The 127,922-nt window shown below is 41.1% G+C and overlaps 4 protein-coding genes across 4 annotated transcripts; 2 read left to right on the plus strand and 2 right to left on the minus strand.

Annotated features, from left to right (window-relative positions):
* Window positions 1-10,748: 10,748 nt before the first annotated feature.
* GNG4 (G protein subunit gamma 4) lies at window positions 10,749-16,622 on the plus strand (the record flags this gene model as incomplete). Its single annotated transcript, XM_079550046.1, has 2 exons — window positions 10,749-10,844; window positions 16,432-16,622. 2 exons carry the CDS (start codon window positions 10,749-10,751, stop codon window positions 16,558-16,560), a joined length of 225 nt encoding a protein of 74 aa, XP_079406172.1. The 3' UTR covers window positions 16,561-16,622.
* An 11,789-nt stretch (window positions 16,623-28,411) lies between these two features.
* B3GALNT2 (beta-1,3-N-acetylgalactosaminyltransferase 2) lies at window positions 28,412-51,275 on the plus strand (the record flags this gene model as incomplete). Its single annotated transcript, XM_079550025.1, has 12 exons — window positions 28,412-28,514; window positions 36,783-36,930; window positions 38,003-38,103; window positions 39,146-39,339; window positions 40,885-40,980; window positions 44,770-44,880; window positions 45,387-45,465; window positions 46,611-46,794; window positions 48,364-48,489; window positions 50,193-50,352; window positions 50,748-50,804; window positions 51,141-51,275. The coding sequence occupies 12 exons, from the start codon at window positions 28,412-28,414 to the stop codon at window positions 51,273-51,275; spliced, it is 1,494 nt and encodes a 497-aa protein (XP_079406151.1).
* Window positions 51,276-52,529: 1,254 nt separating this feature from the next.
* TBCE (tubulin folding cofactor E) lies at window positions 52,530-76,651 on the minus strand (the record flags this gene model as incomplete). Its single annotated transcript, XM_079532474.1, has 16 exons — window positions 52,530-52,622; window positions 52,852-52,943; window positions 54,300-54,359; window positions 54,997-55,065; window positions 55,164-55,317; window positions 55,998-56,150; window positions 56,629-56,693; window positions 56,780-56,844; window positions 57,672-57,767; window positions 58,044-58,120; window positions 61,153-61,255; window positions 62,639-62,738; window positions 63,403-63,491; window positions 64,695-64,883; window positions 74,310-74,394; window positions 76,552-76,651. The coding sequence occupies 16 exons, from the start codon at window positions 76,649-76,651 to the stop codon at window positions 52,530-52,532; spliced, it is 1,590 nt and encodes a 529-aa protein (XP_079388600.1).
* Window positions 76,652-84,831: 8,180 nt separating this feature from the next.
* On the minus strand, window positions 84,832-95,506 carry GGPS1 (geranylgeranyl diphosphate synthase 1; the record flags this gene model as incomplete). The annotated part of the gene is made up of 3 exons (XM_079532475.1): window positions 84,832-85,593; window positions 87,119-87,189; window positions 95,440-95,506. 3 exons carry the CDS (start codon window positions 95,504-95,506, stop codon window positions 84,832-84,834), a joined length of 900 nt encoding a protein of 299 aa, XP_079388601.1.
* Between the last annotated feature and the right edge of the window lie 32,416 nt (window positions 95,507-127,922).

Consider the following 127,922-nt stretch of genomic DNA (forward strand, 5'->3'; position numbering starts at 1 on the left):
GTATAAATGCTCTCACCTACAAGTCAAAATGCTGCAATACAAAACGTCATAGTATTTTTTTAAATCACTTCTTGGAAGCAACTATTTCAAAGATTGAATCAGTAGTGTTTGTCCCTCCTGCGTTGTAAAATGTCAGCAGTATGAAGCTCTGTAAATATTTATAAAAATGTCAGCATATGTATATCTGATTAGTCAAGGATGGTGGTGTTAGCTCTGGGGTAAGTGACCCAAAATTTAAAAAAATCCAAGATGATTCAAAATTGCTTTCTTTGAGAAGCAAAGAACTTAGTAGGTGCTTTTTGCACCGTCTAATGGTATTGTAATACTAAAAAATTAGATCCATCTTCATTTGCAACTTCTGCTGTCTTCTCTGTTCGGATGGTGTGAAAGTCTTTGGACAAAAACAAGGATGGGCAGACACCTCATAGCTTCACAAAGCAATAGCTAAATCGTGTTTTGGTTTTGTGTTCCACGTAGTGTTAACTCAGTTTGTAATACCTAGCTGTTGTGGTCCTGTGGCAGACTACACACACATCATACACACAGCCTGCCATCCCGAGCTCTAAAAACGGTACTAAAGAATGCACTGATGTGCTCGTATTCTCAGTGTCATTGAACTTCAGTGCACTGTAAAATGTTTGAATCCAAATGTTTAAATCGATGTTTATAGACACTGAGTGATTCAGAACAGTTTATGTAGGTACACTGTGCAAATATGCTATTTATTCCTAGGTGCTACTTTTGAGAGGGGAAAAAAAAAATAAGGTGCCGTTAATAGCTTACATCTGAATTCTTAGGCCAGATAGAAAAACTAACGCTGAAGCTGATGGATTTCAAGACCCGACTGACACTGAGTGCCTGCCTGCTAGGCATGCAAATGGTACAAGAATGCGACACAACTCTGATGCAGTTACATTTTTCTTCTTCATACCTTCGCTTTTTCATCATTGACATATTCCACTGCTGCCATACAGACAAACTGCTCTATCTTAGTTTTAAGGCTCATTTGCCTTCCGAGTACTGTGTTATGAAATCGTAATAAGATGTGCATACAGGAAAACAGTACACTTCAGACAATTCCAAATGGTCTTTACAGAAATTTTTGCGGCTTTCTGATTTTGGGGGTTTTCAAACTGGAAAAACTGCAGTCTTCTCAGTCCATGACACAGGTCGATTTACCTTTTTTAGTTCAATTAAGCAAGCAGCTGTATGAACTGAATTTTAAACTGCATATATTGTAGCAACGTTGTATGGGGTGGCTGTAGTCATGTTTTTCACTGTCTAAATGTTAATTTGAGGTCCAAATACAGACTGAAAAGCTTCTTGGCTCATGTTGAAGTGATGCGCTTTACTTAAGCGACAAAATACAAACGTGATGGTTTGGGGATGCTTTTGTCCTCCTAGAATTGGGATGTTGCTCACAAAGGCTTATTTTTATAAGGTAGAATTCCACTTGTTACAAATCAATATGCAAAATTGCTGGCCTTGTAAAAAGTGCAATATTATATATTTTTATGTATAAGTCAAAGATTTTTTTGAACTGAGGAATATTTATTCAGCTTAACGTTCTGGAACTATTGAAATACCATTGCAATAGTATATGTGCATGATGTACTGAAACCTCCTGTAAATTTCACATTCCACCCTGTCTTTGTATACACTGTCACACTGTTGGGTAATAAACAGACCTTTGTATCAAATGGAGATGGGCTAGAACCGTGTTTTTGGCTTAATTTTACCTCTTTTTGAGAGATTATCTGCTCGCTTCTCTCTAGTTCCTGTTCTGCTTGTTCTCAGGTCTTTAATGTTTTAAGGTTCTTGAAGGAGGAAAGTTCTGTTTGTGGGCTACATCATGTTGCTGTGAAACTGCACGAGGTGGGGTATAAGTTTGGAAGTGAGAAACTCAGTTGTACATATGTGCATGTGCCCCCCTTCTCATAGGATGTGGGGCTAGAAGTGGAAGTGATGTATCTCTAAGCAAAGATGCTTCCCCGTCCCACCAGCCGCCTCCTCTCAGAAAGCCTAGCTGAGCTGGGGAAAAATGGCAAAGCAGCTTCTTTAGAGGTTCAGGAGGAAAGGAAGGAAGGGAATGGTGTTGGTGGCAGTTGGAGACAGATCTCTTGGCTTCTCTGTGGCAAGGCCTATCTGATAGCCTCACAGAGTTTTTGTGGTGAACCTCTGTCACTGATTGCACTGATGCGTGTAATGAGAAAGGGAAGGCCATGCACTAGTTAGTTATATTTTCATTTGTAGCGGTGAAAGGGAACCTAGATATTGTCCCAAACATTTGTCCCAAACCCACTATAACAAATAGAAGGAATGAAAGAAGTCCTGTAGAAAACAACAGGGGCCGCTCCAAAAGTAGTGCATCCTATTTTATTATTTTGGTCTGAGGCTGATGTTGTGGGTATGGCACAGTGGAGGTTGAACCTTCCCACCAATATTCTGTCACTTGTTTCTCTGTGACAGACAGCAGCAGAGGGGCAATCTGACAAAATGATGTCTCACATACAGGAGAGTATGAAGCAAAGGTGTGGTATTAATGGCACCCACTGCACTTGTTGAATGTCTATGGAGACCAAAGTGTGGATGTTAGTACAGGGAGGCAGTGGGTGGTGTGTTTCATCAGTGGGGGCAGTGACATGTGTGGTAAACCACATTCTGGCCACACCACAAAATGAAGCACTCTTGTTTGTTGCTGGTGAAAATGCATAGCTATCAGTGGTAACTATTTTGAAAAAGTGTTTTGCACGTGAGAATTTGCTCTGTTAAATAGTGTTACTTTGCTCTTTGTCTTTTCCATGGAAATAAATAGGAAGCTTTATTTTTGGAGCAACCTACAAGCACATATGAAGTAAATCAAACAGTATAAAATATCCTGCAGGGGAAAAAGAGGGATTCTGTAAGTAAATAAAATGGTAATTTAAAGAAAATGGAAGAACTTTTAACTTGAAGCCTGAAATACAAGTTAAGGATAATACAAGTTAATATAAATTAATAATTAATATTATTAACATTAAATTATTTATTTATTTATTTAATATATTAATATTATTAATATAAAAATTAATAACATTAATAAAAATTAATACAAGTTAAGGATCTTCTTTGCACTGAAACCCTATCTATTTCTGAAGAAAGACCCAATAAAGTGTCTGTCCCTGAATACTGAGCAAGAGTCTGTGGAAGTCTGCAGAGAGCAGAGCAGGGGGGTAAGAAACCACATGGTTTCAACTGGCAAATTTAGTTCACCTTCATGTGGCAATTGTAGGGTTAATCCGTAAAATTACAGACAACCCGACCTCTGCTGCCAAGAAGTGCCTAGATAATGTAAGCTAATTCTCCCTAAAAGCTCATAACGGAGTCCCAAAAGTACTAGTTTTCTTTATGCTTTTTGTGTTGGCGTTTTCTTTTTCTCACATATGAAAACAAGTTGCAACATCCCGTTACTCTACCACAATAACACAAGACTATTTTAAAGCTGTTGCTTGCCTTAAAAAATCTTGTAAAATCCACTATGTGTTTTTGAGCTTCTAGATGTACTGAGAGCATCTTCTTTGACACTGTAGTGAGATAAAACTGCTGACAAACGCCCTCTGTGCTAATGAGATGTGGCAGTCACTTACCGGGTGCTAGCTCTGGGTGGGATCAGAAAGCCACTGGCTTTACACCTGCGTTCCACAACGGGCTGTGCTGTGTATTTCACAACTCTGGTGGGTAGCTACTGAAAGAGGATCAAGAACTGTGGCTGCTTGGTCTGACTGCACTCTTGCACTTTGCTGGGCTACCTAGCAGAGAGCCAGGCGAAACTAAGCTTGCTCACTTTTCCTCATGAAATTCTAAAATCCTGTTTTTAACACACCTGAATAACGCCTGCAGTGAACATATTGCATACGTTAGTGACGACTCTGATTATCTGAACCGCCTAGTAATTGCTTTGTTTCAGAGCATGTAAATCATTGATATGGTAAACAGAACCTTCTGTAGACTGATGGTGATGCTATTGCGTCTGAAAGGAGCAACTCTTCCATAAGCTACCCAATTGTCTGGGACCCCAGTGAAGGTAGGGCCATGTTTGTACATACATACGTCCAGTAAGGCATTTTGCCCTGCTTGCCTTTCTCCTGCCGCGTTTCCTTTTCCTGAATAACCATCCTAAAAGCCACGGACTCAGTCTTTGCGAGGGGGCATCTCTGCTTCGAAGCACCTATAAAAGCAGAACTTTGCCCTGCACTATATGGAAAACAGAAGCGCCTTGGAAACATTCGTGTCTGATGAGGGGGAGAAGGAGAGGCAGTGGTGGCAGAGGGGTGGACACACGTGCCTGTCCCTCAACGGGAGTTCGCTATAGCGGATCTCCCATCAGCACGCGTGTTTTTAGGGCCGATTTTTAGTTAACGGCGTTAACTGCCACTGAGCCTTACGGCTGATTCTCCCATTTGATTTGTGTACACTTTTCCCACTACGGCGCTGACTCATTTTGCCGTGCCCCATTAGCCGTGACAGCACAACTCGCGGAGGTCCCAGCACGGGTTTTTTCCACAGCGGAATCTTCTTACTCTTCACCCTCCCGTCGCAGGGCCGGCGCGAGCTCCTGTGCCAGAGCTGCTCTGCCAGCTCCGCGCTCCAGAAACGCGCAGACGCTCGCTCCGCGCCATTCGCTGGAAGCGTCCCAGCGGCTGACCGACTGCGTGGTGCCGCGGGCGGGTGCCGCCGCCTGCGGGGGAGGAGGCGAGGGCAGGGCGGCTGCAGAGCGGTGCCCGGGGAGCGCCCGCGCGGCCCCTGCCACTGGCGGCCGCGGACGGCTCCCGCCTCGCCGCGCTCAGGGTGGGTACCGGCGGCGCGCGCCGCTCCTCAGGGCCTAACGGCTCCGCGGCGGCTGACGGGCGCGCGGGCAGAGCGGCCACCGGTGAGCGCCGCGCTCCTCGGGCGCGGGAGCCTCGCCTCGCCGTGTGCCTGGAGCCGCGCGCCGCGGGAGGTACGGGCGGTCTGCGGCGGCCGAGTGCCGGAACCGGGCCGAGCCTGCCGTCCCGGGGCGGGGCCGGGCGCAGGGAAGCGGCTTCTGCACCTTCCCACTGGCGGGGCTGAGCGCGGGACGGGTGCGCGGCGCTGCTGCCCGGCCGCCGCGTGCGGTGCTGCCGCACAGGGATGCGGGTAACGGGCGGGGACGCCGCCGTCCGGCCGGGGCGGGTGCTGCGCCGTCTCTGTGCCTTACTTCTAGTTGGAACGGTCGCTTTTACCTGTGTATTTCTTTAGAAGTTCGCGAGTACCTTAAACTTCGTCAAGGAAGCGAAATAGCGGAGGGGGGAGTGGGGGTGGACTCTGTGCTGCAGACCTTCTGCTGCCCCGCTGGTGGTGCACAGACAGCATCAGAGGGTTGTCCATGCGAGGTTGGCTGCTGCCTTGGCTGCTGGAGCGCTGAGAAGCGAGTTGGTACTCGCGTACAGAACGCAGCGTGCCGATGTCGGAGCTCGGCAGCTGAGTGTCGTGCAGCGCCGTGTTAGATGGAAACAGAGCCGCTGAAGTTGAGCAGGTCTGCAGTTACTGGTGAAGTCACCGCATGCACAGAACAAGAGTTATGTTGTCTCCTTCTTGCTAAGAGCAGCCTTCCCGGTAACCATTTCTGTTGGTGCTAGCAGGTGTCTTTGGAGGGGGTGGACTTCCCCTCAACCTCTTCAGTATCTGTCAGCTTGGCACGGAACAGCTGTGAGGCTGTGAATGTTCTTTTTGTATACCTGGTGCGTTTGCACGTGGGTAAACACATATGGGCTCTTTCTCCCATTTTGAGTTTGGTTTGCCATCATGTCTGACTCAGAGGCTGTTCCCAGGTATGTCTGTGCCTGGATTACCTTTGCATGGGGAAGGCGTTCTGCTGAGGTGGAAGTCCTAGAAGATCTGGAGAGGGCCATAACATTCAGTAATTTTGAGTCCACCATTTTTGATTGCTGAAAGAAAAGAGAATGCAACAGTTTGAGTTGGGGTTTGTTAGATTTAGTTCTGCAGTATACACCTTTAGCTTTACTTTAGCTGTACTTGGAGGTGTAAGAAGATAAGCTTGCTGTGCAGCCTTTCATCCCACTGTAGAAAACTGTACCGTAGAGCTTGAAACTGGGTGTTGCTTCTGTGTTATCAGTATTTCAGATTCTTTCTGCATTCTTTTTCTGCATTCTCTTTAATAAGTGTTTAGAGGCTTTGGTAAATGTGCATTGCACCTCTTACCTACACGAGGTCAACCTTTACCTGCAAATATTGATGTAACTTCCTGGGTTATCAGGAGACAACTTGGCCTTTGAAGTGCTATCGGGTACAGTCTAATCTAATCTATAAACAATGCAGAAAAGTTGTTCTTCACAAACATTTTATGAGCCCTGGAGAGGAAAATCTTTGGCAATCAGTGAACTGCATCCAGGAAAAAAAAAAAAAAGAGAGAGAATGAAGATTACGTGGGATCAAAAAATCTAACAAGAAAAAAGCCCTCAGCTGAGCAGGATGGGAAAATGCCACTGTGCAGCCTGAGGATATGGCTGACCAGCATGGTGTCAGCCCACAGTAACTGCTCGGCTGGAAAAGGCCATGTAGCTGCTGACCCTGTTCTTTTTAACGTGGTCAGCATTCCCCTTAAAGAGCCATTGAGAATGGATGGATGAACTCAGCACATTACGTAACCATATTCCGGATAGATGAGATCCTGTATGATGTAGGACTACTGGCACACGCCAGTAACATGCAGACTGCACGTAGTCCGTTCACTAACATAGTTACTGTAACTACGGTGACTATCAGAGCCTGTGTACCTTTGTATCGATCTAACTTAATAGGAGACTGCTGGAAAAACAAGCAGAAATGAACACAGTGAGCACAGCTGAGCACTTTCTGGTTTGAGGATTGTAAGTAACTGAAAAGGTGGGGAGAAGTTATTCCTTGTGGGCATCCTGCCACCACGTGGGATACAAATGTTAGTGTGCCATCCCGGGAGCATGTAGGCCTGGAGAACACCTGAGTGTCTGCAGGGAGTGCTGCAGAGAGTGCTCAGGGCTGTCTGTCAGGCCGTGGGCGGGAGCTGAACACTGAGACAGAGATCCCATGGGAGCACAGCTGGAGGAGTTCTCATCTGACCCCAGGGAATGAGAGTTCACAGAAGGGATATGTAACAGATAGTCTATTACAATTTCTTTGCTCTCCAGAGCTTTATTTCTGAGCAACAAAGTTGTTTCATTAAAGAACATTGAGTGTAAAGTTATTAGAAGATATCATAGGATCTGAGGATTCGCAGGCAAAGCTTTATCTGCTAAGACATCATAGTTTGATTTGAGAATGGGAATTACTCTCATAGTCAACGTCACTTAATGTGTGATAGTGTCGTAGCTGATATGCTAGTGCTCTATTTGTGCATGAGGGAAGCCAGAGGTATATTTAGCTTGTGAAGTGTGAAATAGGAGTAACCTGCCTTACAAATTCTAAAACGCAAACTGGCTATATGGAAAAACAGACTAGATACTTAAATGGATGCTAAGCGCTTCCAGAAATACAGTGGTTAAATATTTAAGTGTGTGTAAAGGTCAGGAGAGGAGCAGGGTTTGGAACACAGTACAGGTATGTGCCTCAGGGCATAAACAAAACTCTTACTAGGGATAAACACAAATTTTCTACAGTGGCTGAAATACCTTTGGCCAGATTTTTTTCCTTTTTGAAGTTTATTTATGAAGCCTTCCACTCTGATTGTTTCCTGAAATAGTTTACCAGAGTAATGCAGATTTTCTTCTTATTTTTGCCTCATTTGTTGTATCAGAATGCACTATGGTTGTGGCATCATTTGAGAAAACAGGGTTTGGATTTTTAAAAGCATTTCAATGGCATTTTGACCATCCCTGAATCCCCTTTTCACTTAAAAGTGCTTAAAAACCAGGTGGATTTACTGGAAACACTGTTCTCTTCAGCTTCAGTGCAACCAGTAACATTTCACATATTCTCATTCTAGTGCATAAATTTCAGAGGTTGATTAAATTTACCAGAAAAGCTAAGCAGATCTGGAATTCTCTGTACTGTTCATGGAGTTTCAGTCTCTTAATTCAGTTTAGCTGAAATGCATTATTGAAAATCAGATTTCTTGTTTGCCTCTCAACTCGTGCTGCAGCAAATGGAGACTTGCCTCTGTACTGAGCTTAGATTTTTCATCTCTGTGGTCATTATTAGTCCAGCCATGAAGACGATAACATTTGGTGATTCATATTTGTGGGAGTATCATTTTGTAAACAAAGATAAATGCGTTTGTTCTCGTCTTTATAAATGGGTCAAACCTTAAAAGCTAGGAGGGTAGGTCAAAGAGGAAGCCCAGAGATGAGCTTTAATTCAGAACTTTCACTCTTCTGGCTGCCTGAAAGCCTTTTGTCCTTGCCCACTGCAAGTCAGAACATATCTGAACGCTGTTTGAAGACTGGCTGGTGGATTGGCTCTGGGGTTTCTTTTGTACTGTATGTTGCATTTTATCCAAAGCCATTTCTTCCACATGCATTTAATCCTGTGCTCTGTGAGGAGCATGAGTTAGCTGATTGTAGACAAAGACTGAGAGAAGAAGTAACATGTGTTCTAGCACAGTTTTAGTTAGTCAGGGTGCATTTCAGGGAGAAATTCGTGTTCCATCTAAATAGCATATACATGCACAGAAAGTGTTCTTTGTTTTGGCATACATTATTTTGGCACGCAATATAATTTAAAAAGTAGCATTTCTTCTTCCTAAGTTTATACAAGTACTGTACAGACTACCTAGGGCACATGGGTTGGAAGTCTAAGGTTCCAGGGTGGTTATTCATCTTATTTGATCTAGCAACAACATTGAGAACTGCATGGTAATGAGTTGACTTACTCTCATGCCCTTAGGAAGGAGCAATTCAAGAAAGCCACTCAAATACTGACCTACCTTAATTATGTGTCTCTTTGACCAGATCATGCTGTTTGAGCTTGGGTGTAGATCAGGCAGTAATTACATTCTTTTGTCTGAGTATCTGTGGACCAAGATGACTTCTGAAATGCTGCTACTTGAGTACTCCTAAGGGCAGAAAAAAACCAACTTACTTAAAGATAGCTATGAGCTGCAGGGTCTTTGGCACAGAGACGTCTTCCTCTTCCACTGCCTTTGTCACTCATTTCCCAGCCACAGCCTCACTATTCCCAAAGCTTTCTCAGTAGTACTTCACTTCCTTCAGATTAATCTACTAACAGCTCTTAAGAATGGTAAGCACAGCTATCAGATGCTTAATTGAAATCCCTATGGATATCACTCCTTACTGTACCGGTTCCTTGAACCAGGCATGGACCATCTGCCTTGCCCTCATGGGCAGCAGTTACATCCACATACAGGAATGCTTTCTTGAGCACACTTTGCAGCTGCTCCCTAAGAGAAGCAGTAAGAGCATATTAGAAATACTTGGAGTAAATGGCAACTTGATGTGAAACAGAGAAGTGGGAGGCTGAGGATGGGAAGAGGTGCAGAACTAGGGTTCCTGTCCCTTCATCAGAGCAGATGTGTATGCTTGCCCATATTAATCCCTTGTGTGTCCTACTTGTTTCTGTTCAGACAAATGGTAGTGATTTCCCAGATCTGTAAATGATCAGGCTGACAATGAAAAAATACCAGCTAACAATTATACAAACACTCTCTTTGCTTTTGGTCAATTCTTTTTACAACTCCGAGTGCATTTAAGGTCAAGCTTTTTTCTGTACCAGCCCATTAGACTACTCTTCTGAATGAGTTCATTTAGTGAAATTACAGTGGCTCTGAGAAGTAGTACTCATAAATTGAAATAAAGAGCTGCATCAAAAGCGTATATCAGTAACCATGAGGTGGTGAGCAGAATGTGCTTGTGTGATACAGTTTTATAGTAATTTAGTGCTGGTGGTGGAATGAGAGCTGTAAGGTGATGGGGGAAAAAAAGACTTGCCAGCCCTGTACATGATAATTAGCCTTGATGCTTCTGTATTTCTTAATGAGTAACTCTGAACTATGAACTTCCTGTGTGAGCCCAACGTGGGATGTTGTCTCGATCTGTTCATCTCCAAAGGAAACACTAAAAAGCAAGGGATAAGAACCAGAGTCAAATTTTTTGCTTACCCTGGACTTTACCAGGTCATATGCAGTACAGTATGCTATATAATATTTTATTCTTCTTTTTACTTCATTGGAGATCTCCAAGAAAAATTTGGAAACCACTGTGTTGTTTCTTCTCAATCTCGATTATTTCATTTCTAAATTATTTAGTTCCATAGACAAAATATTGACCCTTTCTCTACCTTAAAATACCCCTGTTTCCAAAGTTCAGTGAGGTCAGTGTGGCATTCATTATTACTGTGCATTTTTCTGATCTTTTTCTCATGTTAGTAGGTGTAATTAGGGTGTGGAGCCAAACTGCATAATGACTGAAAAGTCAGTTTGTCAACAGCTGTTCTGTGCTGGCACTCTGAACCAGGGTAACAATTTCTGCACTGGAACACTGGCAGTGTAATCTCATATTGTTTGCAGAATTCAGACAGTGCTTGCAGTTGAAGGTGCAAATATGTGATGCAATCAGGTACTATTGAGTAAGGGAACAGGTATAAATGATATGTGATTTGTATTTGTAACCCACAGCCTGGCATGGTCAGTATGGTGGGGTGGGGTTGGTTAGATTTTGATAACTGTCTTCTTCCTAATTGGTGTATTTGCTAGCTATACTTCTAAACTGTCTCAACTTTGCCTCCTCCAGGGAAACAAAATGAAGGAACTAACGTCAAACAGTACAACCAATATATCTCAAGCTAGGAAAGCTGTGGAGCAATTAAAAATGGAAGCATACATGGATAGGATGAAGGTAAACATAGGCTTATTTTTCATATCTTGAGTTCGTTTCATTTGAATTCATTTGTGGTATAACCTCCTTCCAAAAAGACCTGATCACCTGAAATCAAAATTCTTATTGAGGAATAACACAGTATCAGGTCATAAACTCACTAATTAGAAAGACAGTATTTATGACTCAGAAATATTAGTACAACTGACACAAATAATCAGTCACAATAAATTTCAGTTGTTTCGGCTACTAGTGCTGTCTTGTCAGAGACAGCTGAATTTGCATAGCTATAGTTTCTATTTTGTATAGTATCTTGACAAACTCATTTCAGATAGATGTACACTCATAGAGATGGGTATTTCTGCTTCCTTCAGTATGGCTCTGCCTTTTCAGCACAACCGTGCAGGTTAATTTTCATTTGAATCAGTCCCTGATTCAGGTCATGTTGCAGCTGTGTGAACAACAGAACTGACAAGGAGGAAAGTTAATGAGTGGAAGAGGGAAGGGCTGGAAAAATGTGGGCTAGTTTCTTGTAATTTGAATTGTTGATCCTTAGTAGATTATTTAGAACTTGCTTTTATATAATCAAACTATAACTTTCAAGTATGAAATCATTAGCTCAGTTATGCAGATAGCTTCATTTGTTAGATGTATAATGACATTCTTAATTACATATGTAAGAATTACATAGGTTACTTTTTGCAGTTAGTTTAATTAAAAAGAACACAGGCACTAGCAGGACCTAACAATCATCTGGCTTGCAAGTGTAATTATTTTACCTTTCAGCTTGGGACCAAAAAAGACACCAGAGACGTTGACATGTTTCAGTATTCCGAAATATATGATAACATAATGTAGAGCTAAAATATAACTAATGCTTATATTATACTAATACAAACTAAATGTGATCCACAAAAGGCTGATTTCTTGATTTCTAGAACGCCTTTGAATAAGTACATGAGGGATTATGAAAAGAGGTTGGTTTCCTTATTTCAATATCTGTTTTCCTTTTCATCTTTGAAATGATTAAGTGTGTACTTGGCAAATTTTGCCAAGAGGCTTCAAATGGTTCCAGTAGGAGATTTGAGTTTTCAGATCATAGCTGCAAAATTAGAGAAATGTTATTTTTCCTGGCTTCTTGCAACTACTTAAACTAGCTAGGCATTTAACAAAAGATCAGCCCCTTCAAAATAACTTAATCAGACTCTCTTTTGCAAGTTATTAGCCAAGTAGTTATTCCCATAGTAGACAAGACCACATTGTTAACATTAAAAAGATACTTTTCAAAGTACCTATGTTGTTGACCAGGGAAATCAAATGTTCCAGCTCATTTTTCTACAACAGAGGCACTTTGTTTTCTGTGGACAGCAGTTGCAACAATTAGGTCTGCTCAATAAAAGTTTTGTAGTTAAAATACATTTATAGTTACCCATTCCCTACTGTATTCCAGGTGTGGGGTTTTTTTTGTTTGTTTGTTTTTTGGTTTTTTTTGTTATGAGTTTATAATCAAGTCCTGCAACCATTCAGAGCAGCAAGCAATGCAGCGTTTTGGGGTTCAACAAAAACAACTCAGTGTGGAAGTGTGAAAGGAACAGGGCAGCTATAAAAGAGAAGATGAAGTTATTGGCATGTGGATTGGTTGCAGTAAGGTGTATTACTGTGGTGGGTTTCTGTAGACCTTAAAAATCCCTGAAGGATTGTAAATCAAACCTGTCTTACTTCTCTGCAGAAGGAATGGCTGGGATTATAACAAAGTAAACAGAAAGCAGGAGGTGCAGATTCAGAGATAGAAAACATGAAATGAAATCAGATGAACAGTGGCCTCGTGACTTGTAGAGTAATGCATCTGCCAACGCTGTAAAGTTGAGAAAGCAAAGATAATATTGGTGCTTTATCACTGCTGTCTCAAGTATAAAGCACTATTTAATCTTCCCTTCAAAAGCAGAAAAGCAAGGAGGAGTGGTCTGACATTAAGCATCATAGTGTATCAGCAATTACTACATTTTCTTTTTTCTTTAAGAAGATAGAAAATATTCCTAACAGATCCTGAATAGTGTTGGGAGATAAATGTGGTGGGATTGGCAATATATGTGTGTGAATCTCTTTGTTTTAGATGTAGAGGATAAGCAGAGTGGGTGTCTAAGCAAAGGTGGTAATTAGTCACAACCTATGACAAGACAGATGACATAGTAATTGCAGCATTTTGCCCTGTCACTGAAGCTTGTAATTATTAGTGCAGCTAACAGGATTATGTTCTAGCTTTGGCTGTTTTTATCACCTCTGTTATTCTAAAATGTAATGTAAAATTCCACAATCCTCCTAAGACTGATTCTTCAAAACATCAGAAGCATCAGAGTTGAGTGTTTTCGTCTTGTTTTGTTTGACTTTTTCGTTTGGTAATTTGACAACCAGACGTATTTATCATTAAAAAAAAATAAATATACTTTTATAAAATGTGAGATTGATGTGATACTGATGTATTCCATCCCCTCCACATATACAGCTTTAGATGTTTTTAAAAAATGAAATGCTGACTTTTTGCTAGAATTCATCAATCAAGCTGGAGTCTAATATTTTTTTTAGCCACTTCTGCAGTATGTAAAAATTACTTTTCATCTGCAGAGCAAACTATTGCACAGGTGAACTGAAATGATAAATGTGTGCCAGTTTTGTTTGAATATTCAAATTAGATGCTTTTACTTTAAGTCTTGCTAAAAGCTGACCAGAAACTGCCTGGCAGTATTCCCCTGAAGGTGAGTAGAAGCCATGGTAGACTGGCCTTGCCTTCATTTAACTTCCTCTATGACAGAAATAGGGCGAGTAGCACATTATTTTGTGCGGTAACAAACCAGAGTGTTGGCCAGTAGGCTACCTCTGCATGCTGACACATGCTAAAAAAAGCTATCTATCTATGCTGTAGCTTTAGTATAATGCGTAATGCAGAGGTCTTCTGCCACCGTTGGTCTGAATAATCACGCTGAGCAGGAAGTGTACTGGAGGCAAAACTATTTCGCTTTATTTTTTTGGCCACCGCTCTGAATTTGGTTCCTGTGGCTGTGAGCACTGTTGGCAATGTGTTCACTGCTGCTGCAGTGTGATCATCTAATTTAACTCTCCATACTAAGTGGTCATTTTTCCACTGCACAAGCATGAGCTATTTCAGTTGTTCAGTGAAGAAATTGCTATAATTCAGTTTCATAACCAATGTAATCCTCATGGGAGGATTTCTCCTCCTCACACCTTTTCTTGCTTAAAGGATGAAAATATACAGCCTAGTGCAGGCTAGGAGGCTGAGTTTGTGATAACGTACAGAAATCTGATAATGTTCCTCAGTACCATCCTTTTCATTGCTGTATGATGACTAAGCACAGTAATATGTAGAGAAACAATTAGAAAATTATATCCCTGGATTTATACCTTCAAAAAAACAAAGCAACATACTTGGGCTGCTGCAGCTTATCCATATGTGGAACAATCATGACAATTATGGGAAAGTTGGTCATCTTATATCAATCTGCTTAAGAAGTTGTTGGCTTTGTGAGTAAAATATTTCCTAATAAACTTTCTCAGTACCCTGTTGAAGACGAGTATGCTGAGCATCTTTAATAAATCCATTATCCAGGACCTAGAGAACTAGAGTAGGTCTCCATTAGATTATATGGTAATAAAATTTATTATGATACAGAACTGTAAATGCTATTGAACCTTTTTGTAGGCACCTATGGCTCAGAATTTAACTTGCTCTGTTTGTGTGAAACTGTTTTGGTTCAGGACCAAATAAATCAACAAAAGCATAAAACTGCCTTAATTTGATAAATGCAGCTGAGCTCGAAAGAAATAGAAAAGTGGAAATAAATATACCTGTGATTGTCATTACCTGAAGATACTTCTCCAAGATGCTGTGGTGTACATTCCTCCTGCAGTTACTAGAAACTTGTTAAGTTCTTTGGTGAATGAATTTTCTGCTCATTTATGTTTTCTTTAGGTCAGCGTAAGTCATTAGCACGGAAAAACATCTTTGCTGTTTTTTGAAGCTCAATACAAATTTAATAATCAGTCTACATTGTGCTTCTCTTTGGAAAACCTGCTGTTTAAAAATTCACACGTAAATTTAAAATTGTGAATACAACATTCCCACACTTTTAGCCATTATAGCTCTACCTCTGCCCAGCTTTTTGTCTTGCAGACTAATTCATAGCAAACTAATTTTAAGTAACCTGAACGCACCTGCTTCTTCAGCTGGGAAGCCAACCATAGAAAATCTGTGGGTTTCAGCATTCTGCAAAGGCATATTTAGTGGATATTTTAAAGATAGAAAGTCACTTCTTATCTTCTGGCAGTTAATTTAATTGTTGTGTGAATCATGATTTGATATCCATTGACTTTGTAGAGCTAATCTAAAGCCTACCACAAGATGGACTTTTGCCAAAGCAAGCAGAGCGTGGGGAAGCTAAAGCCAACAGTGATGACACGCCTGTCATAAACATATCTGAAATCAGATTTATTTTTCGTCTTTGCTATATTTGTGCAAAGATGCTAACTTCAGTGTTTGACAAAGGAAAATCTGTCCTGGTGATCAGGGGAAAGACTTTGTAAACTGTCTCATTCTCTTTATCATAATACTGAAAATGCGGTAATTCAGCAAAGCGAAGAAATGCAGATAATTGTAAATATCTTGTGAACTGAACAGAAGTAATTCATGTCTGTATGAATGTCCTAAGTTCTTGAGGGGAAAAAAACTCCCAAACAATTGAACGACAGTATTCTCAAGTCACAGAGTTGGAAAAGTTTGAAGATTTTAGCTAAACCTCAAATAGTTTCATCTTTCTTTCTTGCAAAACTTCTTGAATATCAAAACACTGTTACATTCCTATAGGGAATGTATAGCTTATTTATAGTAAGGATAAGCCAGATTTTAGAATTTGGAGATGTTACAGTTTTTTATTTTAGAAGAATATTTAAGTGACGATCAAATTTAATGTGATGAGTGAAACATTACTTAGAATAGTTTACTAAACAGAAGATAATAGTCTGAATTATCTCATTTAACTTAAATGAGAACTATTATTCAAATTATTATTTTTACTCCCCATTTAATATTTCATTTCTTAGTTCCATTTCCATGCTCACATGCCTCAATATCTTTTTTTCCACATCCAGATGTGGAAAGGATAGAGAGAGTCCATAGAAAACTTTGCAATTTTGCTGCTTTGATGCCTGGGAATAAGAACTGAGGCAGAAGGCCTCAGAAGGCACGTATCTACAAAGACATTTGTCATGAAGGATCCCTTTTGCTTACAACCAATCAGCAGATGGATATTTCAGTGCGTATATTCTCCTGACCTCCCTACTGATGGAGATGAAAAGCTGGATATAAATCATATAAGTCAATACCATGCCCTGTCACTGGGTTAGGTAAAGTGTATATGAGGCTTACTAGGTATAATAAGAGCAAATTCAGAGCTGTGGAGTCCAATAACATGAAGAGTAAAGCAGTTTACTGTTTGAAGACAGTTTCCAATTCTGCACGTTACATGAAGAATATTAACTCACTGCCAATTGGTTTGGATTTAAGTGTTACAGTGGTTCTTCTTTTTTCTTCTGGTAGGTATCCAAGGCTGCAGCAGACTTACTGGCATACTGTGATGCTCATATTGGAGAAGATCCCCTTATAATCCCAGTGCCTGCATCTGAAAATCCCTTCAGGGAGAAGAAACTCTTTTGCACAATCCTTTGAGTCGGTTTTCAAGTAAAAATATTGTATGTTAAAATTTGGTATCAGTGATGCATGTTTTTGGATTTAGCATATCTTCCTCAGATATCAATATTTAACCTAGGATGACAGTGTTTTTAGAAGGTAGTGCATTTCCTGTTAATAAATAAATAAAATAAAAATAAAAATCTTAAAAAAAAATCAAAGTAATCCTTATTTTTCAGACCAGTGCATAAATTTCATTTCAGTTTTCATAAACGTTCCATGGTTCTTAATGAAAGTATCTAGAACAGTATCGAGTTGTAGATATCTTTGGCAGTCATAGATTTTTCTGAGACCTAAATGAGTCATACCAACTATGAAGCTATTTTTAACATTCTTATTTTCTTCAGAAGGTGAATTTAATTCATCTGCCTTTACAAATTTTTATCTAAAAAGAGTAGTGTGACCTTTCCACGAGAGACACTATTAAGGAAAAAATGCCAGTGATCTACAATGTTTGGAACGGTCAGTCTTATACAATAAGTGATGTTTGTAAGTACGTTTTGTGAAAGCTGTAATAAACTGGACTACAAAAACAATCTGAGTAAGGAAGTACTGTAACTACAGGTAACATGAAGATGCATGGTTATATACTACGACTGCATCAATAAAACTTTGGGGAAACATGGCTGGTTGCATCCTATTTTGAATGATGATGATTTAAATTATTTTAGAACGTGAAATGATGTGTAATGTATCATGTCTTCCTATGGGGCTCAGGGGAGGGTGTAAATTCTGCCCTGATCAGTACTGGAAGGTGGATTACATTTTCTAAGCAGCTCTCTACATGCTTTCACCATTTATGGGTATGGAGGGCAATAGTAAAATAAGGTTATGCCAGAACACTCATCAAGACCACCATGCCATCAACAGGCACTATGCTTGTATGTTTTGAAGCCACAGACTTCAGGCATTGTGAGAAAAGTTATCAGCAAGTTATTTGCTGAGGTTCTGAGAGGTTTTTTCTTACGGCTTTGTCTAAAGTGCAACTCAAGAAAAAGAATGAGGTATAGAGGAATATGAATTAAGCTCAACTGAGGTACCTACTTCTACATGTATAGTGGAAATTTCACTCCACACACATATGAGTGCATATGAAGTCAGCCCCACAAGTGAGGCAGAAAACAATTTTGTTAGAAAATTCTGTTACTCAATAAGTCAGTGCTTCAAACAGCCATCCATAATGGAACAGAAACTTGGATTCCTTCTGTGCCCTAAGTACCTGCAAGATGAGGTGCTGAGTCTTGTGAGGTACTTACATATTCAGTTTAGATGCTAAAAATTTGGTGGTTTAATGATGAAGTTTGCATTTAGCCCAAAGTGCACGTTCTTGCCTCTCAGTGTATTTTTAGCATTTTCTGTCAATGTCTGTTGTACTATTTTGTGCAGGAGAAATACAAATTGTCTTCATTGGTCAGGTTTAGCTTTCTTTGCCAATAACTTGAGTAATATGATGCAGCCACCTCCATTATGTACCAGAGTGCGCACAGATGGGTTTGGAGGGGGTTCTGCTGCAGGCTAGCTCCTTCACCAGATCAAACACCACACCTACATATTTATTCATGAAATATTCTTGAAAAATAACATTTTAGCATATTATAGTAGCATTATCATAAAAAATCATATTCCTTGTAACCAACAGAGTTTCATGATGCCTTTCATTTAAAGGTTTGTTTATTCATTTGCCAACTGAGGACATGGACAGTCTAGTTAGCACAGAGCTATTTCACAGTGATTATTCTGAAAAACATTCAAACATCACGAGTAGGTCTTTTTATTTAGGCTCTGTCTTGGCTCCCATTCCCAATTTTTAACAATATTTATTGATGCTTGTCATGCTCTGCTTTATTTTGGAGGGTAGAGAAACAGGCTTTGGCTTACTTCAGCAGTGAAATAAAAATAGCTTTCTGAAAACATTTGTTAAAAAGGAGCAACAAAATGCTTAATAAGGTTCTTTAGGGAATCCTTCCTACACAGTAAATGGCTCGGTATCTGCTCTGATCACCATGACAACATTTTCATTTGTTCTTCCACATGTATGGTTTTCACTGGAACAGCAAGGAAGAGGAATATAGGACATACTGCTCAATTCTCAGAGGCTTTGTAAAAACTTGCATTTGTGTCTCATCATTAACACTCCCGTCTAACATAACAAAATTGCTGCAGCTTATTAGGGTAGTGCAAATAGCTTGCTTTCCTCTTCCAATTAACATCTGGAGTCTTGAGATTGAAACATTTTGTGATAGCTTAGAACATCACTCATTTTAAGAGCTGTATCTGCAAAAACTCAATGTTACCCAGAAAAGGTGATGGATTGGTTTGTACGCAAGATTTTTCTGCAAAAAGAAAAGAAAGAAAGCTTTTCTTGAGTGATTGTGAACATACTGAATCTCTTACAAGCTTAATAGCTGGCTTCCTATGTTTGTGGTTTCTTTCATCGGTTCTTGAGATAAAAATTCTCTCTTAAGGTGGCTTCATGCTTCTCCTGTTAAGGAAGGAAACACACTGAATACTGTAAATTGCATATTTATTATAGCTGATATCTATAATGTACCTGAAGAAGTTCAACTGTGTAAGCGTAACACTTCATTGGAGAACAGGACAGCCTTCTCCAGTATCACTGCACCTTATCTGCTAGTTCCTTGAATAAATATATACTACTGGTGAACTGCTGGGAGGAGAACTGGTAAAAAAGAAACCTGGAGGATGAGAAGTTCAAAATAATTGCAACATCTTTGGATCATTTAGGATCAAAATACTGTCCCACTAATGAAAAGGACATCATCTGTTGGGGTTTTTTTTTATGCCAACTTGGTCCAAAAGTCAATCTTTAGAAGAATGTATTTTCTTCCTACTCTTGCAAACCATAAAATGTCCTTGTCGTTATTGTATTTTTTGCTGCTTTGGCGTTTGATTTAGCTAATCTGCTATTGATATTTGAGTTTCAAATATGCTCAAACACTTTATCTCAAACTCTACAAAAATATACCTAGAATTTCTTGAAGATTTTTCTAAAAATAGGTGCACATCACTTCATGAAGTACAACATATTTTCAAAAAACAATAAAAAACAGCCCTCCAGAATATGGCTTTGTCCAACAGAAAGGTTTTTTAAAGGCAGAAGCAATGAGTTTTTATTCTCATCAAACTATCTGATTTGGTTCCCACTACCTTCGGTGAGAATAAGACCAGGCCATTTACCCTTCTAGTGTTGCACTCATCTCTCAGAGCTTTATTTCATATGCCAGTAGACATATTACTGTGTATTTCAGGCCCAGAGAACAACGCATGTTCACTGTTAACAGTGTGAGTTGCAGCTGTCATCTCATGTAATAAGAAACTTGGAACAGAAGTTGGATTGAAGAAATTTCAATGTTAGTAAGATTTCTTCATATTCTTTCTTCCTTGTGTTTGTGCTACGATGAAGTAAGACTTCCCAGTCGTAGATTAGTAGTAAACTAGAGTGTATCAATATCATCTGTAGGGCTGGATGGTTTGCATTCCTTAGATCAATCTCTCTGTTTTATGTTGAACTTAAAATGTAATCATTTTGATATTGAAATTATTTCCTACTGTATGGTAACTGTTGAGTTACAGCCTGAACCACAAATTGAGCACCTGGGGAAAGGACCGGTCAGCCCTGGGAGCACAAGTGAAGGCAATTCAGCTGTGTGACTGGAAAGGGTGGAGCTCAGCTGCACATCTCTTAGACCTCATTTAAGGGCTGACTGATGTTTGATTGGAGTTCTCAGTCTTGTGAAGTTTTTTTCTGTGGGCCTAGATTCCCTGGAGATGGGTGAGCAGTCCTTCTTTTCCTTCCTTTTTAGCACCTTTCTATTGTTAGTCCCTCAGTCGTTACATGTCTTGTATCACCTTTCCGTTATATCAATCTCTCTGATTGTTACAGCTACTCTACTATATATCAATTTCCTCTTCTTTGTTTTCTTCATCGTGCATTAAATTAGCAGGAGGCTGCTGGGCTACCGATAACAGGTAGGATTTTTAAGCTTGTCTCCATGAAGCTATGGAGAAGGTAGATGAACAAATGGAGGTAAATTTAAGTTATTCTATGTTGCGCTACCGATTAAAATAAATATGAACTTTGCTGTCAGTGATGCAAAGGTAAATGCAGGAGCTGTTACCAGGAGGTTCTGAGAGGCATGGTAACAAAGAACCTTTGTTCAGGATATATACCAGGGTACGACAAGATAATAACATTTTATTGCAGAGACTTACAGCAATGCCATTAACCGTAGCAGAAGGAAAGAACAGTCAGGAAGATTAATGCAGTAATTGTTTATTGAGTTGAATTTCTTTTATGAAAGGAATAACAAAAAATGGACTCTGGAAAGACCTGAAATATTAGCTTTCCTATATAAAAATCTGTATCCATCTATCCTAGAAAATGCCATGGTTATGGCTAATCTTTGGGGTTGCTGGATTTCTTTCTTCAGAGAAACTAAAGGAGATGTGGGGGAAGGGCGAGTTCCTTAGAAATAGAGGTTTCTTGTATTGAAAAGTAATAATAATGAGTTTAAGTCATTACACTGTCTTACATAGTACTACGAAGTATGAAAAACAGCAGGCAAAATTACAAGAGTGCTATATGAAATGTTAAAGGCATCTGCGTATTCAATCTTTGGGGAAAGTGATATTTGAAATATACATTACATATTTGCATCTAATTTGTTTCAGGGTTATGACACGATTAAATTAAGTACATCAAAAAATACCAGAACTGTTATGGGAAGAACTTCTCTGTCTGTTATAGGAAGATGTACGTATGAGGCATGAAGTAGATTTTCACCACCTACATTTGTGAATGCACAAAAAGAGCAACTTTACCTTAAAATAGGCTTTTTTTTCCCTTCCTAAATTTCTTTTATTAAGCAGAAATTGTGCAGGATCGTCTATGACTGCCACCTATTGGTACACTGACAAACAGCCAGCTGAGACAGGAAAAAAACTAGAATGGCCTACAAAGTGTACTTTAAATTATTAGGTGCTGGACAGCAAGCACTTCAGTTTTCATGGTCTGCACTTGGTAAAGCATCACCTGCAACTTCTGAGGCTTCAGCAGTTCAGTTCCAGACTTCTCAGTTTAGCAGAAAATGAATATACAGATTGGCTAAATAGGTCATAAGAAAAAAGAAACAATAAACCTTTGGGACAGTCTTTGAGGGTATGAGTCAGAGTTGCTGTGTATTCCCGTCTGGAATTGCATTTTCCAGTTTGAAACATTACTCTTCTTCGTTACCAAATGCAACCAGTTGTGCCACTGTTTCCTCTTTTCTCCTTTCATCAGTGATGTCATTACAAACTGCCCTGAGTTGTGGTACAGTGAGCCTCTGGTAATGAATTTTGCTTTCCTTCCTCTTTGCAGAACTGTGCAAGAGCTTTCATGTGGCTGAGAGCTGCATTATTCCTTTGTTCCTGGCTTCCATTTGTTGTTGTAGTTGTTGCTTTTGATGTTTGTTTGTTGCTTAATTTTATTTCTGAGTACTATTTTCCAGTTATTACAGTCTAGGAAATACTTTTCCCTATACCACAGGGTAAGAACTCAGACAGAATAGAACGCAGACCTCTGCCTATGTTCAGAAAAGTATCTTACTGAAAATACATGAGGTATGGCATAACAGTCTGTCTGTTATGTGTCTTCTCACTGTGCTATGCTCTGTTATGCCTTTGAACTTCAGGCTGCTTACGACAGCCCTTTGTTCTTTGTATAGCGTACTCTACAGAGATGCACTGTTGTGGTGGGTTTTGGTTTTTTTTTTTTTTTTTTCAGTGAAGGGAAGGGATGACCCAGACTTTCTGTTAACTTTGCATTTATAGGAAAGAACCACTGTGACTTTTAAAAGTCTTTCAATTTGCCATGGCTTTAAAAATCTTTATGGTGTAACTGCTGCTCTCTGGCAAGTGTAGCTCACTTGAATTTTTCTGTAAAACTGTTCTTACCTTTCTTGTTGCAAAGACTTTCACTACCATAGCTCCTGATCATGATTCTTGTCTGAGAGATCTCCCTGAAGACAGCACACAAATCTTTATTGTATTCACCAGAACACAACAGATATGAATTTCCAATATATATTTGCAGTGTTGATACATGAACATAGTTGTATTCGTATGATGACAGTCATATCCTCAGAAGATTAAGAAGAAACTTCAGATATTAAGATTCTTATGAAAACAAAATCCAAATGGAAATGCTGAGAATATAAGGAATATCTTGGTAATATCCTCTTCAAGGTCTTTTCTACTCAGATTGTACATATTTGCTTCAGATTGTGGAAAACGTCTATAGAGAGTAGCTATAAAATATCTGTTTGACAAAAATCAGGAGACTGTAAACAACTCTGTCTATACCAGCTTAAAAAAAAAAAGTTTGCAACAAGACCAAACACATTCATGGGTATTAAAACAGTATCTGAACACAAATATATTAAAAGATCACTAAAGTGGCTAAGTTAAACACTCTTTTAAGAAATGTCAGAGCTAAATTTGCTTATGCAACTTCCACTTGCCTCTCTAATTTGTATGCACTGCTATTACACACTTACACTGCAGGAATTCCCACAAGGCATGGTATAGGCAGTGCTCAGTTAATGAGAAGTTCTTCAATAGTGTTTTGGCATCTTTATTCATTGTGTAGCCCCAGGCCTCATTTACTTACAAATTCTGCTTTCAAGGCAGAAGCAGTCCCTGATGGACTTTGCTGCGGTGCTCATGACTGACTGCTTCACAAAGTATCTCCACAGAACCCTGCAGGAACAAGAGGGTGAAAGTACTCCCAGTACAGTGCAAAGCCGAGGCAGAGGCTGAGCAGGACAGGTGGAATTGGCAGTCTTCGCCTTCCCAGAGCACTTAGCTTTTTCAATACCTGAAGCAATTTTTCTCACTTGCTCACACTTCACCTGCAACTCCTCACCGCTACAAACTGGAGTGACTTTTGCAAGCCAAGTGCCCAGAAACTGAAGGAATAAAACAATGTAGAATACTTAGTTTCATGATTTTTCTCCTATCCCACGAGGCGATGACAAATCCAATCCTGAGCAGCAATGAGCCTACCTTACACTTGTAACGGTTTCTTTCATGGTCCCACCTCATTCATACTGCGTCTTCTGCAACAAACGAATCAGCCATCTGGCACATTCTCACATCCATTCTAAGCAGGGTAAGCACCGTGTGGGCTAAAGAGCCTCCAGTCATGTAAAAATAAGCCTGCGTACCGTCTATCCAATGACAGTTAATAATAAAATGGTGATAAATAGCACAGAGTCAATCTGTCTTGTAATACCCTCAACAGCTTAACGCTCTGCCAGCTGAGTGCTTAAAAAGCATACTTGCTGCCCTAGGTCTCTGCAGGACTTCTTGGAACCCCTAACCTCTTATATCCACATCTTCAAGCCTTTCTACCGCTGGTTAAAAATAGCTGTTTGTTAGCTAGACACAAAGTACCTAACCCCACGCCTGGCTGTTGCCTGGTTATTGGCTATTTCAGACTAATTCAGCTCTCTGCAAGACATTCCTGTTTGTTCTCTGCCTGTCAATGTGTTGTTGCTACCATATGGGCGGTTTTGAGTCTATTTCTATGTTTTTGATTGTTGTGATAATGACAAGGAGTTACATAAGAATTGAAACATTATTGCTGTATTGATAGATCTGGATTTCTGTGGTGCTCTGCAAAACTGGTTTTGTGTGGCAGTTAATGTGAATTCTTGCGCAGGTTGGGCTGATTCCAATTAACAAAAATAAAACTGAACAACCTCTTCTTGCCAAAGCATTATAAGGATTATTCTAATTTACCTCCTTCTAAAATAGAGCATGGTGACCTCTAGTCACCACAATGCTCATGTGACCTCTTGGTGAGAGGAAATGAAGTGTGGAGCTCCATCTTACCATGAAGGAGAAAGAGATGAGGAATTTGGATTACCTTTGTCTGAATATGCAAGAGCTGTTTCATTGTCTGGTTCTTGCAATGCTAGTGAAAGGAAGACTCTACGGGAAATCCCTGGATCTCAGAGAAGCCATTCTAAACTGTGGCTTCTGCTACAAATCAGAGCTATGTGCCAAAATGGTTAAAGCTTCTGTACAGGAAACATCAGGGAAGAAGAGCAGGTTTGGATGACATAAATCAGCAAAGCTTAAAGGCTTACCAAACTTCTCAAATTTGAGTGTGAAACAGATTGTTGTCACTGCAACACTCAGCCCAAACAGCGACAGTGTGAAATAGATTCAAGAAGCTCATTCTCCAATTGAGAAGCACAGGACAGCCTTCATTAAAAAACAAATAAATAAATCCCCTGGAATAAAACCAGTGCAACTTACGACACCCTGCAGTGCTCTAGTTTTGGAGGGTCTTACAGATCCTAGCTACAGGTTGTTTTAATACCAACTATATGAAGGGATTGCGAGATTTAGTTCTGTAGCAACCAAGCCCTGAAGCACTGTGGTATTGCTATGGAGAGTCCAGTCAATGTGGTTTCTGTGAAGGCAATGATGCCTTTTTGACCTTCTTAGTTCTTTGAATCTCTGACTAAGGGGGAACAGAGAGTAGAATCAGTAGTCGTAACATATCTGGACTTTTTTTTGTGTCTAGTAAGTCTCCCTTGGGAGACTATTAAGGAAAGTAGCCCTGGGCAAAACATTGTTAGATGCTTGCTTCTATCCAGTGTACAAATGAGCACAGGCCTGATGCCACACTAGCTGCACACCATGTGCTGTGCAAAGCTTTCTACTAGGATCTCTATTCCTCTCTGCATCAGCCCTTAGACTTGCCTGGTCACATACTGTTGACTTGTCTTTCCTGCTGCTAGCTATATGAGCTGGCAGCCCTTCAGAGAGAAGCCTGCCTGCCTTCCAGCCTGCCTTCCAGAGATCTTTTTTCACAGGAATTCCTTTCTGTCCCAATTATACTGACTCCATTAACAACCAAGAAGAGGAGTCTGGGGACTCACCTGCTTCTGTACTTCACCCTGATCTGAAAGCAGAAAGGGGAACCAGGGAAACATTGCTTCCATTTGGGAAAACAAACAAGATCGATTTCTTCTGATGATCCTAAAGAAAGGATTGGTAACCCTCAATACACACAGTCAATCTGTCTAGGTTATGAGTTTAGCTTATGAGAATTATGTACATGGGCTAACAGACATTAAAAATCTGAATGCTGCAGACAGGCTGATCATGGTGTGTAACTGCAGCTCTGGTGTGTCAGAAAGGACAATGCCTACCCAGAGACATTATGCAAATTTAACAGAAGCATCTTGTGTTTGCAAGCAGCCTGGGGACTTACATTTCGGTCTCCTCTCTCTCCAGTTCCTGTGCCCAACATGTCGTGCTGTGCTTCATGTGCTAGAGGGACAATCTGAGTCTGTAACGTCAGAAGAATACATGTGCACAGCAAGAACAGAATGAAAATTGTATGTTTTGACTGAACAATACATTGTGAGTATATTATTGTATAGAAAGCAAGGTATTGAGGAATGTGATCCTCTGTTTTGTCTGCAAGTAATTATAATTCCTGGACATATTTATAATTAAGTTCCCATCAGCTCACCTGCCCATGGAGGAAACTTAACATACAAGTATGAGGAGTACAAGCAAATGTACAGCAGTGATAGCTGTTGGACCTGTTGTTATTTCTGCAGCTGAATCTGCAGAAGGGCAAGGCAAGTGTAAATAGTCATTAATACCAATAGCATATTTGTGCAAATATTTTACCTACTGCTATTGTTTGCTGACAAATACACACTCAATTGCATATTAAATATGTTCATGTATGCAAACACAATAAAGCAGATGTATTTCCAACGTGTTTTTTTTCTGTTTATACCCAAAATACGTATGATGAAGTCATTGGTTTTTCCTTTCAATATCTCACTTCTGTTGAAAAATGAGTCTTAGTTAAGCTATGAAAGGACTTTAAATGTTTTCCAATCATTTTCACAACTTGATTTTTTCAAGAACAGATTTAGGCTTCTTTTCTACAAACTCGATCCTTTCTTTTAATTATACTTCATAGAGGTTCAATAACTAAATTATGTGTTTCTGATAGAATAGCTTCAGGAAGCATTCATTTAAGCCTGAGGGCTATTACACAATAACTTAGTTTATACATTAGCTTCTGAGAAGCTTATTTATCCACACTGCTTTTTCAGGTAGATTCACCATGCAGAAGGTCAAGGAGACCTTTCTCTTTGCTGTCTGTGTTCAGAAGGACCAGATAGATGAGTAACTTCTCAAGGTATCAATAATCTTATGCTCTCCTTCATCCAACATTATTGAAACTTGTTTAATCAGGGTGAAGTTACCCTTGTGGCTACCCAGCTTCAGCAAGTGGTGGTTGTGGGTTAGATGCAAGACAGCTTGGACTATTAACATCTCCTAAATGCCTTCCCCAAATCAAGAATATTACTATCACATATTGGCCACTGTCCTGCCATGGTAATGACATATCAATTGTTTGAAATCCTCCATGGGATTGTAGCCAAATAATAGATTCCTTGCTGGAATGAAGTATTTCACTCAATTGGTTTTGAGTGCTGTCGTGTTGATGCAGTTCTCTGCCAAAGTGAAGCACCCTCTTGCCTTTATTGGATTAGTAAGGGATTGTTCTGGAAAGCTATGCTGTTATTATACCATGACTTTTTGAAGGAGAACCTCTGCAGGTAAATCTAGTGTTGCACAAACAAAGATGAACCAGGAGGGTTGTTTTCTTGCTTTTCTGAGGCTGAGTGCAAGAACGCAAATCACAGAGAAGAGCCTCATGCATTCCAAGCACAACCGAGCGCAGCCATTCCTGGCAATGGGGCAGGCCTGCACGACCTCACGGCTTCGTGGCTTTGCCATCAGCCACGTAGGAGAGCTGAGCTGCCAGCAAGGGAGGGGCACGTAAAATGGGGACTGCGGCCGCCTGGGAGCTTGCTCCAGGTGCGGCGTCCCTCCTTCGTCTCGCTCTGTGGCACCGCCACGTCTGCCAGCTCTAAGCGCCGTGCCGAGGCATCTTCACCGCGAAGCGCTGATTTAACTCAAAGCCCTTTCTCCTTTACGCGGAGCCGCGCGGAGGACGGGCTGTCAAAGCCCAGCGCTGAGGTGAGATGCCCACACGCAGCCGTGCCACGGGCGCGCTGGGGCGGCGGGGCCGCGGCACTGAGGCGGGCGGCCGACGCCGCGCCTCAGCTCAGCGGCAGCGCGCCCAGCGCCGGGCTCAGCTCTGCGCGGCGCCCCGCCGGATGGTCGCACGAAGATTTTTCCAGACGGCAGAAACGTGGAACGCAGAGCGCGCGGTGCCAGCAGAGCGGTGTGCCAGCAGACAGCCCTCCCTCGGCACGGTTATATAAGGATCTCGCGTCAGCGCTGATGTTTTGGTACCGTGCGTAAATAAAAGTTGCCGTGAGGAGAGAGGGGCCCTGGGGGATTCCCGCGCCGCCCGGTCCCCACGCGCCGTCCGAGGCACGGCTCGCTCCCGACGGCGGGAGGAGACCCGGGGCGGCCAGGTGCGCGGCTGCTGCCCGCCGCGCTCGCGCACGAGGCGAGGCGAAGCCCTGCTCCCCCGGCGCCTCCCCGAGGCAGAGGACGCCGCTCTCCCGCCGCGCCCCCGCCCCGCCGGTCCCAACCTCCCGCGGCATTCTGGGGACTGTAGGCGGCCGCCGCCGCCGCCCGCGCCACCGCCGCCCGCCGGGGCTGGGGCGGGACTGCAGCTCCCAGCGGCCGCGGGGCAGCGGAGCTCGGCCCGGCCCGGCCGAGCGCCGGCGCGGAGAGGAGGAGCCGCGTTCCGCCGAGCGGGCCCGTAGTCCCGGAGCGGAGGGGAAGGGGCCGGCTGCGGCGGCGGCCAATGCGAAACTGGCTGGTGCTGCTGTGCCCCTGTGCGCTTGGGGTCGCGCTGCACCTCTGGCTGCTGCTCAGCTGCCCCGGCGGCCCCGGGAGGCGGCCGGCAGGTAGGGCAGGGGCTGCTCGGAGGCGCTCCCGCGGCGGGACTGGGGCCGAGCGGGGCGGGGAGCCGGGAGCCGCGGCCGGCCGTTAAACGGCTGCCGGCGGCGGCGAGGGGCTGCGGCTGTTTCCAGAGCTGGCTGCCGACCGACCGGCAGCGCGTCCCGCTGCGCGCCGCTCCGGGACGGGCAGCCCGCACCAGCCGGTCCTGCGGGGCGGCGGAGAGCTTCTTATAGGGTTGGGGTGCGAGCCGGCGCGAGTGAAAGCAGAGCCCTAAGGGCCGCGTTGCGTTCTTCGTCGTGCGACCTGTGGTTTTCAGGCCGTGGATCTGCACGGCGGGTGGAAATAAGCGTCTGCTTGGGGAGAAACTTCTGTCAGACGCCCGTAGGTGCTGTCTGGGAGCGTTAAGAAATGTTCTTTTTATAGGATGTCTGGGAAACGATCCGGAGATAACAGCGTATTTTGTCCTCGAGCTCTGTTGAGAGCCCCAGCAGCCCATTGGGTGACAGAGCCATGCTTTGGGGCAGGTTCTGTACGCAGCGGTGCCGAGTCTGCAGGCCTCCAGTACTGCTGGGTACCGCAGGTGTGGGGTGAGCAGGGTGGGAGCTGGGGTGCTCTGGAGACATGGTGTGTGGCTGTGCCTGTGTGCCCCTTATGGAGGTGATTCTAAGTTGTCACAGGAGTTGTTGTTCTCAGGCTGAGGTTCCTCTGGATGCTGGGGGTCACTGTGTCATTCGTCTTCCATGGTGCAGTCCTTGTAAGCTCAGCATGTGGGAGCTGCAGGTGGCTGTGTGAAATCTCATAGAATCACAATCATAGAATCATAGAAAGGCCTGGGTTGAAAAGGACCACAATGATCATCTGTTTTCACCCCCCTTGCTATGTACAGGATCGCCAGCCACTAGACCAGGTTGCCTGGAGCCACATCCAGCCTGGCCTTGAATGCCTCCAGGGACGGGGCGTCCACAACCTCCATGGGCAACCTGTTCCAGTGCATCATAGTGATGTTTTCTGTTGAGATTTCTAAAGCAAATGCAGAGGTTTCTCAGCTTTGGATGGGGAAGAAGCTTTGCTGCTCTGGGATTTCTTGTTAGCATTTGTGTTGGAGTTTGTGCATGTTACCATGAAACTATATTGCATTCAATAGTGCTTTTTTGCTTTTTTTTTTTTTTTTTTTTTTGGTAGAAGGACAATAAGCATGCATTTAGTTTGTGCAAGGGTTGTAGTTAATTGAGTGATGTATCAGTGCGGAGGGAAGGAAAACTGACACTTCTCATAAAAGGTAAATTTCCATCGTTGGTAGAAAAATGCTCAATATGAGATATGTGCTCTCCACAGGCCTGGTTTTCATGTTGTGTTTTAAGGAGGACTCTGCCCTCACAATAAGAATAGATTTGACTGTGGGACAATGTTTTATAGTAGCTGTGACATAGAAACACGTTATCTATGTATTCCCTGGTGTTTCATTTTCCTGTGTAGTGTCTCAACAGTTGCAAAAACTGCCCCAGCACAGATCGAAAGCAATAGAAGAGCAATTCTACTTTTTAAGAAGTTTTTTCCTCTCAGGGACCATTGTGCATGCATACACACAGATGCAGAATGGAAACTTCTATTAAAATCTGATGGCCTGTTATAACAATTATTTACCTTGACGCAACTGACTCACGAACACAAGACTGAAAGAGCCGTCTCTGACTACCCATTGTACTCAACCTTTCTAATAAGCAGCTCTTAATCTTCGTGTTTAAATGGCAGCTCTATAGTCTATATTTATCTAAAAAAGGGTTGGGGCTGCTATATTTGTTCGCTTGGATTTTAATTGCCTTAGAAAGGGCTGTTCCAGGAGCTTATGGTCTTGCTTGTCCTGCTTCTTCTGCTTCTCCTTCATTGGAAGAGCCTCCTTTAATAAAACCTTCTTCCTGAGTGCCCATGTGAAAGGCTGTAGCCTGCCTGCACACTTAGGCCTGCTGTGGCATGTGGTTGTCCTCTGTGTTCATGATGGCTTTCACCCCATTGCTGCAGAAGCCAGTATACTGCCAGTATACTTCTTGTACACTGTACTTATTAACTGGAAAAAGTAAATAGGATCAGCCCTGAGATGAAAGGCACTGTCTGCTGACGTAGTGTCCTGACTCCTGGCTCTCTGCTCCTTTTCTTCACCAGTGAATGGGGCTGTAATTCATGCTTCTGAGCAAGACATGCAAGAAGATGCATTTAGGTTTAACTGAAGTCTGACTGGTTACAAACAGGTTCTATCCAAAGGAAATTTTGTGGGTAGGAAGTTTTGGTTAATTTTTGTAAAAGTCTTGGATAGCAGCTAATTATAAAATGACCTCAGAAACTTGAGAAAGAACAGAGAGACCTGCTTTTCACACTCCATGTGGGTTCATTGCTAATTGTGGGTTTTAATTGATGGCACGATTCTAATTGAGTAGGAAATAAGAGCCTTCAGTTACTGTACCTAATCAAATGCCCCACAGGTTCAGTGTAACAAGCTGCTTTGCTGATGGTAATGCCTTTTCAGACATAATTCCAGTTGTGTTTCTGTGGGTATGTGGCAGCTAAAATGTGGCCCTTGTGGTTCTGTTAAAGTCAGTCTTTTACTAGTGAATATTACGGAGCAGATTAAGAAACACCATTTTTTTTGAAGCTGCTTGTGTGCCATCTGTTGTCCTGTGGTTCAGCACATACTTTTCCAGCACTGTCCTAATGGATCCACATACAGAGTTGGTTAGGCTGGCAATTAGTGACTTGCCTCACAGAATCAGGACCATGTCCTGCATGGACTGGCCTGTGCACTTGTCAGATGAGAGAGCAGGGAGAGCTGAACCCACTGTTGGCTTTTTGACATGGAAATAACAAAAAGTAGAAAAATCATGTGGTTATGAATAAAACTTTGCTTCGTAAGGAGAAATTCTGCCAAAAAGAGAGAACGTTAAGAAGAAATGTTCTTGGCATCTGTTAACCCTGTCTGTCAGAGAGCAGTATATTGCTTGATCATAGAGTTGTTTCATCTTTTGTAGGCATGTTAAGGCTGATTAGTCTGATGGCCTTGGAGATTGAAACTGTCTGGCAGCAGGCAGGCTTGGTGTTGGCTCTCTAGCTGTGTGGTTCTGCCTGAGATGTCCGTTGTTCCCTGCCTCAGTCCATAAGATCTGATCAGAACACTGTTTTCAGAGTTGGGCCAGGCCAAACAAAACCAACTCTCTCACCTTTGATGAGCATAATTGTCAATCCAATATTTGTCAACTGAATTGGGATTTTTTTTATTTATTTTTTTTTTTTTTGAGTCTTGCAACTGTTCTGTCTGATACATTGCAAACTCCTGATAAGCAACATTAGAAATGCATTTTAATGCATTTTGGCATTAGAGCAAGAGCCAAAGGATGCCCACCAGTTGTGTCATAGCTGAGCAGCCAGGCTTGTGGCTGAAGGAAGCTCTTCTAAATTGCCTACTGACTAGGACAGCCACAAGGAAGCAAGCATCCTTCTCTGGGAGCTGGCTTTTGTACTCAGAGGTTGGTAATTACTCTTCAACAGGTAAAGGTGCTGCTCATCACTTCAGGTGTCGCAAAAAGGATTTGCTTTGTTCCTTTTGCTTCTACACTTTTGAGGCTTGGCCTGGAATAGTGTGAGTGCTGTATGGTGTTCAGAGCACTGTCAGCCTGCCAGTATTGCAACTGCTGCTTTGCAATGCTATAGGACCCCACTGTTCTATTTCCTTAAAGGAATTACATTAATGTAAAATAAATAAATAAATCTTCTGCCTGCAGAGGTTTTCCTCATTGAATCCATAAGTGCTTAAAAGCTTGCTTAAAGGCTTGTCTGTGTTAAGGAGTACCACGCTCCTGCAGAGAAGAGTGTGTGCACTTCTTGTTGGTTTTTAGCTCTGGTTTAACGTAGGTCCTGCAATGAGGTCATGCAGCTCTGCTCGCACAAAAAACTGTAATGCAGACGAGCTACAGCAGATTACTTTAAGTGAAGAAGTTTAGAGGTGGAGAGAGAGCTGCTTTTGCTCTTTGGTTTGTTCTTTTTCTGTGTGTGTCAGCACTCTGTGAATACAAACCTTCTTTATATTCAGTTAATTCCTTCCTCCGTGTTTGTTTGGATCTTTCAGAAAGCAGCACAGATGAGAAAGGCATTTAAAAGCAGGGATACATCTCCAAAGTCACAAGAATAGGCAAAGATAACACCTGGATTTGTGGGGGGTGTTCCTTTGGAGTCTTACAAAGTGGATTAGTTGAGAATATTCTTAACTTCTGAGCAGCCTACCTAGTTCTGTCTGTTGACAGACCTGCACAAGTGGGTGGCTGCAGGATGGCAGAAGGCGCAGAGCCCAGCATTCTGCACAGCTGGCTTCGTCCTGCAGTTGCCAGCAGAGGATTACTGCCTGATAGTGCAATGAGGCATGCGGTGCCGGGCCTCTGTAGGCGAGAGCTCCAGGTGGGTCTCTTCTTTGTCCGGTTCCATGAAATGTGTTGGTACTGGGTCACTTTGGGGCCTGTGCTCCTGGTAAAACTTGTCTGAAAACATCGTGCAGATTTAGTAGTTGCTCGGGGACTCATCAGTAGAGATGCATGCAGCAAGATCACGTTTACTTTGTTTATTGACAAAATCAAGCTAAATGATCTCTCAATCTTTTCATGTCCTTGTAATGGCTGTAAATATAATTAACAGCTTAGCTTGACATTTTGTTGAGAGTCAGTCTCGCAGGAAGGAGAGATGCTTGTTAATATTTGTAGTGTGGGAAATAATACTTCTGGAGCTGTTGGCTGCAGATGAGGTGGTTCACATCCGAGTAGGGCCAGCAGGCCGACTGGTGGCAGCGACCTCTTCCCACAGTCACCTCATCAGGAGGCGCTGCTTTGTTTTCAGCCTCATCTTCTAAGGGCACATCTTTGTGCTGTATGGACCTATTCCCCTCCTCCTGCATTTCTTCCCGACTTTGAACCGTTGATAGCTCTCAGTCATGTTTGACAGACAGGTGGAGGTCACAAAGACTGGTGTTTTCCCCAGGTTTCACATCCTGTGCCAGCTTATGGCAGGTCGTACTGAGGTGAACACTGCGCCAGCAGAGATACGTGTTTGGTCAGACGTCAGAGAATTATGTGGGAGCCTGTCCTTACAAATACCCCAGCCTAAGAAAAGCTGCTGAAAGAACTAATTAGGCGTGTGGCACAAGATTCTGGCAGGCTGGGCTTCTGTCGTTCTTAGTGCTGACAGAAGTACTCGTTATGGTTTCTGTGTAGAACAAAACAGATCTCAGTGGCTGGGAAACAGGCTGCCTCCATTCACATCTTCATAGTCTTTGCTGTGGGATAACGGGCTTAAGCAAAGTGTCAGTGAAAGCAACTTGTGCCTGATGCTGGGAGAGTGTGGGGTAGGCACTGCACGTTTGGCTGCTTACGCTTTACTGAGAAGTCCTTGGCTGCTTGATGCACCTGCCACGCAGACCTAAGAATTCCAAAGCAAGGCAACTAATGGGAGCGTGGCCTTTTAACTGAAAAAAAGCTTTCCCTCCTGCATCCATTCAGTTGGTGGCACTTTTAGGATTTAACATGGAATGTGATATATAGTCTTCCTGTTGTTGTTCTTCTGGTTTTCTTTTCATGTCTGGTTTTTCCACAGTTAGCAGGCCTGTAACCACATGCCTGTAAAGTACTTTCTCTGTGAAGCAAATGGGAGTGTAAGTAGTGCAAGGTGGCAGAGACTTGCACTGGATCATGCAGAGAGCCAGTAGCATAGCTAACATTAGGCTTCTGCTCACCTTCCTTCTCCATCTTCCACCAAAAAAACCAACATGTTTGCAGTTTTCCCGTTGTTTTGTAACTGGAAATTGTAATGGCTTAGTTGTCTTGTACAATCAATGCAAGTTGAGAGTGATACAGTAGATATGTATTTTTTAAGCTTGTTCTTAGTGCTTCACATTTTGGCCTAAGAATGCACAAAAATAGAAGATATGATAATTCACTTTGGTCCCCAGTGTCAAGTATTGATTTCTTATATAAATACTTAGTTACTATTGACTTGGAGGTCAGCATTGTTTTCTTGTGACTTATGCTGCATCAGATCATGTAAGTGACATGTCTAAATTGTATGTGTAAGTGAATAATAGCCTCATGGTTTTTTCCCCCCACCTTTCTGACTTTTTCTTGCTCTTTTTTGATAGTACTAATTCAGAGAGAAACATCTGAATCTGTTTTCCAGAAAGCTTAGCAAGTATTGTTACTACTTCTCAGCAGAAAGTAGAAGCCTTTGCTACCACGTAAGGAGCTCATTCATCAAAGTTTTGAAAAATTAAGCCTTCCTGTGGCCTTTTTCTTTTTTCTTCTTTCTTCTTTCTTTTCCATTCTCAATGGTTTTAAAACTACAGCAGCATACCCTCAAGGGCAGAAAAGAAAATCTTCTGAGTATGGGCTGCTGTAACACTACCTTACAAAGCTAAGAGACTGCCTAAAACAGGAGAACTGTTCTCAGTGCGGTAGGATACTGATTCTGAAGCATCTGCTATATTAATGCTGTTCCCACGTGAATGGTTCATAAGACAAAGCTTCACTCATTTTGAAATATAAACTGAATAAAAAAACTGTATTTTTGATTCAAGTAGGTTTTTGTTTTGTTTTAATTGATTGATGCCAACTTTTGGTATTCTAAATCAAGTCATCCCATGGACATCTGTGCAGAGTTTCATTTTTCTTAAATTTTGGTTTGGTGAAATTGCTCTGCTTTGAATTAAAAGTGATATTTTAAAAACAGGATCTGTACAAACAGTGTCTAATGTGCGCTCAGAAAACACGTGTGTCCTCCTGTGAGATTTGTGCTGGAGGCTTGCAGCTAAGGCTGTTGAGAGAATAATCACAGGAATGTGTGAGAAAGAGCTATGAGACCTTAGAGGAATTTGTTGCAATGTTGTAGTCTTAGAGACGTGTGGCTGTATCATGTACCTCTGTTGTGGAGTTGTGGCAGATCTTGGTTATTTAGTAGCCTTTGAAGACTTGCAGGGATTCCAGGCAGTCAGTATTTAGCAGCCTACTGGAAGGCTAAAACTGTGTTTGGATTGAATGATGTGTTTCATTCACAAGTTTTTCTGTGTGTTTTATAGGGCAACCAGTTTGGACTTAGCTCCATCAGCACACAAATAATATTCCTGAACCTTGCCACCCATTCAGTCTGCCATTTCTATACGAGGTATAGCAGTTAACTGTAGTGAAAAACTGATGCTGAAGAACGGAAATAATGGATCACTGCTTGGGTTTAATTCCTTTTGAGTCTAAGCTGATGTAAACTCTTCTCAATATGTTAATGCTTAGCTTCAGTTACCGATAAACTTGCCAGCGCAAGTTCATTTAAATAATATGGAACTTAAACCTTCTTTTCCCTTGAAAATCACTATTTGCATGCTCAGAACAGAAATATTTAGTGGGAAATAGACTGAGAAAGATTTGCCTGTGGAAGCACCACAGTCTACATGCCCTGCTATTGTGCTGTCCTAGGAATCAGTAGCAGAGCACTGTTTTATTTGGCTGTGGGATTCAGGTCTCAGGTGCAATTCATTATGAACACACCCTAGAGCAAAAAAGTATTTTTCTCCAAGTCTGGATGTTGATTGAGCTACTTCCCTGGCTGTTCTCAGGTTTTGTGATCTCTAAGTTAAACCAGCACAAGCTAAACCATGGATTACAAGTGTTGGCTGTGATGTCCAGAGACTCTGTGCAGGGATGTCAGACCCTGTGTGAAGGCACACGGTGCTGCCCAGCTTCGAGCAGCTGGAAACAACAGGCCTTGGCGTGGTAGAGTGAAGTGGTGAAGCTGAGGGGTCCAGCAGCCTTAAGAACAAACAGAGGAAAAATTGGCATGTTTTTGAATCTGACAGGCTTGGTTTAAATATTTCTTCTTCTGGGTAGAATCATGGTGAATTATAACAGTGAAGGCTTTGTACCAGGTGCCCAGGCTTTAGAATAAAGAAGTGCCTGCAAGCAAGCAGGAGGCTCGAGCTCCCATGAGACTGGCAGAGTACACAGTAGGACCTTGTACCTTACCCACAGGATTTCTGACCTGCTTTGTTCATTCCAGGAGTGTTTTTACAGATTGATAGCGAAGGTTTTGGTGTGCTGAAGATGTTTTCCTGTTTCTGAACCAAGAATGCAACAGTAATTTTATCTCTTGTTTTTAGTGTTTCAGGTGCTCGGTACTCTTGCTTTTGATGTGCATTTTAATTACTGCTTGCAGCTCAGAATCGTGCATGTAACGTATCTGTTGTTACTTTATATTTCTAGGTCCACTGGCCTTCTTTCCTCAGTGGAAGCTGAAACATTATGATGTTGTTGTAGGTGTTCTGTCAGCTCGCCACAATCATGAACTGCGCAGTGTTATAAGGAACACTTGGTTCCAGCACTTGAAACAACACCCAACACTGAGCCAACGGTAATCTCTAGTGTTTCAAACTTTTGGGGCTGTGAAAACAATATTATGCATAAATCTCTTGATTTAATCATTTTTTAAAAAAGGATTTCCATTTTTTCCCCTTCATTTTGAGCATCTTATGTTCCGATCATTTTAAAATCTGCTTAGTGCTGTATAAAAATACCGCTTGTTGCGGGCTGGAACTGTTTTATACAGGAAATTCTAACTGTACAGCTGTATACAGAAACTTTTGATGGTTCAACTGCTCGCTGCTGTTCATTTTTACAATTAATTGCTGTTGTTCATTAGTGATGTATCAGACTTTCCCTTTTCCACGTTGCAGTGTCTGCTTTGTATGGTATGCAGCTTGACTTGCTTAGTAACCCAGAATACTTGAAAGCAAGCACAATTGTCTTTGGTGAGAGCACCACAAAATGTTTTTAACAGCTTCAACTGTGAAGTTGAGATAAAGTTTAGGTGTATTTCCCACTGACACAAGTGTACCAGCAGTACCCTTCCTGACCACTCACATAGACCTGTCAATCTGCAGACCAGATGTTTTTTACTGAGAAAATTCTGCAGTTCATTCCTGGAGTCACTGTGAAGTTTATAGGCCTCCCCTCTAAGTACCTGCCTTATACTGAAAGCCATTTGCTGTTCACAAATCTGGTGTGCTGTACAGAGTGAAGCATAGCCGCTTTGATCATCTGAAAATGTGACCTTTCATGGCTTAGATGGAATCTGAGGAGGATATTTAGCTGCTGAGTGAAAGACTGGGTGGAGGTCGATGCTCTTGCTGGTTGTACTGCTTATTGTCTCCTGACTTGCACTGTCAGGACTGGGGCTGAAAACAACCATCCCGATCCTGGTGGCCAGTATTCCTGTGCCCTTGTGTAAAAGGCTGTTCTGTGTTTGCAGCTGAGCCCCCACACAGGGATTCATACGGTTTCTGTATGCAGAGACCCTCATTGTTGATCTTAAGGGGTTTTAAATCTTAATCTTGGGGAAGGTGGGCCGCTGTGATCAAATAAGTTTATTGAAGGTGAAGGGAGGAGGGAAAAGAACTGGTGTTAATAAAACCAAATTATTTTAGTGTCCTTGTGAAGTTTATAATAGGTGCACGTGGTTGTGCTGTGCCAGTGGAGGACAGAGAAGACCCCTACTCCTGCAAGCTTCTGAACATCAGTAATCCAGGTATAGAAGTTAACTTATAAAAATTCTATGATCTGAACTAGAAATGATCACCTTTTATGAAAATAACTTGAGGTGCTTAACTGAGATGGATAGTCCTTAAATGAACGCTGCCTAGAATTTGCTGTCCTGACGGTCACATAACCTTCCTGTAAGTGCCAAGTGCAGGCATGGAGAGGGGAGGTCTTGAGGGTGTGAAGGGGAGGCTGTTGGATTCTAATGGATTTGCATTCTTCTTGTATCAAGGAATGGTCTCTCCCATGTGATATATTTTTATTATACATTTTTTTACTATATCCCTGTGTGAAATCAAGTTGGAGAGAGCTTCGGTGACGCAGTCCAGTACCATACATGAGTGCAGACAGTAGGAAGGCAGGAAAAGGCTCTGTTGGTGAAATGAGTTCCAAGCAAGTCTGGCTGATAGAAATAAAGAAGCAAAGTGAAATGCTGCCTTACAAAAATACTTTAACTAAAATTACAAATTTCTTCCTGACTTTTTTTTTTTTCTATTTAATTTTGCTCTTTAATTACGAGTTATCTAAGGACAGCCTGGCTGTGGAGCCAGAGTAATTTCTGTAACCTTTGGATATGAATAGCATAACCTCTGCTTAGCCAGTCTCCCAAGAATAACCATTGCCTCAGGGCACGGGGGAGGGCATAATGCTAAAACAGGCAGCCAAGTTGAGCAAAAATTTATGCCATTTTGGTACATAATTATTTTAATATATTAATACACAGACATATACATGATCAAGAAGCATTTATATCTTCACCTTGTGAATTTATTGTTTTCTCTGTGGATGCATAGGCATTGGCTTGCTATTGCTGGTAACCTGCAGACTGCTGCATCACTGGGAGTTTCTCCTTACTGCAGTCTGCAGTCAGCTGTCTTTTCTTCTCCTCCAGCACTTGGTTATCCTTGTGCACTTGCCAGCCATGGAAGCTAATCAGCATGCTTTGCATGTATCCAGGTGCTTTGTGTATATGCAGTTCCAGAGCTATGAAATCTTCTCACATTATCTCTGTCCCTTCTTTCTTCATCTAGTTTTGAATCAGGAAATTGAAGCATTCAGCCTCCCTGAGGACACACCTTCTGTGCTATCTGAGGACAGAGTTGTCAGCGTGAACTTCCGTGTGCTTTACCCCATTGTCATCACCAGTCTTGGGGTCTTTTATGAAGCTGATGGGGTGGGATTCCAGAGGAACATCACTGTCAAACTGTACCAGGCAGAACATGAGGTAGAACATTGCACTTCTCTTTTACAAGTGAACTGAGGCATATTGTCTGTATTGCAAACTTATTTCTTACAGAAAGCAACATGCTGTGTTGGTGATTTAGAAGAGCAATACTTAAATGGCAAGCACAGGAATTATATTTTACTTCAGTTGCATCATAAATTCTTATTTCACACCTATATATATGCAGTACAGGTGAGAAAAAGAAAAGGAAATTAAAACAGTTTCATAAAGTGCTATGAGTAAATTTAAATGCTTTTTGAACGAACACTAATAGCTAATTCCAGGCTACACTTCTGGTTACATTTGAGATTCTAAAATATTAATAGGTATTAAGGAATAAAAAAAAATCTGTTAAATACATGTAAAACACATGCCCAGAAAAATGCATTGACTTTGGGACAAAGATATGCAGTGTATGTCTGAATTTTTTCTTGTCTATTCTTTGGCATTTTGGCTTTTTTTTTTTCTTTTTTTTTTTTTTTTTTTTTTCTGAAAGTGCTGCTTTTTACAGGTAATGAGCTTCCCCTTATGCGATTCAAACAGTGATAATTCCCCTAACTTCTAAGCTCGGATGTGGGCATAACACACACATAATTTAGTGTCTAGTGGGAAAAAAAAATGATTGAGCATAATCAGGAAGCACTTCTGTGCTGTGCAAGTGACAGAGCGCTGGCACAGGTTGCTCCAGCCTCCCTGGAGATCTGCAAAAGCTACCTGCATGTGGCCCCAGGCACCCTGCTCTGTGTGTCCTGGCTGGAGCAGGGGATAGAGCACATGGAGCTCAGAGGTTCCTTGCTAACCTCAGCCGTGCTGTGATCCTGTGGTGTTCACTGCATTTAATATTTTGCATTTGTCTTTCGTAATAATTTGGTGGGTCAGTGTCAAGGCTCATGGCAGTAATACATTAGAAAGAATTGTAAATTTAAGAAAATAATTAAAATTAAGTGCAGAAAATATACCGAAGTATGACTTTTATGAATGAATAATGAGAGGTGGTTTTATAATACAAAAAAAAGGTATAATATAATCAGATTTATGTTTGCTAAATGGTAGAATACTAAATGTTAGCACAGATCAAGTTATTAGGCTGTTAGGTTTTTACTTCCAGTGAAGGTGAAAAATTAGTATCATAGGAAAGCTTGGAGACTTTTCTAAAGATTGCAAATCTGGTGATGCAGCATCTTTATGTCGCTCTTTTACGACCTAAGAGCTGTTCGGTGGCCTATTTAATATAGTCCTAATTAAGTTTTAGGGGACAGCATCCTCTGTTGCAAATAGCAGTCAGCTATTTAAACAGAAGATAGGAAGTCTGTTATCTGGGACACTGAGTCTTCCAGATGATCTGCTGCCTTGGCTGGATTCTGGTTGAGCTCGCACTCTTGTTGCTTGCTTCCCTCTCTTCAGTCCAATGCTTGAATGCCATGGGGTCTCATAGGAAGACAGTTTTCAGTAATCTTTATAGATGCCCTAAGTCTGTTTCCATTGTAACTGAGATGATGAGATTTGCCTAATCTCACAGCACTTTACTGCCTTTGTTGTTCACAGGAAGCTCTCTTCAGTGCGCGCTTTAGCCCACCAAGCTGTGGAGTGCAAGTGAACAGACTGTGGTACAAGCCAGTGGAGCAGTTCATTTTGCCAGAGGTATGCCTGGTGTCAAAAGTGCCTTCAGTTCTTTTAAGTTAGCCAGAGTGATTGACTAATAGAACTGACCTATGCTTGAGGCAGAAAAGGGCAAGTGAAAACCTCTGGTTTCTGGTATTCATATTTGGGGTCCAGAATTTCTTTTTCACCATCTTGTTTACCACCAGTTGTTAAAAAGGAAAATGCGATTAGTTGGAGAAGATGTTTCTGCTTCCAGTGTCTTGGACACAACAGTGGTGTGTTATGGTCACAATGACAGTGTTAGCCAAATAGTTATTAAGATGTGCTTACTTAGATCCCCTGAAATTTCAGTAGTTGTGTTTCTGAACAACATTGGCAAGGAAATTGTTCCATCATTGAATCACGCAGGAAAACTTCAAGGTCTTTGGTAGAGTCTTGTGAAAATATAAGCTGGAGGATGTGGCACAGTGTAGGCTGTGGGTTTTCACATGGTAAAACTTGTATTTTAAAACATGTCAACATTCTGTGGCTGTGCCCCTCAGAAATTTGGGAAAGACCTTTATTCTAGGCAGTAATGACAGTACTGGCATTCTCAATTGTCCTGAGATACCATTAGCCAAGCTGTCACGGCCAGGGACTGAAGGGTTTGTTTGTTTGTTTTCTTCTTATTGGCTTTGAGAGGTGCAGTCCAAGACGGGTTTTGGTATAGGGCTCTAGTTGTGGCAGCTTGGGAAGGAACGTGATCAAACACAGAGGAACAGAATATACAAAGGAAAACATTCTGATATTGTTACAGAGAAAGGTTAGTGAATACAAGTTGATTCAGAATGAGGATTCCAGTTCAGTAGATCCTCCTGGGTCCAGGAATTTTTCCTGTTGGACCAGCAGCACCACTTTTAATATGTCAACTGCCATTTTACGCTGTTTTTCTTCATTTAAGTATTCTTCTATACGATTGGGTCTTTGCTGCTATTTACATAAGTTGTCTTTGGGTCTGGGTTGTTTTTTATGGCAGAAGTTAAATGTTGTATGAAAGAATATAATGAGAGAGAAAACTGAAGGGGAGGGAAGACATTTGGGCCAGTTTCATCCCTGATTTGTTTCCCTGGCTCTGTACAAATGACTGCATTTGGAAGCCCGCTCCTCTTAAGAGGGCTGCTGCTGATTAATTGGTTTGTCATCTTAATCAGGTTTTAGACTTTTTTTTTTTTAGTGTTGCTTCCTCAGTAATTTGCTGGTATAACGAGGAAGACTTACTCCTCTTAGTCTTTGTTCTGAGACATTAAAATTCTAGGCAGTTGTAATTTGGGTATAAATGACTGCATTTTTTGTGAAAGGCAGATGGGAAATATTTCATTTAGGAAGAGGATATTAGCATTCATTTATTTCTTTGTGTGGGCATCCTTAATCTGATATATGTCATGCGCTGAATGCTTACAGGATAACGTGATGTTTCTAATGTAGATTAATACGGTTTATGCACAGCATGTCGTCTTCTGTGGTAGTTAAGATGCTGAAGCATAAAAGATGATTCAGAAGAGAGAGAACGCCCACGTGTTCCTACCTACTTCTTTAGCAGTAAATTTAGTGAGCGGTTTAATTATCACAAGATGGTTTCTGAGACAATATCTATTCTCTGCCCTCGCACCTTCAAGAATTAATGGATCGCACAAACTGCTGAAGAGCTTCATTCATCTTCCAACTCAAGTGCTGCTCTTTCTCCTCATCTGGAGGAAAGGGAGAGAAATACAGCACCGAAGAAGCATCTGGCAAGCCAGATTGCTGGAGGCTGAACTGATCGTTCCAGTTTGCAGCGACTGTGGGCACAGAAGAGCAGCACCACCAGCAGATAACTAAAACTCACATGTGGGGTTCCTACAGCCAAGTCCTGGCAATGCGTTTGTGTTGACAAAAAGCCAAAGGCCACTTGCATGAGATTGGAACTCTGTGCCATATGTATTCCATACCACTGACGGGGAGTAGCTGGAGAGACAAGAAGGACAGTGCTGTTTACCATTAGGAAAGGAGTTTGGCAGGGCTGCATCACGTCAGTACACCTGTTCCATATTCACTGTAATTGCTGCTGTGTTCTGGCAACAACAAGGTTGGAATTTAAATGGGGAAAAACAGATGATGTAGTCTCAGGTGTGCCACTAATGCTTTGCTTTCAGCATTTTTGGGCTTCAGTTTCCATTAAACAGCTTAGAGTAAGAATAGCTGAAGGCTGAAGTAATTAGAAAATTTGCTTACAAGTCTCCCAACCTGGAAAGTAGTGATAGTTTCTAGCTTTAGAACGTCTTGCATTTAGGGTTCACTGGTAAAAATGGATTAAGACTCCTGGTACATGTTTGAAGTCAGTAATACTGAACAGTAAGAATTTTAATGTTGTAACATTTCTGATTGCTGAATAGTGAAAGGACTTAGAAGCTTACTAAACAACTGAACAGTGGTTGTGTCTTCATATGAGGCATAAAAGTGGGATTAAAGCCCAGTCCCTACTTGAAAATGAAAATAAGTTAGAATGGTGGATGACATCCTCTGCAAACACGGAAATTCAGTGTATGGGTTTCACTGTGCGTGGATGTTTATGAGTCCTGGTACTAAGAAATGTCTTAGTGGCCCATTTGGTTTGATAACTGACAGGTAATTGAAGAAGCGAGGGAAAGATATTGAGCATGCAAGTCGGGCTTGAGTGAACACTGACTAGCTCTGTTATTAGATTATAAAGCTGACATTATAAATAATAGATGTGAACCTTCTGAAATATGCAGCTGTAATTAACTTCTGAGACTGTTGCAGATGTTAAGACCTACTTCTGGAGAAAAGCAAAGAATCGAGCAGGGCTGTAAGCTGGACATGGTAGGTTGTCAGTAACTGGAGGGCTTCTGGAAAAGATGGACAAGGAAGCTTAAGTGGGATAAAGCTGGGAGGCTGGTAAAATTAAATAGAAATGCATCTACAGATAGCTGAAAGATGTTGTTTCTGTTCTGAGGCCCATACGACGTACCAGGGTTTTTCCTATGAAACTGGGAGAAACAAAACTGAACGCACTCATCATTTAGCAATCAGGAGTGTAATATCCCTGCAACTCCACACCACCTTGTGATTAAGGTGAGATGATTTAAAAGAAAGGAAGAAAGAAAATATACTATTGCCACCACTCTTAGCTGTTCAGCATACCACTTGTTCTTCCTAGGGGTCTTTGGGAAGTCTTATATTACATAGGTAATAGTTGGACTGCTGAAGGATGAGTTTCAAGTTGAGATAAAGTGCTTTTAAATGCAGTATATTTTTTTAAAGGAATGACATAAATTAAGAGTTAAAAATATTCAGTTTCGAAGAGATTCAGTTATTTTTCCTTCTCCTTTCCCTGCCTGCCAAGATGACATGCCAGAGTTCTGTGACTACAGTGGTTTGTGACAGCTTTGCCAGGATAAAGATGGCACTGTTTTCCTTTGGGTGTTGCTGATGCTCGAGGCTCTGATCTCTGGTTATAGCAGATAACTAAAAAGCAGCACTTATTTCCAAATCTGTTTTAACGTACGCCTTGCTGATGTTAAAAAGGCAAAGGCTTTTGCAGTAGAGATTTCTGTTAAAAATTTAATGTTCCTAATTCACATTCATGATTAGTCCTAAAAGCATGGTTGTATTACTGAGTTTCACAGATGCATTTTTCTGAGACTTTTTTTGAAGTATAAGTAAAACATTTATGTTGTGTTCAAGCTGTCCATTCTGTGAAGTTGACTATTTTAAAAAAATCCACACAAAACTCTTTAATTTTTTAAAGTCTTTAAATACCTGCATAACCACCTCCTGCTCTCTTAACAGAGTTTTGAAGGCACCATTGTATGGGAGAGCCAGGATCTACAGGGCCTTGTTTCAAGAAACCTTCACAAAGTGATGGTGAATGACGGAGGGGGTGTTTTCAGAGTCATTACAGTGAGTCAGCTTATCTTCTCTTCCACCACGTTTCCACTTTTCCTAGAACTCTTACAACTTAGTGTCTTGCTTTCCTGCATTTCTCTATAAAACATGAATTCAGTTGGGCCTCTGACGTCTCGGAGCAAAAGTTTGCTTTACCCAGGAAAAGAACCAGGGCATACAAGAAATGATGCCAGCATGGGACATGTTCTTGTGTTTTGAGTGCAGTTCAGCCATTGCCTTTCAGTAGGTGATGAAATAAGTATAATTGTGATGCCCGTTGTTACTGTGGTTTTGGATTCAGGGTGCACTAGTTTTAAGTGAAACTTTCAAAAATGCCACAAAATTTTACAGTTCAAAATCCTACTCTTTGTCTTTCATTATGCAGGCACCTAAACCAGAATTGTTTTCAACTCATTCCATTCTTAGTTTCCAGGAAATTTCATGCCCTAAAATCAGTGGAAAGCAGATCAGTAATGAGAGTTTAATTAATTTGTTTCTTTCCATGATTGTGTCCTCGACAGGCAGGGGAAGGGCTGTTGCCACATGAACTCACAGAAGGTGTGGAGGGGATAGCAGGTGGTTTCATCTACACTATTCAAGGTAAGTTTTCAGACAGCACTGCGTTGATGTTATTATAAAACAGGAACTTTAAGTTACTTTTCTGAGGTAAATTAATGCTCACTCTATTAACTTGATCAGCTTATTGTTTCCACTAAAAGCATTATTTCTTTTTAATGCTCAGCATCAGTGTCCTGCCGTGCCTTCTTTGTTTGCCATTTGCCAGCTGCTCCGATTGACTTTAATCTCATTGTCTTTTTATTAACAGAAACAACATTTTTCAGTAGTCTGCTCTGTCCTTGTTTTCTGTAACCCAAACCCAAGTTTAAAACTCTGTGTGCAATGTGGTCCTCAGGAGATCTTTCCTTGGTGATGTTCACATTTGCTCCCGTCCTGCTACTTTCAGAATTATTAAAGTTTGCTATCAAACTAACAAGCAGCAGTTACCTAATGCAGCCTGCTTCTTCACTGCTGTTGTTTCACACCTATTTCAGCAGAACATTCAGAGACTCTGTAAGGGCCCTTTCCAATTTCTTAAGATTTTGGCTGTATCATACTGTAATATATTCTCATCTGTCCATCATAGCCAATACAGGCAATGAGTTTCAGTGTTACTCCAGTCTTTTTGTAGCTAGATACAGCAGTATAGCTGGGCAGTCTTCTCATCTTGTCTTTTGTGTAGAAACATAAACTGAGATGTGCTAAGGCCCATCCCTCCCGATGTTGGATAAGTTCCTCAGTGCAACAAACTCTTCTTACCAAGAAGTTCAGTATTGCAAGATCTTTTTAGCTTTTACCTACAGTCAGGTATGTGGTGAAGTTCAGCAGAGACCAACTATGCTACATCAAAACAAGGCCAGTTTAGTTATCTTTAGCAAAGGATATTTTCTTTGTTTTGAGGTTTCTGTAACAGTAACAGAGTAAACTCTGCTGGTAAGAGTAACAGTGAACAGCTTTTTGCATTGAACAACTTTAAAAGGTCGAATTCTTTTGTTACTGAAGAGTACTTTTTTATTTGTTCTGCAACTTTTAACCTCATATACATTTTAAAATTGATTGTAGGACTTTTGTAATCTCATTAAACACCTTTTCAGATTTGTCTGTATGCTGCATATGATCCAAAAGAAATATGTAAAATATTATGTAGGTACGCATCTTTGTTTAACAATGGCTGCCGCTTCTTTCAGAAGGTGATGCTCTGTTAAAAAGCCTCCATACTCGCCCAGAAAGGTTTACAAGTCACATAAAAAGTCTTGAGAAGGAAGATACTTTACTGGAGGAAGAAAGCAGTACCTATGATGATATTGTTTTTGTAGATGTTATTGACACTTACAGAAACGTTCCATCTAAACTACTGAACTTCTACCGATGGTAAGTTGAAAGAATGGTGTTTTCTCTTAGGAACCTTGTTTGTAGTGTGAGATAATCCAGCATATTATATTATATGACACTTTCACAAAGTGCATACCTTATGTGATTTCCTTCATCTAGCTGTGCTTCTTTCTCACAGTTTTGAGGCACATAGTATATCTAATGAATAAAGTATTTGGTGCCTTAAATGAGTGTGACTGGCAAGGCAGACCTTTCTGCTCTAAGAGTCCAGGTGACAAAATTGTTGTGTCTTTGAATTTCTTTTGTTTCTGAGCATGCAGTTTTACTTTTCTAAAGGATGTTTTTTGGCCAGCTTAGAGTTAGACCTTAGAGTTTCAGTTCGTGCCTGTTGCCTCTTGCCATTTTGTTGGATACAACTGAAATGAGCGTGGCTCTGTTGACTTTACAGCCTCCCTTTAGGTATCTGTAGATGCTGATGAGAGCCCTCCTGAGCTCCTTTTCTTCAGGCTGAACAGTCCCTGTTCTCTCAGCCTTTCCTCATAAGAAAGATGGTCCAGTCCCAGATTCTCTTAGTGGCCCTGCACTGGATGCTCTCCAGCCAGTATATTCGTGTCTCTTGACTGGTTAGCCCCTGGACTGGACGCTGTCCTTCAGTTCTGTTCTCAGCCATGCTGAATGGAGGGGAAGGACAGGAGGATTGCATAGTGTGGGGAAGAAAGGGTGAGAGGAAGCATTTTCATAATATATCATCTGTGTTATTCTGAGACAACTGTTTCAATTAATTGATCCTGAATGGAGTAAGAAGGATAGCTGAGTTTTAGCTGCTGGCGAGATTCTACATTTCTTTAACAAATGTCGTGGTTAAGAATGTAACTGAAAACTGAAACATGCTTTCAGTTCTAAAAAGGGAGATTAAATGTTAAAGATGTAGATCTCAGTGATCATTTCTTAAAGGTTAGCAAAATCTTCAGGATTTAGTACTGTAAAACTTAAGGAAAATGCTTTCCTGTCTGAAATTACTCTCTGAAACAAAGTTAGATTAAACCAAGGAATAATCCCTAGAGTCTCAAGCTTTGGTTATTTTACAGATGACTGATATTTCAGACAGTTTCAAATAGTTTTTTTCCTATTAGAAGCATGCTTTGTAGAGGAAGCCTAAGTACCAGGTTGTTTCCTCAGGTGTTCTGTGTAACTCCTACAGCTGTACTGCCCTTGAACTGACCATCTCATCCTGAAGAACAGACCACTAACTTTTAACAGCTGTGTGGCCATCATTACCAGGGATTCATATCCTTCTGTGGCCAATACTCCTTAAGGCAGATTTATTTGTAAATCCCCCATCTGTACTGGAGAACAGAACAGAACTGCAAGATTCTTTTCTGCAGATCTATGCCATAAGATCATTATAGGGTGCAGCTCCACCTCCTTTTGATAGGACACGTAGTAAGCTGTAGGCAACAGGGGAACTCTTTATAAGCTAGTTGAGGGAAAGCAATGTCTTCACTTATCTCTTCCTTTCTCCTCTGCTCCCCAGAAAAAACCCTTGTGAAGTGTTTTGTTGTATAACTGTGGGCTACAGCCAAGCAACTCATCACTTTTCTGTTACAGGACAGTTGAAACAACAAGTTTTGATTTGTTGCTGAAGACGGATGATGATTGTTACATTGATTTGGAGGCTGTTTTTAACAGGATAACACAGAAAAAATTGGACAGACCAAACATTTGGTGGGGAAAGTGAGTTGTTTTTGCTTTTTTGCTTTTTTTTTTTTTTTTTTTTTTTTTTTTTTAATAAGTCATGTACTGGGAGGGAGATTTGGAGAAAATCTTTTCTATATAAGTAATGTTTTCATGTGTAAATTCTCTAATAGTCACAGTCTCCTGGTAAGACAAGTGTGAGATGAAGAAAGCTGAAATCCGTATAGAAAGTACAAAATGAGCAGCAAGGCCTTTACCCCTCAGTTTGAAGGAGGTATATAGGAGGGCTGCACCTCTCCTGTCCTGTCAGTGGAAAATGAGAGGTGATGGCCTCAAGTTGCACCAGGGGGGATTGAGGTTGGACATGAGGAGAAACTTCTCTGAAAGAGTGGTCTGGTACTGGAATGGGCTGCCCATAGAGGTTGTGGAGTCACTGTCCTTGGAGGTATTCAAGGAACATTCACGTCATGGTACTTAGGGACATGGTTTAATGGGAAGTACTGGTGGTAGGTGGACGGTTGGACTGGACAATCTTGGAGGCCTTTTCCAACACTGGTGATTCTGTGATTTTATGTGGTCTGAAGTGGATTGTGGTGTCAGCTGTCTTTTGTCTGCTGGGTGCTTTACATATCAACTTCAGCTGTGAATGTGGACTCTGATCACAGGTCTGCCACACAGCTGTAATCCCTCAGTTACAGAGCTGGTGTCTGAGGCGACAGTTCATAGAAGCCCACACAAAGTGTTAGTTTATACTTACGACTAAATTCAGCAATTCTTGAAGCTGCTTGCAAAAAGCACAGAGAACCTGCTGCATTGACACAGTTATGCCAGTTAGCTGAGAGCGCATGAGAGACTTGCAAGGCAAGTGTTCTATCAGTCTTTTCCTGAAATGTACAGGAGGGCATTCCTGACACAGCAGTCAGATGGGGTCAGCAGTACGGTGTGCTGCGCTTCTGGCTTCCTGCAGGTGTCTGGTAGTAAATAAAACGTCCCCTAGAGGAGGCAACTGCCAAGACGTGTTTGTGGTAGAGTGATGGCGGCCTTTGTTGAACAGCTGCTTTGTTAAGCTCCGTTTGGAAAAGCGCACAGAGGAGGGGGTGACTCCCAGAAAGCTTCAACAGTAAATCAGTGTTGAGAAAATAAAGCTCTGTCCAGTGTTCCTTTCCAAGAGGTGTTTCTTCCTGTAGCTGTGACTAAGTTACTTTGGTCTAGCAGGGCACTTTTTGGTAGACTATATAAAATACAGTACTATATATTGTGGGTTGTTTTTTTTTTGTATTTTTTTAAAGCAGTCATTAGTTTGATCAGGAAGATAGGATGTGTAACTGTGCTGTAACTCTGTGCCTGTTGGAGGCACTGGCTCTGTGTGGTACTGGTAGCCAGGTGCAGTTGAACACAGATGTGGCTGTTTGTTAGAGAATGCACTTAAGGATGCTGTTATGTTTCCTGGATACAAACACAGCAGTACTGCAGCCATGTGAGAGACCTGACCGTTGGTGCTACATTCATTTCTGTTCAGAGAACTTCCTGTTACTACCCAAGATGAGAACCAGACAAAAACTTCACTTTCAAGGGTGGTGTTGGATTAGGTACTGTGCTCTAGAGGAACGAGGCTATCTGGACACTATTTTGGACCGCCTTCTACTTCGTCCTCTTAGTATTGCTTTTTTTTTTTTAGTAATAGTTCATAGGTTTCACAGAGAGCTTTGTATAAATACCTCACAGGTTAATGTGGTTTTCAGTTTCAGACTTAACTGGGCAGTTGATCGAACTGGGAAATGGCAAGAGCTGGAGTACCCAAGTCCTGCCTATCCAGCCTTTGCTTGTGGGTCTGGCTATGTTATCTCCAAAGACATCGTTGAGTGGCTGGCAAGCAATTCTGAAAGATTAAAGACTTACCAGGTATTAAAACTATGATTCAGTTCTATCTTAGGCTGGTTAGAGGAGCAGCACGTAGTGTTGCTGACTTGGAAAGAACACTGCTCAAGTATGTGCTGGATTTTCCTGGTTTAATGCTTTGGCTTTTTGTAGTGCTTTGGCTCACCGTACTTAGTGATGTTTTAGCTCCCATCACAGCTGTTTGGGACCGAGAAGCTCTGGTATGGTAATCTTGGTGGGGCTTTTTTTTGTACTTTTTCCCTTGTGGAAACAGTTTGCTGCTTTTTCACAGAGAAGTGGGAGGATTATTGGAACACCTGTAAACTACTCAGGCACAACTTTTTGTAGTTAGTCTTTTTTATGTAGGTGTGGGCTTTAGGCCTTCCTGGTGCAAATGCTTTTGTCGTGTTTTGTCTCAGGGTGAAGATGTGAGTATGGGCATCTGGATGGCAGCTGTAGGACCCAAGCGATACCAAGTAAGTCTGCAGAAATTCTCTGATCTTATGGAAAGAGAGGATGACTGTTAGAATGAATAAAACAGGAGAAACGTTCTCTTTTTCCTTTTACAAAACTTGAACCTGCTACTAGATCAAAATCCAGAAAGCACTTGTTAAAACCAATTTAAAGAACAAAACCACACCCCAAACAACCACATCCCCCTTCAAGTACTCCAAAAAGCTCCAGCAGTTGAAGAAGGAATGTACAGCTCCAACTGGTGAAACTTCTTAGCAATACATTTGGCACACAAAGAAAACCTGATTCTTGGAAATACCTTCTAAGAAAAACTACTGAAATCACTGTCTCTCTAACAGGATAGTCTCTGGCTGTGTGAGAAGACCTGTGAGAGTGGCATGCTGTCTTCCCCTCAGTACTCCCCACAGGAACTGAGAGAGCTCTGGAGAGTAAAGGAACTGTGTGGAGATCCTTGCAGATGTGAGGAAAGATAATGGGCTTACATTGGCCAACATCGTAGCGTATACCGATGGTGGAAAAGCGTACACTGGGGTTCATTCCTTGAAGAAAATGGAACATTGAGGTATCTTTTATTGTTGGGTTTCAACTGAAGTGTGACGATATTTGCACATCCCTTTTGATAATTACAAGTGGACTGAAACTATTCAATTTCTATAGTATAGATGTTGATCTGACAAAAACCAAAATGTTTAAGATAAAAATTTCCTTTTTATATAAGAAGTCAAAAACCTACTTGTAATTAATAAATGCAGATAAGAATGCCAACCAGCCTGTCTTTTGTAAATTTAAGTACTACTGATTTAACTCTGTATAGAGCTGTACCAGGATCCCAGAGGAGCTGTGCTTAGTACCAGGGCAGCTGGTCAGTTGTGCTGCAGCAGGTTCCATGCTGTTGGAGGGGCTGAGACAGCGAGGGTTTGGGATTTATCTTATGCTGTTCAGTTTGTTTAAACCGTTGTCATTTTAGATTAAAAAAATAAAATCAAAGTCTGCTTATACCAAATCTTGAAGTTCTACAAACCTAGCCTGATGAGGTGGGATTTCTGATAGCTCAGTGTGCTATTTATAAACCTGGGGGTGCACGAGTGGAAGTAAAATACTACTGAGGAATAGCACAGCAGAGAATGTAAAATAAATAGCAATGCCCTGCAGTATGCTGAGAACCTATTTATATACTGTGGTATGTTAATACTGTAGGTAGAATTATGGTTTGTCACGTTTTAACTTTAAATATTCTAAGGCTGTGTAGATACTTCTGCAATTACTGCTGATTTACTTTCATTTGCTTTAAGTTCTTTGGAAATAAGTGAAAACAGAAAGAGCAAGTAGCTTCTTTCAGCACAGGACTAGTTTTATCCTAGAGCTACTTTAAGCAAAGATATCACAACTTGATCCTGATGTCAGTTCAGTAAAAACAAATTCTCACTGCCGCAGGGGGAAGGAAGTATAAAATAACGGCCAAAGGGTTACCTGGAGATTTATTTAATGGAAGAATTTAAGCGCTGTTTATTTGGTTTCTCTTACATAAGACACTCCAATCAAAAGTAAAGGCTTTCATGGAGACCACTACTAAGCTTAGGAGCTGGCAGTATTACCACTGAACCCTCTGCTACCACCTTCTCCCAGACGTGGTCAGGCACAGGTTGCACACAGGTCTGCAGACGCTCCGTGACGCTTCTGCAGTTCCAGTGTTGGCTTTTCCTTCAGTCTGCCAAGGGTGTCTCTTCTTACCACCGTACTAACACAGAGTCTCCATTTTCTATTGAGTAAAACTGCAAAGGCTTTAAGTCGTTGTCAAGTTCAACTTCTTTTCCTTTTAGCTAGAATAAGAAAGGAAGAAAGTAGTTTGATCAGACTTCAATAAATTCTAGTGTATTCAAACCAAACTTAGATCAGGCAGTCAAGACCATATTACAGCAGTTCTAAATTACAGCAGGAAGAGCACTCTCCTTGTGTGAGATCAACGTCACTAGGCAGTACTTTAGAACATGCTATTGAACTTTATCAGCATGAAGTATTTTACTGCTAAATTACCTAATTTTAACTCACTTTAGAACTTTCGTAGGACAGTTTCAGTTCCGAACCAGGAATTCTAAGTAGGCGATAGAGCAATCCTTTGACCTTCTGAATAGTCATGGACTCTGAAAAAGGGAGGTGGGGGGATAAAATTATTAGAAAAATGCTGCTACCACGGAGCTGTACTGTTTTTTCAGCTATACTTGCTCACAGCAACAGTGAAAGGCTGTACTGCTGCTTCAGTTCTAACACTGCAATAACGTATTTTGTACCTGAAATGATAACTGCTAACATCAAGTTGAAAATGGTTTAATCTCTGGTGGATCAGACAGAATACACTACTGTGTTTTAAGTGTTGGATCCCTTATACCAAACTGAAGTGTTACAGCTTCATAATTTGAAACAAAACCTTTGATTTTGAATTTACTCCATGCTAAAACCAAGTGACCTTTGGGACATGTACCAGTCAGGTTCTGACTGCTGGCAGCTGGCGCCCATTCCTTCAAGTTTTCGTACCTTGAATTGGCTTTCCCAGCACAAATAGCACTGTGGACCTCATGCCATTCCTACCAGTAAGTGCTGCTACATTAGCCAGGCCCCAGCAGACTGCCAGCAGAGCTGTACAGCCGTTTCTATTATGAAGTCAGTTACACTAAGGAGTATTTTTTTTGTAATGAATTTTGAGTAAGTGTAGTTTGCTCCAGAGGTGAGAGCTGTTTGCAATAGATCTACTCGATATAAAAAATAAGTTCAACTTGTACTTCTTTTGAAGCTTTACCTAAAGGCACAGCAATAGTGAGTTACTCCTGTAATCCCACGCATTGTACTTAAAACAAATATTTTTCTATCAAACATTTTTGTAAAAGCTGTATCTATCTATCATCTGATTTTATGCAACTTGTGATAATAAATGTGATTTTTATTTTAGAATAAAGCTTGACTAAGTTGTTTTCTTTCAGACTCCGTTCTGACACATCTTTCCAAACTTTGAGTTTGATTTAGAACAAAGTCTGCTCATTTTAGTTGTCACTACAGGCACCAAAACTTCACAGAAGATAGACTTGATACAGGTCAGCATCAGTCTCCTGATGTCATTTTTAAGACAGACCAGAGACCTTACGGAGATCTAGAATTGCAGTCTAGATATTTGGCTCTTTCAACTTTGTTCTTATTACTGGTTAGTACATCCATCAGCGTTCGGATGCAGTGGTTGGCCTCTGACTGCCTCATGGAACAGTGGCAGCCGTGGTAATAAGAACAAGCATCAACTTGTAATTTTCAAACTGGACTGAAAGTAAGTGGATGAGGGTCAGAAAAATGACTTTCTAAACTGAGTTCTACAATTGTCATTCCTTTATATGACAGAATCATAGGGGACAATCTTCAGGAGCTGACAAAGCTCGGGGCAGCTGTCATCCTTTATTACAGTCGTTTGCAAAGGAGCTACAACTCAATTGCTAAAACAACAAGACAAGACTTACCTGGTAGCTTTTTCTCTACAGGCTTCTGCTCAGGATTGTCAGGACATTTAATTGTCAAAGCTTAAGGAAGAACAGCAAGGCATTAGTGAGTGAATGTCAGGCCCTGTTCCGACAGGGCACAAAAGCTTTCTAAGTCTGCTTTTGTACAGACTGTTTCCTTTCCCCAGCCTCATATTTCCTGTTCTACTTTGCTTCTACCTAAACATTAAAATATAATGCTTTACAATTCTGTTTAGAAGTTTAGAAAGAAAAGAAAAAAAGGATAAATTCTATCAAATAGGAAATAAAGCTAAGAGAATTTCTACATCTGGGATGTAATGTAGCTTAAGTATGTCAACAGCCCCAAACATCAAAGTTACCCATATTTTTCCTTGACAGTCCTAAAGTAGTTATACAAATTAAAAAACATAATCGGGGAACAGCTAAGCAAGTAGGGTTAAAATCTCAAATCTCTGTGGAAAAATCATTCACACGGGCAGAAGAGAATATCAATACTTCTCTTCCTCACTAAGTCTTAATTAAGAAAATCATTCAGGTTGGATTGCAGGGGAAAAGGAGCTGGAATTACAAGCTGCAACCCCAGGACCACTCAAAGGCTTTGGAGCCCCGTGTTCTCCATATACACCCAGGAAACACCAATCTCGTAAAAACATTTCCAGTGCAGAAGGAAAGGCTTTGACCATTTCTGGCCTCTTACTCAAAAGTTGATTCTTCAGAGTCAAAGGCTGTTGTCCCTTCAGTTCTCCTTCTTCAGGTGCACCATATGCTACGTAAAGGAAAGCACACACAGACACGAGCACTTTTGAGACTAAAATTCAACAGCAGCCCAAAGAAGAGCAACCACGGAACTGGACTTGTACTTACTAAGGCAAAGAGATGGATATCTGGGATGGGCAGCAAGAAATTCTTCACTGGGTTTGTTTCTCGCTGGATCCCAGTGCCCTCCAGCTTCTAGCCAGTCCTTCCCAAATATTTTGCGATAATCAAGCTCTGCTCCTCTTCTCTCATCAGGAAAAATCTGTACTGACACAAGAATGGAGCACAATAAAATGATAGGGCTTTCCAGAAAAGAAAATCTAACTCATGATGCTGACTCGTGCAGTTACGGCCTTGTTCAGTACATTTTAACTCTACCAATAATCTTACAAAGCCAGTCTCTAAGCACTAACTGATCCGTACATTTATGGTACCTGAAACTATTGGGAATCTAAGGAGCTCTATCTCCATGTACTGACTGATCCATACACGAATACTGAAGTATTCTTTGTAGCTGCAGCACGCATGCTGTTTCTGTCGTCCTTTATGCAGAGTTCTGCTGCAAGTTTGATTTGATTCAGATAGTGCTAGCTTCCTGTTACAGAAGATAACTGAAATGGGTTAACAATGCTGCTTTTTCTTTTCTTTTTGGCAAGTGTATGCTTTTTATTAATGGCCCTGCAATTTCAATAGGAACCAATGGAGAAATGCTGGTGCTATTTTATATTTTCCCGCGTTCTAACGCCTATTGAACTAGCAATGTTCACAAACAGGGCTGTACTTTGTGTTCCCAGTTAGTGCCCCATTACCAAAGCGATGGAATAATCAGTACTTTACTTTTCCCACATCCAAACAAACAAAAGAAGCTGAACAAAAATTAATCAAGCAACGATTTGAAATGTTTTTCTGCAGGCTTTTGCAATTTCTTGACGCATCGCATACCTCAGACTTGTTCAAAACCTCCAATTGACTTATCTTGGCAATAATCAGCTGTCTCAGAGTCTCTGGGTTCTTCTCTGTGTCCATCAGAGGGTTATTGCGACACTCCAGTACCTGCAAACTTCGCAGTTTTTCAAGCTCATTGATCGACGACCACTGAAATGGAGGGGAAGAGTCTGTTGAGGAAACATAAAGCTCACTGCATTGCACAACAATAAGCAGTGACATTGGCCTTTCCTGTGCAGTAACTGTGAATGAAACAATTCTTCTGGACAGCAGAACCAGCTACTTCCAACTGAAGCTACTTCTTACCGAAGAAAATAATTGCAGTACATTTCATTAAAAAAACTAGATAAACTGAGAGCTATTCAGCATTTTAAATTGATAGAATTGCACATGAGGAATTATGAGGTAGCAGAGGGATAGGACTCGCCACCATAAATCTCATCAATTGAGATGCTAGGGATCTTTTAAAACTCTGAAATTCCCACTTGTGTGTTGACCAAAGAGTTCAGTATTTGCCTCAAGCTCTTACACCAGCAATCAAACTAATCTCAAAAAAGCAAATTGCGAGTTACCCTTAAACAAAGATGCACACGTTTACAAAATGTGAAGCTCTCACAAGCAAACCTACCTGTGAGATTTTATTGTCATTTATTGCAAGGCGTTTTAAGGAAGGAAACATTTTAGTCTTGCATCCTAGGAAAAAGAATAAGTCCAAACAATAATGAAAACTTTAAGTGAACAGAATTATAAGGCCAAAACCAACTGCTTCTTTTACGTACCAAACTCAGCATCGGGAAAGTGTACAGAAGATATTCCATTGCTGGTAAGTATTAATTGTTCTAATCTGAAATGTAAAAGACATAATGATTAGTACAGAACATTTTTCGTTAAAAACAAACCTCCCAAAAAAACCCACCTCAAGTTTTGCTTTGTTTATTAAAAACAAAGATGCAAAAGACTTTTGACATCAATGACAAGTAAACAGCAGTAGACAGCACTCAGGCCTTGGCAGAGCATTTAGAAAATAAGTGCAATAATTTCAAGCTTTGCCTCCCTCCAATCTCATTGTGTTTTGCTTTTTTTTTTTTTTAATTAGAAAAGCAAAAGCAACAAAGGACAAATAGATGGACAGTGTGGGATGGCCTGCTCGTGGAAACTGCCCATCACCAATGGTCTTTAATGTCATACCTTCCACCAAAGAGCCCTAACAGCATTCTGCACAAACAACTGTGATGGCTGTGCAGCTACTGATGAGCCTCTTTAACACTGTCATGGACATAAAACCATTCTTAAGAAGCCACAACCAAATCTCTTTTGCTTTTCTACAACAACTCTCTCTCCTGTTGTCATAGATAAAATGCTGTAGATGCTAACACTTAAAGAACTTAGTAAAGTGATAAATAATTTCAGTTTTATAAGTAAGTATATAATAAAAACTTAGTAACACACAACTTAAGAATGTCTTGTTTACAACAAACTAAGATTGTATTAAAATAGCTCAAGCAATTCAGTTACTCTTCTCAAGAGGGCAAACTGCTTCTGTTTTAAGATTCCATTCATCTTCCATGAAGTATAAAAAAAACAAATGTATTTCAGTCCACAAAGACTACACAGAAGAATGAATACATGGGATAAGACAAAGAACTTCCAGCAAATTTGTTTAACAGCTACCTGGGGAGATGTCCTATCAGGTGCAGCTGATTTCCATCCAGTAGCTGGTTGTTTGAAAGGTCTAACAGTTTCAGGGTCTGCAGGACATTATCAGGCCTGCCACATTGAAAAACAATAACAAAACAAAACACCACACAAAAGCAGAATATTTCAGGTTATTTTTCATTAAAATACTGGTTTTCTATGTATATAACTGCACGCAGATAATTGTACTTATAAAAAGTATTTGGAAGTACATCATGTGAAGCTTGCACTGTGCATGTCACAATTATGTCATGGTGGCATAACCACTGCAGGAATGTCCCTTAGCAGGTATACCATAACTTAGCAGTACATCAGTCACAAAAGACCGATGTGTGTTACCCATCTTACCTTTCCAAAACTGTAATATTATTTGAAGTAAGGTATAATTCCTCAAGTACTGGCCATCCTGGAGCACAAAGAAGAACCTATGAGCAAAACATCATTTAATGCAACAGAAGTTGGGAAAAAATTATTCCAGAAATTATTATACTTTAAGCAGATTCCCCCAGAACATATTCAGAACTGATCATAGGTATCAAAACCAGAAATAAGTATTGCAGGTTGCCTAACACTCATTTTCTTCTAAGCAGCACTTCCTTGTGTCCAGAACTATCAGCACAGGTAGTTAAAGCTCAGTAAAGAGTGCGGGCATGTTGGGGATAGTCTGTTGGAATGGCTGGGAAGGATCGGGCACCGGAACAGCCACTGCTGATCAGAAAAGCAAAACATAAATGCAAGATCTGTTGCAAAAGAAATAAAGATAAGAAGTAATCTGTCATCATGCAAGTCTGTGATGTTCCTCTATGTTTAGTCTCTTCGTGTCAGGAAGTAAATAGTGTTAATGGGAAAGATGGAAAGAAACCTAACAAGAGTCATCAAAGTAACGTAACAGGGCTGTTGTCAGCTACTTGCATATAAAAAGTTGGGAATTATTAAATGAAATTATCAGGCAGCAAGATCAAAAGCCAAAAGGGATATTTTTTCATACAGCACATAATTAAATTGATTTTATAAGATGTAGACAAAAAAAATTTTGGATAGATCCTCAGTGCTGCTGAATAAATGATGAAAGAAAAACCCAGAAAGATTATTTAAATACAGATTATTTAAATATGCGGCCACCAGCTCAGGAAGCCTTGGAATTCCAGATGACTTGATAAGAAGCTCTTGCTCTATGCTTGTCCATTGCCTCTAGTTTTTCCCAACTACCTGCCACTTGCTAGTGCCAGCAATAACGATGCTGCACCTCTGCTCTAACCCTGTGTTTGTTTTTTTTCCCCTATACATAAGGTATTAGTTTGAGAACAAAACGACAAGCAGATCACTGTGATCTAAATACTGAATGAGAAAATAAGTGTAGCTTTGGAGTCAAAACTATGAATTACTCTCAAATGGATTAACTCAGTTTCCATCTCTATGATTTCTACGATATTTTACAGGACTTCTTGTCCCTCTGAAGATTATATGGTACGTGTTGAACAACCAAAAGGAATAATGCAGTAATATGTTCTCTTAGTGACACACTAGCAGAAATCTCAGATGTATTTTGATGTACACATACAATGCACAAATGAAATAACTTTTTGGAAAAACCAATGCTCAGGACAGGTAAATATGGGAGTCGTGCCAAACTGCATGACAGCCTCTATTGTTTGAACATTTCAAAAGAGAAGAACAAATGAAAACAAAAATGCAGATCTTATTTTTTAAGACCGACCCCCTTGCCATATATTCCCATATACAGCAATATATTCTTTTGAAGTGCTCCAGATTGCTCTAATTTTGATGAAAACATTTCCAGGACTTTCAGACTTCTTTTACGTTCTCACTGACAGTCTCTGCATTCCTCTGTGGCTTGGATCACATTCATTATTATTTTCTATTAAAAAGCCAACTTCTCAGTGTAACTTCCCATGCAGCTTTAGCAATTACATTTTAAGTGTTTTCTTCACAGAGTATTAATAACATGGAGTGCCTTCAGTTTTTCCCTTTTGTGTGCCCTGGAACACCACCTCTTTTAAGCACAGGCTTAGGAGAGAATTAATCCAACAAACGTTAATTTTACAAAAAAGGCTTCTGCATCAAAAGCCTCTTTACCAGCTACACTAAACTGTCAGCTAGGCTGAAGTTTCAAAAATAAATGCAAAATGTTATCTAATTTTAAACTGCTCTGACTAACCAGAGGCTTGGCTTTGAACCTTCATTACCCATATTGAACTGTAACCTGCATGAAGAAGTGGTCAGGTGCTGCCCAGGAAGGTGGTGGAGTCACCAACCCTGCAAGTGTTCAAGGAACATTTAGCTGTTGTTTTGAGGGACATATTTTAGTGAGAACTATTGGTGGATGGTTGGACTGAATGATCTTGTAGGTCTCTTTCAACCTTGGTGATTCTATAATTCTAAGCCAAAGCCATACAACTCTTTTAGCAACCTGGTTGAGATGCCAGCCACCAGCAGCACCAACCTCTTCACAGTGCTCAAATTTAAACTCTGATGTGCATTAGACAGCATTTAGAGTGTCTGTAATCATGAAGTTCTTCCATTCAATTCAACATTCATATTGCTGCCATTATGGAAAGATTATCAACTAGCACCATTGGTTTAAAAGGACAATAGATGGATACTAAAAAAACCATAGCAACGATCCTCCTCTAGCCTCAAGAGAAGAAACTGAAAACACTTCCACTTCAATCAGAACACCAGTTTTGGTAAGTATTCTATTACTGGGTAGCAGTTGACAGCAGAAATTTGAAAATTCAGCTGATTTATCAACACAATACTTATGAGCTCTGATGCAGAGAAATCCAAATAATGGATTAGTACTTACAAGTCCCTGTAAGTAAGAAAGCACTACTGAAAAGCGATTCATAGGGCCTTCTCCTCCACCCACTCCAGATAAAATGCTATTGCTAACACGTTTGACAACAGGACTTTGCCCTTAATGAGGTGAGACATTAGGGCAGAATCAATGAAATATTTGCATGTTTCAGTTCCTGAAACAAGTCAGAGCTTAGTTTATTGTGTGCTACAACTGTGTTGTATGATGTATGTCAGGTATTTTCATTGGTCACCACTGATGCAAAGTTGTGCCAAAGCAACTATTTCATGTCATACTGACCCATGTTCTCTTTGCACTTGTTCTATTAACTACCTTAAAGTACATACAAACTCTTACTAACCTCAAGGAAACAAAACTTTCAAATCTTTGGAACATGAAGTTAAAGTATACTTTAACTACTTTATCTTGACTTGGTAATGTACAGATGTAAATGAAGTCAAACATGTCTTATTAAACTCCTGTGCCAATGTAATCTACATTTCCAACAAATACAGTTATGTTACAGCACCTTTCCTAAGCATGATCATATTTCAGAAGAATGATATAATGTATAAATATTACTGTGCTTTACTTGTCTAAAAATCTAGCAGTATAAAAAAAAAATTAAAAAGTTATTACCTCTGTCCATGTTATCTCAGTCTGATTAAGTGCCAGTGTTGTCAACTTTGAAAATGCACTAGATTTAGAAATTGATGTAGATGGAAATTTCATTTTGTTTCCACTGTGTAAAGAGAGCAATTGTTAGCATAAACTTAAACATATCTAATTATTCATGAAGTCACTCAATTGGAATTACAGAGTAAGGACAAAAATAATATGAGCATAATTAAAAAAAAAAAGTCACTGATAGCATTTCACACACCTACAAGATATAATTCAGCTTACATTCAAACTCATTCTATCCTAATTTACCCTCCTACTTCATGGATGCACATTTACTCACCTGTGGCTTCCCCACACCTTCCTTCCCTACATTTTGAATTTGAAAATAATGGCTTTCTTTAATAAGAAACAAAACCAAGCCTGATCTGGGGCTTAAACTCCTTAGTACTGATTGAAACTAGTGAGAATGAAACAGAAAGTACGTAGAAAATGTTGACAGCAAAAATATCACTATCAAACACTTAAAAGATTCAATATTGAAGACATCAAATTAGTTTTCATTATCTGCCCCCCCCCCCCCCCAAAGTTCTTATTTCTTTCTTAAAGTCTGATGTACTTGAGTATTAGTACAAGAAATCGCTTGATGTAGTTATACTTACAATAATTTTTTCCCACTTAAACAAGCTCTGAGAGAGTTTGTGGAATTTATTGGTGCATTGGATACTTCCTCCAACACTACTTGTGCACACACAAAAATTCATTAACAGACCTACCTGGTAGCTTCTTTTCTAGAATAAACTCTTGACAGAAGATCAAAACAATTAAACAAATAATAATTCAAACTACAAGCTCCAAATTCCACCCTCCCTTCCATTTTGCATTCCAATTTTATCACAAACAACTTCTAAATACCCGTAAGTCTAGGCTGCATTTCTCAACAATGGAAATGAAAAAAATTATTTTAAGTAAATACAGATAAGTTTTCCATATTCTCACACATGCTGATAATAATAAATCACAACTACATATCCTTTATGCACTGTTAAACCCTAATATTACAAACAGCACCCAGGTTGCAATACCTATTCAGTGCTAAACATTGAGGAATATATATTTTTAAATAGTTGGGGGTGTTATATTTTGGTCAGGTTAGCTATAAAACTAAATACAAACACTGGGCACACCTTATTATTAAAGCAACTCAGTGTCTATTTCAATTCAGCTTACATTGCTTTCAAATTATTTTAGCTACTCTGTGTGTATCATACAGTGAAGGTTTTGGAAGTTGTTAGTAAGACAACAGAGATCACATATGAAAGCATGTATCTACACTCTTTAACAGTGAGATTTAAAAAAATGAAAAGTAATTAAAACTTAGCTGCCATTAAAGCCCATACTGAAGCACTCGATTATCTTTTGAAAGTTGATCTCATATCTAAAACAGTCTCTTCTTTTTCCCTTACCTCCGAAGGAACAGAAATCCAAATATGCACATTTATACCTGATATCAAGCGTTTCCAGATCTGGAACTTGAGAAGCAATATCTATTACTGTATCCCAGTATGCCACCAGATTTTTTGAAAGATCTATATGTCTGATATCTGAAATTTCATATTAAGAAAACAAACATCTCAAGCCTGAACTTCCTTTTTCAGGAACTAGAATTAGGTTTTGGTTTTGAATCAAATAAGGGAAAACAGAATACATTTTTGTTAGCCCTAAGAGGTACTACTATTCAGTTACAGCAAATTTTACATTCGTTTGTACAGAAAGCACAGCACAGAAATGGCTTAGAGTTGTTATAAAAGAGCTTAACTTTACAAATCTTAATATGGATACATTTCTGCATTGATAGCAATTTTTACCAGTCCCCATAAATGAAATACCTTTCTTTGATCTTCTATAACATTGCCATAACGTGTAGTCCACTGAATACATTATTTGTTACATATTTGAAACCTGTGGTACCTACAGGACAGATCAACTGTATTTTTATATGGTTATCTATCCTAGAGTTATATTTTAAAAAAATCCTATAGCTGGAAACTTCTGAAATTGCAGCCACAGTAATAATCTCTGATTATATTGCTATTTTCAGTCACTATCTGCATTCTTCCTCAAAAACTGTGGGCTCCTACATTTTAACTCTGTAAACACTGAGCTGAGCTTATAAAAACAAATTTCAATTTTAAATTCTTTTCTGTAACATAAAGATAAACTTTATTTGTGGTATTGCATTATATAGCAAATATTCCAAAAGGATACTAGCACACGTTCCACTGATTTCCTCTTTCTGACCAGCATGGCTCACCATGCATTCATGCACTGAGATATGTACCAGTTGGTGCAGCTGGCTAAATGAAGAACAACATTCTGTTAAGCAATCTTCAAACACAAACGGGCACAATACATAAGCACCTGGTTGTTACAAAAGAAATAATACTCTTCTCATAAATATCTGCTTGAGAATGAGTGTCATACATTGTATCTCTCTTGTATACCCCTTGTACTACAAAACAGGTCTCACTGAATCACACTTTCTTCTTCTCTCCCACTTTCCTCTTCCCCTTCATGCACCTCTCCTCTGCCTCCCACAACTGATACACATCAGAAAAAGTCATAAAACAGACAAAATGTATGCAAACTGGAATTTAGTTGGCATTTCCAAGTAATTTTTGGGTAATAGTTTTTGCAATGAGTTCTTAGTGATTTTTTATTCTTTATATCACTCATGAAAAAAAAGGGGGGGGGGGAGGGAAAGGCATTTTTGACTGCTAAATATGTTCTGGGAAACAAAAGGAATACAGTTGTGGAATACCAGCTCAGAGAGGAAACAGTCACCTACTGAACTGATGCCTCGCTCGTGCTGGAGGCCATTCAAACTGCAGTCTATTGCACATCATTAAATCAGTTCCTTTTTTCTTACCCTCACAAATAAATGGAAATTGACATGGACTGACTGAAAGACATCAGTAGCTGTACAGTGACTTTCTGACTTCCTTCTCTTTGTTACATAGTCATTAGTGATACCATTAAACTAAGATGAAACAAGAAGGACCATACTTACACTCAGAAAATCCACTTATTTGAAAAGGACCAGGAATGTGTATTTACGAAGTTATAAAACACATTATTGATGATACAAAAAATATCTTAACTGTGAGCAATTTGGCAACTGTGTAGCTGCTACACAAGTGGAGCTGATACACTGAACCAACAGAAAACCAGCCTACACAACAGTGAATGGTTTCATGCTGGCTCAACAAGCCCAAGCAGCTCACCTTTTGGTGAGCAGAAACAGAGAAAGGGAACAAGCAAGGTCAATCCTTTTGTCAGCAGCAAACAATCACATCAGATAAAAAATACCATGTGAAATTATTGACTCAATATCTTAAATTTCAAGCGACTTTTCATTTGTCAACAAGTTTCTTGAACTTAGGGCAAACAGCATTCCAGCGGCCACGTTACCTTAAGAACTGAGGACCACATGATTTTGCTTTCCTTATTATCAAACTAGCGTCTGACAGAGTGTATCTTAGATTTCACATTTCACTTACCTTTGTTTTTTTTCAATAGAATCTCTGCCAACAAATTCCACAGTCTTCTTCCCAAATACACACGTATTCTCTATTCCATTTTGAGCATCTTGTTTTTCATTCAATCCATACCGGCCCTTTACTGCAGTAAGAAAATCTACTCCAAAATTTGCTTTGTTTGGGCGGATAAACGACCCTCCTCTGGGATGCCTGCAAAAGAGCAAGGAAACAGTGAAAGATGAAAAGTTCCCATTAGAATGATTAAAAAAGAGAAAGTTTAAAAATTGATTATTACTTTCTAAAAAAATACCATGAACCAAAGCAGCCAGAGGGCAACTGTACAGACCAAGATCAGATATCTCTACTCCTGCTCAGCAAAACTTGGCAACATTTGCAAAGTATTACTGCTAGTATTTGACACAAGTTTACATTGTAAGATACTGTAAGAACTGAAACGCACCAACACCAAATGCACTCAAATGTGAACTTTACCATTGCAGTGCCGATAGCAGAAAAAACTGCCCGGTTCTTTCCAAACTCATTATGAACTCATTCTTATCCAGCAAATCAGGTTTCTTCCAATTGACAAACACAAACTTACCTCAAATCATGTGACAAATACGTCTGGAGTCTTAGCTCTACCTAAGACCCACAGGAACACTCAGAATAGTAGCCATTTCACCTGAATAATTCATTTGAAATGTTGAGATTGAAAATGTAGCTTTGTCCTTTCATCCCTCAAAAAATGACATAAGAAGTGGTACAATTTGTATCTTATCTCATACTAACTCAAATAAACAATTAAAAAAAACCCTAATAGTAACTTGGTAAAATTTGGAAACTGAATATTCAACAAAATTATCAAGCTAATGCACGTTCTACACAGTCCTATGAAATGTCTTAGTTTCTCTTGTGCTGAAAAAAAATCACATAACAATTTCTTGCCATGTAATTGCTTTGACGATTTCTATGAAAATTAGAAAGGAAATAGTAGGATGAACTGGCAAAAACAAGTTGTGGGAATGGTATCACTGAACAGATGGAGGGTATAATAGGAAGATCAGACAGAAAACAGCAGGAATAAAATTGGTAGTTATGATTACCTGTCTGCCTTCCAGCTGAGAAGAGCACTGACTCTGATTGGAAAGTACCCAGGAGGAAGAAACCGCTTACGTAAATAAAATTCTTCTCCAAACATCATGTAAGCATTGAGTGGCTCATTAACAAACCATAATATACATCATCAACTCTCCTGAATCCAAAATTCTCTCAGAAAAATGGTAACTGGAGACCATGAATCCTATGGATCCATTGCAAGGAGATGGGCACCATATATTCAAATAGTAATTCAAAAAATCAGTACTGGAAAGTGCCTGTACTAGTTTTATTCATTAACACTTGCAGTATTTACATAAGTGCTCTCATATCCTAATAATAATCTGGGTAGAAACAAGATATTATTTACTCTAAATACTTCATTTCTCATACTCAACACAAATTTTCAATTATGTACACTTTTGCTCTGGCAACACTTTTTTGAGCCCTTCTTCCCATTTCTTTGAAGCTATTCTTCACAGTTTGCAAATATTTGATGTTCAATTTTTTCTAACATAAATTTGTGACACTTTCTTATTACAATTTCTTTTAACAATAAATCACATTTTCACTGCCTTATTAACTACATCTCTTACACGTGAAGTACATCATTCCTACTTTTGTATTTACTCAAGTCAAACAGCTCTGTAGACAGCAGATGCTTCAAGATCCTACCAGCTCTAGCAATTGTTCTTGCTGACGTTACCTTACCTCCTGCTGTTTAATCTGAAATCTTCCGTTCCTCTTCCCATCACCTTGTCTCTCCCCATCTTACCATCTCTATTCCTTTGCACTCAAAAATTCTGTTTCTTCTCTCCTCTCTCCAGCTCATTCATCAGAGTTAATCTTAAGCCCTCCATACCAGCATCCTTCTCATCATGCTGTTTATCCCTGGCACAGACAAAGCCTTTGGACCTTTTACCATACTGCTTCCTAAACCCATTTCTTACCTCTCAGCTCACTGTTTCCATTGACAACCCTTTTCTTTCACTATCTTTCCAGAAGCCAGTTCTACCCTTGAGGAAAAAAAAGAAAAAAAGGAAACTAGCTTGCCCTGTTTTCTCAAGCTCTAGGGTGATCTGAAGCTACAGTTAAATATGGTACATTTCTGCTCTCAAGCCTCTCCTATTTTTTTTGTTGTTGTTGTCTTGTTTTAGAGAAAGATCACAGGGTTTCTCTCTCCTGTTTGTGCCACTTCTGAGCATTCTCCCTTTCAGCACAAACTTACATAATGTATAATCAAATCCATTCCACAGTCTCTTTTTCGGTTCAATTTTATTAATCTTACCTACCTTTTCAAGAACTGTCCAAGAGAAGGACAGAAGAGGAGATTTTGCAATAACCTTATTTTCAGGCATAATGATTACATGTTCAAGAAGAGAGGTAACCTATAACTTGCTTTCCCTAAAATACATTCCCTGTATTAATCTTCACATTAGGGAATAGGAGCTGTAGGAGCCACATGCCCATATCACACAACCAAAGTACAGCCCCTGGACTCATGAAGAAGCATGCCTATGGGCAACCAATCTTCATAACTGGAAAACAAAGAGATCATAGAATATCCAAAGTGGAAGGGAGCCAGAGGGATCATTAAGCCCAGGTCCCAGCTCCACACAGCACCGCCCCAAATCCAAAACCTGAGAGCGATGTCCAAACGTTCCCTGAACTCCACACTCGGGGCCGTGCCCACAGCCCCGTGCAGCCCGTTCCGTGCCCACCGCCCTGTGGTGCAGCACCTGTCCCCAACCCCACAGCCCCTCCCCTGCCGCAGCTCCATGCCGTTCCCTCGGGCCCTGCCGCTGTCACACAGAGCAGAGCTCAGCGCTGCCCCTCCGCTCCCCGTGAGGAGCTGCAGCCGCCATCGGGCCTCCCCTCAGCTCCTCTGCTATGAGCACACCCAAGGGCCTCCAATGCTCCCCGTGCATCTTGACCTCTAGACTTTTTCACTGTCTTCATAGCCCTCCTTTGGATGCTGTCTCATAGTTTTATGCCCTTCTTCCACCCTGGAATATGTCCAACCTGGGCTCTGACAATCAGCTTGTGAGAGAGATCTTGGTATTGTTAGTGGATAGTAACAGTAGACAGAAAGATTTCTTTGTCCAGTACTGGCTGCTTTGCAATGAATATATCAAGATAGTTATCATGGGTGGAGGCATACACACTACAGGGATCAGATGGTGTCAGAAATGACAGCTATTTGAACCCATGCACCTCATCTAGATGGTCTGTAAACAGATTTTTTCCTTTTAGGGGAAAGTTCTCAATAAATCGGACTTCTTTTAGAAGAAGCTACATGCTGTACTAAAGAAAATCCTTCAAATTTTATTTTAGAATAGAGGCTGTGATTGCTGTGACATCAAACAAAGCTCATGAGTGACACCTAGGATTAATCTGCTAGGATGTATCAAATTCCTGACTACGCAGCAGAAGCTTTGAAGATGTCAGCAAGTAATTGAAGTTCTCGCAAGATAACCTCAGTCAAACAGACATGAAAGTTGACTCTGAATTTTCACAAAACAAGGGAAGAAAAAAATTGGACGCCTGCAGTTCCAGATGCTCACTTGAAGATTCTACACTCAAGCACCGCTCAGCGCAGCTTTATTTCAACACTCTTCTACTGCCAGCAGAGGGCAGAAGTCGCAGATGAGTACAGCAGCACCACAGCGAAACAACCAAACCTTCCTACCTGAGACCTTCCGAGGCTAAAGCAACCTTGAGAATGCATTTTCCCCTTGCCACACAGCAACTGCTTTTTCTTCATAGATACTAAAATGACAGTGACATCTTCCTGTATTTGAAGAACTTCTTTGTGTTCTAACTAGATATTTTGGGAGGTGAATCTGCCATTCTTGAAGGAGGGAGCTTAATTTAATATGAACAGGTCATTTGTTAGGTAGCAATACAAATGTCATGCAAACAGTAATGCCTGATGGTCACAACTGCTGTCTGTAAATTTAAAAACATGTCCCTGTACAACTTATAAAAGTCAGCTGAAGAAACTGAAAATATACAATGCCTTTGGCAAGGATAGTCTGCCATTTCAGGATTAAAGAACACACAAAAATCAAAGTTCCCAGCAGAAGTAAAATTAATAATGCAAGGAGGATGTGGGATGGGAGAGGAGGTCACAAAGAAGAACAACAACAAAAAACAAGCAGTTGTAATTCAGCAATTTTGAACATAGCATACAAGCAAGTTTTACAGTTATAGTGCTTCCCTACTTTTCTGTCTGGGCAAACCTAGGGGGAAGGCCTTAACATTTAATATGGTCAACACTCTTAGTAACAGTACCAGCTGAAAATCAGAAGTGACTGGGGAAGAACAAAGCTATTCTTTGGCAGGAGGCAACAGCTCTTTCAATTATGAATCAAAATACGCCGTGTGTTACAACAGGAAGTCACTCCCAACTTAGGAAGTAAGCAGAGAAGTACGTCAGCCAGTACTGGGCAGTCCAGCAAAATGGCACAGATGAAAACGGCTGCTAAAATAGCAATGCATGTGTAAACACTGTGTGTGAAAGGAATACCTGAAACTGTCTGAGAGGATGTCTGTTCAAAAACCCAGCGTGGCTAAGGAGGAAGATGAGCCTTTTGCCACACTAAGCAGTAACCAGGGAATTGCTCAGGCTCTTTTTCCAACGGGAGGAGGAAGACTCAGATCAAAGGAAGCACAAGAGAAACCTAAACATTTTTTAACTTGGGGAAAAAGAAGAGGATACCAAAGCAACAGTTGAGACTTGGTTTAACATTGCCATTGTCACCCTGCTGGCAGTATCACTTCTCCCTTCTCTTCACATAAGAGCTGGAGCACCCACATGTCCCACAGGAGATGTGGGGACACACACGCTCAGGGTAGGCATGTGCACTTCAGCCCACATCTCCCAGGGAATAACTCTATGAATGGGTGCATGGGACAAAAACTTTATTTTGAATACATACTCGTGTTTCAAAAGCTGTATACAAATCTTAACACTATTTTAAGGCTTGAAGGTCAAAATAATAGCTTCCTCCATTTCTATGGAACAAGACCTTATTATGAGAAAAAAAAATTGAAAGAAATGTCATTGCAGTATGCACTGTTTTTTCCAGATAATCCAGATTTGATGAACACGCTCACAATGTCAGCGTATTTTGAAGCACTGCTATACTGTCCACTGGTTCTCATACTCTTTAAGAAGTTGAATTAGTACCACATAACATATGATTCAAACACTGCCACAAAACAAATGCATTTAGTCCTAGTTCCATAAAACTTACTACAAAGACCACAGACAGTTGTATACAGTTCTACAGATTTAACCAAATAAGGACTACCAAGAAGACACCCTGGTAAGGGAAATTGCATATTCAGTTGTACTTTCCTCTTAGAATACCAGTTTGATGCCATCTCTCTACATTTTTTTATTTTTGGGGGGGGGGGGGGGGGCGGAAGCACTTTTTTCAAAGTTACCTTAGAAAGAACTAAGAATTAAAAAAAAAAGTCCTTTCATTGCATTTGTTTACAGTATTGTATGGGAACTGCTGAATCACAGCCTGAACCTCTGATTGACCACCTGAGGTGACACAATGAGTCAGCCACAGGAGCACAGCTGAAGGCAATTCACCTGTGCTGCTGGAAGGGTGGAGCCTGGCTGCACCTCTCCTAGACCCCATTTAAGAGCTGGCTACCAAGAGGGAAGGATCTCTTCTGGAGATCCTTCTTCTGGAGTTTTGCAGCAAGCCAGGAATACAGGTAAGCTTTCTATCTATTCTCTTTTTGTTATTATAAGATGCTTAGCCAAACTCTCTTGTTTATTTCATAGTTGTAACGTCTTTATAGTTATTGATTATAGGAGTATGAAGTACTCCATCAGCTGCTATCGCTCATCAGAATTCAGAGAGTTAGAGAAGCAGTTTTCTAAGCTAAGGGCATTACTGAAAAGGTTTGAGGAAAAAAAACATGTAACATATAAAAATGTATTTTTGTATACATATATATGCATATACTATATAAAGAAATGCTGTAAAAATCTACTACTATCATTTAAAAAAAAATAGAGAGCAAAGACATGGTGATTTTGTGCTGGTTTTTTTTGGGGGGAGGGGAGGCTGGGGATGTTTTTATAACTTCCTGATAAAAGGAGGTGCTCATTTTTAAGGTAGCTTGCCTTCATCATCACAATTGGTACAAGAATTACAAGCCCATGTACACAAATTATGCCTGTTCTGTCTCCAGGGAGACTAAAGAAAGCAGAGTACAAAGGAAGGTATTGTAAGGACAAGATGCTGAAAGATTGCCATACTAAAACTGTTACGGATTATATGCAGCCTCATTCAGAAAGTTGATTTTTAAAATAAGAACTGAGATTATTCTCTGAGCTTGCATTCCCCAGGAGCATACTAATGGTTGCTAGAAAAGCAGAAGAGTCTGTACGTGTATATAAATATTGTACATGCAGATGTAAATCATTCAGGTTTTTGAAATACATCCAGAACATCTTCAGTTGATTCTTCTGTCCACAGAGAATGGAACGGCCAGCCAATTACTTCACTGTTTTGCATACAGCAGAATATAACCAGCTTCAACTTGGAAACTTCAATTGAATTCAAAGCATTAAAGAAGCAACTTCTGTTAACAAATTCAGAAGATGTGGTTGCCTTAATTTTCTACTCTTTAGCTAAGGGAAATCATGTAATGTTGAATTAATTTTCTTCCATAAATACTGTCCTCATACTCCTCAAGCCTCACTTTATTTTTATCATTAGTTAAAGGGAGGAAAAAAAATAACCAGTTCTCACAGATTTCTTTCTTTTTCCTAAAGAACAGATCTTGTTTTATCATCTCATTTTCTGCTAATGAAGTCTCTAGGGTTCTCATCATACACAAATGTTGAAGTGGAAAAGATACAGAAGAATTCTGATTTTTTTCACCACTGAGTATGACCTACCTTTTCCTGTTGATCCCTGTTTGGCTAAGGATAACCAACAGCATTCCCGGAAGGGATTTCAAAATAGCTACTTTTAATTCTGAATTTTTAATAGGTAAATTCTGTTAATTCAATCTGTGGCTGAACAGCTCCGCTTGCTGGCTTGAGAGAAACTTTAATGTGAACTGATAACAAAGTACACATTCTCATATTCTCTAAGGAGCCCTGAATGCACTCAGGTCCTGGTTAAACCCCCCTCCTTGCTCCTTCAGGGCATTTCTCTTGTCCCCAGGTCTTTTGGTAGATGCAAGACTAGGCTTACTTTCCCCGCAACATAGGAATAAACACTTTAATCTCAGATCTTTTCAATGTGATATTTTACAGCAACAGCACAGCAGTGTGACATGGAAGGGACTAGGAACTACATTTTGGCAAGAAGAAGTGATAAGACTTGCACTGAAAGAAATGGGATGCCATTCAGAGGGACTTTAACAGGCTTGAAAGGTGGGCCCAGGTGAGCCTAATGAGGTTCAATACAGCAAAGTGCAAGGGTTTGCACTTGGGCCAGAGGAATCCCAGGCATCCATACAGACTGGAAGGAGCAGTCCTTGAGAGCAGCCCTGTGGAGAAGGACTGGGGGTCTTGATGGATGAAAAGCTTAACATGAGCCAGCAGTGTGCTCTTGCAGCTCAGAAAGCAAATGGTATCCTGGGCTCCATCAGAAGAAGCGTGGCCAGCAGGGACAGGGAGGTGATTGTCCCCCTCTACTCTGCTCTTGTGGATCCATCTGGAGTACTGTGTCCAGGTCTGGAGTCCCCAGTACAGGAAAGACAGGAAGATGTTGGAGAGGGTCCAGGGGGAGCCACAAAGATAATTCAAGAGACTGGAGCACCTCCCTTATGAAAACAGGCTGGAGGAGCTGGGCTTGTTCAGCCTGGAGAAAAGAAGGCCGCGGGGTGACCTCAGTGCAGCCTTTCAGTACCTAAAGGGAGCCTACAAACAGGAGGGGAATCAACTCTTTAAAGGGATTGACAACTGCAGGACAAGGGGAAGTGGTTTTAAGTTGAGGGAGGGAAGATTGAGGTTGGATGTCAGGGGGAAATTCATTACAGAGTGGTGAGGTGCTGGAACAGGCTGCCCAGAGAGGCTGTGGATGCCCCATCCCTGGAGGTGTTCAAGGCCAGACTGGATGGGGCCCTGGGCAGCCTGGTCTAGTATTAAATAGGGAGGTTGGTGGCCCTGCATGTGGCGGAGGGGGTGGAGATTCGTGATCCTTTTGAGGTCCCTTCCAACCCGGGCCATTCTGTGTGTGATTCTGTGTGAAATGGAAACAATCTTAATTTCCACTAGCTGAAAACACAAGCTCTAGAGTTAGCAAACACAGGCACAATGACTACATGTTTTTAATTATTCTTTCAGAGGAAATTCACATAACAAATTCTTTCTAGTGAATTATTCATTGAAAGCAAAATAAAGTGGATATACAAATATACCATCTCTGGCTCAGAAAAATCTTTGAACCATGATTAGCCAAAACTATCAATACCCTGAAAAACCAATTACTATGTACTCGTTCTTTCACACTCATCCAGTCACCTGCTATTAGCCAATGTCAGAGGCAGGAAAGGAAGCACAACAAATCTTTGGAATCACTGAATTCAGGTATTCTTTTGACTTGCATTCACAAATGTTTTAAAAAAAAAAAAAATTGCTGATCTTATTGCCAATAACTTAATCTATGTAAATTAGAAGGAATTCCTTTTAGGTTACATTTTTTTTGATAAAACAAAGAGAAACTCCATCCTAAAGTAAGGCTGCAAGACTACAGACAACTTTTAATCCATTTTCTCGTTTTGTCACTTCACACTGTGGTCAGAAACAACAATTCACATAACACCACACACAATCTTCAAAAGTAGGCACTAGAAAATAGTCAGGAAAAATATGAGAGCAGGTCAAGTATTTCTGTGATACAGCCATGGAATATTGTTGTATTCTCTGTCACTCCAGGAGCTTGCTGAGCTAGAAGCCCTTAATATTTTAAGAGTCACCGATGAACTTTTCTTCTATGAATACATCCACTTAATTCTTACTTTTGTCCTTAAACTCAAAGCTTTTAGCAGCTGCAGTATCCCCTGAGACAGAAATCAACAGCTTGGTGCTTTTATCATTGGCCCTGAAGACCTGCATTCCACAGTTTCACACGTCTGAGTCTTCAAGCTTAAATACGATGTATATAGACATTAAAAATTTATTAAAATAATTTTTAAAAAGGCCACACAACTACACTGCATTTTCCATGCATTAAAAATAACTGAACTTAATAATTACTGACTGGTACAAGTGAATCCAGATAATCAACAGGAATTTGCTATTTTGCCATAACAATATGCGTGAAAGCCATCTTAAATGCAAACCAAAACTATCTATTAACTGTATCTAAGACAACAATATAAAAAAACAATTACATTTTATGACATACCCCTGAAACCATCAGTTTCAGCAACATTCAGACTTATCTTTTTAAAAACTGGCAAACTGATAACATGATTTGCCATAAGAATTGAAGAAGTGTATTTCTTGTGGCCATTTTGCCAATGTGCATGACATGTTAACACCAGGAATAAACTCACCTGCATTTAAAATACTGTGTTCCTTCATAGGTACCATCGTGTTTTCCTCTCTGAGGATCATCCCACTCCACTCCAAGCCAAATTCCTGGAAAATATTGTAGCTACGTTTTCATATTTATGGCATCATAGACACAGAAGCATGGAACAAACCTTTGAAGTTCACCTGGCCTTTCCACAAAAAACAGGAGATTATATCTAGTCCTAGACCAAGTTACTCAGCTAAGTTTCTATCTAGCCAGATCTTGAAGATGTCTGAGAGATTTCAACCTCTCTGGGCAGCCTGTTTCAGTGCTGCATTACTTCTATACTTAGAAAGATTTTCTTGTCGTCAAATCTGAACTTTCCATGACACAGTTTGTGGCTATTGCCCATTATTATATAATTTAATACCTGCAAGAAGAATTTGCCTCTGTCATCTTCATAACTGTCTGCCAAAAGGCTGTAAGGCTACTATTAGATGTCACTTAATTTTGCTCCTTACCACACTACCCAAACCCAGCTCCCTTGACTTGTCTACACGGGACGTGTGGTTTACAGCTTTGACATTCTGGGCAGTTCTTTACTGGATACTCTCCAGTTTATCCTCATTCATCTTGTACCAGAATGGCTCAAACCAGATACATTATACTGAATGCAAACTTACAAAGAACATCTGCCCTCAGAAGGGGGCAACAGATTCCCTTAATTTGTTGGCCATGTCCATTGCTCTACGGTAACCCAGTACAACGCACACTTTGCCTGTGTCAAAGCTCACTGTTGGTTCACATCCACCCACATAAACTATCAAGTCCTTTACAACATGCCCTGTAAGCTACTAGTGTTTGCCAGTTTGTATTGATACATGGGTTTATTTCACACTACGTGTGGAAATTCATACCTCTAGAATCTCTTAGGCCCAAATCTAAAGTTCATTAAGCTTGGCCTGTATTGCAGTTCTGCTTTTTGTTACATTAGACAGTTGAGAGTGAACTCTGTTCATTTCCAGACATTAATGAAGATGTTGAACAATAATGATCCCAGAGTTTGGTTCTGGGTTAATCGCATATTACCAGGCAGCTGTCAAATCATTGATTATCACTTTTCTGCTTGACAGATCAGCGGACTTTCAATCCGCCTAACAGTCTTTTCAGCTGGTTTGTATTTCTCCAGCTTCCAAAAACAATTATTATTATTATTATTATTAGAGATTGTCTAAAAAGTCTTATTGAAGTTTAGGAATATTACATCCCCCATTCCCTTCGTCCATATTTCTAGTCATATAATCACAGCAAGACCTTTCCTTTTTTACAAAGGTCAAGGTATTCCAATTACCATCTTGTCCTTCATACACCTGGAAACAGATTCCAGGCGAATGTGCTCACGATCCTTCTGTGATGTGAGGTGAGGATGATGAACCTATGGTTCCCTGGTCATCTTTCTTGCTCCTTCTAGAACTGAACGCAATGCTAGTCACCTCCAAGCATTAAGCAATCTTCCCATCCCATCATCACTTTTTCAAAGATGGCATAGCGTGCTCTCACAACTGAACTGGTCAGATCTTTCAGCAAACAGAGCTGAATCTTATTTGGTTCCAAGCACTGGAGTATGGAATCACAGGAGTGCCCAGACTGTTGGTCTCTCACTGCTGACTGCCTCCCTCTAACACTGTGCCTGTACACAGAGAGATCAGCAAGCACCGTTCACAAAATCATTCAGATTAGAAAAGACCAGTAAAACCATCCAACCGTCTGCCCATCCCACTGTGCTCACCAACCACGTCACTCAGTGCCACATCCACGTGTTTCCAGAACACCTCTAGGGACCACTACATCACTTCCCTGGGCACCCCGTGCCTCACTGCTCTTTCTGAGAAGGAATGTTTCCTAATAGCCAATCTCAACCTTCCTTGGTGCAACTTAAGGTGGTTACCTCTCATCCCAGCACTGCTACCAGGGAAAAGAGGCTGAAGCCCACCTCACTACGACCTTCTTTCAGGTGATGAGATCTAATGAAAAAAAGAGAGGTGCTAAGAGCTTTTGGTAGTAAAGAAACTGTAACCACCTCCAACCAGAAGTACTTCTTAGGCTCCTTAGCCTTGTAAACAAAATTTACCTGAGTTAGAAATTGCCATATCTACACAAAGATACACGTAGGTATGAAACACGTAAACCGTTAGCTTCCACTTGTCGCAGTTGAATTAAGAAAAGCACCATTAGAACTGCAGCTGGCCACCGTTTGAGCTGTTTGGCCCGGCGCTGCTTACCTGCATGGGGCGGGACGCTGCCGACGTAGCGCACGGTGCCGTACTCCGTGCCACACAGCACTCTCCTGCCCAGCGCGTCAGCGGGCACCCAGGCGGCCATCCCGGTCCTCACACACCTGCAGTGACGGAACCGACGTCCTTAACACGCCCGAGGCGCTGCTGCTACTGCGGACTCTCCTCGCACAGATCGGCAGCGCGGTGACCGCAGGTAAGCCTCGCCCGCCCGCCCCAGCGCTCCTCCTCACGGAGCGGGCTGGTGGCGACTAAGAGCCCACAGCCTCCGGGCGCCCCAGGCCCCAGGCGTTACAGCAAACGGCAGCCCCTCGGCCCGGGGCGACGGCTGCGGGAAGGGAAGGTGGCCGCGGCCCACCGCACGCCAGTCCCCAGCCCACTTCCGCGCCCAGCAGCCGGGCGCCTACCTCCCGCCCCTCCTCGTCGGACGGCACGCTGCCATTGGCCGCACGGCCGCAGCGCCGCCCTATCCCGGCCATACGCCTGAACCATATCCTGAACTGTAGGCGCGAGGCGGCTCCGCCATACAGCCTTCTGGGTAATGGCGTTCAGCGGCAGCGCCCGCTCCGTGCGACCCGCCCTTCTCTGGGCGGCGCCGCGGGGTGCGAGGTACTGGCGGTGCTCCCCGCCCCGGGGCGGACGGCAGCCTCGTGCGGGATGTGAACGCCTCCCCTACGGCTCTGCGCAGCGCTGCCCTGCGGGGGGTGTCCAGTAGGGTGTCCGGTACCCACATTTGAATTGAATTTGATTGAAGCTGAAGGCCGTGCACGCGTTCTGTAAGTAGCAATTGCTGGCTAATTAAAACAATATTGCCTCAACTTTGGAACCACAAGGACTTGAAACTGTTGTGCCGGTAACAAAGAGGCTGTTCCAGTGTTGTGCCTCTGCCGTTACTACCTGACATTAAGTAACTCTGCGTGTTCTTTAGGCAGGCAGCTCAGCTGGTTCTGTGGCGCTGCTTACAAGTCTTTGGTAGCACTAGTATATGCCAGACAAAGTGGTTTGGATAGTAAGTCCTAAGTATACAGCGCATCAGTGGGCTGCTGGCGTTGCCATTTCCTCCGGTTTCCTGTGCCTGTTCCTCTCCCGCAGAGGGCAGTCTTGGAACAACGTCGGCGATGCTGAAACTACGTGGACGTAGATGGTGGTACAACGACAAAAGCGGTGGTACCAAGTCCTCCTGCTCTGCACTTGCGAATCAGTGGCTGTTACTTCCTAAGTACTAACCTGAGAACGTGTCTTAGCGTGAGCAGCTGAAATTCATCCGGGTTATGAATAGGAAATAGCGTTACTTTGGTTTATCCTCTTTGTTACACCAGTCTGAATCACTAGAGGCATTTTCAGTTGGAAACCTGGGTGGATTTGCAGACAGTCCTGTAATTGTAACCAATCACTTTTCACCTGGCTCTCCTCGGTTGTGGTTTTTTTTTTTTTTTTTTTTTTTTTTTTTTACAGTAAGAGTCTTTAAATCAACCAAATAAAACATGAAGTCAAACTCTGTAGTATGAATTACTACTTTATTTCATGCGCATGCAGGGATGTACGTCATACTCTCTTGCTGTATTGTATTTGGAGGCTACCAGACAACTCTGGGCAGCAGCTGCAGCATTAAAAGCGTGTATGTTCTTACAAAGGGAATGTAAGTGCTGCTGTACACTTACCTTACTGCTAATTTCCCTCTCAGCATTCCACTATGCTTCCAACGCCAGTCCTGATGACGTGGGACATTCTTAATTGTACATACTACAAATCCTGTTGCAAGGTTTTTATTAGCCCTTATAAATTACTGGCAGGATGTTTTCTTAAATTCCATATTTATGTGGGACAACACTCAGTATGCTGAGCCTCAGAAGGCCAGAACAGAAAAGTTTCACTACCTTTGGCTGCATGTTGGGAAAGGCGTTTGAAGTATTGTTCACTATCTTTCTCACCCAGCAGTTTGCCTATAGATAATCCAGGCACTCTGAGAATCTACGTGTGTATCACTGACTTGTTTTGTATTTAGCATTTCTAAGCTGATACTGATTTTTTTTTTTTTCTTTTTTGAGGGGTGGGTGTCTAATTTCTTCTGTTTTAATACTGTCATCAACAAATAGGTGTAGTTGATCCAATGTACTTATTTTTATTAAATCAGAAACAGGACAAGGCAAGCAGCAAGATCAGTGTAACATTTTTATCTTGTTACCTAGACTTAATAACTCTTGCATTTTATAAATGCCTTAAAAAAAAAAAATAATAAAATAAAAAATTTAACGTCAAAATTTCTTGAACTAATTATTATCTTAATTGATATGAAACACAGGGAAGCGTTCATAGCATCCCTTTTACATTTTTGGAAATAACACTGACAGTTCCTTTATGCAGTTTTTACTTTGATCTGTATGTTTCCACCTCACCCAACGTGAAGAGAACGCAAGCAGCAATAGGCTCTTCAGTCAACTACAACAGTTTTCCTGTGGCTTTAGTTCTACGTCTCTATATATAAACTCCATAATTACCTGTAATCATATTTTTAGACAATTTTCTTCCTTGCAAATACTTTTTTTTTTTTTTTCTTTTCTCCCTCTGAGAAACTCCCTCCCACTGCTCACAGTGCCACTGTGCCAAGCACACCTGGGTGCTTAACAACTTCCACCAGTGCAGAATTGTTATTCCTCCCTCAGTGAGCAGAAGTTCACTGCAGGCTACCATCTGCTGGATGACAGCAAGACAACAGGCCAGTTTTTATGTGTATTTCAAAACAGCAGAACCAAAATTTTAGGAGTTGGACTTTTTTTTTTTTTTTTTTACAGACTTCAGTTACTACTTTAGTCATACAGTACATTTTACCATATGGTCCAGAAATGACAACCAGAACATTACAAGAGTGAAAGATAATCTATTATGATCCAGGGAAGATGGAAGTGCTCACTGGCACCACGCGTAATTCATATACTGAGGGAGTGGAGAGTAATTTCATAGATTGTTGGATTGTTTTTGAGTTCAAAAGCAGAAAATCAGATATCTAAGGTTTCTCTTTACACCAGAGTTCCACCAGGTTTTGCAGTGCTCTCCCTGGCAGCATCACATTAGGCCTTTTTGGGGTATCCTATCATTCTTCATGCTGCAGTAAACCAGGTTGCTCAGCAAATGGTTTTCCAGCGAGCTAAGCAAGAACTTGCTCATAGGATGCATGGGTGAGAAGCATTATCAGGATGTAACCTGCATTGCAGAAGTGGATCCATGAGTCATGGATTACTCCTAACACCACCAGATGAACCATTAGGTTCAGTGTCAAGGATAAATATGTTGATAGAGATGAAGTAAAGAAAAACGTGGGAAAAACACAATTAAAAAGCAACCATCCCCGAATGAACATATTTGCACAAAGTCCTTTATTTTCTGCTATAACATTGATAAGCCTTAAAGAAAGAAGTCACCAAGCATCAAAACAATGATTTGTTCCTATTTCATCACCTCATCACCAAGTTTCATTCATTCTAAAGTCATTTAAAAGGAAATGCTGCAGAAAATGTAAACTCTGGTGCTGAGGTCTAATACGGTTTATCCAGGAAGGGCGTTAATGTGATGATCAAGTCAAGTCAGCCTGCAACAGATTAAGTTTCCTTGGCTTTAAGAATAGAAAATTTGTTACAGAAGGAAAATTAGTCAGTAATAGAACAACATACTCTTTATCTGTACTTTTAATCAAAACCTTAAGATATATTCAAGTTATTTACATAACTGACAGACTAAACTATCTATAATATATCTTACATTTGGAAAGCGAGAAGGGAAATACAGGGAAACTGAACACACATTCTCTTGCATTTCCTAACAAAGTGAACGAGATGCTGCAAAATGAGGTGAAATGAGGTGAAATGAGGTGAAATTACATATCAGGAGCCTTAAATAGGTATTCTTACCCCCTCATATTCCCTCCCTGGCTCTGCTTTTACCCCATCTAGCTGCCAACTTTGGCATTCACAAGGCTTTTGCTGAGAGGAATTATTAATTCAGACAAAAAACCAAAAACAACTAAAAACAAACAAACAAACAAACCCAAAACTTCCTTTTCCTTGGGTTAGATGTGTCTGTGAAACAGTTTAACTTGCTAATGAGTGTTACAATCAAAGCAAAGTAAGTGTTGAAAGCAAGTGGTAAAGGGAGGTAAAGAAGCTCCAACTATATGGGACCAGAATAACATATGGCAATATAAGATGTTACAAGCTTCAACTTCCTGGAGAAAAAATTTCAGGCATTTCACGACTGCAGAAAATCTTGGGTTACTTTTATGAAGGCACAGGAAAAGCCAAAATTTAAAGTTTACTTTGTTTGTCCTGGAACAAAAAAAGTTTGAAGGTACTGTGTGTGCTCTGGTATTGGTAGCAGAACAGAAGTACGAAAGGAAAAGAATTACCACCACGTGTATGGGAACTGCTGAATCACGCCCTGAGCCTCTGATTGACCACCTGAGGCAAGCAGTGAGTCAGCCCTGGGAGCACAGCTGAAGGCAGTTCTCCAGTGCTACTGGAAGGGGTGGAGCCTGGCTCCACCTCTCCTGGACCCCATTTAAGAGCTGACTACCACTGGAGAAGTATCTCTTTTGGAGATCCCTCCTCTTGGAGTCTTCTCAGTGAGCCCAGGACAAGGGTAAGCTTTCCATCCATTCTTCTTTAGCGTGATTACCTGTTAGCCTAACTTTCCTGTATGTTTCTTAATTATAACATCTGTATATTCATTGATTATACACCATGAAAGTATAGAGCAAACAATACAAACAGCATAGTAAATATCAAAGTTGAAATGTTGAATATGAGATTAAGACAGAACAAAGACGTGCAACAGATGCAAGTAAAAATACAGAATTAAAGCTGTGTGTAAAACACTGGGGAAAGGGAATTTAGAGAAAACAGAATACCAAGTCTAACAACCTGCATTACAGCGCTGTTACCACTGGCCTTAGAAGCTAGTGTCTGCACACACGTTAGCTGCTAATCAGTAATAACTATTGCATCTCAAATTATAGACTCAGTAGTAAGCATCCAATTTGATGCTTATCAGGTCCTAACCTCTGCCATTTCTAATCAATTTCTCATGCAATCTTATTCCTCCACTGTTTTACACAAACTCACGTTTACTTTGCAGATTAAGCTTTTCCCTCGCATTATGTACATCTTATTAATGAAGTTATTTTAGAGCTGCACTGGAAGAAAGAACTAGATTTGTACATAGAAATGCTACATGGCACCATCCTGTCACAACTGCAAGAACAGAGGAATGTAGATAAATGTATGTAGATAAAAATAACCAAGTAACAGACTTACAGAACAGTAATAAGCATAATAGCAGTGATATGTTTTAACTAGAGATTGTATCTTGCTGTAAAACAAACTTGCAAAAGATTAGATTCTAAAACCTGATTCTGGCGTTAAATGAGGGATTGTGAGCTCAAAGTTCATCAGTCCGTTACATATAGAATAGCAGAAAAGGCAAGAGAATCAATATGTAGCATAGCACTCCTAGTGCAGCAGAACACAACTAAAAGGAAGTGTGTTTGCTGCGGTTCATCTAACACGTACCATATGTGCCTCCCCAGCAGTAAGTCAAGTGACAGAAAATGCCACTTGGGCTTGAAGAGTGAACTTGGAGACATGAACATTTAGAAGAAAGGTTTGAGTGGAAAAGGGCATTACCAGGTGAAGTGATAAACAGTTATTCCTCTGTGCCCTGTGAGGCGCACTGCAAACTGCACAACTGTGAACTGAGTATCTTAAAGTTTACGTACTAAACTGAAAAGTTAATATGCAAAAATAGAAGAGGGAAATTGTTTATTCAGAGGGTGGGGGGATCCCTAGTACAGCTGCCCAGAGAAACCCCATCCCAGAGGTGCTCAAGGCCAGGTTGGATGGGGCCCTGAGAGCCTGAGCTGCTGGGTGGCAGCCCTGCCCATGGCACAGGGATGGGGCTTGGTGGGCTGGATGGGCTTTGGTTCCTTCCAACCCAAACCATTCTACAATTCAGTGATTCTGTGATTACTGGATGACACCGTGATAAATTGTCAGAACAAATTACAGAATAAATTAAAGATCAGAAGTGCTGGCTAGTATAAAAAAAAGTTTGAAACAATAAAAGCCATACATCATCAAGAAAGTTTGATTATACAAAACTACTTACATCCAGCAATTGAATAGAAATTAAATGCCACTAAGTGCACTTTGCACTGCATATATACTGGTTGTAATATCCCAGTAGGGACAAGGACATTTTAGACTAAGACTAGGAGATTTTCCTGGCAATAGTTTTTTTCAGTGTTGTCCCCCATTCAGCATCAGCTGCAGCAGTGCTTAGGAACTCCCAAGACATGGCACAAAATAAATATTGCACTTTGCTACAGAAGGTATTTTTTCCCCATCAAAATACCAGGAATTTACAGGCTTGCTACCATGCACTTCAAGTCAAGAAATGCAGTTTACTGTCATTAACATTAAATAAAAGACACCTTTCACCAACTTTAAGCTATTCAATCCTGGCAATCAGATCCATTCAGTGAAAAGGCTACTGTTCTGTGTCTAATTGCAAAGCAGAGACAAAGCTCCCACCTTAGCATGCAAATAAAAGGAATAACCCATCATCTATAAGTACGGAATGCTTCTGACTAAAGCAGCCATCCCAATTTTTTTCATGCTTAATCACTTTTGGAAGAATCACAAGGGTTGCTGCAATGTTTTCCTTCGGCAAGCATCTTCGGTTAGTTTTCTCAGTGGGCTGAGGTAGTGGCTCTACCTGCTTGCAGGTACAATAAGTGAACAGATGCACACAAGTATTCTTCAGTTGTTAGAAGCGAAGTATCTCTGGCCATTTCTTTTCAGAGTATGCTGTGACAGCATGCTGTCAGCTTAATATCGCTGCAGATAGCAGCAGTCCCACCTTTGATCTGAAACACTACTTCTCTACATCAGAGCAAAGCTTTGTACAGCTACAAATATGAAGAGAACTGCACCTAATTAAAGCCACCTCAGCTAGGAAACAAACATTTCTGTAATGTGTGTACACGTATGAGCAGAGATTTTTGTCACTTTTCAGGCTACTTCTCTACTCAAGTTCTTAGTGCCATGCAGGTATGTCTGTCTACACAATTTTAAAACAGTATTTAAGCAATTAACTAAACTGAAGGGGTATTAGAGCTTGTAGAACAAGATGCTACGTTTCAGTTTAGCCAGAAGTCACTACTGTCTCTGTGGAGATACCTACAACAGCCTCCTGATATGAATTCAGAACATGAATGCTATGAAATCTGAATCAATTTCTGGAAAATTCTCTCAATTACAATAAGAGATTAGAGAAACCAGTGTAATTCACAGCATCTTAAAGCTACCTGTTATGAATCCCATTAAATTCCTACTAGCAGCTTACTATGCTGCTACTTGCAGTTACATCTTTGAGATCTAGTGCTTATGTTTCAGTCCCACGCTAGAAAATATTTGATTGTTTGAAAAAACAACAACAACAACAACAACATAATGATCAAAAACCAGTCAACTGAAATTATTCAATGCAGAACTGAAAATGGTGGCAAATTCAAAATGAAAGTGATGGAAATTTTTCCCTAAGATAAATAGAAGTTTCTATTAAGCTCCCATCTCAATCTAAACATTAGTCTCATTTGGACATAAAGCATTTTAACAATTTGTATTCCCCTGAAATATCCTCAGATACTGGATAGAATATTCACATTAGAACTAAGTACATCTATCTATCTATCAGAACTAAGAAGATCTATCTGATTTTCACAACTCTTAACATCCATAATGCAACATTAGTATATGCAATGAGGTTGTGAGCATCTTTTTTTATTGAACACCATATATTTTGGTTTACTAGAGTGTTGTTTAAAAACACACAAGCCACTTGGGTCAATCAGATTTAATTTAATAAAGATTTTCAGCCAGAAACTTACAGTTTGTTGAAGATATACTATAGCCTGTGAAATTTCTAGGGCTGAAGTAATGCCAATGTTTGTGTAAAAATCCATATTCAAAGTTTGTTTCAATTCTAGTATGTTTTGAAGACATCTGCAAGCAGGTACAATTAAGACTGTATATATAAGGTATACTGCAGTATTCAGTGATCATTTTCACATAATCAGTGATTTATTTTCAACGTACATTTTTGCCATGTGGCAACATAGTAGTTGTAAGTGAGACTGACTGTCACACCTTTCAGATAACCTTTTACCTGTTTAAAAAAAAAAAAAAAAAAAGGTTCCATTCATCCCCAGGAGATTGATTAATTGTCATTTTCTTTGAACATTTTGCTCAGCTGTTCCACTAGCGCTACAAGCTCAGGGTTTCCCCCAAGTGATTCAATTTGTTTATAGGCTTCAGATTCAAGCTCTTTCAGTGTATTCCGAGTGTACTCAAATGAACCCACGTTTTCAAGGTAATGCACGCAGTATTTTTTTATATCTATGTTTTCTGTCCTTTGACGCAAAATGTTTTGCACCTGTGTACTTTCAGGTTTTGACCAAATTGCATGAATAGTTGGGAATGAGAACTTGCCCTCAGTTAAGTCTTCACAAAAACTCTTGTTTTCACTATATTCTTTGGAGTGCAGGTTGGCATAGTCATCTCTTATTTGGAAGAAGAGACCAAGTGTGTTAAGAAGTGGTTTTAAGTCTTTCTTATAATTTGAGAAGAGCTGCATGAGGCCTACAGCTAATCCAAAGAGACCGCCTGTCTTCTGCAGTACCATAGCTTTGTATTCAGCTTCTGTAGGGCAGGTGTAAGTATCCCTCCAGTAAATGTCCAAGCCTTGACCTTTATGGAGTTCCAGTAGCTGACGAGTAAAAACTTTAACAGCATCTGGGTGATCAAGGGTTAAAACCTTCTCTAAGCCAAGGAAATACACATAATTAGCACAGTTGATTACAGATGGAATTCCATAGATACTGTGTGCCACTGGAAAGCCCCGTCGTAGCTTTGAGTTATCTTCAATATCATCCACAAGTAGGCTTGCATTGTGTAACATCTCTGTTACTTCAATAATAACCTATTACAAGAAGAGAAAATGATTATCTCCTGCATTTTTTCCAGCAAACTATCTAGCATTCAGTAACCACTATCCAAAAGGTTAAAACCTGAAACCCAGCAATCTAATTGTTTGCTTGCCCAAGATAATGACTCTGAGAGCAAACTATTTGAGCACTAATTACTCAGCTTTGAGATAGAAGTGAGGCCTACTTCAACTTGTAAAGATACCGTTGTCTATTGATTTTAAAATCATGAAGGATAGAGTACTTATAAAAAGCAACATTGCAATACCTATTTTTCTGAATGCTGACTCAGTCCATTATGTCATTCCCAATACTGTCAGGAAAGTTCATCATTAGATAAGCCTATTCTAGCATTTCTCATTAGTCTATTTCATATCACTTAGTTTGTGGACTCCTGCAGTTTCTGGATATTTAAGGTTGAATTGAAATAATTTAGGATGTGCTTCATGACTGCGAATTACCTCTTGAACTTCCATTAAAGACAGCATCAAAAATATCTTAGAGTTGAATGTGAGGAGGGAGGAAGTTCAGACAGCAGAAAAAACCCCCTTATTTTCTAGAAGACAACAGGAAGTTGTCTGAGGAAGTGAAAAAACTGCACTTCATAATGAAAGCAGACCGGCATGCTTTCTTAAAAACTAAACTGAACTCACCAGCAGCTGCTGCAATGTAACTTTCAACAGACGGACTTTGCTACTTGAGCACTATGAAGCATCACACTTAGCCCATCCTAAAGACGACTCCTTTACAAACACTAATGGCCTACCTGCTCATTAATGAATTTATTTAGGGACGAGATGGGTGTCAAGAAAAAAACAGTTATTTGAATTCCCTACATTACCTTGAATACAGAGAATCTCTTGCACCCTAAGTATACAGTTTGGGGTAACTGTAGTCTAGTCAAAAGGAAAATTTTGCATTTCAAAAGCCACCGCCTTTGAGCACACAGCCATGCATCTTGCATAGATTTGTCAAAAAGAAAAGGGAAGGATTATTCTTGATGAAGTGCTTCACACTGGGTAATAAGGGGCTCTAACTGTAGAAGTCTGCCATTTAAGGCCCGGAACAAGAAATGGTTTATAAAGTTTTAAAGGTTCGCTTGACTACTGCCTTTGATATTCTTGTATCAAAATCATACGACTTTGTTCTCAGTCACTGTATCTGTAGGGCTTACAAAGTAACTGTCCAGTTTCCTTCGCAAGTCATTGAAAACTTATTCCCATTGTTGATAACTGAAGTGAGTAACAATACTAGTTGCTCCTTCTACCACTCAGAAGGTTGAGCTTAGGTAGAAAGCATGTAACTATTGTACTTCAGACAAGTCACTGAAATCATACCTTCAGTGTTAAACCATAACTTTAGTGCAAAGCTTTGGCTATTTTCCTTAACTTGTACTTTCAGGTACTCAGGAATGATGTATTGTAAATGATCAGAAGTCTTAAATGCATTACACTAAGAACAATCTGTTGCTGACAATCTTGGAAGAAAGGTAAGAGCCTTGTAAAAATAATTAGTTAGTACCTGTATTTTATCTTCTGGAACATTAAGCCAGTGATTGAAGGCCTGTGACAATTTGGTTCTTACTTGCTTACCTACAATTAGAAAAAAAAAAAAAAAAGAAAAATCAAAGTCCAGTGTTAAATGCATCTTTATCTTAACAGCTGTAACTAATTTGAGACCAGTAAGCTACTAAAAGCATGACCACTTCAAAGGGCAAAATACATTAAAGAAAGATTGTAGCTTGTTTCCTCATTGTATAAGCCTTAGAATTGAAGTTGCTGATAGCTGCAAACATTTCACAGTAATACACAAACAATGATATAAAAACGTGTATTTACATGTTACTGCAATTAGTCTTGGCAATTTAGTTAGCCAATTTAGTTAGATCATGATTCTGTTCGTAACCTCTACAAATAGATTTACTGCTTCTGGAAGCAAGTCCTAATTTGTTTGGCAGAGGAAACTTTCCTCCTGTTTCAGAGGAAAGAAAGGTAAGATTAGAAATCCAAATTTAGTGTTGAAACAAGTGTTAAAACAAGTGTTAAAATTCAATCTAGATACATTTTACCTGGAGGAGTTGATTTTAATTCAAGTTATCCTATAAATTATTGATGCCAGCTTTCTTTAATACATTACTAGGGGTCACATACAAGTTTTCATTTAGTGCGTCTATTGATGATCAATAGGAAATTGTTCAATAAAGTCACCTCCTGTGCAGCTCTGAACTTCAACTCAGCTGAGCCTAATATCTTCTATTAACAGCAAAACAGGCTTAGACAGAGTTCTGCAGCCTTAGCTCATCTCAATGAGCCACTTAAAAGCTATTACAAATAAACTTCAGAGCAGTGCAACCTATCTACTGGATTCCATATTACTCAAGACCTACTGAGAGACATAACTGAAGAATGATTCTGCAATATGAGTTTTCATGTTAATGATGCCACCCTGCCGTAGCACTGAACAAGTTTCAACATTTGAATGCCTCCCTGCGGATTCTCTCTGTTGCTGTGTGATCAGACATACAGAATGGAAAAATAAACATGGATAGATTGAATGATAAATCGTGGAAAAGAACAGGATTTATCCTTATCAAGTCGCCAGCAGGTAAGCTGGTGGTAAGATTTGTGGTTTGGGTTCTGTAGTAGAGGTGGTAATCTTCCTCAGTTGCTCAAAGGGCTTCAATTTTTGCTTGGTCTCCATTTTCCATTACTTCTCACCATCTTTTGATTTTCATCAGAAATTCACATTCAATTCAAATTCAATCACAAATTCACTGATTTAAAAGTTCATTATTTTAACATGGGCAACCAGGGCTCAAGTTCAAATAGAAAATTAGAATGGCACCCAAGATTTTAAAAGCCTCTCACATTAGCTAAATACCACCACTACTTCAAGTTAGGCTTCTTTCTGACAACAACTCCTGCAAATGCCAAGGATTTGAAATATTACCAATATTCAGATTTTTTTTACCCACTATGTGGGCAGATCAGATTTTGGCCAAATCTGTTCCCTGACCAGACTTGCTACCCAGTCATCACCACCAAATACTGCACAAACCAGGGCAGAAATGTCCTGCAGAGGTTTTTGTTTTTTATTTCCTTCTAATAATAATTGCATGAGTTAACTGAAGAGAAAATAATCCCTCAAAATATTGAAAACAACTGTTACAAACACATGCCAAGCTGCATGGCTTGCTAAGTACAAAAGAATAATTCAGTAAGTCCATAAAAATAATTAGTCACAGATAATGTCATATTACAGATGTATACCTTATCTACAGCCATTTACATACTTCTAAATTACATTGATAAAAACAATTGCAATTAAAAAATAGGCTGCTAATTCTGTTTTTTGAAATGTATTTACTAGAAAATAAGCTTACAGAAATGCTACAAGTTCAGTAACGAGTTATTTCATCATGAAGTACATAAGTACTAGCATATAATCTAAATGGACTCTTAATATGCACAGTGGATTGTGCCATTTAGTTCCTCAGTACAGACAGCATTTAATTGTTAGACTTGTCTACCTTGAACACCAAGGCTGTCTAGACAAAGGCTATTTATGGAAAAACCACTATCTGTACAGTAAAACATTCATCTTTACTTTTATAGGTGCAGATTTGCTTGTGTGAGCCCTATTACTGTTTCATAAATGATACTGTATCATGTTCTGAAGTCAATCCTACCACGTCTATTTGATATTAAAGCAATTTTCATATGCATGTTTTATGCCTACAGTCACACTACGATGGCAGCAGATCAGATCCTTTTAATATTGGTCTTAGAAGACTTGATACATTGGTACTCTGTTCCTTTACTTCTGCCTCCATCCCTAAAACCTTAAATTATGCAAGACACAGCCCACAGATGTTATGATAAAATTAAAAGGATTAGGACTTAACGCTACCAGAATAATTCACTTTTTCTTCTCCACTGTTCCATGTCACTACACTGCTGACTAGTCAAAGGAGAGTACTGTAAAACTGAAGACTATCAAGATCTAACTTCCAAAATTAGCAGCTCTGCCTCCTGTACAGTCATAATTATAGACATTACTGAAACAAACTTTTAACAAAGTTATGCAGAATGTAGTCAGTTTGATCTGCTGAGGATCCCAACAGTACCCTCGTCAAGCGACAACTACGCAAAACTTGTCTTCTCATTAGCAAAGCTGAGTGGACAAGCAAGGTAAGAGAAAAAATAGAACATAACAGATTCACTCTGACAAAAATTCTCCATAGGGAAAAAATACGAATTTCCTATTCTTGAAACAAAGATCCACTTAGTAATGTCACTCTGAGGACAATCCCACCTCCTTAGGCAGAGGAGAGCTGCTTCTCTACGAGACTAACTACACATGTGTATGTATGATTTTCTCCTGACAGAGTACAGACCTCAGACTCAGACCTCCTGCTCTGAACAGGCTGCTGATCAGTATTTCTTTGCTCACACTGCATTAATATGACCTCAAACTATGCCCTTCAGGCAGAACCCCACTTAGATTGAGGGTACGTAAAAGGGATAGAACAGCATGAGAAAGAGCAGAGGGACCATCAACCCAGCCCTCATTAGAGCCTTGCTAAGCTTATTCAACTCATTACTGCAGCAGAAAACTGCCTGCTTTTTGCTAGGTTAGCTTTCTGCCAGCTTTATGTACTGTATCAGCTTATGAAGTGGGTCTGCTCAAGTTAGTACAGGCTAAGCAGCAGACGCTGAGAGACAGGAGAAAGAGGACCCTTCTGGATGAAGCAAGCCATTATATTACCTCAGTTTTATTGTACACTTTCATATTTAGCTCTGCCATCTGATGGGTTAGGGCTAAACAGGTCGGTGCAGATCTTCCCACACAGCTATGGGAACACTACTGCCATACTATGTGAACTGCAGGCCTACACTTTCAAACCTAGGCAGCCACTTGGGACAGACCGAGGATTATCTACGTTAACCCCACACCCTGTTCAAAATAGGATTAATTAGTCCAGCACTGAGATTCTATTTTTCGCCTTGTTCTGTCCTCTCAGGATCCCCAGTTCCACCATCCCACAGTCACATTGGACACAGTTGCTTCCACCCTTCAAACACCAACCAATTATTCCATGTTTGGAGGTGTGAAGTCCAGCAAAACACCTTCCCTCACCAACTCCTTGATCCTGTGTTAAGGAGTGGTCCTCAACGCATTCCCAAAAACTGACTGGATTGCCTACGCCCTGCTGTGTTGCTGCTTCTACAAGATACTAAGGTACTGAGCTATTCCACATCCCATATCACAATTAAATCACAACCCTACAATTGCATGCAGACCTCTAATTCATCCTGTTTATTCTCCACAGTCACTTTGCAGAGGTATTTAGTCCTACAGATTCCCCAGGATGTGTGAGAACTTCCCCCATCATGCTGCCCTTTTATTGTTTCCTTATTTTAGTGCATATATCTGAGGTGGGTTCCCTCCAGCTGTATTCATTAGAGGATCTCTTGTCTCCATCAGCCTATACCTTCCGCTTGCTAGTTTACCATTTCCTTACTTTATTTTGGGTATTGTCACTTTTAGTGTAAGTCTCTCCTCACCACATTGGTCAGCCTGTTGGCAGACATATTTCTGGGCTGACTTGGGCTGGTGGAACCCATCTCCTCCTAGGAGTTCTTAATCCACAAAGACAGTCCCTTGGTCATAAAACCCAAATCCCCGCTGCTGATATCATCTGGGCAACTAACTGGTTATTGACATGAATGGTCTATTCCTTTTCATAGTAAGGAAAGGCTCAAAGATCAAGAAAAAACACTTGGTCTCCTGTGCCTTTGTCTCTCACTCTGAAAGCCTTTTAACTGTGTTTGAAAAACTCCAGGTAACCCTTGGCTATATCCATTAGTCTTACGTGAAAGAGGTATAGGGTTCAGGTGCCTGATGATGAAACACACTGCGTGTAGTCTCTCCAGAACATCCCTCTCCTGAGTTGCCAAGAGGCAGCAAGCTTCCTTAAGATAACAGCTTCTGTTCTGTGGCCTCTGTCCCCTGCAGGAAGCAGCCTCCCTACTACTATCACTTGATGTTCACACCTAGTGCTGTGCTGTACAGAGCTTCTAGCCACTTGTTTTCTTTCAGTGCAATGAACTTATGTGACAAATGCATATATGCATGAGATACAGGAATCTCCTTTGGTGTCAGAAGCCATGAGCTCCCTCCCTTCACTACTGTGGAGATCTCCATTTTGCAGCCTGACATGCATTCTTCCTGCCCCTCTTTCAATATACACAGGGCTCTTGAATCTTCAGGCTCTTGCAGAAGATCCTGTCCATCTCCTTCTAGTTATTTCTGATGCTGTGCAGCCTGCTGAACCTCTTCCACTTGTCTTTTGCTTGGTGGAAGCAAGTTTTCCACCACTGCACCATTTGGAGGGCAAGGACACTACTTTCTCCTGATCTACTGGTATGCCCAAGCATCCCAGCAGTGCAAGAACTGAAACTCTCAGGAACTTGGCCTAAACTGAGGGTTCTGATGAGCAAGATGCAGTTGCTCCAGTGGTAGGGATCATGCCCTGTGGCACATCACCACTATTCTTAAGCACATTTGTGCTGCCCTCAGTTTCCAGTCCCCTTCTGTGTGAACTGAGCACCTATATCTGTTGGCTGCCTCCCAGCTGTACTCTCTTATAAAAGAAATTAAAAAAAAGTGAGAAAAAAAGTGTACGTGCTATTAAAATAATGATGTTTCAGTAATTATAAGAGAAACACCACCTTAATCTTGCTACTGCTGCTTCGTAACTCCTTCACCAGACTGGTCAAGTTCAACAACTCAGCAGAAAAAGCTGAAAAAACAAGAGCTAGTCTTGATTGTTTAGCGAGCTAAACAAGCCTGGAGCAATACACGTGAAAGGGAAAATGCAGAGTTGTGAATAGGATCAGAATCTACTCTTTTCAATTACAAGCTGTTGATCCAGTCACTTTTACTGCAACTGAAAGCCCATATACTCGTTAGTGCTGCATAAACAGATACTGTTGTTAACTCAGCTACTTGGAGATGGAAGATGCTTCATCATCTGTGTGAATTTTCAAGAGAAACCACATTATTGGCATTTCTGAAATTTATTGCTGCTTATTGTACTTTGTTTACCCATATAAATGACAGAAAACTAGACTGAGCAGAGTACAAACTACTATGGCAATTTTATGTACAAAATGATTTTACAACAAAGTTAGTATTTGCTACCTCCTGATACAGTAAGTTCTGTTAATTCATGTTTATTCTGTCACTAGCATACTGGCAGTTAAAATGACAACAACTTAAAAAAGATTCCTTAAGCCTACTAGTTCTTCTAGCCAAAAGTCAAAGAAACAGACAAGCTAAGAGCTTAGGTATCAGCCCCAAAAAATTACCATAAAAGTCCTATTGGATTAACATCAAACAGTCAACCTCCTCTTGTATCAGGGGATTAACCCTTAGCATTGTTATAGAAGTTTGCATTCTCACACTACAAGCAAGGTTAGGAGACACTTAAGTTTTTAAGCAATCTTAATGAAGATACCAAATTCCTCTTTGCGTAAGAGTTTGATATGCATCTAACTTCATTCAAGTTCTCATAGGTTATTAAAGCACTTAAGAGATTTTGCTTTTTAACTAGTCCTACAAGATAAGCAACTGCTTATTTGACTCACAGCCAAGCTTGCTCTAGAAGCCTCTCAGATGTGCCTACCCTTGTGCCACTTCACTGACAGGATAAAAGATGGGCTATTCTGTCAGGCAGGTTTTTTAACAGGTTAGGTGATAGATACCTAATCATTTGGTCATTGAGCTGAGAACTGGCACAAGAAGCAAGAGAATACCACCAGAAGAAAGATGGAACAAAATCACCTTTTTCAGCAAAGACTTGTTAGATTTGCTCAGGTACCTCATCTGGGCTCCACCCTAATTACAAACTGCTAGCATATGCCTCATTTTCCCTTCACCAAGCCTTGATGTTCATACTGATGCCAAGGCTGACACAAGTAGCTGACTCCTACTGACCTGTGCTTGGCATAGCTGACTTGGGGCAAAGCTGGTGTTTCAAACCATCCAGCTGTATGATTAAATACAAGTGCTCCACAGGCACACAACTTTTACCCGCCCAACTTAAAAGAATTCTTCTGTTCTGAATCACGCCAATATTTCTGCATGGAGAAAAGTGTATCTTATCTCTCACCTTCTCAAAGCATAAATTAAATTAACAAGAGATCAACATGCTTCAGCGGACAATCGGATTTATGATACTTGAGCTTACACTGATGGTCCATGTGAGATAAGCCATTAGGATACAGTGATTAAGGCTAAACACACAATGAAGTACAGGAATTTAGCCAGAGGAGTCAAGGTGGGAAGGTTAAACGAAATGCATAATACAAAGTGAAAGCTAATTGAAGAACTATCAGTCAAGGACTTATACCTACAGTTGTTTTTTTGGTTTTGTTTTGTTTGGTTTTTTTGGGGGGGTGCACTTTGTATATTATATATTTGCTTCATTGCTAGTCACTACAATTTTTTTATTTTTTAAAAAGCAGCTGAAGACACAGAAGTGCTGCGATACATCTTTGCTTGTATTAGATAAACTAACCAAAAAATAACATTCTTAAAGATTGTGTTGGAGAAAAGTAAATTTCTGCAAGACCAGATCTTAGAAAGCCCCTCGAAATATCTCAGAATCATTCTCAAATACATTTTCAAGAAAAAGCCACCATCCAGTTTAAATGCTGTCAGGAAATGGCAAACAAATTTCCTGGCATTAAAAAATGAGCGCTACTGCCAAATTCTCTCCTCCTCTAGGTTTTCAACGACAGCGCCTGGCAGCACAAAGTGCCAAGTCCATTGCAATCTCTAATGTAGACAAAATGAAACTGATATTTGTAGAGATGAATAATAAACCTCACTACACAGAGGTTACAGACCCACCATGCCGACACAAATATCAGTCTAAGTTTTGCTGCAGATGTACTTAGTACTGTACTTGTGATTAGTTACGCTATTTGTCTTGATAAGTCTTCTATCCCCAGTCACATATAACTCTGGTCAGTTATCTTCCTTAATAACTGAGAAATATTATATACCCATTAACTCTACCAGTATTCAATACAAGTTGGATAGAAGTAAATGATGCAACAGCTCCCACAGCAAAGTTACTTCTAGAGTCACTGATAGCCTAATGTGGTCTTCCTGCTGCTTTAGGTGAACAGATGAGAGTCACAGCAAACAATATGACTATTTGTTCAGCAAAGAGGCTTTTGAGTGGCACATGCATACAGAAAATTTCTATCAAACTGCCTCCCGTATTCTGATAAAATAGCTATTATTGAAGAGGGAAAACTTCATCTCAGTGTGTTGCTAATGGCTTGATACAACACAAGGACTGACAAGTCAAGTAATCCAGGACAGTCAAAATACTAAAACCTGGCTCTATACTCATCAGGGAGGAGAAATAACAATAACACAGACTATTTAAAACATACACACAGCCCATCACCTCCAGTACAGCAAGCTGTTAAGTGTTGAGCTGTGATGTTTCATCCTTCAGGAATAGCATCAGGTCTTCAGTACTTGCCTGTATCTGTTTCAGCAAGTAGCAAGTCAGCTACTCTGAATGGAGGGCAGAGCAACTGAAAGAAAACTATCTGCACTGCAGCAGACAAATGCAATTGCTACTGTATGAATCACCAGAAGGATAATTTCACAAGAGAAGAAAAAACAACAAATATAGAAAAATGTTAGCTTTAATTACTCTTAAACCCAAGTATCAAGAATGGATTGTATTTCCTAGGACAAATATGTTGTAAAAGTAACATTGGTATTTTGAAGTAACACAGTAAAAATAAACTTGCCTGGTAGTTGAAGTAAATACTGGTATGGCTCTAGGATTCTTTTAGATGTTTCATCCATCTCATCCATGTCTCTTTCATAAAAGGTAGTTTGCTGTTAAAGAAAGTGTTATTAACACTGTTTAGATTAAAAAAAAAAAAAAAAAAAAAAGCCAAAACAACCAAGCAGTGAAGTAACAAAATAGAAACAAAATAGAGGAGCAAGCATTCAGGAAAAAAAAATTAGCTGACCTCCATGCTAGGTGTAAGTGCTGCAGTTTTAAATACAAAGGCGACTACAAAATTCACTGTGAAAGAAAAGTTTTATGGATGGCACTCAGACAAGAAGCAAACATATGTTTCAAGTACAGGTTTATTTATTCATGAGTAGTTTAAATCAACTCCTAGACTTTTATCTGTATCAGAGGGCTTAGATGAAAGAGAAACATTTAAAACATTAGCATTCACAACAATTGAGCCACACTGTAGATCCATGGAGAAGACACTCAGCACATACAAACCTTGCACAATTAATCTGATCAGACGTCCCTAAATGCTGCACCTATACGAAAGTGCAGATACCTAAGAGCAGAAAATATACCTTACACCAATGCAGCTTAACTAAGTTGAAAACAAACTTGAGCCTTCTGACAGCATTCTTCAGTCCTCTTTTAGAAGACAGTAATGTATTGTTTCCTTGCCACTGCTTAAGCACAGTCATCTTTACATACGCTACATACATTGTATTCTTGCAATAAATCTTTTAGGATCCGTTCCCTCCATAGCTCAACAATTATGTATTGATTATTTTTCAGTTCACATACCCTTTGATCATCCATATTTGCATTTTTTTCAGACTGTTTTCTATAATGGATCTTTTCCTCCTTTCACCTCTAGCCTTCCTTGCTGCACTGCAGATACAGCAGCTCAAAACAATTCTTCTAATGTCATTTTAAGACAGGAACTGCAGCAGCAGCACAGAGGCTCATGCTACTTCAGCAGTGCTTTTCAGCTATTCTGCTCCCTCCTCCCCTGAGCTATTCAATAGTTCTATAAATTATCAATAAAACTAACTAATTTAGAGTGAGTTTGTAAGCATGGACTGATGCATTTTTAATGTAGGAACATTAAGGGGAGTGGCTGACATGAGTGAAATATACTGTGTTCCACATTTGCTCAAAGTAATCCAGCAATAGTTTCCCACAAACAACTCAAAGGAGCGGTATTAAGATCATTGCTTCCCCTTAAAGTACCTGGACAAACTGGACCTTCCCCTGCCAGCAACAGCTCAGTCACTTCCTGCTTACTCCCATTCCCACCTTCTGGAGCCATAGATATTTGTAACAGTCCAAACTTGGGAACTGATCTTCATCAGTAATTATTTTTGAAGCTTAGGTTTGGATAATTTCTTTATTAGCTTCACTGCATATGCTAATGCAAATCACCAGCACTTTAGGGGCAAGAGAGGGTATTTAAGCAAACATGGCTGCCGCTGAAATGCAGGCATTTCCAGAAAGGTGCAGTCATGCATGCATGGTCTCTTAGCAGTAATGTCATAACAAGCAGTGCACCTTTCCATCACTTATCCCATGATATGCCAGCACAATTAGCTGTCAGGATCTGAACCAGGTTTGTATGACATCCTTAGCTCCCTGTTGTTCTCACATTATTAGCACAGCTTCGGAGATTGGAACTGCTTTTAAGCCAGGACTGCCTCTGAGAGCATCAGCTGTAAAACTGCACCCTTATGTACCAAGGATAATCTCAACAGACTTCAGTGAGGAAGTGAAATAATAAGACTCTCACAGTCCACCATCTGATTTTTTAAGGAGAAAGAGGAACTTGTACAGATAGATGTGCAGAGACGCCATCAAGTTGGCCACTTTCCTGTGACTATTACCTGTCAAAAAGCCACACAGTTCAAAATTGAAAGTGCTTAGCTACCCAGCAGCACTGGGAGGAGATGGTGGGGCGGGAATTTCTTCTCTGTAACAGTTTCCCACTGATACAGTACCTACGGGCATTCAGTGAGTATGCATTGCAACATAAGAAAACAAAGACGACTGTAATCTGAAGATTACTTCCCATCCACTCTGACAAGTTGCCTAAAAGTACATCCTAAAATTCTTCCTATCCCCTGCAGTTTATTAGGAGGCTTCTCCCCTGTCTGTAGGTAACTAATGCACTATTCAAATCCTCAAACAGCTGGAAATTGGCTGGTATTACACCACATCAAATCATCTTTGTATCTTTTGGTGTCAAACTAATAGGAATGCTCCAAAGTGCTGCTTATCTTAAAAAAATAAAAATCAAAAATTTCTCAAGGCACTTTTCCACAGATGCCTTTTTTTTTTTTTTTTTTTAATAAAGCAGAAAAGCAAGATAGGTTATGGCTGAGCTTCATTTTTATTTTTCTTAAACAATGTAAAAAAGGCTCTAAAAATGATGGCAGCTTCCCTAGAATCACTGCAGCTAAGCTCCCAGGCTGCTGCACTGCCTCTAAATGAAGTACCTAACCTCTGCAAAGACAGAGTGCAGTACTTCAAGAGGCACCTACATGGCTAATGCACTCATAAAAACTGGAACACTGGCCAGAGTTGCCCCAAAACTTACAGAAGAAAGAGATGCTTGACAAAAGATATCTAAATGAAGGTGCTTATCTAGAATACCACAAAGTATGAGAGTAATATTGTGGTAAAGTAATCTTTTCACAGAGAGTCACATTTGACACACCTTGGGAAATGTGTGATATGTGAGTTATCCAACCCTCGATATTAAGGGTTTTCTGATGTGGTTACTGAGTGATTTACTTCAGAAACTCAGCTGCTGCAGAGAGCTTTCTCACAAAAATTTCAGTTAATGCCTCCCAACTTCCCTGTCAGCAGGAAGAAGTCAGGCAATAAGTGAAAGGGAACATAAAGTTGTTTGTTAGTTGTATGGTAACTGTTGAGTCACAGCCTGAACCACAAATTGATCACCTGAGGCAAGGACCTGGCCAGCCCTGGCAGCACAGGTGAAGTCAGTTCAGCTGTGTGACCAGAGGGGTGGAGCCTGGCTGCACCTCTCTTAGACCTCATTTAAGGGCTGACTGCCACTAGGGAAGGATCTCTTTCTGGAGATCCCTCCTTTGTGGAGGTTTTCATTGCAAGCCCGAATTTTCCCTGTGCGATGCACAATGAGACACTTTTGGACCTGCTCTGAAAGCTGGATGCTCACAAGTCTGTGGGGCTGGATGGATTGCACCCTAGTGTGCTGAGGGAGTTGGTGGATGTGGTTGCCAAGCTATTCTCTATCATTTTTTAGGCAGTTCTGGCTAACTGGGGATGTCCTAGGGGATTAGAGACTGGCAAATGTGATGCCCATCTTCAAAAAGGGCTGGAAAGATGATCTTGGTAGCTACAGACCTGTCAGATTCACCTCAGTGCCCAGGAAGGTTATGGAATGGATAATCTCGGGTGCCATCATGGACCAGTTAAAGGTTAACCAGAGGATGGTTAACCTAGGCCCAGTCAGCACAGGTTTATGAATTGTAGATCCTGTCTGACAAACCTGATCTCATTCTATGACAAGGTGACACACTTAGTGGATGGGGGTAAGGCTGTCGATGTGGTCTTCCTGGACTTCAGTAAGGCCTTAGACGCTTTCCTCACAACTTTCTCATGGAGAAGCTGGCTGGCCATGGTCTGGATGGGCTCTGCTGGGTGAAACACTGCCTGGATGGCCAGGCCCAAAGAGTTGTGGTCAATGGAGTTAAATTGGTGGCCAGTCATGAGTGGTGTCCCCCGGGGCTCGGTACTGGGACTGCTTCTATTTAACATGATTAATGATCTTGATGAGGGGATTGAGTGCGCCCTCAGTAAGTTTGCAGACGACACCAAGTTGGGAGTGTTGATCTGCCAGAAGAGAGAAGGGCACTACAGAGGGGAGAAGAACCTGGATAAACTGGATCAATGGGCCAAGGCAAACTGTACGAGGTTTCATAGGGCCAAGTGTCAGGTCCTGCATTTTGGTCACAGCAACTCCAGGCAACCCTACTGGCTTTTGGAAGAGTGGCTGGAAAGCTGCCTGATGGAAACATTGGTGTGCTGATGGGCAGTAGGCTGAATGTGAGCCAGCAGTGTGCCCAGGTGGCCAAGAAGGCCAATGGCATCCTGGCTTGTATCAGGAATGGTGTGGTGAGCAAGACTAGGAAAGTAATTCTGCCCCTGTACTCAGCACTGGTGTGGCTGCACCTTGAGTACTGCGCTCAGTTTGGGCACCTCAGTACAGAAAGGACATTGAGGTGCTAGAGTAGGTCCAAAGATAGGGAACAAGGCTTGTGAAGGGCTTGGAGAATGTGCTCTATGAGGAGAGACTCAAGGAAAACTGGAGGAGACTGGGGCTCCTTAGTGTAGGGAAGAGGAGGCTGAGGGAGACCTTATTGTTCTCTTCCAATACCTGAAAGGTGCTTATAGTGAGAGTGGGGTCGGTCTCTTCTCACTGGTGACAGGACAATGGGAAATGGCCTCAAGTTGTGCCAGGGTAAGTTTAGGCTGGATATCAGGAAATGCTTTTTTACAGAGAAGGTTGTTAAGCACTGGAATAGGCTTCCCCAGGGAGGTGGCTGAGTCACCATCCCTGGATGTGTTTAAAAACTGGATGTGGTGCTCAGGGACATGACTTAGCAGAGGGTTGTTAGCTAGGGTACTATGGTTGTGTTTGGACTTGATGATTTTTAAGGTCTTTTCCAACATGAGTAATTCTATGATCTGAATACAGGTGAGCATTTCTTCTGTTTGTTTCTTTCCATTTCTCTACAATATTCTTTCCAATTGTAACATTAGTGAAACTGGAAGAAATGATTGCACCTGTCAGGAAAAAAAAAAAAAAAAAAAAAAAAACAACAACAACAACCCGGAACACTTGATGCTGTTCTGCTTAGTTCAGTTTCCTTTTGAACTCATACGTGCACCTGCTGTGTTTCAGTTCATGCATAGCTCGGTTCTTCTTCAGCAGTTCTTCCTTCTTTCCCTCACACAGCCCAGCTGCTGCAGGTATGGGCTCACAGCCACACCTCAGAGCCCACAGCACTGCCCTAAGCTGCAGCAAGCTTTATCTCCAAGGATCTATACAGACTGGAAAGAGCAGTCCTCGAGAGCAGCCCTGCAGACAAGAACCTGGGGGTCCTGACAGACGAAAAACTTAACATGAGCCAGCAATGTGCCCTTGCAGCTCAGAAAACAAATGGTATCCTGGGCTCCATCAGAAGAGGGGTGGCCAGCAGGGGCAGGGAGGTGATTTTCACTCTCTACTCTGCTCATGAGGCCCCATTTGGAGTACTGTGTCCAGGTCTGGAGTCCCCAGTACAGGAAAGACAGAGAGCTCTTGGAGAGGGTCCAGAGGAGAGCCATGATCAGGGGACTGGAGCACCTCCCTACAAAGACAGGCTGAGCGAGCTGGGCTTGTTCAGCCTGGAGGAAAGAAGGCTGCGGGATGACCTCAGTGCAGCCTTTCAGTACCTAAAGGGAGCCTACAAACAGGAGGGGGATCAACTCTTTGAAAGGGTAGATAACTGCAGGACAAGGGGAAGTGGTTTCAAGTTGAGGGAGGGAAGACTGAGGTTGAATGTCAGGGGGAAATTCTTTACAGAGAGGCTGTGGATGCCCCATCCCTGGAGGTGTTCAAGGCCAGACTGGATGGGGCCCTGGGCAGCCTGGTCTAGTATTAAATAGGGAGGTTGGTGGCCCTGCATGTGGCGGAGGGGGTGGAGATTCGTGATCCTTTTGAGGTCCCTTCCAACCCAGGCCATTCTGTGATCTCTTTGTAAAGGCAAAGGGCACTGAAGGCAGACAGCAGCACAGGCCTCTGGAACACAGAGCCTTCCTCAGACTTGGAACTGTGACCCGTGCACAGCAGTAAAGTAATGTGAGTTCTAAGCTACGTGTCAAGGAGCTTCTTCACTTCAGAACTTCCCCTAAAACAGCTTTCTTCCATCCCATCCTTTAGACACTCCCACAAATCTCAAGGAGAGGACGAAGCCCGCTGAAGTTGGCAGGGCCAAACGCACACCTAACAAACAGAAGGCGGCCTGACGGGCAGCAGCGCCTCAGCAGTTCCAAGCACCGCACAGCCGCACGGGAACCCAAGCGGCGACGGAGCAGAGCACCACGGCCGAAAGGCGCAGCCGTAGCGCGGCACTAACCGGGGCACCGCGCCGCGGCGGGCGGTGCAGAGTGAGGCCCGCGCACACACGGCAGTGGATGTGCATCGTCCCAGGGAGGCTGTAAGGGCTCCTAACCCGAGTTCGGGCAGGAGGCCCGCCGTCGCAGCCCGCATTCTCATTCTAGTTAGAGCAGCGCTCCCTATCACCCTCTGGGGTAGACGGAGCGAAACCTCACGCAGCTTTAGCGCACCGGCGGCAGGGCGGCAATTCGCTTCCTTTTCTACCACGCGGAGTTGCCCCGAGATGCACAGCCAAGCCACACGAGTGCCGTCACCGCCATGTTACGCGAACCAGACTGCAGCGCGCGGGGACGCCGCACCACCCCCTCTCTTCCCGCCCCCCCCCCTTCCCGGGCAGCTCGCCAGCCCCTCCCCGCCACCCGGCTTCTTCCCGCTGGGGAGGACCGGCCTCGCTGCCGCCGCCGCCCCCCCAGTCCGGGCACCTTCCACCCGGCTAGCGGCCAGGCGGCTCGAAAACGCTCCAACCGCCCCGGCTCTGTGGCCGCTCACCTCGCTTTCAGCGGCGGCCCGAGCCGCACCCGCTCCGCTCCGGCAGTAGCAGCAGCGCCGCTCTGCTGGAAGAGCGCCGCCCTCTTCCGCTCCGCCGGGCGCCACCTTCCTCTCTTGGGGGAAAATGCGCCACCGGGGCCGCACCGCGCAGACGCCGGCTGTGCCTCCTCCCTGAATTAGCATTCGGCCAAGGACCCGCCCCCTCGCGGCGGCCGCGCGCGGTGTGGTCTGGGATATGTAGTCCACGACCGGCGCTAAATCGCTTCTCCGTCCGAAACGAGAGGCGGTGAAGAACACCATCACCCATGAACCTCTTCGGCACCGAGTCTCAGTTTCCATAGAAGTGGAGAAAAATGACGTCAGTATTTCCGACGCAGTAGCCAATGGGGCTGAGGAGGGGGCGGGCTCTGAGTGCCGGACCCCAATGGAGGAGGCGGGGAGAGGGGCGTGGCCCGGCCCGTCCGTCCGTCAGTCAGCCGCTCGGTGCGGGAGGGGGAGGGGGACCGAGAGGCTCCGAGCTCAGCAGTCACCGCCGCCGTCGCCGGGTCCGGGCGGGACGGATCGGATCGGCCCCGCCGCGCGCAGCAGCCGCGAGCAGAGCCGTTGCGGAGCGCCGAGTGGGAGCCGAGGCCGGTGTGACGGGGACCCGGAGCCGAGAAGAGGCTTCGCCCCGCTCCCTTCGCTCCCCCCCGCCCGGGGTCGGGGAGCAGCGGGCGGGCGCCGCGGAACAAAGGTAACGGCGCGGGGCCGCGGGCAGAATACCGCTCCCCGCCGGCAGCGAGCGGGAGGCGTCGGGGGGGCGCGGGGCCGAGCCGCGACGGGGCGGGCGGGGGGAGGGGGGCGGTTGTTTTTCTCCTCGCGGCGCGACTGCGGCGGGACGCGGCGGCTCTGGGGCTTGGGGAGAGCGATCGGGGCCGCCTGGGCAGCCCCCCCTCAGCCCGCCCGCTGCCCTCGCACACACGCACACACACACACGTACCGCCGCTCCGTGTCCCCGCTGAGCAGGTCGGGCCCCTCTCTCCCCGCCCCCTCCCGGCCCCGCTCCCTTCTTTTCTTCTTCTTCCTTTTCTTCCCTGCCGCCGCCGCGGCCCTCCCTCCTTCTCTCCCTCCCTTCTCCTCCCCCCGCCCGGCCCCGGCCCGGAGTTGCGGCTGTTGCTCCCCAACTCCTGCGGCGGGTTCGGCGCTCCCTGTACGTGCGGAGGGGGGGGGGAGTGTGGGGGGGAAGGCGCGGGGAGGGGCCGCGGCCGCAGCCCCCACAAAGCGGCTCCCCCCGGGGGGCCTTCCCGCACAATGGAGGAAGGGCCTCCCTTCCCCGGTCCCCGTCGCGGAGTGCGCGTGTGGAGGGGCCGCGACCCGGGGAGGCCCTTCCTGGCCGCGAGGAGAGGCCGGGGGGGGGGGGCCGTTGTTGTGGCAAGTTTCTTCTCCTCTGACAGAAATGGCGGCGGCGGGCGCGGGGGGAGCCGCGCCGTGCGGGAGAGGCCGGGGCGGAGGGAGGGAGAGAGGGAGGGCGGCCCGGGGAGGGCAGGGGGAGCCGTGGGGGGCAGCCCCCGGCCCGCTGTTGTACCCCGGTGCGAGCGGCCGGAGGGGCCCTCAGCGCTTTGTTTTAAATTCCAGGTCCGGCCTCGGCCGCTCAGCCCCCGCCGAGGGTTTTACCGCAGCCTGAGCTCATCATGAAGGTAACGCGGCCGCTCGTGTTGCGCTGGGAGTGGGGAGGGCGGTGGAGGGGCGGGGGGGGGGAGCGAGCTGAGCGGAGAGGGGCCCTCCCGTCTGTCTGTGTCTGACTGTCTGTCTGTCCGTCCGGACCCCGGCGCGGGGGGAGCCGCGCCACGGAGGGGCCGTTTTGCCTCGGCGGCAGCGCTCGGAGCAGAGTGAGGACATGGCTGCCGGGCCGCGCTGCGGGCGGAGCGGGGACGGGCACCCGCCCGAGAGAGAGCGGCGGGGCGGGGGAGTGCTGGGCACGGGGGCTGCGCAGGGGCCGCCTCACTTTCTACTCCTTAATCGGAGTTCTGCTGAATGAGCGAGCTCAGTGTCGGCAGGGAGGGTGCCTGTGAGATGTTCTCCGCAGTGAAATGATCGCTGTAAGGTGCAGGCGGCTTTCAAACAGGTTCCGGTCTTCTTCTGTGTGCTGCGTGCTATTCACGTGCATCATTGCTGCTCGTTTTGAGCTGTTTCTTTCTAGTGTATCTGGCAAGTTGTATAGGAAGCAAACCACGTTGGTGGGATAGTGCGATTTATTCTGCGTGGAAAAGATCGGTGTACCCCAAAGCAGTGTGTAACAGCTGCGGTTGTTGGGTTGCTGGCATTTTGCTGATGGTGTCTTTCTGCGAATGCTGTTGGTAGTACTGTCACACCAGGACCTGTAATCCAGATCCGGGTCCTGCCGGGCTGTGGTAAATCTTGCTTCAAAATATCAGAAATCTTAGAATTGTTGCAGGTCTGTGCTACATCGTCTTTTTGTTTTCTATTAAAAAAAGGCAGCCTGTGTGTAGGGTCTTGCGCTATTGGAGTTGTGCTGCTGTCTGTGAATGAATGTTATGTAAAATATGTGCATAGAACTCTATTTGTAGCTGGTAATGGGAAGCGGTGCGGATCGTTTTAATTTCTAGATTGATCTGAGTTGCTGAGCAGAGAACTGAGTCTTACTATAGAGCTGTTAAAGGTCCAGCATGCGGGTTTCCTTCTTCCTTTTTTGTTTTTTCCACTTTGATGAGTCAACATCAGTATATTTAAAAAAAAAAAAAAAAAAAAAAAAGTATGTTTTAGCTGCACTCCCCATGCTTTTTCTTCAGCAAGCAAGCAGGTCTAAAATCCTGCATGCATCCTCCTTGTTAAAGTAAACTGTTGATGAATGTACGCCACCAGGCTGCCGATGGAGTATGATATGGAGCTTTCCAAATGTGGCTCACTGCCTGCTGGGGTTGTAGGAGATGGAAGCAGGAGGGAGCTTTTTCTTTTTTTTCCCTCCTCGGAAGGAAAAACACTTATTTAAATGACAGCTAAATTTACATACATTTCTAATATTCTTTTTCCATGTAAACAAATCCCACAGTTACCATAGAGATTAGGCTCAGATACTCTGGTTATAGAGCCTTATAAATGTAGAGAGCTGGGAGGATGAGGAGGTTGGATTGCAAGTGACAGTACAGAGTGCTCTGTGCAATAGCGATAGCGCCCACTTCAGCCAGAATCACACATGTAGTAGCAGAGATTTTAAATAGGAAATTCAGAAACCTGTCAGTAGTCATATATTAAAAATGAAACAAACAACGGACCCAGCATGTTATTTCTTTGATAAGATTTCTGCTGCTATTGCCTTTTTATTTCTTTTTAAAGATCTTGATGGTTTCTGCCAGGGTGTTGGAATGCTGATGCTAAGTCTGCCATTTGTGTGTAGCGTTTATATATGTTCGAGATAACTGTAAGAGCTTTATTTGCTGTGCCTCGTATCGTTAAGTGAGGTTAATCTGTAAGTCATTATGTTGGAACTTTCTTCACTTGTTACACTGAAACTTTTAATGGAATTGTAGCTCAACAGAAATGTCTAAAATACAGCAGTGTTTCCAAGACTCTTTTTTAAGATCTCAGTAATAATATGGTGCATCATGGCTTAAATCTGTAATTGATTTTCTAAGCTTGCACGGGTATAAGTGAGTCCAATAAGAAGTGTTATGAGAGAGCCTTAGGAAAGCTACTGGCTTTCTGTTGGTGTCACCACAAAGTAACACTGACTGTACTACACCAGTACTGCAACAATACAGATACTGTTTAAATAGATGCCTGTGTTTTTGAGTGCATTCATTTTTTAAGGTATTGGCAGTGTATGCTTCAAGGACACTTTGGCATAGAGAGAGTGTAACACTTTAAGGCCCAGCTTTAGTTTGAGGCTGCTGACTGCACACAGGCGCAGTCTGCAGCACTGTTTGATTCCTGCCGAGGTCATTCTTTCAGGTGCAGAGGTTTTGTATTCCAACACATGAAGCAATTAGGACTGTGGTCCGAGTCTGTATCTTTGTCTCTTTGGGTGAACTTGAACAACTCACTTAGCTCTACAGAGTCATTTTTCCAATCTACGTAGTATAGATAGAATGTTTATTGTGCTTTGTAAAGCACAGTGGGGCATGTTTAGGAAGAGTGCCAAGTCATATTGATGGAAAACTGTAAGTCACTTCTGCTCTTGTTTCAGAACCTCTGAGACAGAGGAGGGGTGCTGCTGCCCGCTAAGCGATTACCACCTCCAAAGCCACTGGCATAATTGCTCTCCCCACAGTAACCCAACTGAATCCAAGTAGATAAAGTCCCTTGTATAAATTAGTAACTTTATCCTATTAAGTAGTCTGACCGTCCGACTGCAAAGAACATTTGAAGGCGGTCTTAAAATATCTGAAAGTGTATCTTAAAAAGAAATACACAGAGCTTGGCATAATTGCACACAATGCAGTCCTGTAGGTTGTGGTTAGGATGATGGTTACGATGATTCGTATTTTATAGTGAAGTTTTTTTTCTTGATAAATTTAGGTACTTTTTGCATAATGTCTTCTAAAGCATGAAGTATGCTGTAGAAGCTTGTGGAATCATTGCGGAAGGTCTGATTATTGTATGCCACCCAATTACTACCTACTAAGTAGTTTGCAAAATGCATGTAAAAACATTATTCCAGCTTGTTTTATTTGCTTTCCTGAAGTCAAGAAGTAAATTTCAGAAAAGCAGAGTCTCTGTAAAGAAACAGTTTCACTGTTAGTTTGTACTGAGAGCTATTGTAAATGCTCCTGAGATTTTTAATATCTACTGTGATATTTACTTGAAATTTAAATATATGAATGAAGGTAGTATACCTACTGTAGTTAAAGAGTTCTCTGCTGCCTGGTGATAAATATAGTAACTGTCCCAGAAGCGAGAGTAATCCACTATGAATTAAGTGATCTGGGATGATGGTTCAAATGCTTTTTATGCTGTTTGCACATTCAAGTTTTTCAATTTGGGAAGTATGAAATATTTAGTGGCTGTAGATAAGAAAAAATTATCTGGTGGCTCTAGATGTTTGTGAGTGCTTGTTCATAGCTGTTACGCTGACAGATGAAGGAAGAAGTGCGTTTGGTTTGTGGCATGTTTTGTTTTTAATTCATCCTTCATTTACATTTTGGTTTCACTGGTGTATTCCTAGTGACCTCTCTAGATCTGTGCAGAGATCATTAGTGCACACTGATGCTGTAATCAGTTTCCCTTCGAGCCAGGCAGTCTGCTGCTCTTGTTCCCTGCCAGAATGGCAGAGGACAAAAGTGAAGTATCTAGTAAATTTTTCAGGCTCCAATTTCCAACTTCATGCACAAGTCAGCTGAAAGTCCTATTGCTCTTACGTAGGCTGGAAACTAGTCGTGGAATGTAGTGACCTTTCACTTTCTGGTTAACTAATTGAATTGCAGCAGAAAAGGACATTTGTAGCAGAGGAGTACCTTGGGAATAGTTTTTGCTGTGCTGGAGGTATGCAAACAGGTAAGTGTTAAGACGTGGTTTCCCCCCCGTCATTTGTTTCAGTGCTGTGAAAACCAATCTTAAATTCTGTCCTGATGTTCCAGTTTGAACAAGTGATCAGAGGCAGTTATTGACTTCCTCGTGCTTGCATAATTATGTAGAAAGGAAAGCAAACACCGCTTGCACCAAGTAATTACAAGTCAGGTTGGAATAATCTAAGCTATTTTGAAATTGGATATTTGCACTTTAGAAACGCCAGTCTTAGTATATTTTACAGTGGCTAAATGTCCTCGAAGTCTGGAATTCAAATGTGTGTGTTTCATGTGTATCTATTCTGTAGCTGAATGTGTTGATAAGGACTCCAAATTTAATTAGACCACCTGGTGGAGAAGAGGCTGCTAGACTGAGAAGACCGAAGTGGTAACAAACTATGACAACTGGAAAGGTTGATTTGCTTGTATTATTATCTAGAAACTCGTTGAAGGATTTTTGGATCAAGAGTCTCATAGCAGCCAAACTATTGTATCAGGATACTGTCGAATTAAAATGTTAGCAGCTGGAGTGATGGATGTGTGTACATTCGCTCAGACATTTTGGGATGGTTATTCAATTTGCTTTGTAATCTTAAACTACAAGTGTTACATACATCTAGTGCAGAGTATGCCCTGTATGTATATTTAAAGGAATTCTTCATTGTAGTTGAGACGTCTTTCGAAATAAAACGCAATCTTTTTGATGTATGGAGCTTTAAAAGCACTGTCAAACAATTAGTCCAAGTGTTTCACTGGTCACGTAAACTGAAAAAAAAAACTTCAGGGAGGGGGGAAACAGTACCATTCTTGCAAATTAGCTGCAAATTTTCATTTAAATTCTACAGAAATAAGTGGTTTTCTAATAGGCTGAAAAAATAAAACAGCGTTTGCATTTGAGATCACTTTTGAAAAATATAAGAAATAGCTTTTATGGGAAGAGACTGAGTTTAAGTTTGCTTGGAACCCTAACACCATGCAGAGCCATCTGCTTGCTAGATTATTTATCAGCTCTGTACTTGACAGTAGTTAACTTACTGAGAAATGCAGTAGTACGTTCTAGCTACTAAGGTGGGCCTTTCAGCAATGCTGAAAAAGTGTACAAATCTGAATAAGCTTAGATCTCGAACTGCTCCTCGATTCTTAGAAGATTTCAAAATGCCTCCAAGGAAATAAGAAACTTTAGTTCCCTGTGCATAAAGTGTTAGTGATTAAAAAGTGTTAAAATAATTGTTTTAAAAGATTTTGATGGAAAGCCATACCTTTTTAATTGGTTATCGTGGGGCAAAAAAGTGACAGGGTATTTCAAGTAATTCAAGTGTGGAGAGGACTGCAAGTCACTTTGATATTCTACCCTTACAAGATGTCTATTTTCCTTCCAAATAGTTTGAAGCAGGGAAGAAGTTCAATAAAGAGCTATTGTGTGGTTCTCTTTCTCTCTCTCTCTCTTTTTTTTTTTCTTATTTCTCCAACTTGGAAGCCGGCGTATAAAGCAGTCATGACCTGTTTAGCAAGAAATGTTTGTAGGCAAGCTCTGGAAAGGCAGCTGTGAGATTATCAAAGCAGGGTGGCGGAGGGTGTTGCTGGGTTACCTGCAGAAAACTAGGGCTGATGTGATCAGCCTGTGTTACGTGCGACCACTGTGCACTGGTGACGTCCTGAGTTAGTATACATTAACTGTAACTGCTTATGGAGCTACAGCGTGGACTTCCCTGACCCTGTGGGGAAGCACTGTGAAGGCTTTTCTTGCACGCTAAGCAAAACATTGAAGTACCCAACTGTGAGGACGCAGTTGCCTTACTGTAGCAGTAGTAATGTCTTAGTTTAGCCAGAGTTATCATTTGCTCCCGTTGCTCGTCTTGAGGTAGTGCATGCTGTGCGCTGTGAAGAGTGTATGTGCAGACAATCTTGAATGATGTTCTTATCAGTTGTGATTTCAGCTAAATGGATGCAGACGTACTGGTTCGATAGGTGTTTGTTGTTGAATGGATCACACTGGTTGGACTAACTGGTGAGTACCGCTGTTCTTGGACAGGAGGACTTGATGCTTTTTCATTATTGAGTCTGTTAACGTGTCCCCTAACAACCTACACCAAAGGATTATGATCTCATGGGCTTGTATACAAGAATAGATTCTTTTCTTCCTTCTCCACTCCTGCCTGTTGATTCTTGCTGTCTTTTATGCCAGCAGATCTGTTTGTATGGTCCTAAGGTAGACTGAACCAGAATGAAATTAACTCAACAATCAGGTATATATGCTGTTCAGTTACAGCAGATCCAGGACCCTAGCATTTGGACAGAGGAAGAAAGGAAAGCGCCCAAACTGATATAAAGTGGCTTAAGCTGCTTGTAAACACACCTTCTGCCCCACCCCTCTGTTAACTTAGCAATTTCTAGTCATTAAGCTCAATGTTTTGTAAATTACCTAGATGTGAAATTTCCATAGTTTTTTTCTAGGCTTGCTTACTAGCTAGAACGCTGCTCTTTTCTATAGGTCCATGTCTTCTAGAAGGTGTTAAAAGATTTAATGAAGTAGGTGATATATTTGGAAGGTAATGAAGAAAGCTTAATTTTAATGTGAACACTAATTTCTAGATCAGAAGATGGAGAGTAAGTGTCAGACACAGAAGAAAGCCTTGTAAGTATTTTCTTGAGGACTCCAACTTAAGCTTTACTTCCCTCTTCTCCCCACTTAAAAGTTCTTATTCAGTACTTGGAAAAAGTATCAATGATAATAATGGCTCCAGCCTTTTTCCTTTTTTTTCTCCTAACTAGAGGAAGAGTTGGTAGATACTATTCTGAATTTATGAATATATTTTTGTATTTATAAATAGAAAATTCTTATCCTGTAAAGGTGGCAGTCTTCAGGGAACTAGCATTTATGCTAAAGCATTCTGCCAATAGGTACTTTTGCCAGTGAATTGAAAAATGTGCAATCCTTATTCCTAATCAAAGCAGTCAGAAACAATAACCTGAGGAGAAATTATATCACTTTCCCTTTGATAAGGGAATAGAAGTCATAGTTTTGATTCTCTGTATATGAAGAAAAGGCCCATATACTTCTGGGTAGATTAATGGAGACTCAGTGGCAGGAATTATGCCAGCTGGAAATGGTAGCAGTATGGTATGTGACACCTTCTGCTTATTATTATATGCTTGATGTGAAAATTTCGGTGTAAATCTAATATCTTCCCTTTGAAGAACTGAAGTTTTTACTGAGCTTTTGTCTGGGATCTATCCCCTTTTCCCTCTTACTTACCCTCCTAACATTATTATTCATTGTTTACACTTCTAAGAGCAAGGGAAAGGAATTTGACTTAAGCAAAATTCAGATCCAAATATATCTGCTAGAAGTCTTCAGCTGGTGATAAATAACATAATAAGGAAGAATTTTGTTTATTTTTCATATTCTCTGATCTGAAAAAAAGAAGTTTCAGTTTGTGGCAGGGCGACCTGATCCACTGTGATGAATTTTTTTCCTTTAGATTTCCAGCCATTTTCACAGTAGGAGACTGGTAGCACTGAATTTCTTATTTATACATTTAAAATAGTCCACTTCCTGTTTTCCTAAAGATAGACATAGAATACGTTCTTCTGAGTTCTCAAAGAGTGCTTTAAATGAACTTATAAAGGTAAAAGATAGACCTTCCAGTGTCTTGTGTCAGTGGAAGAATGTTAGTTTAATCTTTCTGATAATGCTGTGACATGTAGGTCACTGCTATTTAAGTTTTTTGTTGTTTTGTTGTGTTTTTTTTTTTTTTTTTTTTTTTTTTAATGAGACATAATAAAGGGTTGAGAAACTTTAGAAATCAGTGGATGTTACACCAGCATTTCAGAACTCAGGGATTTCTAATAGAGTGGGTGTTTTTACTTTGTAACTTCTTTTGCTGCGCTGCTCATTGAGAAATAGGTGATGTAGCACTAAACCAATGCTGCCTCAAATAAAATGTCTGAACTTAGGGGAAAAAATTAGGTACCTCATGTTTTTGCTTCCGTAAATTTAAAAGCTGTTCTGAAAACATAGCAATAACTTTATAAATTTCCACTTTAATTTCACTGGAAGGTTGGTCATGCTAAGCGTGGATTGAGGAAAATAGCAAAGTACTTCAGCGTAAGTAGGAATGCTTTATAGTTTAAAAACTAGAGTACGATGTGTACAGATACATTGCTGCCTAGAACAGAGGCAAAAATGGAGAAAATCATTCCATTTCAAGTCATCTTCATTTTGGGTCTGCAGGCTCATTCTGAAGTGGTGTTGTAGAGCTTTTTCAATGCACATTGTAGTTACCTGCGGGTCGTGATTTAGGGGTAGCTGTGTGATGTTTCTGTCTTTGTCAAAAGTTCATGCTGATCTTTCTGTGATGTTGGACAGTTTAGGAGACGTTCAGATTTGTCCATTTACTTACAGATTACTAATAGAATGCTTTTTACATTCCTGAAGATCAAGTAGTACAGAGGATGTTGTTGCCTGGTGACAGACGGTGTTATATGCATGGGCTGGAAGGTAAAAAGAATCTATTCTCGATCCATTTTGAAACAGATTTTCCAGCTGGAGTTGGTGTTTTAACTGTGTTCCCTGGGATAATTTAACATCAGATTCTGGAAAGTATCAGTATGGATACTAAATGTCTGGTTTTGGTAATTCATTATTTTTTTGTTGTTAGCCCTTTGGCTGTTGAGCTGATATTCTGATTTCAGCTTACTTGGCCTCGTGGAAGTCAAAATATATGGACAAACTTCACCCTATTAGTCTGTTAATTATTTAAAACACTGACTTTTCTTGGGGAATACTGAGTATATATTAGCACAGATACACTTTGTGGTGTAGGGTGATTCAGGTTTTTAGAGGTAAGTGAACTGAACTGGTTTAGTTACATTCTACATAGCGAGAAAAAAATCTCTTCTGATGACAACATAATAATAGTGTATCAATAGAAGTCAGATGTGTATATCCCCATATGACACACTGCTTTTTCCCATTGATAGTGTACATGGCAGTAGTAGCATCTGTATATCAACTTAGGTCATGGTGGGTTGTGTTTAGATGATAGAAGGGTTGGTTTGGGATAGAGAATAAGTGTTATGTATGTATCAGTGTGTACAAATATATATATATTTGTATCTGTTCAGTATCACTGAGTTCAGTAAAGTAGGTACAATACAACACTTTGCATTAAAACATAAAACAATGCTGCTCTTTTCTGCCTGGAATGCACTGCTGCACAACAGCACTGAACTGAGTATTTGAAATGATGTAATAAAATCTTAATTATGGTCTGACAATATCAAGAATAGCATCTGTGGTGTGGAATAAAAGTCGTTCATGATACTTGAGATGGTCTGATCAAGTTGCTCTAGATGCATGTACTGTATTTACTTAGTTGTAGTTCTAAGGAAGTAAACCAGCTGCTGTTATCGTGATAGAAATATCAAAAAAAAAGAAAGCAGTGAGCCATAGGCGCTTAGCTCCACACATCTCCAGGTGAAGTACCAGAGCTTTGCTGTTTTACTGCTGTAGTTGTGTAATTCTTGTGATACTTGCTCAAAATTCAAGTTGCAAATAAAAAAGAATACACTGAAATAGCTGAATGCTATCTGCAAGTGCCCCGTGTTCACAGGAAAACTTTGTCTCAAAGGAATCGCAACCTCTTCTCTTGTCCAGCGGTTTCACTTCATGCAGCTTTCACAACCACTGAAGGAGCGTTCCAGCCAAGCTCACGAAGGAGAATGGCAGCTGCTTGCAAGGGCCTGGGCAGGCTCTGTAGGTAGGCGTGCCTCTGCCGGCAGTGGTGATGCAAAGCATTTTGTGATAGTGAGGATGTGCTGGAAGTTCTCATCTGTTCTTTGAGCTGCACGTCTCAGAATTTGTTTCTCATTGATGGTCATCTTATGCTCATGGAAAAAGATTATTAAAAATAACTAGTAAGAATTTCATTGCTGATATAACCTGCTGATGTGTGTTGATTGGCCCTGCGAGAACTCTGCCTTCTCCTGGGTCGCAGGAGGACGGCTTTTGGGAGGCCTCCTGATGAACTTTTGAGGCCAGGGAGGTTGTGCTGCAGAGTAACAGTAAATTTGCTGAGATACAGTTTATTTGGATCGATTTATTTTCTCTTTCACTTCAGTAATCTTAAGTGTTACTCCTTGAAAAGAGGCTAAAAAAAAACCAGGAAGGTTTTAGTGTAAGAGGCTTTTAATGAATGACTGGGCTTTACAGAATGGCTTCAGTCTATCTGAAAGTAGTGCATACAATCTTATACCATCTGTGCAAGTTCAAAAATGTTACTGTTTCCTCCTTATACGTTGAAGAGTTTTGTGGAATCCTAGCGAGGATCTTTCCTTAAATAGCTGCTCTCTGGAAGTGGCTGACATTAGTCATGGGCTAAGCCAGCTGAAGATGTTTTGGAAACAGGTGCAGCAATGGGTAGCCAAAGAAACTGAAGCATCCTGGGTAGTTAAATTAGATAAAAGGTATGAAACCTGTGCTTTAGGTCCTTCAACATGTTGACTTTTAGAAGGTAACATAGCTGAATACCACCTGTATGAACTGTTCATACAGGTGGAATTCTCACGTTCTGTGTAGTGTATTTACATCTAAAATATGTTAAAGCTATTCAAAATTATGCACTATTTGATAATTCTCTTTTTAAACTTGCCTTCAAGTGGTTAATTATTTTTCTTTTTTTAGTATCTGTGTTACTTTTAACGTACGTATTCTTATTTCACTACATATATAATACTGATGGAAAATTCTTGGATGGGTTTTCAAGTAGTAGAAGCTGGTAAAACAGGAAGGGCTTGCATCCCTTGGATTTGGATATTGCTGCGCTGGTTATATTTAGGTGTTTTTGTTTTTGGTTTTTTTTTTTTTTTTTTTTGAGACCTCAAATCTCCTTTTGCAAGCCCAGAGCTTGAATATTGAGCTCTTTATGTTTAGGTGGAGAATTTCCTCCGTCTGGAACACAAATACTGTCATGGAGAGGGATAAAAAGAGAAATAAGCAATTTGTTTTGCTGATAATATCCTTGTTGCCAATGAAGCAAATCTGTTTTGTCAGTACTATCTTCAGAAAATGTGTTGAGATGTGTGAGGAGTTTCTACATGTGCTTATTCTTGTTAGATTTCTGCAAGTTGAGAATTGTGTTCCTTGAAGTTTGGAAATAATAAATAACTCTGAAGGAGCATGAGTTTTCTATGAGGCTGGAGGGAAGGGGGCCAAAAAAAACCCCAAACAACCTACAGACTTAATTTTTCAGTTATATTTTCTTTTTACCCCTGTTAAAATTGCACCGAGTTACATATGACTAATGAAGGAAGGCATAGATCTTGTTTTTATGGTACAGGTGAAGTAGGTCTACTTCCAGAAGCCTTATCATAGAGCTTGGTAGTTGGATTTGAAATAGCGGTCTGGCTTTTCTACATTTTGCATTTACCTGTCTCTAATGTGCGTGCTAATTTCCTTTGTAAGGGTGAGAACACTTGAGTTCTCACAACACCACTGGTACTGATACTGGCCAGAGCTGTGGCCTCTGGAAAGTTTAAGCCAGTATTTGTGTTCCTTTTGAATGTCATTTGTAAGGTGAAATACATGTAAGGTGAATTCAGCTTATTTGGAACTTTTTTTTTTTGAGATTTATGGCGGCTTAATTCACCCTGAACGGATGTGGATACAGAAATAGTTTCTAATCCCCATGTAAGCAGTGTATTTAAAGAGTTACAGAAGTGTTAGTGGTGTATGTGAGTCTGTGTGTAAGTCAGTGTGGATAGCTCTTGTTTTATCTTAGAGGTTACACAACTGAGCAATGGTAGAAGTAAACGTTATTGAGGTCCGGGGAGAAATGGTTTTCTCTTGGCGGGTCTGGCTGTTTAAATTGACGATATTTAATGTATAATTGAGATCTGTGCCCAAAGAACATGCCAGATAAGAAGCAGATCATTGTGAGGTAATCCTGATGAAGTGAGATGCTGATGACCCTATAAGAAGCACTACATCTTTTTAGGAAACTATGGACTGAGAGAGGCATGAAAAAGTTAAATTCTGATATGGTCTTGATTCTTTCCTTAGACTCACATGGGAAGCAAAGTTTGAAATATGAATTATTTGATTCATTTGGGTAAGTTAATCTATTGGAGGTGGGTTTTTTTTTCCCTCATAGCATGAGTTATAACTTTCACAGTTTTGGGGGGTTAAGTTCTTACTTTACGAACTTCTGTGCTGTCCCAGCTAAGCTACTTCCAGTGCCCAGCTTACTTACCACGTCTGTATTCTGCAGAGTTGCAGGTATGTCAACAGCGGCCCAAAAGGTGCTGGTTTAAAAAAGACGTTAGTAGACTTAGCAGAAAATAATTTTGTTTCTTTATTCTTCCAGGCTCAGATAGTTCATTATGTGGTTGTACAGCTATGCTCTTAACTCATCTACTGTCTGCTCTTCTTGACTGGGAGCCTACCCAACTGTTCTTCAGTAGCAGCAGGCTGAACTTGATTTGAATCTGTGTCAGTGCTGCCTGGACACTTTTGTACAGAGTGTATGTGTGTAGTCATACTCATATTTCACTTGTCTTCAGCCTTGCTTCTGCCCAGCTCCAAAAGCTGTTTTCTGAGTGTCTTAGAGCAGAGGTTTCCAACCAGTTGTCTGCAGGTGCCCGGTGTTCTGCTGAAGATCTGTTCTTGTGATCTGTGAAGATACAGCTAGGTCTGTTTGTTGTTCAGGAGCTTGTAACTCATAGAGTTTGAAAGTGAAATTGAACATTGTATGTTGAAGTTTTTTTGACTTTGTCTAATGCAACTGTCCTTTTGTAACTGGAATTACTTACATTTATTTCTGTCCCTTCTGTGTACATGAGGTGGTAGGTACCTTACATTACTTTCCCACTCATTTTTGTTGGGAGAAGAAGCTGAGGAATAATTTGACTATTTTGAAAGAGGTAATATCTTCCCTTCTGGATACAGATACTTCTCTGTTTTGTAGCAGAGCTTACAGGCAGTTCTAGGGTGTACTCCAGAAATCATAAAAAGATGGGTATTGTCTCTGCTGTATTAAGCTTGAGGTACTGCTGTGGTTTTCTGTGTGTAGTTAGTGCATGCCAGTTGTATCCTAACTAATGTGATTTTAAATGAAATATTCATTTATTGGAAAAACAACCATCCTCATAGGAAGCTCGGAGATATTTTTTTTCCTTAATGTAGAAGGGGAAAAATCATAGGAAAAGATGGTCTGCAGAAGTCACTAAAATACAAATCAAGAATGTAAAACACCAAATGCCTGGAATTATTAATTAAAATATTGAAGGAGGATGCTCTTATGCAGCATATGTAATGTTGTGAGCTCTTGAGATCTGTGGGAAACTTCGTGAAAACATTTATGAAATCGAAAGTCTTGTAATAATGTACTGGGCCTAGGACAGAAATAGTGAAGCTGCACTTGTTTGGACAGCAGGAATATGCCATAGGCATGCAATTGTCTAATGATGTGAATGTTTTCCCCCTGGCTGGAATTGAGGGAAGAAGAGGCAAGCATTTTGTTGCTTGCTTCATCTCTAATGTCATGCATCTGACACTACTGAGGATTTTATATGCTAATAGGATATAAAAAGAAATGTCTTTTGGGGAAACAGGCTGGCGAAGTCTTCACTTTGGGTTGAGGAAGAAGGTTTGCTGCCTGAGCTCACAAACCATACCATACAAATGTGCCCGTAATGAATAGTGCTTTTAATATCCACTTGCCAAACCTTACACTGCAAATGTAATGATGGTCAAGGTGGTATCTATTTATGTGCCTTCCCACATGTAGGTGCACATTTTAATATATAGAAAATTGGCCATAAAGTGCATTTCTTTTAAAAGCTCTTTCTTGCTTATTTGCCTTTGAACTTCATTTCAGATTTTTTCAGTTGTGTTAGTGGCTTCAAATGCCCAGTTGCTGCAAAGGAGATTCTAGGAAAGCCAAGTAGAAGGGCTAAGTATTTTTAAGCCAAAATATTGCACTCTCAGCATAGTAGTTGTATCCAGATGAGATGTACTTTGTTAGCTCTTGAGTAACTTTTTCCTCTGGAGACTGAAGTGTAGCAGGTTACTGACTAGAACACAAGGCCAGTTCAGATCAGAAGTGAAGATCTGCCAAAATGTTCCAAAAAAGGATTCAGTTACACTGAAACTTAAGGAAAAGCCTAGGGATTAGTTTGTATTTAGTTGAATTCAAAGATCTTCCAAAACCCAAAACAAATGAAAAATACTTGAGTTTGGCTGGTTTGCAAACTAAAATCTTAAGTTATTACTGGCACCGAGCTCGAAAGGGAGACTGTTGGTCTGTGTGTGCTAGATTGGCTGGAGCGAGTGAGGAAATTTGAGGACAGTTCTGTAGAGCCAGTTAGAGGAAAGCAAAGCAGAGAGTGCTGTGAGTGTTCTCAAGTGCATCTTCGGGCCCTGTGGCATGTGCTTGATGGGTCTTACTGAATCCGAGCCTTGTACTTGATCTGAGATGTAAATCACCTGTTTGGGCAAAAAGGAGAGCAAAAATCAAGGTTGTGGAGAGAATAACTTCTTCCTGTAGGTAAGATATCTTTGTGCTGCATGCTTTTGATCTAATATTATTCTGAAATGGGGACTTAATTATCTTTTCACTGGGTCTGAACCCTGCAGAAGAAACCAGGTGCAGGAAGTGTAACTGACTCAAACACTTGTAGTGTAGTCTTCCTTCAGTTGGTTAGTTGCTTTTTTATTTTAATAGCAGTTTTGGCCACAGTCTCTGTGCTTGGGAGGGAGGAGGTCTGGGAAGCCATATTGCTGGAGCTGTGGCATGTTTCTGAGCATGTGTGTTGTGTCACCTGATGTTAAGGGGTTGCCCAGGGTAAAAACGTGCAGAACTCAGGACATACTTGAAAGAATGTTTCCTCATATTTTGATCTTTTTTGCTGTTAATGGAGGTAATCGGAAACCAAAGCTTTCTGAATCCAGTGCACTTCAGAGCCTGTCATTCCAGTTGAAACTCAGTGGAGTGGAGCTCTATCCTTCCCTGTGCCAGGCAGTGACTTGTCCTCATGCTTATCCAGTTGTGTGGGTCTGGAGAGTTTTATTGTTCTTTTGTAGAGCTCTACTCCTGGACTGCCTTCTAAAGATTGTTTCAACACTCATCATCATCATGGTACTTCTCTGTAGTGCAGTCATTAAACTTGATACTTCTGAAATGTCAGATGAGACCGTGTTATTTCTGACAGAACTGATTCTATCTGTAAAACAAACAAAGTCAAGTTACTATTTAGTGAGAAATTCTGAAACTTTTGAAGTTCATCTTGAAATCAGTTCTTGGTTTATTCTGGACTCATTATTTTACAAAACAAATTAATAAAATGAATGTGTTTGCTCCTGTAATACAGCAGTAATGGTGTTTTGCTGCTTCCCTGCTAAAACAACAACAAAATCAACACTCAGTCTGTTCCCCCAGACCGCTCAGTTGAATCAATATTTCTCATCTGGGGGAAAAAAAAAAGTTTCCCTGGAAAAGCTAATACCTGCTTTGTTTGCAAATAGTGTGCAATGGATATAAAACTTAACATAAACTGTTATTTTGAATGCTGTCCAAGTAGATTAGACTTTGAGTACAAACTTACATTTGACCTTGTGCGTACTTTAGCACTGAAGTGCTTTCAGTTTAAAGCCACTTGTGGGGTTTAGTGCAGATGTTGGACTGAAAGCTGATTGTTGGATGTCCAGATCTCTGACTTGCACTGGAAGATGCAACCTAGCCTAAGGGGAATCATCTAAGGAAGATGCAGTTAGATGATAATCTAGTTATTTAAAAATAATCAAGCAGTATAGTAAATGTATTTTTCCCCATCCAGCTAGTGCTTCATACGCTTATGTTTTTCGATTTTTTTCTGGGGGGGAGAAGGAATGTAGTGTGTGCAATGGAAAAGTAAATATAAAGTGATACCGTGTGATGGGGAAGAGGAAGTCTTTTTTTTTTTTTTTTTTTTTTTTTTAAGTTTTTGCATTTTTTCTAAGAACATCACACATTTTTGTCGATGGTTATAAAGTTCTGAGACGTGGTGGTATATCCACTGTTTTCAATCTTGTTAGCTCTGGTGTTCAATCACACAGAGAAGTGATTTGGCTCATCAAAGTGGTAAAAAAAAAAAAAAAAAAAAAAAAAAAAAAGAGAGAGAGAAACAACAACAACCAACCAAACTAAAAAAACAACCAAAACCACTCTAATGTAACAGAAGTAACAGGAACAAATAGCTGTTTGTGGAGTTGTTGAGCTGAATCACCGTAGTCTTGGATTAAAGGAGTACCAGAACTGATGCAGAAGGGAGGATGAAAAAGGAAGGACATCATCCATGTTTCTGTGAGTTTGAGAGCATCGAGGCCTTCCCCTTTTACAGTCCCAAGGTGTTAATGCAACTCTGAAATGAAACATGAAGCAGCAGGCTTTCTCTAAGGGTTGGTTTTGAGTTTGTAGGCCTCCACCTCCTCAGGTTTTGTATCTGAACAGAGGACAAACTACAATTGGCAGCAGGTAGCACCTGGCAAAAACTGATGGCTTAAAAATATTTTGTTTTTCAATTGTTACATCTTTTATTTTTTGTTTTTATTTCTCTTAACCTAGGTTAGAAATCTTAGAGTCCATCACAGCATACCTGGCTTTCAGAATAAAGGACTGAATTGGCTTAACTCTTTTTACCTACCTGGTTTTCTGATACCATGTTATGACCAAAGCTACGACCTGATGATTGTTTAAGTTAGCAGGAGCAGACAAGAAAATGAATGCAACTTGCTTTCAGAACAATTCTGTTGCATCAGATTCCTAATATAAAGAAGCCATACACTTTTTTGCTAGTTAGGTCTTGAAACTCTTGCACTTTTACAAGTTTCCTGTTTCTCTAACGCTCAGGCATGTTGTACTGCTTCACTATTTGCATTTCACTTTGTCAGCTCATACATTTCTACACAAGACAAATAAATATTTTGCTACTTACATAGGTAGTTGCATACTTTGGGTTGCAAATATACCAAAAGCTCCATGTGTTAGTCATCTTGTGCTTAAAATCAGATTCCTTTTTCTTTAATAACACCTATTTTTCTTCTTTCCTGAGTTTAACTAAAGGGCTTATTCTATGCTTTTAAAAGATAAAGCATTATGAATGTTGCAATTTCAGAAACCTAATAAGAAACTGTATTAACTACGTGGTGTGTTACTTGTTGGGCTTTTTTTGTGTGTATGTGGAAGTACTAAGAAAAATGCATATGAAATTGTAATTCATGATAATGGATGTCTTTGAGTCTAAGAAACCACAGCTGTAATAGCCCCAAGATTGCAGGGTTTCAGAGCAGTGAATATGGGGACGAGGCAGCCAGCTTTGGCCTAGATAATTTGTTGAGAGGAAGTGGGGGACTGGCTGCAACAGTTTGGTTTTTGAAACTGAAGAAGTGAACAGATTGTTGCTCAGCAGAGTTGTTTGTACAGTGTATTTTTAAAATTAGTATTATGATAATTAAGCAGAGCTCTAAACAGACAAAACCGTGTGCGTGCTTCCTGTATGTCTGAGACATCACACAAGTGCCTGGGGGTGGCAGGATGAGTTTTGACACACATCAGCACATATCAGAAGTGGTAAAGCTGGCATTTCTTCTGCTGCAGAAGGATGGAATGGATTTTCCTGATAGTTTTGATTGGCCTTTTAGTACAAAGTGTAAATTATACGATCTTTAAAAGCACTGATAACTCTTCAGAAGCTCCTCCTGTTCAGTAGCTGCCTTTACTGCAATATATTTTGATTATCAGAGTTTTTTGATGAGTCAGAATTGGAGTGTCAATACCCATAGCGTTTGCTTGAATTACTTCTTTGAGCTTTACTTGCTCAGTCCTTGAACATGTATTTCTAGTAAGTCTGTTGATTTAAAGCTTTTGAAGATGCGGAATATTTGTTTCGTCTCTTGTGATCCCTTCAAGTATCTACTTACAAAAAATATTACCTTTCTCTTGTAAATCAAAAAGCCCTGTTCATCCTGAAGCCATGGGATTTTGTAACCCCCTCGATGGCACAGTGAAGGAACCTTCCAGCATTGCTTCTTTGCTGTGCGATGAGAGAGGAGGGGCACTGCAGGCTGAATCATGAGGGGCTGCAGCTGGCTGACCTGTGGGTGTTTGTGGTTCTCTGAAGTTTAAGAGCTGGGGCACTGCAGAAGTCTCTTCTGTCCTATAAACATACCCTAGGTGTTTGGCTGCTGGGCAGAAAGAGGACTGCACAGGTACGTGGATCCTTGAGGCAGGGATTTACTAGATGTCTAGCACAAAACCTGTCTGCAACTACGGGCAACTTCTGTGGGCACTTCACTGCCTTTAGGGTAGTGATGCCCAAGTTCTGCCGTAGCCTCAATCCAGTGGAGTCACAAACTAGGTGCTGTACTCAACAAGGCAAGGTCCCTGGGACGGAGGGTTCAGAACTTTGCGCTGGCTACCTCTTAATCTAAGCTCTTAGCGTCTGAGATTGAAAACAGCCAACAGGCTGAGCTGGGGAGCCATCAACAGCCAGCACACTTGCTAGAGTTTCATGGCATGGTATGTGCCACATTAGCAGTTTGCTGCTATTGAAAATGGAATGTGATGCATCCTATTTCCTCCTCCTCTCGGGGGCAGTTCTGGGGAATAAAGTAGCCAAAAATAAATGGAATGTGAGACAATACCATAGCCTTGCCAAAAAGGCGAATCTCATGCTAGAAAGTAAAAAAAACATTTGTAAACTGTGAAAGGGTCTGTTAGCTTCTTTTGCCTAGCGGTTAGGCTGTACCTGAAACACCATGTCTGGTTTTAGGCACTGAACTTCAAGAAAGATGTGAGATAATTTGAACAGATTCCAGAGGAAAGCAATTAGAAATATGAAGTGCCTGAGAAATAAGGGCTATAATTAAAATGTTCTCAGTAACTTGCTTTTTTGTTTTGTTTACCTTTGAGAGATGGGATTACTCTAAGGAATCGCATCTCTTTGAATGTGAAAGCTGCGGGGAAAGTAAAAGCACTTTGCTCTCTGTATGCAGTATTGATAAGGCAGACAACAGCAGCCAAGAAAATTTAGATGAGATGATACAGAAAACTGTATGAGCACTGGAATATATTGCCTACAGAGAGTATGGTATATTTACCCCTGAGTTTAAGAATAGATTTGACGGACATCTGTTATGAATAATACAGTTAAAATTATCCTGCCTTGAGGAATGGCCTTTCTAACCTTTTATGTGTAATTAAGTTTGTTTGGTGTTGCCAAGGATCTCATCCATCTGAACTTAGTCTTCAATAAATTGGTTAGATTAAGTTATTTTTGTCTCACTGTAGATATTTTCTAAACTCATTTTCATAGTTTCTCCTTGAATGACCTGTCCCTGACCAGAAAATTTACGTGAAGTGATTGGGCAGCAGTTGAGGTAGCATGATAGGCAGGAGAGGGATTTTCACTCTAAGATTTCTTGTGTTGCTGTACGTACAACTGCACGTGAACAGCTACTGGAAGCATGGTAGCACAAAGTGGCCATCTGCTGTGAACACGTTTTGTCAGAGTAACCAAAGTGCGGTGACTGTATGCACATACTTAGTTCGTGAATGTTAGGCTTTGATGTGTGGATCTGTAATTTGCCAGATAACCTGTCTTTAGGATTGCTTTCTAATCAGTAAGAAAGAAATGCTGCGTCTTCACTTTTTGTTTTTTTGTGCTAGTTGATAGTTGCATGTAGCTTTGACACCGCTTCTGGTGCTGGTTTGTCATTCTCAGAGTTAGCAATAATGGCAACACCACAATAAAAATTGCAACCCGTCAGTCTTCATCTGAGTAAGTAAACAATGTGTTTTTCTGTGACTGGTTTTTTTTTTTTTTATGTGATATTTAAAAAACCAGAACTGTGTACTAATCTCCAGATCAGCTACAGTCATGATTTGTACCAGCTGGATTTTCATGCTAACTATACAGTGTAACATCTTAAAGCAAATGCTAAAGATTTCATAGTATAATTTTATCAAGACATCCCCTTAAACAATATAAAACTAAGAAAATGGTGGCTGTACTTAGTGAAATGGACTTGAATCAGTGTTCTACAAATCTTATTCTGCTGGTGTTTTTTGCATGAGTGCGTGCCATCCCTTCAACTTTGTCTTTCTCTTATAATTCATGAATAAAATTCCCCTCACTTTTTCTTCCCAATAACTTGTATAGAAGAGTTGTTGTAAGTATGTAAATAAGCCAAGGCAAGAAGTTTTCTTTTGCTCGAAGAAAAAGAAGTTGTGGTTTATGGTCATCTTAAAGCTCCATTTTTCAATTTGTTATGAATTTGTTCCTGATGATTTAAACTACAGAAAATATTTTAAAAGTAGATGACAAACAGAAGCTTAACGTAGTACAGTTACAATGGAACACTCCTCCCCACTCCAGCCCCAAAATTCTTAGATGAAGATCTGATTTTTAGTTTCTATTCACAGTTTGTATTCCTGATATCAGTTTCAATATTCCTGTTTTTAACTGAAAACACTGCTGTCTTTTTTTCTCATAACCAAATGACTGTTTAAATCTGATTTTGAATAGATGTGCTGTGGAATACAAACAGTTCCTTTCACACTTACAGGTTTTACTGCTCTTTATGTTTTTGCACTGAATTTTTAAGAACTACATATGAAAAATAAAATCGTTACATTATCTTGGCCTGGCAATAGACACACTGGTGAAGAATTAACTTTACTTGAATGCATTCAAATATGACGGATTTTTGGTTCTTGCACTGCAACACGAGGTCAGAAAAGTCATTCAAGTATCTCTGTCTAAAAAGTCTCTCACTGATAACTGCTTTTATCAAGTTATTTTTTTCGTCTCTACATGTAGAAACTTGATGCTCAGACCTCACTTGGCACATACTGCTATAAGCTGCCAAAAAGCAGGCCTGACCAAAATTAACGAAGCCGTACCATTTGCAGTACTGCAGTATAATGCTAAACAGATCGAGTATTTGGTTGAACCTTACAGAGAATTGCAGTCTGGTAACTATGGCGATGATTGACTTAGGGGGGAAAAAGATTTTTATATGCAGCATGAAGCAGGGGGAGCAGACATTTGAAATATCTTTCCTGCATTGGTCTTTCAGCAATACAGAGCAAGGAAAGAGACCTATATAAAGAATGATAAAGGAATGTGATGTATTTTATTTTAATTTTTATTTTTTTAGAGAGAAAAATGGGCAGTGTTTGGTTAACTAAAACACTGTTGTGGAGTAGTGTGCTATACTGATGTAGGAAAAAAGTCTCAAAAAAAAAAAAAATAAAAATCTCCAAGCACTGTATAAACATCAAATCTCTATTCACCTTTGAGAAGGATGCAGAGTAGCCACAATCTGCCATACTTGAAAGCTGCTGCGTGTCTGCTGAGTTGTGTGGATGCGAGCAGGAAGTCTGCAATCAAGTTAGAATCAAAATTCAGTGATTTGCATTCTTTGTGTTGGAATATATATATATATTAGATATGTATTACATATATACATATACAGAGAGAGAGAGAGAGAGAGCATAGCGACCTGTATGGAATTGCTGTTTTGTAACTTACAATTTAAATGTTTGAAAATGCCACTACTCCATGAATTTCTGAATGGAGAATGCAGTTGCTCTTTGGCTAAAATGAAGATAGGCTGACTTTCAAGTGTTTGACATATTTTTCACTGTCTGAGCACAAATATTTTTACAATTCTATATCTAGCAACCTATCTTAGTTTGAAGACCCCACTCCAAAGTTTAAAAGAAACGAAAGCAATGGGATTACTGGTTCCAGAGAAATCCAGCTTTACACAAATAAGTAAAAATGTTGAAAACCCATGTTGCATTTAAAGCATATAACGTTGGATAAGAAGGGAGTATTGCCTGTTGTTACTGGATTGATCCTCTTGTTTTGGGTCACTAGGTCCTTCATGATCGTAGAACCTGTAAATCTTTGCCAGATGGCCCATTTTTATTTGGAGGGGAAAATCAGCTTTTGTGCCTTTTGAAGCCTTTCAGAATTTGGAAAAAGCCAGGCATGGTGCTAACGTAGCTGGAGAATTTCAAATAAAGAAAATATCCCCTTTACACCTGTAAAGAACTCTAAAAACTGTCAGAAGTTGGTTTATGACTTCAGACATCTGGACACTAGCTTCTGTTAGCTTCCAACTTAAATAAAAACATGAAAAAATGTTATGCCACGATTATGGTATGTTTTCAGCTGGTGAGGTGTTACTTGAAACTTCCTGACCATTTTTCAATGGAAACTGGAACTGATTTCTGCTACAAAAAGCCTCCCTTCCTCCCCTTGGATTTGCAAGTGTTCAGTTTCATTGGGATGCTCCTAGCTTAATTTTGATTTGTGAGCAGAATGTTGAGAGCACTGAACAACGCTTCTTCATATACTTCAAAATCAGTAGGTTTGACTTTTCTGTGATCCGTGCAACAGCAACAAAGCAATTGAGCCTTGTTCTGATTGGCAGTCAGAAGAAAATTTACCTAAAAGCCCTCTCTTATGCTTTCGTGGAATAGTCTTTCCGTATGAGAAACCATCATCTTTCTGTGCTGTAGTTGGTGAGCGAATAGAAAAATTCAGCATGCTTCCTGTTGCAGTGCCCTCATTTCTGGGAGGCAGAGGATGGGCTATCTGGCTTAAGAAGTAAGTGCTGCACCTAAGTAATAGGCTGTTCCTGTGTGTCTGCTCTTGCTGTGAAGCTGTGTGTCCTAAACCACAACAGGTCGAGCTGTAAGTGAGAAGTTGCATCCGTAATTGCACTGAATAATTTTGTTTATTAAGAGACTGATTCTGCAGTGTGTGGGCAGATCTCTGCTACTGGGTGGAACTTCAGGGAGTCTGAAAACGTTGAAGTTAATAATCTTAGTAATAATCTTTATTGAAGTCAAGTATCTTAGTAATTGGGGTGAAAGTGTTTTAATGGTTTCTTTGTAGATTTCCCCCCCTCCGTTTTCATGAAAGTGGTTCTTTAAAGCTTGTCTAGGAGATGTTGGACTTACCCTTTTTCTCTCCTAAATTGGTGCTCTTTTAACATCTGAATGTCTTCAAGCCATTATTGTCACAGATGTTCAGAACCTCCCTTGAATGGCTTAAGGGTGGGTGTTAATGCTGCAGGACAGCATGGGAGTAGAAGTTATGAGCTACGTGCAGCTTGCAATGTCCCCGAGAAGACAGCTCAAAGGACCTGGCTGAATGTTTCACTGTAGTGGTGGGGGGTATTGCTGGTTGGGTGTTTTAATGCCAGTTTGTGAGACTGAGGAATTGTAATTGAAATAGTAAAATCACAGAATGGCCTGGGTTGGAAGGGACCTCAAGAATCATGAATCTCCAACCCCCCTGCCACATGCAGGGCCACCAACCTCCCCATTTCATACTAGACCAGGCTGCCCAGGGCCCCATTCAATCTGGCCTTGAACACCTCCAGGGACGGGGCATCCACAACCTCTCTGGGCAGCCTGTTCCAGCACCTCACCACTCTCTCTGTAAAGAATTTCCCCCCTGACATCCAACCTCAATCTTCCCTCCCTCAACTTAAAACCACTTCCCCTTGTCCTGCAGTTATCTACCCTTTCAAAGAGTTGATCCCCCTCCTGTTTGTAGGCTCCCTTTAGGTACTGAAAGGCTGCACTGAGGTCACCTTCTTTGCTCCAGGCTGAACAGGCCCAGCTCCCTCAGCCTGTCTTCATAGGGGAGGTGCTCCAGTCCCCTGACAATCTCTGTGGCTCTCCTCTGGACCCTCTCCAAGAGCTCTCTGTCTTTCCTGTACTGGGGACTCCAGACCTGGACACAGTACTCCAGATGGGGCCTCATGAGCAGAGTAGAGGGGGACAATCACCTCCCTGTCCCTGCTGGCCACGCTTCTTCTGATGGAGCCCAGGATACCATTTGCTGCAAGGGTTCTGCTCGTAGACTGGGTGATTCCATCTTCACTTACATTGCAGATATACAAACAATGAGAAAATATTTTACGTTTTGAAAGATAGCTTATAAGTAGGGATGGAGTGTCAAAGAAAGTTTTGCCGTGGTCTGTCTTGCTTAATGTGAGCGAGAAAAAAATAAGATGCTGTGCCTTGTAGTTTTCTTCTTTAGTTGGAGAATTGGATACTGGCTGGGAAGGGGGTTGTTGAGTCATCATTAAAGCTTTCCCTAACCCTTTGCTATTGAAAACAAATGTGAAATTACCATTTAAAAACTAAAATCAGTTATTTATTACTTTTTACATTAGACTTTATGGGAAATATTTTGCTACTGTCTTGGCACAAGAGTTCTCTAAACTGTAGG

The sequence above is a fragment of the Tetrao urogallus genome (genome assembly GCF_951394365.1).
Source record: "Tetrao urogallus genome assembly, chromosome: 2".
Lineage (NCBI taxonomy): Eukaryota > Metazoa > Chordata > Aves > Galliformes > Phasianidae > Tetrao > Tetrao urogallus.